Raw genomic sequence first — 144179 nt, forward strand, 5'->3', positions numbered from 1 at the left:
ATGGACCCCAAACATTGTTGTACAATTTGTCCTGAGTATGCCAATACCCCACATGTGGGGGTAAACCACTGTTTGGGCGCATGGCAGAGCTCGGAAGCGAAGGAGTGCCATTTGACTTTTCAATGCAAAATTGACTGGAATTGAGATGGGACGCCATGTTTCGTTTGGAGAGCCCCTGATGTGGCTAAACATTGAAACCCCCCACAAGTGACACCATTTTGGAAAGTAGACCCCCTAAGGAACTTATCTAGAGGTGTGGTGAGCACTTTGACCCAACAAGTGCTTCACAGAAGTTTATAATGTAGAACCGTAAAAATAAAAAATCATATTTTTTCACAAAAATTATCTTTTCGCCCCCAATTTTTTATTTTCCCAAGGGTAAGAGAAGAAATTGGACCCCAAAAGTTGTTGTACAATTTGTCCTGAGTACGCTGATAGCCCATATGTGGGGGTAAACCACTGTTTGGGCGGATGGGAGAGCTCGGAAGGGAAGGAGCGCCGTTTGACTTTTCAATGCAAAATTGACAGGAATTGAGATGGGACGTCATGTTGCGTTTGAAGAGCCACTGATGTGCCTAAACATTGAAACCCCCCACAAGTGACACCATTTTGGAAAGTAGACCCCCTAAGGAACTTATCTAGAGGTGTGGTGAGCACTTTGACCCACCAAGTGCTTCACAGAAGTTTATAATGTAGAACCGTAAAAATAAAAAATCATATTTTTTCACAAAAATTATCTTTTTGCCCCCAATTTTTTATTTTCCCAAGGGTAAGAGAAGAAATTGGACCCCAAAAGTTGTTGTCCAATTTGTCCTGAGTACGCGGATACCCCATATGTGGGGGTAAACCACTGTTTGGGTGGATGGGAGAGCTCGGAAGGGAAGGAGCGCCGTTTGACTTTTCAAAGCAAAATTGACAGGAATTGAGATGGGACGCCATGTTGCGTTTGAAGAGCCACTGATGTGCCTAAACATTGAAACCCCCCACAAATGACACCATTTTGGAAAGTAGACCCCCTAAGGAACTTATCTAGAGGTGTGGTGAGCACTTTGACCCACCAAGTGCTTCACAGAAGTTTATAATGCAGAGCCGTAAAAATAAAACAAAATTTTTTTCCCACAAAAATTATTTTTTTAGCCCCCAGTTTTGTATTTTCCTGAGGGTAACAGGAGAAATTGGACCCCAAAATTTGTTGCCCAATTTGTCCTGAGTGCGATGATACACCATATGTGGGGGGAACCACTGTTTGGGCACATGGGAGGGCTCAGAAGGGAAGGAGTGCCATTTGAATGCAGACTTAGATGGAATGGTCTGCAGGTGTCACATTGCGTTTGCAGAGCCCCTAATGTACCTAAACAGTAGAAACCCCCCACAAGTGACACCATTTTGGAAAGTAGACCCCCTTAGGAACTTATCTAGATGTGTGCTGAGCGCTTTGACCCACCAAGGGCTTCACAGAAGTTTATAATGGAGAGCCGTAAAAATAAAACAAAAATTTTTTCCCACAAAAATTATTTTTTAGCCCCCAGTTTTGTATTTTCCCGAGGGTAAAAGGAGAAATTCGACCCCACAATTTGTTGTCCAATTTGTCCTGAGTGCGCTGATACCCCATATGTGGGGGGGAACCACTGTTTGGGCGCATGGGAGGGCTCGGAAGGGAAGGAGCTCCATTTGGAATGAGGACTTAGATGGAATGGTCTGCAGGTGTCACATTGCGTTTGCAGAGCCCCTAATGTACCTAAACAGTAGAAACCTCCCACAAGTGACACCATTTTGGAAACTAGACCCCCTAAGGAACTCATCTAGATGTGTTGTGATAGCTTTGAACCCCCAAGTGTTTCACTACAGTTTGTAACGCAGAGCCGTGAAAATTAAAAAAAAAAATCTTTCCCCCCAAAATTATTTTTTAGCCCCCAGTTTTGTATTTTCCCGAGGGTAAGAGGAGAAATTCGACCCCAAAAGTTGTTGTCCAATTTGTCCTGAGTACGCTGATACCCCGTATGTTGGGGGAAACCAACGTTTGAGCGCATGGCAGAGCTCGGAAGGGAAGGAGCGCCATTTGGAATGCAGACTTAGATGGAATGGTCTGCAGACGTCACATTGCGTTTGCAGAACCCCTAATGTACCTAAACAGTAGAAACCCCCCACAAGTGACCCCATATTGGAAACTAGACCCCCCAGGGAACTAATCTAGATGTGTTGTGAGAACTTTGAACCCCCAAGTGTTTCACTACAGTTTATAACGCAGAGCCGTGAAAATAAAAAATCTTTTTTTTTCCCACAAAAAATATGTTTTAGCCCCGAGTTTTGTATTTTCCCAAGGGTAGCAGGAGAAATTGGACCCCAAAAGTTGTTGTCCTATTTGTCCTGAGTACGCTGATACCCCATATGTTGGGGTAAACCCCTGTTTGGGCACACGGGAGAGCTCGGAAGGGAAGAAGCACTGTTTTACTTTTTCAACGCAGAATTGGCTGGAATTGAGATCGGACGCCATGTCGCTTTTGGAGAGCCCCTGATGTGCCTAAACAGTGGAAACCCCCCAATTATAACTGAAACCCTAATCCAAACACATCCCTAACCCTAATCCCAACAGTAACCCTAACCACACCTCTAACCCTGACACACCCCTAACCCTAATCCCAACCCTATTCCCAACCGTAAATGTAATCTAAACCCTAACTGTAACTTTAGCCCGAACCCAAACTGTAGCCCTAGCCCTAACCCTAGCCCTAACCCTAATCCTAACCCTAGCCCTAACCCTAGCCCTAACCCTAGCCCTAACCCTAGCCCTAACCCTAACCCTAGCCCTAACCCTAGCCCTAACCCTAACCCTAGCCCTAACCCTAGCCCTAACCCTAGCCCTAACCCTAGCCCTAACCCTAGCCCTAACCCTAGCCCTAACCCTAGCCCTAACCCTAGCCCTAACTCTAACCCTAGCCCTAATGGGAAAATGGAAATAAATACATTTTTTTAATTTTTCCCTAACTAAGGGGGTGATGAAGGGGGGTTTGATTTACTTTTATAGCGGGTTTTTTAGCGGATTTTTATGATTGGCAGCCGTCACACACTGAAAGACGCTTTTTATTGCAAAAAATATTTTTTGCGTTACCACATTTTGAGAGCTATAATTTTTCTATATTCTGGTCCACAGAGTCATGTGAGGTCTTGGTTTTTGCGGGACGAGTTGATGTTTTTATTGGTAACATTTTCGGGCACGTGACATTTTTTGATCGCTTTTTATTCCGATTTTTGTGAGGCAGAATGACCAAAAACCAGCTATTCATGAATTTCTTTTGGGGGAGGCGTTTATACCGTTCCGCGTTTGGTAAAATTGATGAAGCAGTTTTATTCTTCGGGTCAGTACGATTACAGCGACACCTCATTTATATCATTTTTTTATGTTTTGGCGCTTTTATACGATAAAAACTATTTTATAGAAAAAATAATTATTTTTGCATCGCTTTATTCTCAGGACTATAACTTTTTTATTTTTTTGCTCATGATGCTGTATGGCGGCTCGTTTTTTGCGGGACAAGATGACGTTTTCAGCGGTACCATGGTTAGTTATATCTGTCTTTTTGATCGCGTGTTATTCCACTTTTTGTTCGGCGGTATGATAATAAAGCGTTGTTTTTTGCCTCGTTTTTTTTTTTTTTCTTACGGTGTTTACTGAAGGGGTTAACTAGTGGGCCAGTTTTATAGGTCGGGCCGTTACGGACGCGGCGATACTAAATATGTGTACTTTTATTGTTTTTTTTTTATTATTTAGATAAAGAAATGTATTTATGGGAATAATATTTTTTTTTTTTTTCATTATTTTGGAATATTTTTTTTTATTTTTTTTTACACATTTGAAATTTTTTTTTTTTACTTTTTTACTTTGTCCCAGGGGGGGACATCACAGATCAGTGATCTGACAGTTTGCACAGCACTCTGTCAGATCACTGATCTGATAGGAGTGCAGGCTGCTTCACAGTGCCTGCTCTGAGCAGGCTCTGTGAAGCCACCTCCCTCCCTGCAGGACCCGGATCCGCGGCCATCTTGGATCCGGGGCTGGAGGGAGCAGGGAGGGAGGTGAGACCCTCGCAGCAACGCGATCACATCGCGTTGCTGCGGGGGGCTCAGGGAAGCCCGCAGGGAGCCCCCTCCCTGCGCGGTGCTTCCCTGTACCGCCGGCACATCGCGATCATCTTTGATCGCGGTGTGCCGGGGGTTAATGTGCTGGGGGCGGTCCGTGACCGCTCCTGGCACATAGTGCCGGATGTCAGCTGCGATAAACAGCTGACACCCGGCCGCGATCGGTGGCGCTCCCCCCGTGAGCGCTGCCGATCGCATATGACGTACTATTGCGTCCTTGGGAAGTAAAGCCCACCCCACATGGACGCAATAGTACGTCTAATGGCAGAAAGGGGTTAAGTAATATAGTATCCAGATACCCATATGTAAACCAATAGGTGGCAGCAGATAAACAGCAGCAATTAAAGCAAATGCCTTTGCGAGATAATTAACTATTGCATGTTAATTATTACCATGCTTTAACCAGTGAAATATTATGTGTATTTTATCTGCACTTTGTCATAGCAGAAAAATGATTCTTTTATTCCAACATCATTTTGTGTATGTATTCTGCGCTGTGATATCACTACGTGCGTTACGGCTGCACTGTGACATCACTTTGTGCATTATTCTTGTACTGTCCCATTACTTATGCTATGTGTCACTAACATCATCCAGAGCATTACTCGTCCTCTTTGCATTTTATTCATTCTATGACAAATCTATTCCACATTTTTGTCAGATCAACTAATGGTGAGGCAGTGTTCAGGCCGCGTATATCAAGTATCTGGGCCGGCCTTCATTATTGAGGAGAACTGGTTGGCAATATTTAGTAGAATGACTTCACTCCACCATAAATTGCTTGTTTAGAAATGTTTTTCTTGATGACAGAAGACCTGGCCTGAATGGCACCCTCTGTCCCCTCACGGATTGTATCTTGACTTTCAGGCTGTAAACATTATCTGATAACACTTATCTTATGGCAATTGATGGTTTGGGTTAAAGGTACCGTCACACTAAGCGACGCTGCAGCGATACCGACAACGATCCGGATCGCTGCAGCGTCGCTGTTTGGTCGCTGGAGAGCTGTCACACAGACAGCTCTCCAGCGACCAACGATGCCGGTAACCAGGGTAAACATCGGGTTACTAAGCGCAGGGCCGCGCTTAGTAACCCGATGTTTACCCTGGTTACCATCATTAAAGTAAAAAAACAAACACTACATACTTACATTCCGGTGTCTGTCCTCGGCGCTCTGCTTCTCTGGTCTGGCTGTGAGCACAGCGGCCGGAAAGCAGAGCGGTGACGTCACCGCTCTGCTTTCCGGCTGCCCGGCCTGTACCTTTAAGGTACCAGACTGAAGACAGATCTTAGCAACACAAACTGCGGCAGGGCTAAAAATGGTTTAGTGCTGTATAGAATTTACAGAATGACGCACTTTCCTTGACATTAGTGTAGACAACATAATGAATTTCTCAGAAAACACTTCAATGTTCTTGCACGCGGCAGGCAATAAGAAAGGCAGCCCATTTCATTATTTTACGTTCATGGAATTGCTCATATACAATAATGACATGTATAAAAAAAAAAATTATTTCCTTAACTCTTCATCTTTATAAGGGGTGTTGTCATGGATACATTGCCTAAACCCAATTTCCTTTTAAAGGTGAGTTCAAGTACATTTTCTCGGGACTTAGATATTAATTTGTGCACCGCTTACTTTCCGCAGTATTTACAAATGTGTCTATTTTTACAGAAATGCTTAGATTTACGAAGGAAAATGGAAACTGTATGCCAAGCCATAGAGGATCATCATTGTCGCTCTCATAAAGTACCTGTCACTTTAAAACAAGCAATTGAATCAAAACAAACTTGTCCTCTTACTTTAGTGTGATCGGCTCGTTAATGCCTCTTAATAAATGTTCAAATTGGGGAGTGACATTACATTGTGACTACTATTGTTACCTCTGTCTGGAGTACGTTGGATATTATATTTATTGCTCTATCGATGGGGAGGTGTGTAATGCTTTAACCATGTTTCCAGCAAGTGCTGATGACTTCTGAGCTCTTCTTTGTGTTTGGGTGGTTGTTTATTTTCAACACCATTCTTCGGTTCTCATCTCAACACATCTACTTTCATTGAGAACATATCTGGATTGTTCTACAGCGACACTGTAAAAAGCAATTCCACAAGTATTTCCAAACTTTTATCTCTTTTGAGTGGCTTATGTCACTATCTGCCCTCAGGAGAAGGGTCCAGAGGTAAAATCAGTTTTTCTGGAGTTAGAACGTGTCTTCTGTTTGGGTTATTCACCATCTCGATAACTTTGTTGAGGTCTACATTTTTACTGTAGGTGTTGGAACTGTCCTAAATACGATCAAAGGGGGAAACTTCATTCCTTTTGTTCAATGCCCTTTATGATAATCACAAAATGTGCTCTATTTACACAATGACTGCCCCCTCCCCCCAAAAAATGTGGGGGCATTACAATCTCGATGCTAAAAATGTAATGTCTAAAAAGAGATGAGCCACATGATGGCCCTATATAAGCAAGTATAATAAAGAAATCTGACATCCTTTCTCAATCTTTGACCATATTTTTACTGCAGCATCAGTTTTGCTCAAAGATTATCTTCTGAGCCAAGTCTTTGATATTCAACAAATTATGGGACAGATACTTCTTAAGGACCATTCTTCCAAGTTAACAAACCATTCTGTATCTCAAAAAACAATCATCTAGGCATGTACTTGTGACCCTCCTTATTTTAGGATGTAAAAAACTTTGTAGGAGCATGTCCTTAATTTTTCCCAAAAGAAGAGTGACATGCTAGATTAACTCTTCACCCTACCTACTTCAGGCTCCTCATGGACCTTGGAACACCTGCACCGTCACATAGTGCTACTGAGGCAGTTTTCCAAAATACCTGTATCCACAGTCTAGAAGTACAATTAACTACATGATGACAAGTGTTTTATGCCCCCTGGTTGTGTTTTCCGAAACGCACGTTGGGGTGGTGGCGCGTCCCAAGGAGTGATTATCTGCATTGCGGTGGGTAATTTATGCAGCGGCTTATGTTAGACTATGGCCTGATAGGTGATTCTGTCTTTACCACTAGTCCTATATACTATTGTCACTGTGACGTTGTTGATTGTTGTGCTGAATGAAGCTTCTACTGTGACTGTGGTTTATAGATATTTTCCCCGGACTCCGCTCGCAGAGAAAATTCCTTACCACCAATTATTTCTTGTATATTCTGCAGATACATCTTATGGGCAATAATTAAGAAATAGTCATGATTATTGGTAGTTTATAATGATTTTTTTGTAGACTTATATCTCTTGAGTACATGCCTCCTGTTATCTTTACAATGCCCTCATTGATGTCGCCTGTTATATATCACCTTTCTTACACTTGTTGTCTTTGTTTTTATTAATGATTAATAAAGTGATTACTTTTTGATACGGTATTCCTTGACCTAGTATCATCTTTTTCAGTGTCACTATGCGAATTTGATGATGGGTCTTTATGTCCTTTAGACCGACGGGTACAGATTGCTGATTTATTATTTGTTACCATGTTATTTGGCCATATAAGTTGCTATCTGATGCTGCATAGGCAGCATCAATAGTAAAAAGTTGGTCACACAGGGTTAATAGCAGCGTTAACGGACTGCGTTACACTGCGTTATGCCGCGGTGTAACGCAGTCCGTTTAACGGACTGCTAAAATGCTATGTGGCTGCTGACTGGAGGGGAGTATGGAGAGGGCACTGACTGGAGGGGAGTAGCGAGGGGCCAATTCGCGGCCGGACTGTGCCTGTCGCAATCACCGACCCGGGATATCCGTGACAGACAGACGGAAGTTACAAACAGACGGAAGTGACCCTTAGACAATTACCGTATATATATATATATAGATTACACAGGCATTCTGACTTTTCAGTGTAAGACATTATCAGGTTGAAAATATCTCCTTAATAATATATGCAATTTCCCATGTGAAATCTAGTGATGAATCCATTTTAAACTCCAGCAACAATTTTGTCAAGACAAAGATGCCAGGGAGTCAGGGAGCTTATTGTCAGGATCCAGAGTATTATCCATGGCAAGACCTATCCACCATGTGGCTATGATTCCTGCCGGCTACCTTCCTACTATGACGTGGTGCCATAGTGACTTGGAGTGAATATCATGCAGCAAGCAACATTAAAAGTTTTATACCTATGTTACGCCATCTACTATATAATTGTCTAAGGGGTACTTCCGTCTGTCCTTCTGTCTGTCACAGATATTCATTGGTGGTGGCCTCTGTCTATCATGGAAATCCAAGTCACTGATTGGTCGCCGCAAAACAGCCACGACAAATCAGCGATGGGCACAGTCTGGAAGAAAATGGCGCCTGCTCCTTACTCCCCGCAGTCAGTGTCCCAAGCGCTCCGCTCCATGCTCCCCGCAGTCACTCTCCCCGGCGCCAGCTCCATACTCCCCTCCGGTCACCGCTAACACAGGGTTAATGCCGGCGGTAACGGACCGCATTATGTCGCGGGTAACGCACTCCGTTACCGCCGCTATTAACCCTGTGTGTCCCCAACCTTTTACTGTTGATGCTGCCTATGTGGCATCAATAGTAAAAAAAAGTAATGTTAAAAAAACAAAAAACCTGCTATACTCACCCTCACGAGACCGCTAAGTCATCTGGGTAATTTCGCAAAGCATCCTGGGAACGGAAGATGGCGGCAGCCGTGCGCCCATCGACACAGCGCCGTTGAATCCCAGGAGGCCGAGAGACAGGACGCTGAGGAGCAGCGACCAGAATGGTGAGTATGTTCAACTACAAGGGGCCCTCGGATCGTTAGGTCAGTATGTTTATTTTTTATTTTTTAGCCTGTGACATACGTGGCTGGGCAATATACTACGTCACTGTGCAATATACTACGTAGCTGGGCAATATACTACGTCACTGGGCAATATACTACGTGGCTCTGTGCTGTACACTACGTCACTGGGCAATATACTACGTGGCTCTGTGCTGTACACTACGTCACTGGGCAATATACTACGTGGCTCTGTGCTGTATACTACGTCACTGGGCAATATTCTATGTGGCTGGGCAATATACAACGTGACTGGGCAATATACTACGTGGCTGGGCAATATACTACGTGGCTGGGCAATATACTACGTGGCTGGGTAATATACTACGTGGCTGGGCAACATACTATGTGGCTGGACAATATACTACGTGGCTGGGCAATATACTACGTGGCTGGGCAATATACTACATGGCTGGGTAATATACTACGTGGCTGGGCAATATACTACGTGGCTAGGAAATATACTATGTAACTGGGCAATATACTACGTGACTGGGCAATATACTACATGGCCATGCATATTCTAGAATACCCGATGCGTTAGAATCGGGCCACCATCTAGTGTTTATATATACGGGGTTTAGATTTATTAGGCATTTAGTGCAGTTACGAAAGTCAGCTAGATGTGACCGCCAGTGTAGGAGGCCACACAACTCTCATCTGGTATACTACTATAAGTCATTGAGAGTATCATTAAACCACATATGGTGCAGATACCTAAAATAGGAATACATGAGACGAAAATCAGTGTTGGTAACCCAAGTTAGAAACTGTATGAGCTTCAATATTAATTAAGGTTTCCACCACACACCCTTTAATGAATAATCTTGAGGAGAATGCTATAATCAAATAAAAAATAATTTGCATATAAATTTAAAAAACAGAATTTTTATCTCACCGTAATAGTCATTGTTCCATGTGAGTATCTAAGGGGTAAACTTGGTCCTTGGGGGGAGCACCAGGTCGGTATAGGCCATGCAATGCTCCCCTGGGATATAACAAATATACAGTGGGGGGAATAAGTATTTGATCCCTTGCTGATTTTGTAAGTTTGCCCACTGACAAAGACATGAACAGTCTATAATTTTATGGTTAATTTTAACATTGAGAGGTAGAATATCAAAAATAAAATCCAGAAAATCACATTGCATAAATTTGTTTGCATTTTGCAGTGAGAAATAAGTATTTGATCCCTCTGGCAAGCAAGACTTAATACCTGGTGGCAAAACCCTTATTGGCAAGCACAGCAGTCAGATGTTTTTTTTGTATTTGATGATGAGGTTTGCGCGCATGTCAGGAGGAATTTTGGTCCACTCCTCTTTGCAGATCATCTCTAAATCATTAAGATTTTGAGGCTGTTGCTTGGCAACTCGGAGCTTCAACTCCCTCCATAAGTGTTCTATGGGATGAAGGTTTGGAGACTGGCTAGGCCACTCCATGACATTAATGTGCTTCTTTTTGAGCCACTCCTTTGTTGCCTTGGCTGTATGTTTTGGGTCATTGTTTTGCTGGAAGACCCACCAACGACCCATTTTTAATGTCCTGGCGGAGGGAAAGAGGTTAGCACTCAGGATCTCAGGATTTTATTTTACATGGCTCCATCCATTCTCCCATTGATGCGGTAAAGTAGTTGTCTTCCCTTAACAGAGAAATACCCCCAAAACATAATGTTTCCACCTCCATATTTGACAGTGGGGACAGTGTTCTTTGGGTCATAGGCTGCATTTCTCTTCCTCCAAACACAGCGAGTTGATTTAATGCCAAAGACCTCAATTTTTGTCTCATCTGACCACAGCACCTTCTCCCAATCACTCACAGAATCATCCAGGTGTTCACTGGCAAACTTCAGATGGGCCTGCACATGTGCCTTCTTGAGTAGGGGGACCTTGCAGACACTGCAGGATTTTAAACCTTTACTGTATAATGTGTTACCAATGGTTTTCTTGGTGACTGCGGTCCCAGCTGCCTTGAGATCATTAACAAGTTCCCCCTGTGTAGTTTTAGGCTGATTTCTCACCTTCCATGATCAAGGATACCCCACGAGGTGAGATTTTGCCTGATGCCCCAGATCAATGTTGATTGACAGTCATTTTGTATTTCTTCCATTTTCTTATTGCACCAACAGTTGTCTGCTTCTCACCCAGCATCTTACTTATGGTTTTGTAGCCCATTCCAGCTTTGTGCAGGTCTATGATCTTGTCCATGATATCCATAGAAAGCTCTTTGGTCTTGCCCATGTTGTAGAGGTTAGAATCTGACTGATTGAGTCTGTGGACAGGAGACTTTTATAAAGGTGACTATGTAAGACAGCTGTCTTTAATGCAGGTAACCAGTTGATTAGGAGCATCTAACTCAGTGGTCCCCAACCTTTCTGACCTTGAGAGCCACATTCAGCTTAGAGAGAGGGTCGCGAGCCACATTCAGCACTGAGAGAGGGTCGCGAGCCACATCCAGCTCCCACCCCCTTCAAAGTAGTGTCAACCAAAGCCCCCATTACAGGTATAATGATAACCAAAGCTTTTACACAGAAATCACTCCAGAGCAGTACACTGAGATCCAGGGGTTCCCACAATACCCCCATTCAGTATCCTCCCAACACACTGTCACATCCAGCTTTGAGCACCTCCTCTAACAGGTAGTACAAACCTCCAGCGTACCATACCTAAAACATCCCTAAACCCCCAAGACCAGTAAATGTGCATCCAGATCTGCAATTCTGTGCAGGGCTACTCACAGAATTCACCATTTTGAGATGTGGTCTTCATACCTGTTTGATAGACCTGGACCTAATGCATCAAGCTGGCAGACAGTCGCGAGCCACAATTCATGGGGCCGCGAGCCACATGTGGCTCCCGAGCTACAGGTTGGGGAGCCCTGATCTAACTGGTCTGTAGGAGCCAGAACTCTTAATGGTTGGTAGGGGATCAAATACTTATTTCTCACTGCAAAATGCAAATACATTTATATAATTTAGACAATGTGATTTTCTGGATTTTATTTTTGATATTCTGTCTCTCAATATTAAAATGAACCTACCCTTAAAATTATAGACTGTTCATATCTTTGTCAGTGGATAACCTTACAAAATCAGCAAGGGATCAAATACTTATTTCCCCCACTGTATGTACAGTAACTATCTAATTACACCTCCATACAAAACCAGTCGGATATAATTTATCTAACATATCTACTTCCAATATGTAAAGTTCTTAATATTCATAAGGCAGGGATGGCCCTTCCTGACAGAAGACAAATCATGGACTTGGTCAGGAGGAGGAGGGGCGCTGCTCAGCCATAGAGGTTTCAAATACAGCAAGCAGTAGCTTATCCATGAAAGAATACCTTTTCTTCATAAGGACATCCAAATTAAAATGATTATCGCTTAGGTCTTGAAAGAGAATATCAACGAAAGAACCTTCAACGAAAAAATACATCAATTCAGTAACAGTTTCACCTCATGAAAAACATTTCAGCTTCTATAATGGAAAAGCTCGACCACACTGAACGTTATGAAGTAAGCAAGAACAATGGGACTAAAATAGCCGGCTGGTCCAAGAGAGATGAGCATTTGGCTTATGCAGAAATATCTCTGCTCGGAATCATTTTCATTGCAGCAACAATTGGAAATTTCATCTTGATTTTGGTTTTGTGGAACAGAAAAAAGAAGCTGTCTCGGGTGTATGTGTTTATGCTTCACTTAAGCTTGGCTGACTTGGTTGTGGCATTTTTTCAAGTTCTCCCTCAGCTGATTTGGGACATTACTGATGTTTTCATTGGACCTGATCCACTTTGCCGAATTATTAAGTATTTACAACTAGTTGGAATGTTTGCCTCTACATATACAGTGGGGCAAAAAAGTATTTAGTCAGTCAGCAATAGTGCAAGTTCCACCACTTAAAAAGATGAGAGGCGTCTGTAATTTACATCATAGGTAGACCTCAACTATGGGAGACAAACTGAGAAAAAAAAATCCAGAAAATCACATTGTCTGTTTTTTTAACATTTTATTTGCATATTATGGTGGAAAATAAGTATTTGGTCAAAAACAAAATTTAATCTCAATACTTTGTAATATATCCTTTGTTGGCAATGACAGAGGTCAAACGTTTTCTGTAAGTCTTCACAAGGTTGCCACACACTGTTGTTGGTATGTTGGCCCATTCCTCCATGCAGATCTCCTCTAGAGCAGTGATGTTTTTGGCTTTTTGCTTGGCAACACGGACTTTCAACTCCCTCCAAAGGTTTTCTATAGGGTTGAGAACTGGAGACTGGCTAGGCCACTCCAGAACCTTGAAATGCTTCTTCCAAAGCCACTCCTTCGTTGCCCTGGCGGTGTGCTTTGGATCATTGAAAGACCCAGCCACGTTTCATCTTCAATGCCCTTGCTGATGGAAGGAGGTTTGCCCTCAAAATCTCACGATACATGGCCCCATTCATTCTTTCATGTACCCGGATCAGTCGTCCTGGCCCCTTTGCAGAGAAACAGCCCCAAAGCATGATGTTTCCACCACCATGCTTTACAGTAGGTATGTTGTTTGATGGATGCAACTCAGTATGCTTTTTCCTCCAAACACGACAAGTTGTGTTTCTACCAAACAGTTCCAGTTTGGTTTCATCAGACCATAGGACATTCTCCCAAAACTCCTCTGGATCATCCAAATGCTCTCTAGCAAACTTCAGACGGGCCCGGACATGTACTGGCTTAAGCAGTGGGACACGTCTGGCACTGCAGGATCTGAGTCCATGGTGGCGTAGTGTGTTACTTATGGTAGGCCTTGTTACATTGGTCCCAGCTCTCTGCAGTTCATTCACTAGGTCCCCCCGCGTGGTTCTGGGATTTTTGCTCACCGTTCTTGTGATCATTCTGACCCCACGGGGTGGGATTTTGCGTGGAGCCCCAGATCGAGGGAGATTATCAGTGGTCTTGTATGTCTTCCATTTTCTAATTATTGCTCCCACTGTTGATTTCTTCACTCCAAGCTGGTTGGCTATTGCAGATTCAGTCTTCCCAGCCTGGTGCAGGGCTACAATTTTGTTTCTGGTGTCCTTTGACAGCTCTTTGGTCTTCACCATAGTGGAGTTTGGAGTCAGACTGTTTGAAGGTGTGCACAGGTGTCTTTTTATACTGATAACAAGTTTAAACAGGTGCCATTACTACAGGTAATGAGTGGAGGAAAGAGGAGACTCTTAAAGAAGAAGTTACAGGTCTGTGAGAGCCAGAAATCTTGATTGTTTGTTTCTGACCAAATACTTATTTTCCACCATAATATGCAAATAAAATGATAAAAAAACAGACAATGTGATTTTCTGGATTTTTTTTTCTCAGTTTGTCTCCCATAGTTGAGGTCTACCTATGATGTAAATTACAGACGCCTCTCATCTTTTTAAGTGGTGGAACTTGCACTATTGCTGACTGACTAAATACTTTTTTGCCCCACTGTATGATCGTTGTAATGACCATGGACAGGTGTCAAGCAGTATGTTACCCAATGGTGACATTTCGGAAGAAGCGAGCTCTGTGGAACTCTGCAATCTGCACAAGCTGGTCAATCTCTCTCATTCTCAGTGTCCCCCAGGCTTTCATTTTCTCTAAGACCAAGATTGCTCCAGGCATCTTTGAATGCTGGGCTCACTTCATTGAGCCCTGGGGCTTAGTGGCATATGTGACTTGGATTTCTATAGCCATATTTCGTATTCCAGTTGTAATACTTAGTATATGTCAGATAAAAATCTGCTGGGAGATCAAAATGAATGTCTTTGTGAAAAAACACAGGAAGTTCCTAGCTCATGAATCACAGACTGGAGTAATGTCGAGAGTAAGTAGTGTTCACTGCGTATCAAAAGCCATGATTAAGAATGTGAGGATGACTGTAGTCACTGTTGTCTCTTACGTCACATGTTGGACACCGTTCTTCATTGTTCAGATGTGGGCTGCTTGGTCGGCTGATGCTCTTGACGGTAAGATATTATTCACTAAAGACCGAGATAACAACATAAATGAGGAGTATACTATCTCTAAAAATGTTCTTCTGTGTACACAAGTAGCAAGAAAGTTCTGTACAACAGTACATGTTTCCTTTTTAAAGGGAACCTGTCACCAGGTTTGGCCGATATAAGCCTTTCAGGGCTTATCTACAGCATTCTATAATGCTGTAGATAAGCCCCCGATCTGACCTGAAAGATAAGAAAAATAAGTTTTATTATACTCACCCGGGGAGAGTGGGGGGGTCCGATGGGTGTCGCAGGTCCAGCACCTCCCATCTTCTTGTGATGCCGTTGTAAGGGTTCCGGATGTTCCTTGGAGTCTGTTTTGCCCTTGTCCAAGATGGAGTCTGGTGCTTCACTCCTGCCCTTGAACTTCCTGTCTGTCCTGCTATTTTAGGCCGGGTCAGGAGATCCTCCTTGCCTGAGTATTTTGTTGCTGTTGGCTCCTGAGCTTCTGCCTGTTTTCTTCTGGACTCCCTGCTGCTCGTTACTCGGTGCTCTACCTTTCCACGTTCAGCTGCCTTCAGTCATCAGTGCAGCGCCTTGATCCTGATCAGGGTTCCTTATTGTCCAGACTTCTAGTCAGGAGCTACTCACCTCTGGAACTGCTATGGTCAGTATGAAATTCTGTCATCATTCTCTATTCTTGGACTGTGTCTGTCAGGCTGCGGTGCTGGACTTGAGCTGGACTTTTCAGCCCAAAAGGTACATTTAGAGACCTTCTGTTAGCGCTCCACCTGTGTATTTCTGGACTTCCACATTTAAGTGCCGTGCACATTTGTGATCATATTATTGCTGGACTTCCACGTTTAAGTGCCGTGTGCAGTCCTGGATCCTATTACTGCTGGACTGGTTCATATTTGTGGTTGCGTCCCGCTATTCAGTTTGCTGAACATGTCTATGTTGTGCTGTGCACTCCTTTACAATTGCAGGAAGATCTGTTAGTTTGTGCTCCATTTTTTACTTTGTTAAATACACTTGTTTGTCTCAGCTTTGGTCTCAGATTCCTTTTATCCCACGCTATCAGATTCCATAGTACCCATATAATTGTTACAGCCGCCCTCCTGTTGCTTCATCGCTCCCAGCATCGCGCTCCGGGGCAGACGCACTTATCTGTCCTGTTGAGGGCAGAGCAAAGTACGGAAGTGCACAGGTGCCGGGAAAGGTCAGAGAGGCCCAGCACCTGCGCACTGCGGTACTTTACTCTGCCCTTAACAGGGCAGATAAGTGCGTCTGCACCGGAGCGCGATGCTGGGAGCGATGAAGCAACAGGAGTGCCGCATCGCAAGAAGACGGGAGGCGCCGGGCCCGGACCTGCGACATCCATCGGACCGGACCGCCCCCCCGGGTGAGTATAATAAAAGTTATTTTTGTTATCTTTGAGGTCGGATTGGGGCTTACCGTATCTACAGCATTATAGAATGCTGTATATCAGCCCTGAAAAGCAGTGGCTGCATCTTATAGCGGCCAAACCTGGTGACCAGTTTGCTTTAAGTATATTGTTTTTTAGGAGAATCTGTCACCAGGTTTTTGCTACGTAATCTGACAGACCCATAATTTTGGGACAGAAACCCTGATTCCAGTGATGTATCATTTAGTGGTCTGCTTCTTGCCATTTTGATAAATTCACTGGTTTTTTTTTTACTATAGCAGATTTACCTGATTTTATAAGAATGACAACAAGCAGCCCAGTAAGCGACACATGGCTGGAATCCGTTTTCTGTCCTACATCATGCTCCTCTCAGATGGAATCACGAACCTGATGTCAGAATCCCATTAGTATTTGTAATGACTGAGTATAAAGTGCTATATATATATATATATATATATATATATATATATATATATTTCTCTCAAGAAACAAAAATCGAAGGAAGGGATTTAATAGGAGGAGATATTATAGATATTGTAAATATTAGTGATGGATACTATAAAGCTAAATAAAAAAATACTAATATGCTGTTTGTTTTTTTAGGTCCTGTATTCACAATTCTAATGCTTCTGGGAAATCTAAACAGCTGTGTAAACCCCTGGATATATCTGTATTTCTGTGGTGACATTGCACACGGCATTAAACAGATCTCAAAACATATCACGAATCTTCAGTAATTCCAAGACTCGGGAAGCATCAGTTGCAGACACAGACTTTGTGAAAAGTTGGCTACCTTTGTAGAAGTGCTTCACGCATAAGGGATGTATTGTTCAGCTAGGTGTCTTCATGTCTCTTGTAATGCCTGTGACTGAGGAGTATGGCAGGATTACTTACATTAATGACCTCATTTTGTTACGTGCCTATTCTAAGGAATAGTATGCTAATGCTAACTATAAATGCTTACTTGTATATTTTCACACCTACATGTTCAGTTATATTTCACTCTGTCATAAACAGAGGTATCTATTTCAATAAATCTACTTAAAGGGAATGTCGATTGCTAATACACCTTTTAAAAATGAGCACGTCAGTGCTAAAACAAAATAAAAATACAACTCGCTTACCAGACCCCCACCGTATTGCCACTTGTGTCCCTCCCTGGTTTATGGGACACAAGGAGGGCCTCAGGTGTTCACTGACTGGTTGCGGTGGTCACATGATTCCTCCTCTGGAAGATTAAAGGGGTTGTTCACTACTCGGACAAGCACTCCTCAATCACTTTATTTCCCCTATATAAAATAATAACAGCTATACTCGCCTCTTGTGGGGGTGTCATTCCAGCGATGTCGCCGCCTGGTCTCACAGGCCATGCTTGGCATCGTTATGTCACGCTAGCACTGTAACTAATCAGCAGAACTTCACTCACTTCTTTTGGCTGAAACTGACACGTGGAAGAAGTGAGCGCTGCTGCTCTCTGACTTTCTCTGAATGTCAGTTACATTTGAAGTGAGAGTGGAGATGGCCATTATGTCACGGAAGCCCTGAAATCAATGTCACATGAACCCCAGGATACCAATTGCTGACAACACTGGAATGGCGTATAGCTGGTTTTGTTTTACATGGGGGAAATATTGTGACTGAGAAGGGGTTGTCCGTGTCCTTGAGAACCTCTTTAAGACCTGTTTCACACGTCTGTTTTTTTACAGTACCGGAGATGTCAGTGTCCATGTGTGTAATACTTGTGGCAACCGGTGCCTGAGAAGCAGCGGTACAGTAAGTGCTGTTTCCCGACACAAGGTGCTGAAGACCACTCTCATCATTCTCCCCTGATCTGCCGGTGATCAGGGGAGAATGATTTGAGTTATATTCAACTGATAACTGTGACAGGAGGTGGCAGCTCATGGGACTATTACTCTCATCAGCCTTCACCTGCTGCCGCTAATAACACTGAGTGCAGGCAGCAGCTTATGGGAGTATTCATTACCCACCGCCTGCGCTATAAATAAATATATAAAAAATCCGGCGTGTGTTTCCCTGTTTTTTTTTTAAGAGAACCCGTCAGACAAAGCTTACAGCTGGGTGTGCAACCCTCAGCTGTCAGCGTTAGCAAGGCTGTTTATCAAGAATAGGGGTGTCCCGAAGCTGTTTTTTAAATATTCTGGTACCCTTAACTTTTTTTCATATACAGTATTGTACAATATCTTCAGAAATAAATGGAAATATACTAAAGTTATATCCTCAGGATTTTTTAATTAATGGTCCAAAGTAATACAAGAATAAAACATTGTTTTTCCACTTACATGTTACAATTTCAAAGAGACAGAATAAACCGCATGTGCAGAAATAAAGGCACCCTTAATACTTGGTTGCACACCCTTTGGCATTGATTACAGTCTCCAAACGTTTCTTGTAGCCATCTATAAGCTTGCACTTTTCAGCTGGTATTTTCTCCCACTCTTCCTTTGCAGTTTTACAAGCTCTGGAATGTTTGCAGGGTTCTTTTTTCAATAGCAGATTTCAGCTCACCTCAAAGATTTTCAATGGGAATGAAGTCAGGATTCATTGCTGCCATTTTAAAACAGTCCATTTTTTCTTTTTCAACCATTCCCGTGTACTGTTGGATGTATGCTTTGGGTCATTGTCTTGCTGGAGGACCCATAATCCTCGACTCAGACCAAGTCTTCTTACACTGGGTAGGACATTTTGCTCTGAACTATCTTGATAATTATGACTTCACAATTTCTGGATATGGTTAAGGCCCCCAGTACCAGACACAGCAAAGCAACCCCACAGCAATATGGATCCTCCACCATGCTTAACTGTTGGTAGGGTGTTATTTTCTTTAGAAGCTTCAGTGCGCTGTCTATAAACATACTGTTGCTTTGCATTGCCAAAAAGCTCTATTTGTTTTATCTGTCCACAGAACATTTTGCCATACTGATTGTGCCTTGTCAAGATACTCTTTGGCATTCCTTTTTATTTCAGCAATGTTTCTTCCTTGGCCTTCGCCAATAAATCTCTGCTTGGTTTAGTGTGCATAGTATGGTACTTGTTGAAACCATGAACCCAGACTGTTCCAGGTTGGCCATGAGGTCTTTCGATGTTTGACATGGTGTGTTTTCCACCATTCGAACCAACCTTTGAAGACATCTTGTCAATTTTCCTTTTTCCCCCACGTCAGGGAGGTTCTAGACAGTACCATGGTTGGCGAACTTCTTAATAACATTGCGTACTGTTGAAACTGGGATACCAAGGTCTTTGGCGATGGCTTTATACCCTTTAGAAGTAATCTTGGATTTGCAAATAATAGTAGTTCTGATGTCCTCAGACAGCTCCTTTGTCTTCACCATTGTGACAAAGGAACAGGGCCTACTATGCAGGTTTTTAAAACATTGTTGTCATCATTCATTGGCTAATTTATGTCACATGGACACCGACAATCACATTTGATTCTTATGTGTGATTTACCAAAATGTGTTTCCATAATAATTTAATGTAAGGGATGCCAATACCAGTGTCACAGCAAGCTTTAGATTTTTCTATTTTCCCTCCCATTGTTTTTCATTTTAAATTATTGTTTGATTTGCTTTTTTTATGCAATATGAGTGCTCTATACAAAAAAAACTTTCACTTATTTTTTTCAGGAGATATTCCACATTATGTACGTAAACTTCATGGGTGCCAGTAACAATGAGTAGGATTGTATGTACAAAGGGGTATTCCCATCTACAAGCTCCTATCCCAATATGTAGTAGGTGTAATAATATGAGCAAATACCTCCAATTAGAAATGCAGTCTAGTTTTTCTGATTTTCTATGTCTCTTTCCTCATGTTCAGACATTGCAGGACCTTAGGCATCCATGGTTACAACCACTACCAACTAGCTAGCTGTCAATATATCAGTGGTCGTAACCATCAGGGCCGGCGTCAGCACCCGGCGTACCCGGGCAAGTGCCGGGGCCCTGGCGAGACAGGGGGGCCCATTCAGGGCTGGCGTTAGGGGCAGGCTGCCCGCATGCTGCCCCTGAGGCAGGCATCTGCGGTCCGAGGTGCACGCTAGAACAGAGGAGGCAGCACGGAGCTCTCGGACTTTCGCAGCTGCTGGAGAGCCGCCCACAATGCGTCGCCATGGATACGCAGTGTGACTTCCGACCGTCCAGTGCCCGGAGAATGAGCCGCGCGTCACCAAACAGGAAGTGTGCAGCAGCTGCCACCTGGAGCAAAGGATTGCGGGGGATGCAGAGCCTGGCTGGGAGGACAAGGTATGGGCTCTTATATACTGCTTGGGCTGTTTTATATACTACGTGGGCTGCTATATGCTACATGGACTGCTATATGCTACATGGGCTGCTATATACTACATGGGCTGTGTTATATACTACATGGCTGTGTTTATATGCGATCATGAATCATGGTATGTGTTAAAGGGGGGGCCCACTGAGACTCTTTCACCCGGGGCCCTCAAAAACCTGGAGCCGGTCCTGGTAACCACGGACACATAAGGTACTTCAATGTATGCACCTAAGAGAGTGAATCACTATACCACATTTCTAATTTGCGTTATTTGCCAATATTATTCTTATAAAAAAAAGAGGCAAAAAAACAACGCTTTATTATCATACCGCCGAACAAAAAGTGGAATAACACGCGATCAAAAAGATGGATATAAATAACCATGGTACCGCTGAAAATGTCATCTTGTCCCGCAAAAAACAAGCCGCCATACGCACCAAAGCATAAAAAAATGATATAAATGAGGTATCGCTGTAATAGGTAATAGTACTGACCCGAAGAATAAAATTGCGTTATCAATTTTACCAAACATGGAACGGTATAAACCCCCCCACCCCCAAAAGAAAAGAAATTCATTAACAGCTGTTTTTTGGTCATTCTGCCTCACAAAAAACGTAATAAAAAGAGATAAAAAAATGTCACTTGCCCAAAAATGGTACCAATAAAATCGTCAACTCGTCCCGCAAAAAACAAGAATTCACATGACTCTGTGGACCAAAATATGAAAAAATTATGCTGTGTTTAGGCACATCAATGTTTAGGCACATCAGTGGCTCTCCAAACGCAACATGGCGTCCCATCTCAATTCCAGTCAATTTTGCATTGAAAAGTCAAATGGCGCTCCTTCACTTCTGGGCTCTGCCATGCGCCAAAAAGTGGTTTACCCCCATATATTGAGTATCGGCGAACTCAAGCCAAACTGAACAACATCTTTTGAGGTCAAATTTCTTCTGGTACTGTACTGTTGGGGGAAAAAAAAATTGAGGGCGAAAAGTTCATTTTTGTGAAAAAATATGATTTTTTATTTTTACGGCTCTACATTATAAACTTCTGTGAAGCACTTGGTGGGTCAAAGTGCTCACCACACATGTAGATAAGTTCCTTAGGGGGTCTACTTTCCAAAATGTTGTCACTTGTGGGGGGTTTCAATGTTTAGGCACATCGGGGCTCTCCAAACGCGACATGGCATCCGATCTCAATTCAGTAAATTTTGCATTGAAAAGTCAAACAGCGCTCCTTCCCTTCTGAGCTCTGCCATGCGCCCAAACAGTGGTTTACCCCCACATATGGGGTATCGGCGTACTCAAGACAAATTGTACAACCACTATTGGGGTCCAATTTCTCCTGTTACCCTTGGTAAAATAAAACAAATTTGAGCTGAAGTAAATTTTTTGTGAAAAAAAGTTAAATGTTCATTTTTTTTTTAAACATTCCAAAAATTCCTGTGAAACACCGGAAGGGTTAATAAACTTCTTGAATGTGGTTTTGAGCACCTTGAGGGGTGCAGTTTTTAGAATGGTGTCACACTTGGTTATTTTCTATCATATAGACCCCTCAAAGTGACTTCAAATGTGATGTGGTCCCTAGAAAAAAAATGGTGTTGTAAAAATGAGAAATTGCTGGTCAACTTTTAACCCTTGTAACTCCCTAACAAAAAAAAAATGTTGGTTACAAAATTGTGTTGATGTAAACATGTGGGAAATGTTACTTATTTAGTATTTTGTGTGACATATCTGTGATTTAAGGGCATAAAAATTCCAAGTTGGAAAATTGCGAAATTTTCAACATTTTCACCAAACTTCCATTTTTTTTCACAAATAAACGCAGGTGATATCAAATAAATTTTACCACAATCATGAAGTACAATATGTCATGAGAAAATGTCAGAATCATCAGGATCCGTTGAAGCGTTCCTGAGTTATAACCTCATAAAGGGACAGTGGTCATAATTGTAAAAATTGGCCCGGTCATTAACGTGCAAACCACCCTTGGGGGTTAAGGGGTTAAAGGCAATCTGTCAGCACAAAATGTCTATTCAAACCAAGCCTGTCACCTTGAAGGGGACACAGCCCTAATGAGCATGGTACCTTCAGTGTCCAAATCCATTGCTGCCCTGACCATAAGTTGTATTACAATACAAATGAGGCTTCCTGTGCATCGTCCGCATGGCTGAGCTGTTCTTTGCACCTTCCCACCTACTTATTCATCCCTCCTCAGTCTTCTGTAAAGCCAGAACTTTCAATCAAGGAAAATGACGGCAGTCATCTTGGCATACTGGTATCTTTGTAGAACCCTTTTGTGAGATCTTGCTTGTTTCATAGAATTTACAGGAAATGTCATAACAGGTGTAAATTATGGTAATATAAAAGATGTACGCTTCTGTTTTATAATGGATGAAAACGACATAAAGATGCTTGAACCTAATAGAAATGTGTAAAGTACATAATAGAAAATACATTTAAAAATTAATAGAAGACGTCTGAACATCTGCCAATGTTGTGTAAGCAATTTAAGTATGATTGGAGCTCCATCTGCTGTGGATATAATAAAAATACAGCTGCATTACTGATGTCACGTGTAATATTAACCAGCCTATTATACCAGATGCATTTTTTTCTCAATATAGCTTCATAATATTTTTACTATAATAGAACACATTGTTTACTTGAATGCCAAAAGCTTAATTTGAGATTAAAAATAGTCATTAAGCTAAGTAAAGCATTGCGGCGCACTATGTCCCGGAACACAGCAAAATACTTCCGGGACATAGTGCGCCGGCGCATGCGCACTAATGGTTTTCGGCTTTGCCCGCAGTTGGGCAAAGCATACTGCGCAAGGCAAGATTGCTTTACGCACGCGTTAACTAGGGAGGAAAGTGAATCAACGGCAAGTCAAATTTCGCGACCAGCGTGCGGCCAGCAGGAAAAAAAGGGGTTAATAAAAGACCCGAAAACACCGCCCATATGACCCAAAAAAGGACCCGCCAAATTCAGGTGACAGGTTCCCTTTAATGGCATATGAAGGATACCAGATGAGATCAGAGGGGAGGACCCGAATGGAGGCGGGCAAGACAATTCGAGAAATAGGGTAAGTTAACAGACAGGAGTGAATACAAAACTTTGATAATTACACAGCCGGGAAGCAGCAGCCATAAGAAAAATAGGCAGACAGATGTGAATTGTGATCAATGAATGTGAGGCATATTCAATTCAGGAAGCAACATATCGGTGAATGAAACAGATGGATGGTCAGATCAAAGACGGTGGTGAATTTGAAGTTACATTTCATTGAAGAGATCAAGAATCCACAGATGTACTGCTCTACAGTATATTGAAAGAGAAGACGCTACCATCACTCCGTGTTCTTGTCAGACATGCACTTTTCCAACATGACATTGATCCAGAACACATATCTTAGACCATTGTTGCATTTCTGAAGAAAGTAGGGTGAAAGTAATTAAAGTATGTCTACTGATCTGAACCCTATCAAAAACCTATGGAGAATTCGCTCTCCATCCAGGCATTAATAGAGGTCATTGCTAAAGAATAGAAAAAGATAGATGTTGCAATATGTCATCAACTTGTTCATTCCATGCATAGAAGCCTTGATGCTGTCCTTAAAAATCATGGAGGTAATATAGAAAATACTAGATGTAGTAGTTTTTATGTGGGTTTTACTTAAAACTAAAGATTTTGTAATGAAAGTTATATTATTAACCTTACTTTCATGTTAAGGATTAAAAATGTTCTATGAACTTCATTCTTTTCAAAATCGTGGAAAATATTGTGTTCAGGTAGATATTGATTAAAATCTTTCTTTTCAAAGCGGGTGTACTCATTTATGCTGAGCACGGTATATGCAGTGGATATAAAAAGTCAACACCTCTGTTATAATTCCAGGTTGTCATGTAAAAGAAATCATAAAAACAAGAATCATTTCAGGACTTTTTCACCTTTGACGACACCCATAATTTGTAAATTGCTTCTCCAGAGAGGAAGAGGAATAAAACTCTATAGCGCCATCTGTTGCAAGCACTGATCCTACAAGTCACTATCGACCCTTTAAACCCTTAAGCCCCGAGGGTGGTTTGCACGTTAATGACGGGGCCAATTTTTACAATTCTGACCACTGTCCCTTTATGAGGTTATAACTCTGGAACGCTTTAACGGATCTTGGCGATTCTGACATTGTTTTCTCGTGAAATATTGTACTTCATGGTAGTGATAAAATTTATTCGATATAACTTGCGTTTATTTGTGAAAAAACGGAAATTTGGCGAAAATGTTGAAAATTTCGCAATTTTCCAACTTTAAATTTTTATGCCCTTAAATCACAGAGATATGTCACGCAAAATACTTAATAAGTAACATTTCCCACATGTCTCCTTTACATCAGCACAATTTTGGAACCAAAATTTTTTTTTGTTAGGGAGTTATAAGGGTTAAAATTTGACCAGCAATTTCTCATTTTTACAACACCATTTTTTTTTTTAGGGACCACATCTCATTTGAAGTCATTTTGAGGGGTCTATATGATAGAAAATACCCAACTGTGACACCATTCTAAAAACTGCACCTCTCAAGGTGCTCAAAACCACATTCAAGAAGTTTATTAACCCTTCAAGAGTTTCACAGGAATTTTTGGAATGTTTAATTAAAATTGAATATTTAACTTTTTTTCACACAAAATTTATTTCAGCTCCAATTTGTTTTATTTTACCAAGGGTAACAGGATAAAACGGATGCCAAATGTTGTTGTACAATCTGTCCTGAGTATGCTGATACCCCATATGTGGGGGTAAACCACTGTTTGGGCGCATGGCAGAGCTCAGAAGGAAAGGAGCGCCATTTGACTTTTCAATACAAAATTGACAGGAATTGAGATGGGACGCCATGTTGCGTTTGGAGAGCCCCTCATGTGCCTAAACATTGAAACCCCCCACAAGTGACACCATTTTGGAAAGTAGACACCCTAAGGAACTTATCTAGATGTGTGGTGACCACTTTGACCCACCAAGTGCTTCACAGAAGTTTATAATGCAGAGCCGTAAAAATAAAAAATCATATTTTTTCACAAAAATGATCTTTTCGCCCCCAATTTTTTATTTTCCCAAGAGTAAGAGAAGAAATTGGACCTCAAAAATTGTTGTCCAATTTGTCCTGAGTACGCTGATACCCCATATATGGGTGTAAACCATTGTTTGGGCGTATGGCAGAGCTCGGAAGGGAAGGAGCGCCATTTCACTTTTCAATGCAAAATTGACTGGAATTGAGATGGGATGCCATGTTGCGTTTGGAGAGCATCTGATGTGCCTAAACATTGAAACCCCCACAAGTGACACCATTTTGGAAAGTAGACCCCTTAAGGAACTTATCTAGATGTGTGGTGAGCACTTTGACCCAACAAGTGCTTCACAGAAGTTTATAATGCAGAGCCGTAAAAATAAAAAATCATATTTTTTCACAAAAATGATCTTTTCGCCCCCAATTTTTTATTTTCCCAAGGGTAAGAGAAGAAATTAGACCACAAAAGTTGTTGTGCAATTTGTCCTGAGTGCGACGATACCCCATATGTGGGGGTATACCACTGTTTGGGCGCATGGCAGAGCTCAGAAGGAAAGGAGCGCCATTTGACTTTTCAATGCAAAATTGACTGGAATTAAGATGGGACGCCATGTTGGTTTGGAGAGCCCCTGATGTGCCTAAACATTAAACCCCCCCACAAGTGACACCATTTTGGAAACTAGACCCCCTAAGGAACTTATCTAGATGTGTTTTGAGAGCTTTGAACCCCCAAGTGTTTCACTACAGTTTATAACGCAGAGCCGTGAAAATATTTTATTTTTTTTCGCAAAAATTGTTTTTTAGCCCCCAGTTTTGTATTTTCACAAGGGTAACAGAATAAATTGGACCCCAAAAGTTGTTGTCCAATTTGTCCTGAGTACGCTGATACCCAATATGTGGGGGGGAACCACTGTTTGAGTGCATGGCAGAGCTCGGAAGGGAAGGAGCACCATTTGGAATGCAGACTTAAAGGGAACTTGTCACCCCGAAAATCGCGGGTGAGGTAATCCCACCGGCATCAGGGGCTTATCTGCAGCATTCTGTAATGCTGTAGATAAGCCCCCGATGTTACCTGAAAAAGGAGAAAAAGACGTTAGATTATACTCACCCAGGGGCGGTCCCGCTGCTGGTCAGGTCGGATGGGCGTCTCCGGTCCGCTCCGGCGCCTCCTAACTTCTTTCCATGACGTCCTCTTCTGATCTTCAGCCACGGCTCCGGCGCAGGCGTACTTTGCTCTGCCCTCTTGAGGGCAGAGGATAGTACTGCAGTGCGCAGGCGCCGGAAAGGTCAGAGGCCCAGCGCCTGCGCACTGCAGTACTTTGTCTGCCCTCAACAGGGCAGAACAAAGTACGCCTGCGCCGGAGCCGTGGCTGAAGATCAGAAGAGGACGTCTTGTAATGAAGATAGGAGGCGCCGGAGCGGACCAGAGACGCCCATCCGACCTGACCAGCAGCGGGACCGCCCCTGGGTGAGTATAATCTAACGTCTTTTTCTCCTTTTTCAGGTAACATCGGGGGCTTATCTACAGCATTACAGAATCCTGCAGATAAGCCCCTGATGCCGGTGGGATTACCTCACCCGCGATTTTCAGGGTGACAGGTTCCCTTTAAATGGATTGGTCTGCAGGCGTCACGTTGCATTTGCAGAGCCCCTGATGTACCCAAACAGTACAAACCCCCCACAAGTGACCCCATATTGGAAACTAGACCTCCCAAGGAACTTATCTAGATGTGTTGTGAGAACTTTAAACCCCCAAGTGTTTCACTACAGTTTATAACGCAGAGCCGTGAAAATAAAAATTCCTTTTTTTTTTTTTTTTTTTCACAAAAATGATTTTTACCCCGTTTTGTATTTTCACAAGGGTAACAGGATAAACTGGACCCCAAAAGTTGTTGTCCAATTTGTCCTGAGTACGCTGATACCCCATATGTGGGGGGGAACCACTGTTTGGGCGCATGGCAGAGCTCGGTGGGAAGGAGCGCCATTTGGAATGCAGACTTAGATGGATTGGTCTGCAGGCGTCACGTTGCATTTGCAGAGCCCCTGATGTACCCAAACAGTACAAACCCCCCACAAGTGACCTCATATTGGAAACTAGACCTCCCAAGGAACTTATCTAGATGTGTTGTGAAAACTTTGAACCCCCAAGTGTTTCACTACAGTTTATAACGCAGAGCCGTGAAAATAAAAAATCCTTTTTTTTCCCCACAAAAATGATTTTTAGCCCCCCAAATTTTTATTTTCCCAAGGATAACAAGAGAACTTGGACCCAAAAAGTTGTTGTCCAATTTGTCTCGAGTACGCTGATACCCCATATGTTGGGGTAAACCCCTGTTTCGGCGCACGGGAGAGCTCGGAAGTGAAGGAGCACTGTTTTACTTTTTCAATGCAGAATTGGCAGGAATTGAGATCGGACGCCATGTCGCGTTTGGAGAGCCCCTGATGTGCCTGAACAGTGGAAACTCCCCAATTCTACCTGAAACCCTAATCCAAACGCACCCCTAACCCTAATCCCAACGGTAACCCTAACCACACACCTAACCCTGACACACCCCTAATTCTAATCCCAACCGTAAATGTAATCCAAACCCTAACCCTAGCCCTAATGGGAAAATGGAAATAAATACATTTTTTTAAATTTTATTATTTTTCCCTAAGGCTAGGTTCACATTGCGTTAGGGCAATCCGTTTAGCGCTAGCGGATTGCGCTAACGCAATGTCTTTTTAGGTGTCGTGTTTAGTGGTCGCGTTAATGTCCCCACTCTGGAAGATCGGGGATCGGACCTCGGGCGCGCCGCGGACGCTGCAAGCAAGCGTCCGAGGCGCGCCACAAAAGAACGGCACCTTGCTAGCGCGAGCCAAAAATGGCACGCTCTAGCGATGCACTACACCCGAAAATCACATTGCTGTAAATTGGTGCGCTAATGGACCCGTTGCACGGCGATAATTGCGACATTTTCGCCGTGCAACGCTGTCCGTTCGCGTTAACCCATTAACGCAATGTGAACCTAGCCTAACTAAGGGGGTGATGAAGGGGGGTTTGATTTACTTTTATAGCGTTTTTTATATCGGATTTTTATGATTGGCAGCCGTCACACACTAAAAGACGCTTTTTATAGTAAAAAAGTATTTGCGTCTCCACATTTTGAGACCTATAATTTTTCCTTATTTTGGTCCACAGAGTCATGTGAGGTCTTGTTTTTTGCGGGACGAGTTGATGTTTTTATTGGTAACATTTTCGGACACGTGACAGTTTTTGATCGCTTTTTATTCCGATTTTTTGTGAGGCAGAATGACCAAAAACCAGCTCTTCATGAATTTCTTTTGGGGGAGGCGTTTATACCGTTCTACGTTTGGTAAAATTGATAAAGCAGTTTTATTCTTCGGGTCAGTACGATTACAGCGATATCTCATTTATATCATTTTTTTATGTTTTGGCGCTTTTATACGATAAAAACTATTTTATAGAAAAAATAATTATTTTGGCATTGCTTTATTCTCAGGACTATAACTTTTATTTTTTTGGTTACGATGCTATATGGCAGCTCGTTTTTTGCGGGACAAGATGACGTTTTCAGCGGTACCATGTTTATTTATATCCATCTTTTTGAGCGCGTGTTATTCCACTTTTTGTTCGGCGGTATGATAATAAAGCGTTGTTTTTTGGCTCGTTTTTTTTGTTTTATGTTACGGTGTTCACTGAAGGGGTTAACTAGTGGGAGTTTTATAGGTTGGGTCGTTACGGACGCGGCGATACTAAATGTGTGTACTTTTATTGTTTTTTTTTAGATAAAGAAATGTATTTATGGGAATATTTTTTTTTTCTTCTTTATTTAGGAATTTTTTTTTTTACTCTTTCACTTTGTCCCAGGGGGGGACATCACAGATCACCGATCTGACAGTGTGCACAGCACTCTGTCAGATCGGTGATCTGACAAACAGCCGGGCAGGATTAGAGCTGCAGCTGCAGCCTGATCCTGACCCGGAAGTACTCCCTGCAGGACCCGGATGCAGCCCCACGGCCATTTTAGATGTGGGGACTGCAGGGAGAAGACGCTCGGTACACGGTGAGTACATCACCGTGTACCGATCGTCTCAGGGAAGCCCGCAGGGAGCCCCCTCCCTGCGCGATGCTTCCCTGCACACCGCGATCATCTTTGATCGCGGTGTGCCGGGGGTGAATGTGCCGGGAGCGGTCCGTGACCGCTCCTGGCACATAGTGCCGGATGTCAGCTGCGGTAGGCAGCTGACACCCGGCCGCGATCGGCCGTGCTCCCCCCGTGAGCGCGGCCAATCGCATATGACGTACTATCCCGTCACTGGGAATTAAGTCCCAGGGCACCTCGACGGGATAGTACGTCATGTGGGATTAAGGGGTTAACAAGTCCTGCAATATGACTTAGGATAAGTCACGATATTTGGGGTATTGCCGCTCGTCAGTGCAAAATATGAAATCTGATTTTGGCTAGGTGAGAGGCTCTGGACTATAGAGTTCTAGTCCTCTTCCTCTCTGAAGAGGCAATTTGCATATTGTATTTGCCAGAGGAGAATTGTACGCCGAAAAGACTCCTTACATTGGCATGCCAGGGCCAGTATGTCACTCTCCACAAGGATGGAGAAATTCTGGAAAATGGAGCTGCACTATCAAAGCATATACATTGGTGCAAGTTTCAAAAGATTTGACTACAAGCTGACAAGCTAATAGGAATTCGGAAAAAGAGGGTAGAGCACTGCAGGAATTTAAAATAATAATAAAAAAAATATTATTTAAACAAGCATATTTTCAGCTACTTTATGGAGCCATTTTAAAGACTTGAGGAGCTGAAACGTTACTTTTTTTTTTTTTACACTGGGTGAATTCTTTGGATGTACCCTTTGTTTGGATAGACATCAGTTTGTGTTTCCTTGGGCTTTTTAAGATTCTACACTGAAACAATAGAACCTGTGCATGGCTAAACCACATTATGCATTCTTTTTATTTATGTCATGACGAGTTTGACAGTTTGTATCGAACTTGATAGGTGAAAAAAAAATCCACTGATAAGCAATTTTTTTTTACCAACTTCAGTGTGATCAGGAAGACTGTCTTCTGCAAAGACGGTATGTGCACGTTGCAGATTTGCCTTTGGAATTATCTACGCAGATTCTGCATCTCATGGCAGAAACCGCAGGTAAAAATCCTCGCCGATTTGATGCTGATTTTCATTTGTTTTTCATGCGGATTTGTAAAATAAATAAAGATCTATTATTATTGTTTACACACACAGAAAGATATATAGATAGATAATACCAAACCCGATGTGTAGTAATAAACATAATAAAATTGTACATAGTTGAATAAAGACACACAAAAAAAATCTGCATTAGGCCGGAGTAACACTTGCGAGAAACTCGCACCTCAATACCCGGCACATACCCGCTACATGCAGCCGCACACTCCAGTCCCGACGGCAGTGGCAGGTATTGATGCGAGAGACTCATGCGAGTTTCTCGCAAGTGTGACTCCAGCCTTAAACGCAATATCCATTTAATTTATAAAAAAAAAAGAAAAAAAAAATGGCGTGGGCTCTCGCGCAATTTTCTGCGCCAGAGAAGGAAAGCCAGCGAATAGGGGCTGATGTTTATAGCCTGGGAAGGGGTTAAGACACACTGATCTTCCCAGGCTATGAATATCAGCCCACAGCTGTATATTTAGCCTTTACTATGTATTAAAATAGCCCCCCCCCCCCCAAAAAAAAAAAAAAAAAGACATGGGGTCCCCCTACAATAGCCAGGAAAGGCTAAGCAGACAGCTGTGGGCTGGAATTCATAGCCTAGGAAGGGGCCATGGATATTGCCCCCCCTTACAAACACCAACTCACAGCTGCCCCAGAAATGGCGAACTTAGCCTCTCTCTTTCTACAGCCCTGTAGCGGTGGCATATGGGGTAATAGGGGGTTAATGTCATCTTTGAATTGTAAATTGACATCAAGATACCTATCCGTTACTAATCCTAGAGTTGTTAGTAAGTTAAATAAACACAGCCAGATAAAAGTATTTTAATGAAAACACTACAGTTTTGCCATCTTTAATGTTCTGCCAATCCATGCGACGCCTTCGATCTTCTGTAAAAAAAAAAAAAATCTAACAAATACTCCCCCTGGTCCGACGCAGTCCATTTAATAACGGCTGACCAACGACGATCTTCCCTATAGAGCAGTCACATCAGGAGATGTGACTGCTCTATAGGCCTCCAGTGACACGCTGACAGGAGACAATGGCTCCTGCATTGTTATCACTGAGGGTTCAATAGGCTTTCACTTTATGGCACTGCTGCGAGAGAATTTTCCCACGCAGCAGTGCCGCAAGTGACAGTGTGAACTATACTGAACTCACGGCAGAGGGATACAGTACGGAAGGATACCTTCAGTCATTGTATCACCGGAGCCCCTGGAGAGCAGTCGCATCTGCCAATGTAACAGCTCTCCAAGGGAGACTGTCGTGGGACAGTCATTAATAGATTACATTGGATCAGGGAGTGTACTGTTGATTTTTTACAGGTGATCGAGGGCTTCGGGGACTAGGTGATTGGTATGTACTGTATGTGTTTTTTTTTTTTTTACACTTGAACACAGTAGCCAAATGATGGGACTACTACTGTCCCATCATCCGGCTAGCTGGCACTGTAGCAGGCATAGCCGGATGGGACCAGTAGTCCCATCGGACAATGCCTACTTACACACAGACCCGCATGCACACAGCCCCCTGCAGACACACACAAACGCACAAATTCCCCGCAGTCTCCGCCCACACTCTTCCCCCTCCCGATCTGCAGCATTTCTCGCAGGCAAATCAGCAGATCTTTTTTAAACCTGCGGTTTTGCTGCAGATTGGCCTGACACAATGAAAGTCAATAGGTGCAGAAACGCTGCATATCCACAAAAAGAATTAGCATGCTGCAGAAAATAAAATGCTGCAAATCCGCACATTTTTTTCCGCAGCATGTGCACAACAATTCTCAATTTCACATTGACTAACATTGCTTCTGCACTACACTGCGGATTTGATGCAATTCCGAGCGTCCAAAAACGCTGCGGATCTGCATCAAAATCCACAACGTGTGCACATAGTCTTAACAAAGGCCATGTGTCAGGTGAGGTTGACTTTCTGGGTCAGGATCTACCATATAGGCCTAACGAAGCAAAGGCTGAGATATAGAGCTTAAAAGAAACAAAGAACGAGTTTTCCTTGTTAAACTTGAACTCCTTGTTGAACTTTGGACAATTCATCACAATGTAGAATGCCTCACACTTGGAAATGGGAACGAGTGAATTGCTAAGCAATAGAGTTGAGCGAATTTGTTCTGGTCCCTGCTTATTCGGCACGCTTACCGAACATGCTGCAGAGGGAACCCGGATACATCGAGCGCTCCTGATGATCAGCCGTTTGGCTCCGCAGCTGAATGTGTCACGGCTGTGTGACAGGCACGACACATGCATGGAGATCCTGTTTGTTGGGCTCTCCATGCACGTGTTGTGAATATCACATAGCCACAGCACATGCAGCATCGATCAGCTGATCATCGGGAGCGCTCCAGGTATCTGGGTTCCCTCTGCAGCTTATTCGATAAGTGCCGTAGAGTGCCGAATAAGCAGGGACCAGAGCAAATTCACTCATCTTTACTAAAGGTGGAGTCACACAGATATCGTGAACGATATCGTTGCAACGTCACGCTTTTGGTGACGTAGCAACGATCTCGCTAACGATCTCGTTATGTGTGACAGCGACCAACGATCAGGCCCCTGCTGGGAGATCGTTGGTCGTGGGGAATGATCAGGACCATTTTTTGGTCGCTGATCACCCGCTGTCATTGCTAGGTCGGCGTGTGTGACGCCGATCCAGCGATGTGTTCACTTGTAACCAGGGTAAATATCGGGTTACTAAGTGCAGGGCCGCGCTTAGTAACCCGATATTTACCCTGGTTATGGTTACCATTGTAAAAGTTAAAAAAAAACCAAAAACAAAACAGTACATACTCACATTCTGATGTATGTCACGTCCCCCAGCATCAACAGGGTTAAAACTGCTTTCGGCAGGGGCGCTGCTAATGCACGCGCTGCTGCCGAGATGCACTGACTGTCAGCGACACAGTCAGTGCATCTCGGCAGCAGCGCATGCATTAGCAGCGCTCTTGTCGAAAGCAGTTTTAACCCTATGGACGCTGGCGGGGGACGTGACAGACATCAGAATGTGAGTATGTAGTGTTTTTTTTTTTTTTTTTACTTTTGCAATGGTAACCAGGGTAAATATCGGGTTACTAAGCGCGGCCCTGCACTTAGTAACCCGATGTTTACCCTGGTTACCCGGGTGCTGCAGGGGGACTTCGGCATCGTTGAAGACAGTTTCAACGATGCCGAAGTCGTTCCCCTGATCGTTGGTCGCTGGAGAGAGCTGTCTGTGTGACATCTCCCCAGCGACCACACAACGACTTACCAACAATCACGGCCAGGTCGTATCACTGGTCGTGATCGTTGGTAAGTCGTTTAATGTAAAGGTACCTTTAGAAAGCTTTCATTTATGATAGGAATCCAGTGTTGACATAGAACTGTAGTTCTCCATTTACAACTGTACACCGTCAAGAATAATGATTTTTAAGGTTGCTTAAAATATCTCACTTGATGAACAAGCGATTTTCTCAGCAGCCCGTTTAGACTGCAAGATTATCATGAAGCAAGTGTTCCTTGGCTGTAACGATAATCTTGCAGTGTAAATGAACCTTAACTCAGGACAGCTAAGGAGGGCCACCCCGCACTGATTATAGTCAGCAAGAAAATCAAAACAAGCTCCACGATTGAAAAAGTCAGGTACAGCGAGCTGCAATGCATCTGAGCAGCATGTGTTTACCCGAGAGAAGGCAGTTTAGTTTTCCAAGCCTCTGCTCCCTGGAGAGGTGGCGGTGTGTCAGAATCTGAGGCAACAATTGCATATGACAGCTCTGAAGATTGCTTCAAGAAAACAAACATTGCATCGGCTCATAAGTAGCTTTCACCTTTCATTGCTCTTCGAAGAGACCAGTATACCACATATATGTGCCAGCAAGTGGTATGTCCATATCTAAACTTTTACTTGCATTTTGTCCTATTTTGGATATAAAATACAGATCAAAGTATGAATAATAATAATAAATAATATTTTCCAAGTTCTGTTCGCTATTAATCGAGACGCACACCTCTTACTAAATTAGGCGCCTCATACAAAGTGCCGTGCGTCTGCACTAGGGACAGGTGTACATTTAAAGAAAAAAGCTGCAAATGATTGCGCACAGCCAGGCAAAAATGGAATGATAAAAGATGGCTTTATTGAAAATACAAGTGATAAGAATTAAGGATCTGTGCACACGTTGCGGATTTGCCTGCAGATTCGCAGCAGTTTTCCATGCGTTGTACAGTACCATGTAAACCTATGGAAAACAAAATCCATAGTGCCCATGCTGCGGAAAATTCAGCGCGGAAATGCGTTTTTTTTCCACAGCATGTCAATTCTTTGTGCGGATTCCGCAGCGTTTTACACCTGCTCCTCAATAGGAATCCGCAGGTGTAAAAACGCAGGTGAAATCTGCACAAAAACCGCTGCAAATCCGCGGGTAATCTGCAGGGCGTTTTACCTGCGGATTTTTCAAAAACTGAGTGGAAAAATCTGCACATAAATCTGCAACGTTGGTACATAGTCTAAAACAAATTTAAAAATAGCAAACAGCAAACAAGGGGTGATATTATAGTACCAGAAGATGTACAGTAAATGTATAATACATACAGATGTATACAAATACACACCCATAGATTATGATATACAATAGTTCAAAAAATTATGCATGAGTCTTACCACAAAACGAGTGAAGATGCAAGGAAGGTGATTTGATAACAATCTAGAAAAGTATTAAGTGCTAAATATAATCTAAAGCATAATATGCCCACTCAGTGTAAAAAGTACATACAGTTGGCACTATACTGTACTCTGAGACCAAGGAAAATAATTTATGTAAATTACAAGGATGGCAACTAAAGGGACAAAGATCATTTTATCAAGTTGCTTAACTGTTCACAATAACAGTAATTTGGACCATGGGTGTCCAAGCTTTGACATGCCACTGTACATATACTTGTAAAGATACAGCCGATGTGGAGCCTTAACTCAGCGCGTAGTGCTAAACATGTAGCTTCGTCAGGGGTGGTCTTTCTAAACCTAGGTTTATTTTCATTAGGATGGCATCATTCAGGACAGAGATAAATTTTTTCCAACTACTTTGGATTTTACCCATGGATACATTGTCCCTTTAGTTACCATCCTTGCCATTTACAGAAATATATTTGCCTCGGTCTGCAGGCTGTAGTATTTATAGTTACAATTGTATATACTTCCTCCACTGAGGGGGTAGATTATTCTGGATGTTATACTGTATACTAGCCACTATCCTTACCATGTACATAAAAATATTTTTCTTTGTCCGCAAGCTATAGTATTGTGCCAATTGTATATACTTTTACACCGAGTGGATATATTCTTGATATTATACTGCATATTATATTTAGCACTTAATATTTTGCTATATTGTTATCTAATCACCTTCCTTGGACCTTCACACTTTATGGGATGGATCATTTATTGAGTGTAGTGGGGTGTATATTTGTATACATCTGTAGTTATTATACGTTTACATTTTCTGGTATTATAATATCACCCTGTGATTTTTGCTTTTTGTCTGTGTATTTTAAATTGATTTTAATCTGCCTTAGCACTTGTATTTTCAATAAAGCCATCTTTTAAACATTCCATTTTTGCTTGGTTGTGCGAAATCATTACGTGCAGCTTTTTTTCTTCAAATTAACAACTCTTCTATTTGCAAGGTCAGATGTGGCACCCCTAGATTCATTCAGCATATATTATTTGTGGTGCCCACTAAACTCTTTAGTCTCTAGTCCACCACGGACAGGACTACACTTCTGGCATAATGAACACCAACCTTGGCTAAGTTGGCTGGTACTAGCATAAAAATGCCAAAAGTAGCAAGGTGAAAACACCTTGATAAATCGGTCGCATAGACTATGCACAAACTTTATTGTATACTCAAAAGATGGTCTGTAAAATACTGGAAAAATAAACTGGCCCTGTGAAGACCCGAGTCCCCCCTGTGAGGCCTATGTGGCTGCCAAGTTCAGCCGTCATACACAGGTGAAACCAGCCTTATATAGCTCAAGATGACTATAAACCAAAGCAATAAACATTCTGTAAACATTTATTTTATGACTGCAAAATCAAAATTAGTCTGACAATTATCAAGCATTTTCAGCTTTTCATCTGATAACAAGTTTTCATCCTTTAACTGTCCAAAAAGTTCCTCTAAAAACCTCAGGCGACCAAGAGTGACATTTTCCTGCACTTCTAGGAGTGCTATTTTCGACTGGAGTTTAGTTATGGTTTTCCAGAGACGGTTCCTGTCATGTCTGCAGTATGAATGCTCCATTTCTAAAATGTCATCAGCTGTGTCTGAGTCATTGGAAGAAACGTGCTCCATATCAAGATTATCCTCATGACTGAACTGATGGTCCTGTAAGATGGGCTGGCTTGTCAAAATACTTTGTTTTGCAACGTCTTCTGGGACAATGATGGTTATGACGGATCCTTCAGATGAGCCCTGTTGCTCAATTGCTTGCTTAATAGCAGGGAACACCAGTGAGCTGTCAGACGTTTGAGGTTCCTTGCTGAAATACAGATGACATCTATGTAGATTTTCTGAGACAGCGTCAGACGGCTCTGCTAATGGCACTTCAGAAGGCATCTCTTCCAGGGATGATGCATGATGCAACTCGTAAGTCATTGTCTGGCAGGTTGGCATTTCACAGTCTGTTTCCTGAAATGGTAATGCCATACATTATACTGTTTACTTTAGAGTAAGCTGTCATGTTCAGGATGGGATAAAGGCATCTACATCTAAAGAGTTATTCCTAGTCTAGTATACTATCCCCTATGCATTGTATAGATGATAACTTATTGGTCATTGTTGGTCCAACTGCTGGGACTCAGCAAATCCCAAAACCTGGGCTTTGCAGACCCCCACGTTGAATACAGTGAAAAGAAAAAGGCACATGCTCCACTCGGCACTCTACACTGCTCTCTCCAGAAGTCCTATAGACAATGCCTGGATTGGAGGTTAAGCATGAGCACATGCAATTCAAGGATCTGCAGAGCCCCTTTCCCAGGATAAGAGTTGAGTGAATTTGATTGGGTTTCCTCATTCTGCACGCTATAGCGCTTACTGAATAAGCTGCAGAGGGAACCTGGATAAATGGAGCGCACCGAATTGCCAGCCGTTAGGCTCCACAGCGGCATGCGTCACGGCTGTGTGACAGTCATACAGTGTGTGTTGGGCTCTCCATGCATGTACTGTGCCTGTCACACAACCACGACACATGCAGCTGCGGAGCCGATCAGCCAGCATGCTCCATGTACCCGGGTTCCCTCTGCAAGTTATTCGGCAAGCGCTATAACTTGCCCAATAAGCAGGGACCCGAACATATTCGCTCAACTTTACTCAGGATCACTGGAGGTAGCAGGATTCTGACCACCCAGCGGTTCTCAAGTTTTCCCCTACTCTATAGATTGGAGAAAAAAGGTTATTAAAAAAATAGTACGTTAAGACTGATATTCCATTATGTGCAGGTATCCAAAAAATAGAATTATTCTTACCGTTAATTCGGTTTCTAGTAACCCACCACGACAGCACACCTGGAGGATGTTACCCCTTTCCTAATAGGGACAGGAAATTGACAAGAGGTTAAATAACCCCTCCCTCATCCTCCCCTCAGTGTTATTATAAAGGACCACAGGAGAATGAATGCTTCAAATTATATTTATTCTTTTCAGAACGTATATTAAGCAAAGGGAGGGATTACTCCTGCTGTCGTGGTGGGTTACTAGAAACCGAATTAACGGTAAGAATAATTCTATTTTCTCTAGTAACCCCCCACGACAGCACACCTGGAGCAGTACCCAAGAGTAATTTTTAGGGAGGGACTACAGCACTAAGGACTTTTTCTCCGAAGGCTAAGTCTTCTTTTGACATCAGGTCAAGCCTGTAATGTTTGGAGAACGTATGGACCGAGGACCACGTAGCCGCTCTGCATATTTGCTCGATGGAAGCACTGGCTTTCTCGGCCCAGGAGACAGCTGTTGCTCTAGTAGAATGGGCTGTAAGCTTTCCTGGTGGAGGAAGGCCCTGAATTTGATAAGCCTCCAGGATTGCTCTTTTGATCCAATTTGCAATTGTGGATCTGGAAGTCTTCTTCCCTTTATTCTGGCCGAGAAGATGAATAAACAGATTTTGATCCTTTCTAATCTTCTCTGATGCATGAAGATAATAGAGTACCATTCTTCGAACATCCAAAGTATGGAAATGTTCCTCTTCCTCATTCTTTGGTTCTTGATAGAATGATGGAAGAATTATCTCCTGCGATTTGTGGAAATCGGAGACGACCTTTGGGAGAAAGGATGGGTCTAATCGTAGGATAAGCCTGTCCTGAAGAATCTTCATGTAGGGCTCATTGATTGACAGGGCTTGTAGTTCACCCACTCTTCTGGCTGTTGTTATAGCTACCAGGAAGGTGGTTTTCCAAGCGAGTTTATCCATGGTTATGGAAGATAAGGGTTCAAATGGTGGCAGTGTAAGTCCTTTCAGGACTATATTCAGGTCCCAGGATGGAACTATATTTATGGGTCTTGGAGATATGCGGGATGCCGCCGTCATGAATCTTCTTACCCATCTATGGTTGGCTAGAGACTGGTCAAAATAAGAGCTCAAGGCTGCCACTTGTACCTTGAGGGTGCTGGGTCTGAGACCCTTCTCCAGCCCATCTTGTAGAAAATCCAGGATCTTGGCTAGGTTTGGTTTATCTGGGTTAGGTTGCTCAGGAGCACACCACGTGATGAACGTCTTCCAGATCTTTTGGTAAATAGAATTAGTTACCGTTTTGCGACTTTTTTGTAATGTTTCAATTACTCTCTTTGATAGTCCTCTAGTTCTCAGAATTGAGAATTCAGAAGCCAGGCATTTAGGTGTAGCCTCTCGGGATCTGGATGCAGTATTGGCCCCTGGTAGAGAAGGTCTTTGACCGGTGGAAGTGCTATTGGCCCATCTATCTTTAGACTGATGAGGGCCCCAAACCAACCTCTTTTGGGCCAAAGTGGAGCCACTAGGATCACCTTGAGTTTTTCTGCCCTTATTTTCTGCAGGACTTTTGGTAGGATCGGCAATGGCGGGAACGCGTATGCTAGCGAGAATGTCCATGGCTGGACCAATGCGTCCACAGCTAACCCCGGATTCATCGGATCTAGCGAGAAGAACTGGTCTACCTTTGTGTTCTGACTGTTCGCGAACAAGTCCACTTCTGGCTGTCCCCATCTTTTGACTAGTATCTGAAAGACTTCTGGGTTTAGGCTCCATTCTCCTGGATGGACCTCTGTTCTGCTCAGGAAGTCGGCTTGTACGTTTATCTCCCCTTTTATGTGTAGGGCGGATATGGAGAGAACATGTTCTTCGGCCCACGAAAATATTCTTGCTGATATTCTTTTTAGATCTTCGTGTTTTGTACTTCCCTGGTGGCGAAGGTGGGCAACTGTTGTCATGTTGTCTGAGTATATTTTTAAGTGGGAATTTTGTACAAGAGTTACCGCCGCTTTGAGAACTTCTTCTACTGCTTTTAGTTCCTTGAAATTCGAGGATTGTTGTGCTATTTCGGCTGACCAGAATCCCTGGAATATGTGCTGGTCTACCGTAGCTCCCCAACCTTTTCCACTGGCATCTACTGTTATGGTCACTGCTGGGACCTGCAACCAGGGAACTCCTTTCATTAAGTTCTCTTTTTGTAGCCACCATGTTAATGAGGACTTTACATGCGGTGGTATCCGGATCTTTTTGTCTAGAGAACCTGGGGATCCGTCCCAGCTTGACAGAATATGAGTCTGAAGTATCCTGGTGTGGGCTTGAGCCCATGCCACCATCTGGATGCAAGATGTCATGGTACCTAGAACCGACATGGCCCATCTTAGAGATACTCTCTTCTTGTCCCGCAATGTTCTTATCCTTGATGTAAGCAGGGACCGTTTTTGTTCGGGCAAGAAAGATGTTTGTCTGTGGGAGTCTAATAAGACCCCTAAAAAGATCTTTGTTGTGGACGGAACCATATCCGATTTTTTGGGGTTTATCACCCAACCCAGAGATGACAGGATCTGGACTGTTGTTTGAAGATGTTCCTGTAGAATTGGAACCGTGGGAGCCACTATCAAGAGGTCGTCGAGGTATGGGATTATGCATATCCGTCGACTTCTGATGTACGCCATCACCTCGGACATGACCTTTGTAAAGATCCTTGGAGCTGATGATAGTCCGAATGGGAGGACATTGAACTGGAAGTGGTCTATGACTTCTCCTCTGGTGACTGCAAACCTTAGAAATTTCCGATAGGTTGGATGGACTGGGACGTGATAATATGCGTCCTGTAAGTCGATGGTTGCCATGACGAAGTCTTGCCCTATTAAGGGTACTGTCGATCTGACGGACTCCATTCTGAATCTTCTGTAGGTTACATATTGATTCAGCGGTTTCAGATTGATTATCATCCGATGGGTTCCGTTTGGTTTCCTTATCAGAAATAGGCTGGAATAATGGCCCTTGTTTCTTTCGTCTTTTGGGACTGTGGAGATCACGTTGTTGATTAAGAGATCTTCTATCCCAGTTCTCAGGGTGGACTGTAGTTTCGGTGTTGATAACGTTGTAGTTTTCATTCTTTTTTGGGGATATGATATAAACTCTATTTTCATCCCCTCTTTGACCAATCTTAAGGTCCACTGATCCACACCGATCTCTTGCCAGACTGGGAGGAAGTTCGAAATCCGACCCCCCACTATGACGGCGTCATTGCTTTCTCTGGTTTTGGGGTTGTGAAAGAAAAAGATTCCTGTCTTTCCCTCCTTTCGGATAGCTCCAGCGACCTGTTTTACCCTTTCCTCTGTATTGAGGAGTATGCTCCTGCTGAGCGCGGAAGGGTCTTTTCCTAGGGTTTCTAGGTTCTGGTAAGGTCTTTTTCTTGTCTGAAGCCTTCTCCAAAAGGTCATCCAAGGCTGGTCCAAACATATACTTTCCTTTAAAAGGAATAGAACACAGCCTCATCTTGGAAGTCATATCCCCAGACCAGGATCTTAGCCAGAGTGCACGCCTTACCGAGTTTGACAGTGCGGAAGATCTCGCCGTCACTCTCACGGATTCTGCAGAAGCATCTGCTAAAAAGCCTGTTGCTTTCTGGAAGATAGGCAAGGAGGCCAGAATATCTTCTCTCGGAGTACCTGAGGACAAGTGCTCCTCTAGCTGCCCCAGCCAGCGATGCATCGATCTAGCCACGCAAGTGGATACGGAATTGATGTTCAGTAAAGACGCTGACGTTTCCCACGACTTCCTTAGTAGTCCGTCCATTTTACGTTCCAGAGGGTCTCTCAGTTGGGAGGCATCCTCGAATGGTAGCGTGGTCTTTTTGGCTACTCTGGCAATCTGGACGTCCACTTTTGGAACTTCAGACCAGCATGACGCTGTCTCAGCATCCACAGGAAATCTGTCTTTGATTTCTGCTGGAGTAGTCAGCTTCTTTTCTGGGGATTCCCACTCGTCCAGAACTAAATCCCGGATGTTTTGGTGAATAGGAAATACCTGACGCTTCCTAGAACGAAGTCCTCCAAACATCTCTTCTTGTACTGACTGGGCCGTCTTCTCTTCCTCAACCTCCATAGTTTTCCTTACAGCCGTAAGGAGTTCTTCTATATCAGATGAAGAGAAGTAGTATCTCTCTTGCTGGACAGTTTCAGAGTCCAGGGATAATTCACCCTCCTCTGGGGGTTCGTCCGACGTCTCTCCTTGAGAGTCCTCCTGCTCTTCCTCCTGTGGATTAAGTTTCCTTTTCTTAGCCTCAGGAGGGGCACTAGGAGATGGTGTAGGCTGGGAAAGAGTGGCCAGAGATGTTTTAATCTCCTGCTGGATTAAGGTTTTAATCTCCTCTATCAGGGATGGCCGTTCCTCGCTGATAATTTTGTCTGTGCATTCTTTGCACAATGATTTCTTGTATGAAGAGGACAGCTTCTTCATACAAACTGCGCATTTGCGGGAAGTTTTTGTTTTACTTCCTGATGTGGGTTCCTTGTCCCCCTAAAAAAGAAGGGGAGAAGGAATCATAAGACTACAACCCACATCAGGGAAAGGACACCCTGGGCCAGATTACTTACTGGGGCCGGGATGGTGCTGGGATCTGCAAGAGCAGAGCGCGAGGCAGACGTCTCCATGATTTCACCACACTGTGGTCTTACCTGAGACGTCTTCTTGTCCGGGGCTCTTAAATAGGCGACCGGACACAGCACCTGTCCTCCTGTGAGAGGACCTCCTCCTCCAATGTCCGGATGTGGGGGGAGAAACCGCCGATATCCACGCTAACTGTCATGCGTTCCAGCGTGGAACGCAAAGGGAGCCTCCTGAGTACCGAAGCCGGCCGGCGTCTGACGTCACTTCCTGCCGCCGGCTTCAGACCGGAAGCCCCCATCGCGCGCACAGCGCTGGAGGAGGAGAGGGGCTGGAGAGCTCAGGGAGGCCTCCAGCCGAAGAATGCCGCCCAGACCTTGCCTTATCGGTGCGGACTGGTGGCGGAAGTCCCGAGTCCGGAGAGACGGGAGCAGCGCTCGGGGAAGAGAGGTAAGTCTGCTCCCCAGCTGCCCGGCATGGAATCTCTACTCCCCCCGGTGACCGCTGCCGGCACAGCACACCTGGGATGACCTCTTCATCCCTAGTAGGGACAGGAAAAAACACTGAGGGGAGGATGAGGGAGGGGTTATTTAACCTCTTGTCAATTTCCTGTCCCTATTAGGAAAGGGGTAACATCCTCCAGGTGTGCTGTCGTGGGGGGTTACTAGAGAAAGTATTGTTTCTCCTTGCGGAGGGGACATGTTAAGCTGTCGAGATGAGACAAAGCCGCAATGCTTCTCTGGGAAATATGCTAATTGTCTCTTCAGAGAGGAAGAGGACGAACTCTAGTGCCACCTATTGGAAGTAGAGTTCTAGTTCTCTTCCTCTCTGAAAAGACAATTTGCATATTTCCCAGAGGAGCATTGCGGCTTTAAGTCTCTTCATCTCAACATGCTTAACATGTCATCTCCGCAAGGAGAAACCATACTTTGTGGATCCCGGTCAGACGCCTCTCATTCAGCCAAACTAGATCTCCAGTTTGCACTGAAGAGGGGCCGTACCCCGAAACACAAGTGTCTGAAAATTGAGATCTGGTTTGGCTCTTATCCTCAGTCAAGTGACAAGGCTCATTAAAGGGTCGACATTGACTGTTAGGATTGCTACTTCCAATACGTGGCACTCGAGTTCTAGTTCTCTTCCTCTCTGAAGAGACAATTTGCATTATATGCAGGTAAAAGACAACTCTACATATTTGATCCTACCATAAAATTCCTATGTACATTAGGGCATGGGCTATATTTCTGTACTCTCAATATAACAGCTGAGAAAGCTTTGTCAGATTGTATTTACCATTTAATTTTTGATCGGATCCCAAGTTTGTTACACAGGACATGAAGCTGCAAACAGGATAGATAAAAAAAAAATAGTTGTAAGACTAATGTTTGTTTTCACTTTATTATTCACCTATGCTGCACTCAAAAATATGTATGAAAAACTACCACAAAAGCACAGTGCTAGGCATTACAGCTTTTCACTACGATATACTTCAGTTTTATTAATGGGGGTCAAATTTCCAACATAAAGGGGCCACAGTACATAACAGTATACCCAAAGTACATATGGAAGGATAACAAGAAATAGGAAAAAACATACACAAAACTTTAAGGGCCTCACTTGCCAAGACTGTCAGTCCTTCTTGCCCATAGCACCTACCGTATATACTCGAGTATAAGCCGAGATTTTCAGCCCAAATTTTTGGGCTGAAAGTGTCCCTCTCGGCTTATACTCGAGTCATGGTCGGTGGGAGGGTCGGCGGGTGAGGGAGAGAGAGACTGTCGCATACTCACCTGCTCCTGGCGCGGTCCCTGCATGTCCCATGGTCTTCGGGTGCCGCAGCTCTTCCTCTGTTCTGCGGTCACGTGGTACCGCTCATTAAAGTAATGAATATGGACTACACTCCCATAGGGGTGGAGCCGCATATTCATTCCTGTAATGAGCAGTACCACGTGACCGCTGACAGTGGAAGAAGCTGCAGTGCCCGGAGACCATCTGTCCAGGAGAAAGAGCCAGGGACTGCGCCGATGCAGGTATTTCATATTTACCTGTCCGCGTTCCACCCGTCGGGCGCCGCTCCATCTTCCCGTCCTCTTGCTGTGACTGTTCAGGTCAGGTCAGAGGGCGCGATGACGTATTAGTGCGCGCGCCGCCCTCTGCCTGAACAGTCACTGCGGAGAGACGGGGCGCTGAGGAGCAGCGGGCAGCGACGAGAGGTATGTCATTTTTTTTTTATTGCAGCAGCAGCATTATATGTGGCACAGCTTTATATGGAGCATCTATGGGGCAATAATGAACAGTATGGAACATTATATGTAGCACAGTTTTATATGGAGCATCTATGGGGCCATAATGAACTGCATGGAGCATTATATGGGGCCATAAAGAACTGCATGGAGCATTATGGGGCCATAAAGAACTGCATGGAGCATTATATGGGGCCATAATGAACTGCATGGAGCATCTAAGGGGCCATAATGAACTGCATGGAGCATTATATGGGGCATCTATGGGGTCATTAAGAACTGCATGGAGCATTATATGGGGCATCTATGGGGTCATTAAGAACTGCATGGAGCATTATATGGAGCATCTTATGGGGCCATAAAGAACTGTATGGAGCATTATAGGGGGCCATAAAGAACTGCATGGAGCATTATAGGGGGCCATAAAGAACTGCATGGAGCATTATATGGGGCCATAATGAACTGCATGGAGCATTATATGGAGCATCTTATGGGGCCATAAAGAACTGTATGGAGCATTATAGGGGGCATACTTTAATATGGAGCACCTTATGGGGCCATAAAGAATTGTATGGAGCATTATATGGGGCTCCTGATTCAATATGGATATTCAAAAACACAACCTACTGATGTCTCAATTAGTTTTACTTTTATTGGTATCTATTTTTATTTTTGGCATTTACCGGTAGCTGCTGCATTTTCCACCCTAAGCTTATACTCGAGTCAGTAAGTTTTCCCAGTTTTTTGTTGCAAAATTAAGGGGTCGGCTTATACTCAAGTATATACGGTAATTAGATCTGTACTGTGTACTGGGTTCTATGGGCAGCAAGGGAAAATGTTCTTCTAACACTTAGCAACATCTGATATGTACAACACAACTACTAAGGGGTATGCACAGATACATATCAATGTGTTCAGATGCCCCTACGTAAACCACAGCAGGTGTCAGCTGTCTAACCATTTAGATGCCATGGTCAATAGCAACCATGGTAAGAGAGAAAAAGGGTTAGCCCAACATATTTGTGTGGTGCTAATTAGTGTTGATCGAGCACTGAAATGATCAAGTGCTAGGTACTCGAATCAACATATTGCGTTCAGCAGGCACGTCAAAATGACGCACGGGGAAGAATTCGCATACAACGTGTGTCCCTGTGTACACTTTGTTAAATATATGTACGCAGGACGGATGCGGATCTGAAGGAAAGAAGTACACAGGCCTACGCTGCAGACAGACGCTAGTGTGAAACCGGCCTAAGCCTTTCCACAGGCTCGGCGTTTGAAGTGTTCAGCCAACAACTGATGGAAAATAGTATGAAACGAATGGGACACATTGGGGCAGATTCACTAAACTATGCAAACTAAAGAAACCATACATAGGTGTATACCTTCACACTAATATGTCCTTCCCAGTAACATGTAGGACCCACAAGTGTGCTAAATTGCAAAAAAGCTTTATGCGTATAAGAACAATAGGTGTATATGTTAATGAATACCAATAAAAAGTCTTTATGTGTGCACTGTAGACTGAATAGCAAGTTCTGGGGAAGGTGACAAACCAGGATGCAAATAGGCGATATATAAAAATAGTATGGAGATCAGCCAAATTTGCCCACCCTGCCATTATAGCATACTAGATGGTAGCCCGATTCTAACGCATCGGGAATTCTAGAATATGTATGTAGTTTATTTATGAAGATTTTAGAATACATTGAATACACAGGATTCGGACTGCGCCTGTCGCTGATTGTTCGCGGCCGGCCACGTAGTATATTGCACAGCCCACGTAGTATATTGCATAGCGGGCATCATATCCCTGTTAAAAAAAAGAATTAAAATAAAAAATAGTTATATACTCACCTTCCGTTGGCCCCCGGATCGAAGCGGTTACCAACGCTCCTCGTGCGCTCTGGTCTGAAGAGTGCATTGTGGTCTCGCAAGATGATGACGTAGCGGTCTCGCGAGATAGCAATGCATGGAGCGGTCACCGGAGAGTCGCGAGGAGCGGGAAAGGCCTGTTCTGGATCCGAGGGGCCAACGGACAGTGAGTACATAACGATTTTTTATTTTTAACATTAGATCTTTTTACTATTGTTGCTGCATAGGCAGCATCAATAGTAAAAAGTTGGTCACACAGGGTTAATAGCAGCGTTAATGGAGTGCGTTACACCACAGTATAACACGGTCCATTAGCGCTGCCATTAACCCTGTGTGAGTGCTGACTGGAGGGGAGTACGGAGCGGGCACCGACTGCGGGGAGTAAGGAGCGGCCATTTTGCCGCCAGACTGTGCCCGTCGCCGATTGGTCGTGGCTGTTTTGCCACGACCAATCCGACTTGGGATTTCCGTTACAGACAGACAGAAAGACGGAAGTGACCCTTAGACAATTATATAGTAGATGTGTCAGTATGTATCCAGTTACACATGAAAAAACTCAAACAGTGAAAAACACTATACCCTAAAGAAGTAGGTAATTACCCTATTCACCACTATGCAGTCCAGCAAAGATCTTCGTTGCATCCACTTGAAAGAGCTGAACTTAGCGGGTGTATGAGGGTCTTTGGCAGAATAAAGCAGAAAGTAGAGCTGCAATATCGTGAACAGGAAGCCCCGGCCAGCGTTGTCTGACGCCAAAAAAACAATGTAATGCGGCTACAGGTAAAGCAACGTGTTATGTCATACAGTCCATGGAACACAGCAGCCAATGAATCCGCAAGTCCTAGGACAGGAGCTGCCTGTTCTCTAGATTGCAGCTGCACTGCCTCTTTATTTCGATAAGTGGATGTGTCGCTAGGGTGTAGTGGTTTTCACTGTTGAGTTTATTCATGTGTAACTGGATACATACTGGCTATGATGGCAGGGTGGGCAAATTTGGCAGATCTCCACACTTCTGTTTTGCTATATCACCTATTTGCAGCCTGGTTTGTCCCCTACCCCAAAGCTTGCTATTCAGTGCACACATCCAGCCTTTTTATGTTGTGTTTTTACTGTTCTTTTACATATACCTATTTTTAGATTGCGGAGTCTAAGGCCCTGATACACTGGAATTCTACAGGAAAACTACTTGAAGTGTCAAAAATTCTGTGATTTGGAGGTTTGTATGCCAATTCTTTCAACTTTTAAAGAATATACTCCAGTCCCTGAAAAGTATATATTTTACAATAGTGAGCAGCAGCTGAAAAGATGTGACAAATTAATAATTTAGTGCTCAGTAGTCCTGCATAGCTTTCCTACAAAACACCAGTCTTGATGATTCGGGGCCTAACTTTTCATGACCTGTTGGTTGCTTACTCTGATGCAATAAGCTAGCCTACACGCACGTCTGAGCCGCCGGGGAATGAGCTGCGCCGCAGACTAGCCGCCGGGGAATGAGCTGCGCCGCAGACTAGCCGCCGGGGAATGAGCTGCGCCGCAGACTAGTCGCCGGGGAATGAGCTGCGCTGTAGACTAGCCGCCGGGGAATGAGCTGCGCCGCAGACTAGCCGCCGGGGAATGAGCTGCGCCGCAGACTAGCCGCCGGGGAATGAGCTGCGCCGCAGACTAGCCGCCGGGGAATGAGCTGCGCCGCAGACTAGTCGCCGGGGAATGAGCTGCGCTGTAGACTAGTCGGAGTCACATCCCCGGAGGATTCTCCAGTCTGCTATCCTGGAGGGCGCAGACCTGTCAATCACTGCCAGTGCGGGGGGGATACAGCCAGGAACCCGCCTGTCCATCAGTCCTCGGCGGCTTTTACATTCCGGTTTTCTCTGCAGCATTTCTGACACATATGGCCGAGCTCATACCGCCAGGGCCTGACATCAGTCATCAGCGGCGAGATCACATACCAGGGAAGGGTAACATTGGGAACAGCGTTCTGTTGGATTTTCGCTTGGCGTATTTGGTGCGTTTTACAATCCCAGCAGAATCTCATGCACATGGGGAGCCCTGTTGTGTTCGCCAGTACGCAGCATGTCCGATCCGTACTCCATAATGCCACCAGGACGGACACGGCGGACCAGCGTCATAATTATCGGTAGAGCCATAACAAGCCCCTCTCCAGGCACAGCGGTCCCCAGCACGCCTCTGCTCCAGCCCTGTCCCCGCCGCCATCACCACCCCACCGTCACTCCAGGCCCCTCCATACACACCTCGCCGCCGCGTGCTATACGCCGGCCACCGACACTAGGGGCAAACTACCCACGGGGCAGCGCGCCTGTTCTTCCGCATCCGGGCACCTGACACCATGAGCACAGCCTGCGCTCACCTGGCACTGGCGGTCTGCAGGAGCGCAGCTGCCATCTTTGATGAGGGCACAACCTCACAGCTCCAGTGAGCCCCGTGGCCGGGTCTGCCCTTCCATGACTACTCAGTAATATCACGCTAGTTTCTATCTACGGGAGCCGGGCGGAGTCTGCTGACTCATCCCACACAGCTGTATAGAGGCCGCTACCTCTCCTCCAGGTAAGGTCACATGTGGTAACTCCGCCCACACTCCGTTCTTCCCGCGCTAGTGACGCGTGGCCTGGCCGTGCGCTCTCGGCGGAAACGCCCCCATTCTCTCTGTAGACAACAGCTTTCCACGTGCGCTTAAAAATCACGTGAGGGTTTCTGGCCAATAGTAAAGCGCGTCGTGTAGCAGCGCGGTAACGGTCGGAGGTGTGGCTCTGGTCGGCGCTGATAAGTCAGTGCTGCTGGCGGCTGGGTTGGTTGTCGGCGGAAGGCTGGTAAGTGGTTCTGTAGCCGGAGTGCCCCCTGTGGAGGGAGGTGGCCGGTCTGGGGTCGGTAGTTATTGGGTAACTGATGTATAATGAGTGCGGTCACATCCGCTGTGTATAACGGGTTAGTGGCCGTAAAGTGTCGCTGTAAGCCACACGTCGCAACCGTCGTGCCGTGTTGTGGCGGACCGCCGGGAGCAAAAAACGTTACATGTAACGTTTTTTGCTCCTGACGGACCGCTTTTTCCGACCGCGCATGCGCGGCCGGAACTCCGCCCCCACCTCCCCGCACCTTACAATGGGGCAGCGGATGCGCCGGAGAAATGCATCTGCTGCACCCGTTGGGCAGTGCGTCAAAAGCTAGCGTCGGAATCTCTCCCCGACGCATTGCGACGGGGAGATTCCGACGCTAGTGTGAAAGTAGCCTTAGGCTACGTTCACATTAGCGTTTCCCGACGCAGCGCCGGGAAACGCAGCGGCGACGCACGCGTCATGCGCCCCTATGTTTAACATGGGGGACGCATGCGTTTTTCGCGTTGCGTTTTCCGACATGTGCGTCGTTTTTGACGCTAGCGTCGGACGCAAGAAAATGCAACAAGTTGCATTTTTCTTGCGTCCGATTTTCGTCAAAAAACGACGCACGCGTCGCAAAACGCAGCGTTTTTGCGTGCGTTTGCACGCGTTTTTGCGTGCGTCGTGCGTTGCGTCGCCGACGCAGCGGCGCGCAACGCTAATGTGAACGTAGCCTAAGCGGAATGTGTACGACACCTCGTACACTTGTAATGTCGTGGAGATGAGTGCTGCCCACGACACCGGCGTCCACAGCTCCGTCCCCGAGAGAGGTCCCCTCAGTCCTCGGCTCCTGTACATGGGACTGACCCGCACATGACTGTAGGGGACAGCGCCCCCTGGCTGAGGCGGCCAGGTACATACGCCCATATAAGGAGTGTGACCGCGGGGCCTATGGGTTGGGGCAGTACTAGCCCGGGTGTTGGGGCTGTGTAGCTGCTCCTTGGTCTTTATTAGAGGCGCTGAGCGAGAACAAGTGGCCTTGTTGCTTTTATAGTGAAACGTGCTGAAGTCTATTAATGCCTGAAGCCTCCTACTGTTGGGATGGGGGCAGCTCCTTGGATTTCACACAGGAGCGTTATAGATTGTGGCCGGCTGGCCCCTTCCTACATGTGGCCAGTAAGGAAGCTGTGTGGGGCTGCGGATCAGATCTGCCTGGGGTGGGCTGCCAACATATACTTGTAAGCCTCTTCATTGTTTAGGGACTGGGGAGGTAGCAATCTGGTAATAATGAAGGTAGCTTATCATGGGTGACTTTTGGCTGTGGTGGTCCTATAGGTACCTTCTGTGGAAAGGATATAAAGAAGCCCTCCTGTCAGTTTGTATCCTCTTAATACATTGCAATCATTACATTATATAGCACTATGTACTTACAGTTGCTATTTTTTTTTTTGCCTTTCTACCTGCTAATTCTTCTCCTTTCCTTTAGCCATATGGTCCCATAAAATACACTCTTTATTAAATATAAAAATCACCAGACAAAAAACAGGTGTACAGAGGGAGGGTAAAAGTACGCACAAATGGTAATGGCAAAAAACAGGCCTGAAAGACGATCCATAAACCACACTGCTGAACTAGCAATATGCTAGAAAGAAATTCCCCATATCACATGATACATAGATAGTAATACATTGTATATAGGGCAAGTGCCCTCATGCAGGGAATTCTGACATCTAAGCACAATGTAGCGGTCTACAGCAGACAATGGTGGTCCAGGGAACGACCAGGTCAGGTCATGACTGTAATTGGGAGGATAAAAATTGGAGTGCTCCAACCATGTGTCACTTAGATTACTGGGTGCCGCCACCCTCAAACAGCTTAGATGTAGAATGAAGCAGAGCTGAGAAACCTAACCCTGCCCCCACCGGGCTCTGTACAATGTCCATAGACAGTGAGGTGTCCATCACAGGGGGAGAAGGCTTTGCCTCTGACAGTGATTGTCCACATTGTTGCCTCTGGCAATCTTGGTGATAAGTTTTCAATTTGTAAAAAGCACACACTGACAAGTGACACATCCCTGAATTCTGTGTGTTCAGCCCCACTCTCCTGCTGTCTTCAGATTACACAGCAAAAACCAGCTGACAGATTCCCTTTAACTTGGCTGAGGTTCAGGAATGTACTAGTCAGTGACCAGAAGTCAGTAACCTTTCTCCTATTAGGTGATGTTGTTCTGCCTGCTCAGTTACTAGTGAGACTTGTAGTGTGAGGTTGTGGCCACACAGCAGCCATCCTGTCACACCAAGCTGAGTCTTCCTTGTGGCTGGTAACTTGGCACAATTGTAATGGTGCCCATCTTCAGACTGGTGACAAAAAGATGTGCCAGGGGCTCTCCATATGGGGAACAGCTGCTGTACTGCCCACAAACACTTGTGGAAAAAAAAGTGAAATCTTTTATATAGGTCTCTAGTTGTGCCCTTGTATAGGTATGCAATTTTTTGTGACAAGCAAACCTATAGAGTTGTCTATTCTGTGTGTCTGGCGCAATATAGGGCGGCACGGAGGCTCAGTGGTTAGCACTGCAGTCCTGGGCTCAAATCCCACCAAGGACAACATGTGCAAGGAGTTTCTGTTCTCCCCGTGTTTGTGTGGGTTTTCTCTGGGTACTCCGGTTTCCTCCCACAATCCAAAGACATACTGATAGGGAACTTAGATTGTGAGCCCCATCAGGGACAGTGCTAATAATGTATGTAAAGCCCTGTAAAATTAATGGGGCTATATAAATGAGTAAAAATAAATGTATACTGGATATACACTTACACTGGATATATACTTAACCCTCTGTCACATACAACTGATCTGACAGGCGCTTCTCTTTTACTTTCATTTCTCCTTCCTCACCAGATTGTGAGGAAACCCCCTCCCTCCAGGTAGTCTCCTGTCTCTTGAAGGTCTGTGAAACCTGATATCACAGTTGGATTTCAGAGCTTCAGGGGAGATGATATAGCTGCACAGATCTCTCAGGCTCATTGTATGTGAATACGTCACATTCAGTAAGGTTGGTATTTTATGTTTTTATTCATCACAATAGTTTATTTAGCTTGTTTTATGAATGTATAGCACAAAATGTGAGGATATTTCATAGAAATAAGGGAGATTTTATAAAAGAAAGTGTGCTGCTCAGGCATATACAGTAGTTCCCTAACATATTCCTTCTCTTGCTTCAGATTATCTGCTGAAATGGAGAGGAAAATGTACAATTTATCCAAACAACTTGATGTTGAGGAAGTAACAAACATGCTGTTAGATGATAGAGACCTCACACTGAATGAGGATTTAGGAGAGGAAAGTGAGATTGATTCTCATGATGAGGTGGAAGAATGTGTCCTGGATTCTGAAACAGAGCAAGATGGTGACAGTGGTGAGGATGAAGAAGTTGGATCATATTATATTGGAAAAGATAAAAATACTAAATGGAACAAGAAGCCATTCCAGAAAAAACGTAGGGAACCTTTAAACATTATTACTCACCTTCCTGCGGTAATAGGAACTGCACGTAATGCAAAAACTGCAGTTGAATGCTGGAACAGTATATTTACAGATGACATTCTGGACTCTATTGTCACATATACCAACCAATATATAGACATTATAAAGGACAAGTACATCTGCAACAGAACCATCAAGCCCACAGATGAAATAGAACTGCGTGCTTTTTTTGGATTACTGTACCTTGCAGGAGCTTATAGGGCAAATAGACAAAGTTTGGAGGAACTTTGGGGTAAAGATGGGGATGGAGTTGAAAAATTTAGCCTTGTTATGTCCATAAACAGATTCAAGATTCTAATTCGTTGCCTTCGGTTTGACGACAGAACTACCCGAACCGAACGCAAAACACATGACCGACTTGCTCCAATTCGTGATATATTTCAAAGATTTGTTGTAAACTGTAAACAAAGTTATTACCCTGGAGAGAATCTCACTATTGATGAAATGCTCCCTGGTTTTCGTGGTAGATGTGCCTTTCGTCAATATATTCCATCAAAGCCAAACAAATATGGAATAAAAATGTATGCCCTTGTTGATGCCAGTAAGACCTACACTTACAACCTGGAAGTTTATGCAGGAAAACAACCAGAAGGTCCTTACTGTGTGAGCAACAAACCCATTGATGTTGTAAAAAGACTGGCTGAACCCTTATTTGGATCGGGTCGCAATATTACAGCTGACAATTGGTTTACAAGTTGTGATCTGATTGATTATCTGAAAATTCAGAAGCTGTCATATGTGGGAACTGTAAGAAAAAACAAAAGGGAATTGCCGCCACAGTTTGTAAGTGTGAAAGAGAGACAACAGTACAGCAGTATGTTTGCATTCCATAATGGAAAGGCTTTAGTTTCCTATGTACCACATGCCAAAAAAATCGTACTTCTTCTATCAACACTTCATGATGATGCTGCCATCGATCCTGGGACTGGGGCAGAAAAAAACCCGGAGATAATTACATTTTACAATGCCACCAAAGGGGGTGTGGATACAGCAGATCAGATGTGCTCCACTTTCAACGTCAGCAGAAACATCAAACGCTGGCCAATGGTCATATTTTTTGCTATGTTGAATTTGGGTGGTATAAATTCACAAGTAATTTATCTTGAAAACAAGCTTGAACCACTCCGTAGACGATTGTATCTGAAAAAATTGGCCCATGAACTAGTACTTGGAGAGCTACGCAGGAGAAGCGTGAAAACAATCGGTATCCCCTCTCGCCTTCAAGTTCAGCTCAAAAGGTTCCGCCCAGAAGATGATGGTGAAAAGTCACCATCTGCACCACCTCACAAAAGAAGGAGATGCACCACCTGCCAAACGGAAAGCGGAACCAGAAGGCTTTCAAATTATGAATGTCTCAAATGTCATAAAGCAATTTGCCTGACACATGCAAAAATGGTGTGTAATTCTTGCTATTTGCTCTGCAAGTGTGACTTTTCTGGGGAAACCTCAGCATCTACTTCTGATTGAATATGTTTTTAATAGTACTTAAGGTACCTTAAAATTAAGTTTGTGTTCAAAAATTTTCTTTGTACATTTTTTTGAGAGAGTCGAACTGGGGACTATTTGGCGGGAGTTTTGAAAAGTTTGTATTTCATAGTTATTAGTTTTATGTTAAGTAAATGTTTTTTTTTGCAACTGATTATGTGTAGTCTCTTTTATTACATCCCTATGAAGGTCACTGATCACTTTTAGAGCACTGAAATTGCAAACATTAGATATTATAGGTATTTTTCCAGCAGGCGCCTGACAGGCACATTGTATGTGAACTCGTTAGTCCGAATATTGTATGTGACGGAGGGTTAAGAATAAGTAATTGTCTAATACTCCATAATCCTGGGAAAAGTATAATGTATTAAGTCATTTGGCTCCGTAGGTAGAATAAATGTACAAACCCAAATGCTGACTCATCCAAAATGACTATCTTTAGAGTTATTATTATTATTATTATTACAGGCAATGTTTGCTTAAAATAAGTCTTAAATTATAACTCTGACTTCAGACTTGCAATGTGTGTATTTTCCGAGGCTGGAAACCGTGGTCATGCTGGCGCAAGTAAGCAATGTACATACTTTCGGCCAGTTTCCGACTAGATGGGCATGGCCTCTCTTCAGTGCAAGTGTAAGGCTGCCGTCACACTAGCAGTATTTGGTCAGTATTTTACATCAGTATTTGTAGCCAAAACCAGGAGTGGAACAAATAGATGAAAAGTATAATATAAACATATGCACCACTTCTGCATTTATCACCCACTCCTGGTTTTGGCTGAGGAATACGTTTTTTTTGTTTTGTTTTCTTTTCGCGATAAAACTGGAAAAAAAAAAACGCATACATTAAGCATCCTATTATTAGAATGCAATCAGCAATTTTTGTGCACATGCATTTTTTTTTTTTCCGCGGCGGAATCGCATTTTTAAAAAATGTTCATTCTTTGTGCGGAATTGCAGTGATTCCGCACACATAGGAATGCATTCATCTGCTTTCCGTGTGTGGCTATGCCCACCATGTGGGCAGTAGCCGATCATGTGCGGATGGTACCCAGGGTGGAAGAGAGGAGACTCTACTCCAGGCCCTGGCAACCATATAATTGTTAAAAAAAATAAAATTAAAAATCTGAATATTCTCACCTTCCGTCAGCAGTCTCGCTCCTCGCAATGCTCCCGTTCCCAGTAATGCATTGCGGCAATGGCCTGTGATGACTTAGCGGTCTTGCGTGATGCTACGTCATCTCGGGTCATTGCCGTGAGGCATTGCTGGGAACAGGAGCATCACGAGGAGCGGGAACGCGAGAATATCGCTATTAAATTCTTTTTAACATTCTATCTTTTTACTATTGATGCTGCATAGGCAGCATCAATAGTAAAAAGTTGGTCACACTTGTCAAACACTGTGTGACCAACCTGTCAATCAGTTTTCCAAGCGATGCTACAGATCACTTGGAAGACGCTAGCATTCTGCAAGCTAAAAACGCTTGCAAAACGCTAGTGTTTAGTGGGAAAACACATGTCCATTCTGCATGCGTTTTACCTGTGGCACAGTTGCGGAACTGCCGCAGAAATTTGCGCGGCAGTTCCGGACGTGTGCACTTAGCCTTAAGGTTGAATTAAAATTGCTAAATTAATCCATGGAGACCATCAAGTAAAGGGGCAGCCAGACGCCAGTTCAGCTCCACTGTAATACAGTCAAAGGGAATCTGTCAGTACGATCCACCCTCCTAAGCTGACTAAATGGGCATTTGGGTCATGGGAAGCTGCTTAAAATATCTGCAAAAAAAATCTTATTCCAGAGAAATCCATTTTATTTTTCTTGTATGTAAATGAGACTATCATTGTGAAAAATTACCTGCAATTATCATGGGTATCTTTACATCATATGGTCTTTAATGTTAAATTAGCAAAAGTTCATACATGAAGGCCCCCTCCTCCAATTCCAGCTGCACTGTATTTTATTGGCTTTCTTTCATCAGTCTTGGCATTTATTGCCTTTACTGCCTGTGTGCTCCTCCTTTTAGTCTTCATTCATGTGTGCTTTATTAGCCTTCAGCTTTGTTTGGCTCCTTTCATGTGTTGGACTTTCAGCGCCCGCATTATACACAAGTAGCGTTAACTATAACAGTAAATAATGCAGCTGTATATGTTCTCAGAATGGCAGGAGCTTTATGATTTCTGCAATCCCCTCTAAGCTTAGTCATACTAGACCTTGTACTGCCTCGGGGCCCACAATAGATCTGATGCAATCTCCTAACAAGACTTGTTTTTGTCTTCCAGGATCTTCAGCCATGGCTTCAGCTCAGTCTGTGCTCACATTTGCAGTTTGTATATTATTAATATCTGAAGTCATACTGGCAAAAAATACTTATTATGACATCTTGGGGGTTCCAAAAAATGCCTCAGAGCGACAGATCAAAAAGGCCTTCCACAAACTTGCCATGAAGTATCATCCTGATAAAAATAAAAGTCCTGATGCTGAAGCAAAGTTTAGAGAAATAGCTGAAGGTAAGCACCTGCAATATCCAGGCAATGTACTTCTTATTTTTTATATATACCCATTTTTAGATATTCTTGACTGTTCTTTGGCAGTGTATAATATTTTTACTGGAAACTCCACCTTTTTATAGTGTTGAAAGTGAGAGGTTGTAGTTGACAACACTGACATTCTTGAAGCATGCCATGTGGGGATTTGAGGGAAATGGTCCCTTATTATATTCTTTGTCCCATTTTTAAAAGTTTCATTTTGTAGAAATGTCAACCTGGCCAGACTAGCTGAATGTAAAATGGAATGCAGAATGTAGTGTTGTCTTTACTTAAGACCCCCCAACCACACTAGGTAAGTGCTGTGTATTAACCCCCTACTGCCATCGGATGGAATAGTACATCCGGTGGCAGCATCCCCTGCTTTGATGTGGGCTCAGGCGGTGAACATACATCAAAGCCCGGGACATGTCAGCTGTTTTGAACAGCTGACTTGTGTCTGCAATAGGCGCGAGTGGAATCGCGATCCACCTGTGCCTATTAACTAGTTAAATTCCACTGTCAAACTCTTGACAGCATCATTTAACAAGCGCTTCAGCCATGAGCGCATCGGTGACCCCCGTCACATGATCGGGGGTCATTGGTGCGTCGGCATGACAACCAGGGGTCTCCTTGAGACCTCTATGGTTGATGCTGGATTGCCATGAGCGCCACCCAGTGGACGGCGCTCATAGCAAATCTGTAATTCTGCTAACATAGGCGATTGCGTTATGGCAGCTTCTAGTCTCCCATGGAGACTATTGAAGCATGCCACAAGTGGCAAAAATTGAAAATATGAAAAAAAAAAAGTTCAATCTAAACCCCCCCCTTGCCCCATTCAAAATAAAACAATGAAAAGTCAAACCTACACATATTTGGTATCGCCACATTCAGAATCACCCGGTCTATTAAAAAAAAATAGATTAACCTGATCGCTAAGCGGCGTAGTGATTTAAAAAAAAAAAAAAAAAAATATAGATTAACCTGATCGCTAAGCGGCGTAGTGATTTAAAAAAAAAAAAAAAAATATAGATTAACCTGATCGCTAAGCGGCGTAGTGATTTAAAAAAAAAATAAAAAAAAAAATATAGATTAACCTGATCGCTAAGCGGCGTAGTGATTTAAAAAAAAAAAAAAAAAAATCAACACCAGAATTACATTGTGTTGAAAACTAATGCTGCATTCTGACAAGGTGGCTCTTTTAGTTCTGGTCCCTGCCAACGCTGCAATAATCGTGTTTTATCATGTGCCCCTCATACCTTGAATTAGGCCTGGGAGCATGTCTTTCTCCCCTATCCACACACACGCACCACAGCCATCACTCGGTGCCTCTGCGTGCCGGGCGCCGCCTCCTCTTCCTTCATTAGCGTCCCCATTCCTGCGCTGTAAGTTCGAAGGGCAGCGCAACTGTGCATGCCCCAAAAAAAGAAAAAACTTACAGCGCAGGCGCCGGGGATGCTAATGAAGGAAGAGGAGGTGTCGCGCAGGGGCCCTGAGTGACGGCTGTGATGCGTCTGTTAAGGGGAAAAGACTTGCCGCATGACAATTTCAAGGCATGAGGGGCACATTATAAAAGCGATTATTGCAGTGTTGGCAGGGACCAGAACTAAAAGCCACCTTGTCAGAATGCAGCATTAGTGCTGCACAAGGTGGCTTTTAGTTACAAACGCCTGGGGGGGGTGACAGGTTCTCTTTAAGTTCACAGTGTATATCCTACATAGTTTATAACTGCAGGTCTGTACTCATAGCAAGGCAGGCAACCTGCTGATTTCATTGGGACCATCCTCGCATCTCACATGGGTATGGAATCTCCCTACTTTTCCATTACTGATTCTGCCTACTTTCTCCATAGAGAACACATGATGCCTGTTCATGTATATGGGGGAGTTTGGTGAGATGGCTGCCAAAGGGGCATAATGGGAAAGTTCTTGTGCTTGCTACTGGATGCTTGGTATAACCACAAATAATATGTGGCATGTTTAGCAAGCTAAATGCTCTAAATCCCTTCCTGATATGACTGGCACCATATTTTAGTGCCTTGTACAGCAAGACTCACAATCACACTAAATAGGTCAAGGGTTTGGTGCCAAAACTAAATGCACCAACATTTGGGAGCAGTTTTCTGGCACATTGCAAGCCAACTAATAAGATGGTGTAAAGTTAAACATGCACCAGGTTTATCAACTGCATGAATCACTATGGTAAACTTGGGACATTTCAAGATTGTCTAGTCTAAACTGGCACATTAGTTGGCTGAGCGAGCACTCTGTGGGCTCCAAGAATGCCGTCTGCTTGTGATTTGCCTCCAGGAGGACCACATGATCAACAGTCCAAAACTGGATATGTGCAATAGACATATCTCCTGACTATTAGTCAGCTGGCACCCCCAAACACAAGCGTCGGCCAACATGAGTCTAATGTGTATGCGGGTCTCAAGTTTGCACTGTTTAACAAAAAGGCTCTATTGACTTATCTGTGTTTTAGTTTACTACAAATAATGGCCCTCTGCTGAGGTGAGGAGCCGCTATAAAACCAAAGAGTAGCTTATTGATATCCTAGAATGCATTGGTATAGTATGCTGACATTTTCACGGAAGTAAGCGTGCATATATTGTACTGCTTGTAAATACTGTTAATATTTTTATTTTTTCTTACAGCGTATGAGATTCTGTCTGATGAAAATAAGCGCAAGGAATATGACCGATTTGGCCATGATTCTTTCACCTCTGGAGGAAGAGGGGGCAATGAAAAGAACTTCCACCAACACTTTAATTTTGATGATCTGTTCAGAGACTTTGAATTTTTCGGGGAGAGCCAAAACAGTAGATCAAAGAGACAATTTGACAATGCCCATTTTAGAAATCAGCAAGATCCTTCACATAGGCACAGGCGCCATTTTGATGACTTTGGTTTTGGGGGCAGTTTATTTAATGACATGTTTGAAGATATGGAAAAGATGTTTGCATTTAATAGTTTTGGTAACTCGCAGCGGCAGAATGTCAGAACAGACGGCAGATTCCAGGGATCGAGCAAGCACTGCAGAACTGTCACTCAGCGACGAGGAAACATGGTGACAACATACACAGATTGTTCAGGGCAGTGACAGCCCAACGTGTGAGAAGCCTATGAACTCTACCCAATAAAGCTTTACCGTAGAATCAAAGTGCTACACTGAGCAGCTAAACAGAGTATACAGCAACTAGCAGGAAAACTGCCGTCGCATGCATTGTGACCTGTGTGATCTAACAAGATAGGGTGCTGCTGACTTCCACTGTCATGCCATTAATTTATTTTAGGTTATTAAACTTCTAACCAGGTATATAACCCAATAGGCTGCCATTAGAAAGGTAACAACACACTATGCATGGCATGCTCGACTAGTTTTCCTGGCTATAATATATACTGAATAATCTGGGCTATGACACTTTAGGTTTGGCTTTCAAGCTTGTTTCTGATGAGAAATCTAAAGTGTTTCCCTTTTCATCCTAATCCTTTCACTTTTCCTCGCTTGCTTCTCTTACAAAGTATTGTAAACGGCATAATTTGCATTACTTCTGACTTGATGCCAATCAGTACAGTAATTTGATAACTTGCTGGGGAAATAAGTCTATTGTTTATATACCTATAAAGGAGTCGCCCAGTTCACTTCAATACCAGGTGGTGAGTGGGGCTTGTGACTTCACATGTACAGCTATTAGCTGGTAATGTGCACCTTACCAATTAGAATGGGACAGGAGCATGTGAGCTTGCAGATATCTGTAGACATGTGATCAGGGCCATATTATGTCTTGACAGGGAACCTGTCACTTGATTTATGCTGCCCAAACTGCAGGCAACATGAATCTGCCTGGCTGCACTATTCTCTAAAACACCAGTGTTACAGAGAAAACTGTTTAAGGGTATGTGCACATGTATTTTTTGGCTCTGCGGCTTTTTCCGCAGCGGATTTGATAAATCCGCAGGTAAAAGACACTGCTTTTTACCTGCGGAATTACTGCAGATTTTATGCGGATTTTGTGGATTCCACCTGCGGATTCCTATTGATCAGGTGTAAACTGCTGTGAAATCCGCACAAAGAATTGACATGCTGCGGAATGTTACCCGCTGCGTTTCCGTGCATTTTTTTTTTTTCCGCAGCATGGGCACTGCAGATTGCATTTTCCATAGGTTTACATTGTACTGTAAACGCATTGGAAACTGCTGCGGACCTGCAACCACGTGTGCACATAGCCTTAACGTCTACACGGGTGAGACTAAGGAGTCTGATGCATTGTCCCCCTGCTTAAGTTTCTCCTCATGTAGACACACTTGGCATCCTTGCTTTAAACTGGTTTCTCTGAAACGCTGACTTCAGGAAAGCATACCTAGCTGCCTTTGCACAACATGAATCCAAGTGATGGATTGTTTTCCTTTAATAATAGAAAATCCATACTTCAATCTGCTATAACTTTTTACTTTTGTTAGCGATGATTTATTTGTGTGCCGATGTGACCATCTGAGGCTGGGATCAGAAGACTGTATTTTACAGTCCATATACAACGCTGAATATACTGACTGACCTTGGGTCTCCTGACCTGAACTTGAAGCCTCGTGGGCATATAGTGTAGTAAGCTTGGGTCTGGAGATACCTGGTCAGTCCGTGCATTGAGCTTCGTATATCGATTGTGAAATACTGCTGTTTGAACCTTGCCTGTAACTGTTGGCTCTGTCTTCCTGAGGCTAGCTCATGTTCTGCTTTTTAGAGCGCCTCTTTCTCCTTCATCTTCTGATCATAGGAGGTAACCTAGCTTCCATGATGATACAAGCAATACATCTTTGGCTTGGCCAGATGTTGAACACTTAAGATGTGCAATATTTTTACACTTTTAATTGTGTGTAGTTTAATTTGCGTGAAAGTTTAGATGTTCTATTTTTTGTGTTTTTATTACTGCACCTTCCTTGGCATACTCCATATGACTATTAATCCTATGGATAATGCCACTTGTCTTTACTCATGTAACATGAGTGAAAATAAATGATCATTACTTAAACTGCATTCTCGTGGTTTGATTTGTTCTTTGGATAAAACATTCAGGTGTAGTTTCTGTGATTGTTTTTACATCAGATTTTGGACTCTCTTAATTTGATTTACTTCTCATAAACAAAGACTTGAATGCATGAGTCTCATCTGATTTTATTTATTTTTTGGAAAATTATGCATGTTCTGTGTTTCTCCTCTCCACATGCAGATTTGGTCAGTAAAGGAGAAAAAAAAATTGTTCATCTGAATTGCCCCATTGAATGAATAACACTGGTCTGAGGGTAGAGAGAGACTATATATACCTTAAGTGGTGTGTTTTTTTTTTTTGTTTTTTTTTTGTTTTTTTTTCTATTGAAGGTTTTGTAAAGTTTTGACAGTCTGAATTTTGGACTTATAAGATAGCATACATCTAACCTGAGAAGAGTTAAAACGTGAGATAAGAGCTGGCAGAGGCACAACTTTGTTAAGAACGGTACAGGCTTTAATTTGATATGTCACAAGTTTACTTTATTGAGCAGTCAACTTAAAAATTTTGATTCACAATTTTGAAAACTTAACTCTTCAAAAAAGACAGATGTTACTTGACTTATTGGTTACATTTGTACAAGGATTCAAGTTGGGGCATATTTTTAAGTGTGTAATTTTTCTAACAGTCTTGCCCTAATCACGTTTAATGCTAAAGTAAAAGATGCAATTTTACCCTTCGCCACGACAGCACCCTACTGGAGAGAGAGATCCGCCCCACAGGAACAGGAAACCTACAGAAAGATAAAAGGGGGCGGTCTGCCTTTCCTCCTCAGTTTAGGTTTCCTGTTCCTGCAGGAACGACAGGACTTTAGAACTATGGAAAGATGCCTGGGCTAAGCACGCCGCCTGTGCAGTGTCCTCGGAACAGCAGGGGCTGCAGCTTGGAAGCAGCATTGGGGGGAGTTCCATTAGACGGCTCCCTCCTCTGAGGAAGCATGCAGACGTCCGGGGAAGGACACCTGGCATAATCTGCATTACATGGCGGCGCTGAAGAAGCTCTGGCTGACAGGAGTCGGGTGAGTGAGGGCAGCGTTCCAATTGCGGTCCGGTGCTAAAATCCCAGACCGCACATGCGCCGACCTCTATACTTCCATTTGCCCCGGAAGTAGACACTGAACTTCTGGGGCGTCCAGGCCGAGATCCGTGGTGGGGGGAGGCGCAGTGCCGCACGAAAAAAAAAAGGGCAGCAAAAAAGGCGCACTATATATATCTGTAAGCCACCGTAATTTGGCGATGCAAGATGTCATCCCCAGGTGCCATGGACCCTACAGCAGGAGACACAGTATCCCCTGCCAAGGATCGCTCCAGCAGTGGATCCTCAGATACTGGTCGTAAAAGCGACATGGTGGACAGATCCAGGACAGGTCCTCGGCCTTCTGATCTGGTACTAATAGCTTCACTGGGTTGAGTTTTTAAAGGGACACTCACCTGAATTTGGAGGGAACAATCTTCAGCCATGGAGGTGGGGTTTTTGGGTTTTTGATTCACCCTTTCCTTACCTGCTGGCTGCATGCTGGCTTGAAGTTCATTCTCTGTTCTTCGTAGTACATGCCTGCACAAGGCAATCTTGCCTTGCGCAGGCGTGTACTATGGAGGACAGAGAATGAACTATCCAATATTGCAGCCAGCGGGTAAGGAAAGGGTGAATCAAAAAACCCCAAACCCCACCTCCATGGCTGAAGATTGTTCCCTCCAAATTCAGGTGACAGTGTCCCTTTAACTCTGCCTATTAAGCTGACGCCATCTCCCTTCTTTCTCACGCTGTGTCTTATTCTGGTCCGATTAAAAAAAACAAGACTAAACATAAGGAATGCGCCTTATGTAGCCAGCCCCTGCCAGATTCATACCCTAAAAAACTTTGCAAGGACTGTATAATGGAAACCACACAGGGAGCGGCAGTGTCCATTACGGACTTACGCGCCATGATTAGAGAGGAGTTAAAAGCTATGTCCCAGGATAAGCCACAGAAAAGTAAATCTAAAATACCAACACCTTTGTCAGATTCCAATAGTGGCCAAGCCGTACTCTCAGAAGCCTCCCTATCGTCATCAAAAATCGAGGGCCGTTCATGTTTTCTTGGTGTGGACAATTTAGTAAAATCAATAAGAGACACTATGGGGTGTGAGGAGACAAAGGGCGCACAAACCACGCAAGACATAATGTTTGCTGGTTTAGCAGAGAGAAAAAGATGTTTTCCAGTCATCCCGGCAGTGTAAGCATTAATAAAAAGAGAGTGGGAGAAGCAGGATCAGAGAAGCTTTCTACCCTCTTCATCAAAACGGAAATACCGGTTTAGTGACTATGAGCTACTTACGTGGACCAAAATCCCTAAGGTTGACGCTGCCGTTGCCTCTACTTTTAAGCAGTCAACATTACCTGTTGAAGATGCGGGATTGCTTTCTGACCCTTTGGATCGCAAAGCTGAGTCGTCCCTTAAAAGGTCCTGGGAGGCAACTACAGGCATATTCAAACCGGTAGTAGCTAGCGGTTGCACCACCAGGTCAATGCTCATCAGGATTGACCAGTTAAACCAACAAATTGAAAATAAAATCTCAAGGGAAAAATTACGGGCTGCTATCCCCTTAATACGAGGCGCAGCAGCATTTATGGCGGACGCATCTGCAGGTCTTGTAAACAACGCAAGATGGGCGTTATGGATGAAAAGTTGGAAAGGGGACGTGCAGTCATAATCTAAAATATGCGCAATCCCATGTGAGGGCGAGTTCCTCTTTGGTAAAACCTTAGATGAAATGCTCAAAAAGGCAAAAGACAGGAAAAAAGCTTTTCCTGACTCCTGCATTCCCTTTTATAGGAGAGCCTATAAGAGAAGGCCGTTCGGCAAGAGAAGTCAGACGGGCAGGTTGACAACATGGGCCACTAAAGACAGAGAGGTACCATGTTCAGAAGACGACCCCCCCCCCCCCCAAAGAAAACAAGTATTGATGATATAACCATTCCAGTAGGGGCAGATTAAAATTTTTCAATTTCAATTTCGATACCGAGTTCCGATATTTACCGCATATCGGATACCGGAATCGGAAGTTCCCAGAATTCAAACTGCACGAATTCAGCCAATGAGGAATGATTGCAAGTGTGGGCACATCCTGTTCAGCATGGTGGGCATGTAACTACTGGCAAGGCTGTGATTGGCTGCTGAAATGATGTCATGATGCACTATAAAAAACGCTGCCGCCATTTTGCGCTCACTCTGCCGTGAATTCAGTTAGGGACATGACGCTGTGTTTTAACTGAGGGCCAGTTGAGATAGCGAATTGCTTCATTGCGCTTTTCCCAGGCTAATTTAGCAACCGCTGTGTGTTCACCTTGCTTTTGCCTTGCAGCGCTGTTTTAACAGCGTTCTGCAAGGTCTGTGTGTGTGTGTGCAGCTCACTCTGTAGTCTGTGCAGCCATAGCTGGTTGTATTCAGCTCAGGGGGGTTCACACTGCCTCATACTGTTCTATCCATTGTCCTTTTTTGCTAATAGTGCAGCCTGCTGCACATTTTTTCAAAAATTTCCTATTAGTGGCTTTCCACCCGTATCCAGCTAAATTGTGGAAAAACACTACATAGGATAACATAGAGGAGGTTTTTTGGGCCTTGCAGCGCCGTTTATGGCTGTCTGCACTGTCTCCGTGTGAGTGCAGCTCGCCCTGTAGTCTGTGTGCAGCCACAGCCAGTTGTATTCAGCTCAGGGTGCGTCACTGCCTCATACCGTAAAATACATTGTCCTTTTTTGCTAATAGTGCAGCCTGCATGTCTCCATGGTCTCCGTGTGAGTGAACCTCGCTCTGTAGTCAGATCTGCCCCCCCCCCCAAAAAAAAAGTAAAGTTCACCAAACACACCACTTTACAGTTGTGTAGGCCACATTAGCTCATAATAAAGTCTAGTCCACACTTTAGAAAATTAGTGTTTCTTATACCTGTTAGGAGGAGCTGTTCAGGAATAAGCACACTAAGCCTTTAGTACTTTTCTGTTTATCTTTATCTGTCAACCAAGATGAAGAGGGCAGGGAGTAAGGCACGTGGGCGTGGAGCAGGGAGAGGACGTTGTGATTCTGTGCCTGCTGCGGGCACCTGTGACTCATCATCACCCCAGTTTCAGCAGGGAACAGTCCTTCATGCGCAGCTTTGTAGGAGAGCGCTGTACACCGCTGCTGCGTGAAGATCAAATTGAAGCCGTTGTCGGATGGATGGCAGCTAACGCATCGACTTCAATTAGTGCCACATCCTCTCAGGCACAGAGCATTGGAGAGCAGCCATCTGTCTCTTAACCACCTGCCAAATTGGCCAGGCAGTCAGAGAGCCCAGGACAGGAGCCGTCTCTACTTCTGTTCTCTGAATCTATTGGCTTGGAAACGGGGCCAGCCAAGCAGCATTGGAGAAATGGAAGAAGAGGCAGTGTGCAGTGATGCCCAACAGCTTTGTCTCTCTGACTCTGAAGAGGCGGGTGGGCCAGTGCCTCTGGTCACCACAGCGCAGTACGCATCTGATGATGAGACTCAGGTGCCGCTTTCTGGTGCGTACTGTGCTGCCGAGACTACCCAGGAGGAGCAGTTGGTGGCAGAGGGTAGTGTAGATGATGAGGTCCTTGACCCATCGTGGCGTGAGGTACAGGAAGGTGGTGGGAGCAGCTCTGAGGAAGAGATTCCCCGAACGGGCCGGAGAGGGAGGGGGAAGACTGCGGAGCCTGTAGCCTCCACTTTGGCACCCGTTAGGAGCTTGTCTCTTCCAAAAGCCAAAAAGGGCGCTCCCAAGACTTGCAGTGCCTTGTCCTTTTTTGACACAGTTGCAGATGACATTTGCTTTGTCAAATGCAAGCTGTGTAATCAGAAAGTCAAAAGAGGGAAAAGTGTCAGCAACCTCAATACCACAAATATGTGGAAACGTGCGGAACAGGCACACGGTGGAGTTACAAAAACACACTGAAGACCTAGCCCAACCAACAGCGGCAGCTACCACCTCTTCAGCTCGTGTTGCCTCTTCATCCAGCTCACACACAGCTGGTTCGGCTTCCTCCCAGGATCGCCATGGAAGAACCTCTGGCACTGTTGTCCAGAGACCCACTGTAATTCCACTCACAGCACCACGTTCCCAGTCATCCTCACACTCCCAGCCCAGTCTACAGCCATCGGTAGTACAGGCATTGGAGAAAAGACGGCCATTCTCGGCAAACCACCCCCGAGCACAGGCTCTGAATGCAGACATTGCCAAACTTCTGTCACATCTCTCATTCAGGCTGGTGGAGACTGACAGCTTCCGTGACTTAATGGCATTGGCAGTCCCACAGTACAATGTGCCCAGCCGCTTTTATTTCAGCAGGCAAGCTGTCCCTGCCCTGCACAAGCATGTGGAGGGACACATAAAACACGCGCTACTGAACACCGTCAGTAGCAAGGTCCACCTCCCCACCGATGCGTGGACCAGTCAACATGGACAGGGGCGATACCTTTCCCTCACTGCCCATTAGGTTAACGTTGAGCCGGGTACAGATCGTGCGAGTGGCGCAGGACGTGTCCTGCCCACTCCAAGGATTGCAGGAATCCAGTCTGTACGCATTGACTCCTCCTCATCCACAAGTTCCTCAGAATCATCGCTGTAGGAGCCGTCACAGTCCACCTCCTCATGGACCCGTGAACGTTTACCTGTTACGACCGACATGAGCACAGCCGTGGCCAAACGTCAACAGGCCGTCTTGAAATTAGTTTCTTTGGGCAATCGAAGCCACACAGCGCAGGAGCTCTGGAATGCCATCAAGCAGGAGAGCGATGTGTGGTTTGTGCCAGCGAATCTCCAACCAGGCATGGTAGTGTGTGACAATGGCCGAAATCTGGTGGCAGCTTTGGCCCTTGGCAACCTCACTCACATCCCATGTCTGGCACATGTTCTCAATTTGGTTGTGCAGAGTTTTCTGAGGGACTATCCGGATCTTGATGCACTGCTGCACAAGGTCCGCCTAGAGTTTGCTCACTAGCGGCGTTCCAGCACGGCAAGATTGCGCATTGCAGCTCTGCAGCGCCGATTCCGCCTTCCGGAACATCGCATCATATGTGACTTACCTACCAGGTGGAATTCCACGTTACATATGTTGGAGCGGTTGTGTGAGCAGCAGCAAGCAGTAATGGAGTACAAGCTGCATCAGGCGCAAAGAAGTCGCACTCCGCGCTGTTCAGACTTCACAACCACAGAGTGGGCCACTATGAAGGACGTCTGCCAGGTTTTGCGTCCCTTCGATTATTCCACGCGGATGGCGAGTGCAGATGATGCACTAGTCAGCATGACTGCCCCCCTTATCTGCCTGCTTCAACAAACACTGCAAGCGCTAAGGGATGATGTTGGGGGAAGAGGTGGAGGATGTGAATTCACCATTTCCATCAGCTTCTGGACAGTCAGCGCCACGTGGTTCCTCACAAAGGCGTAGGCAGGGGATACTTTGTGAGGAGGAGTCAATGGAGGAGGAAGACATCCGTCCAGACGAGGGAGTTACACAATTGTCCAGTAGTCAGTGTGTACAGCGTGGGTGGGGTGATGAAGAGCGGGCAGAGATCATGTCTCAAGCAGGGGACGTTTCTTGGCCAGTTGGCAGTCTGCAGCACATGGTTGATTTCATGCTGCAGTGCCTGAGAAACGACCGCCGCATCGACCACATTCTCAATATGCCTGATTATTGGGTGTACACCTTCTTCGATCCTCGCTACCGGGACAACGTACAAAACCTCATCACACCGTTGACCCGGGAGCGTAAAATGCGGGAGTACCAAGACACACTGGTGAATTCCATCATCTTCTCCAGTCCAACTGAGAGGAGTGCTGCTAGTGCTTTACAAAGCAGCTCAGTGCGTCGAGGCAGTGGAGGAGTCTCTGCACAAAGAGGGAGCAGAAGCAGTGCCTCTGCCCAAGGCAAGACCAGTATGGCCCAACTGTGGCACAGTTTTGTGTGCCCGCCCCAAATGTCTACACCATCACCGGCGGCTCCAGTCAGCAGGAGGCAACGGTTCCGTCAGATGGTGACAGACTACATGTCTTGCCCTCTTACTGTACTCCCAGACGGCTCTTCCCCTTTCAAGTTTTGGGTCTCTAAGCTGGATACATGGCTAGAGCTAAGCCAGTATGCTTTGGAGGTGCTGGCTTGCCCTGCGGCTAGTGTCTTATCGGAACGCATCTTTAGTGCCGCAGGTGGTGTACTAACAGACCGTCGCATGCGACTATCCTCCAATAACGTTGACCGGCTTACTTTTCTGAAAATGAACCAGGCCTGGATCTCGCAGGAATTTGCCACTCCTCTGCCTGATTAAATAATTGGGTGTCATCCAGGTCTCCTGATGTGTTCATCTTTCTGCCACCTGAACTGTAATTCCTGGGCTCCAACACCGCCAGTTGAGGCTCAGAAGTGCAGGCTGCACAGTCAAAACATACAACCCAGTGTTATTGGGTTTCAGTAACGTCAGCTGATCCCCAGCTGTGTAGCCGGCAATGTGTCCTGTGACCGCCACGCTGACACAACAACTGAAATGTAAGGGAACCTGTCCCCCCCCCCCAGGCATTTGTTACTGAAAGAGCCACCTTGTGCAGCAGTAATGCTGCACAAGGAAAAGGTAGCTCTTTTAGTTTAGCTCCTTGCACACGCAGAACTTAACACTTATAAAGTGTGTCCACTGATACCGTTAAACCGTCCCGGAGGTGGGACTTTCCTTCGTAATGTGACGCAGCACAGCCATCATTCATACCCCCTTGGTGCCGTGCGCCGCCTCCTCAGCGTTTTAAGCTGTCACGGAGCCTGCGCTGTTCTGTTATCCCTTGGCCATGCACACTTAGCGCTGCCTGTCTTCTGACATAATTTGGTGTCAGGCTGGCTGCGCCTGTGCGGCCGCGCTGCCCGAGATCCCGCCTCGCAGTGTCTTCTGATTTAATCACACTGCGGGCCTGGGATCCATGGGCATGCGCAGTGCATATCTTCATCTCAGGCTCTCGCTCATCTCCCTCCGCCTTCTTCAGACTGTGCCCATCAGCTGATCCCTAATAGCATGCCACGGCCGTGACGCCGCACAGTCTGAAGAAGCCGGAAGGAGGGGAGTGAGAGGCGAGGATATGCACTGTGCATGCCCATGGATCCCAGGCACGCAGTGGGATTACATTAGACGACACTGCGATGTGGGATCTCGGGCAGCGTGGACGCACAGGCACTGCCAGCCTGACACCTAAATGATGTCGGAAGACGGGCAGCGCTAAGTGTGCATGGCCAAGGGATAACATTACAGCGCAGGCTCCGTGACAGCTTCAAACTACGCTGAGGAGGCGGCGCACGGCACCAAGGGGGTAGGAATGACGGCTGTGCTGCGTCCCATTACGAAGGAAATTCCCAGCTCCGGGACGGTTTCACGGTATCAGGGGACACATTTTATAAGTGTTTAGTTCTGTGTTTGCAAGGAGCATAATTAAAAGAGCAACCTTTTCCTTTTGCATCCTTAGTGCTGCACAAGATGGCTCTTTCAGCTACAAACGCCTTGGGGGGTTAAAGGTTCCCTTTCAACTTGCTCCAATCAGGCTTCGGCCTACACTCTGTTCCTCTGCTACTCGTGCTGTCCCTGGGCTCTAACACCGCTAGTTGGTGCCTGGAAGTTCTGTCCGCACAGTCAACAGTCGCTCCTCTGTTATTGGGGTTCAGTAACGTCAGCTGTTCCTCAGCTGTGTGTGCGGCAATACCTCCAATCTGCTCCTCCTGCTGTCCCTGGGCTCTAACACCGCCAGTTGGTGCCTGGAAGTGCTAGCTGCACAGTTAACACTTGCTGCCGTGTTATTGGGTTTCAGTAACGTCAGCTGATTCCCAGCTGTGTATCTGGCAAAACATCCAATCTGCTCCTCCTGCTGTCCCTGGGCTCTAACACCGCCAGTTGTTGCCTGGAAGTGCTAGCTGCACAGTTAACACTTGCTGCCGTGTTATTGGGTTTCAGTAATGTCAGCTGATTCCCAGCTGTCTATCCGGCAACATGTCATGCGACCGCCATGCTGGCACACTAACAGACATTTACATGCCTACAGTGCAGGCTTCGGCCTACACTCTGCTCCTCCTGCTGTCCCTGGGCTCCAACACTGCTGGTTGCTGCCCGGAAGTGCTGTTTGCACAGAGCCAAACACCTCGCCAAATGTGTTAGTGGGGTTCAGTCACGCCTGCTGCTCCCCTGCTGTGTATCCGGCAATGTGTCATGCGACCGCCACGCTAGCACAACTGAAATTTAAGTGAACCTTAAACAGTTTGTGCTGCCGGTCTTCTGACATCATTTGGTGTTGGGCTGGCTGCGCCTGTGCGTCCACGCTGCCCGAGATCCCACCTCGCAGTGTCGTCTAATATAATCCCACTGCGGGCCTGGGATCCATGGGCATGCGCAGTGCATATCCTCGCTTCTCACTCCCCTCCTTCCGGCCTCTTCAGACTGTGCGGTGTCAGATGATCCCTAATAGCATGCCATGGCCGTGACGCCGCACAGTCTGGAGAAGCCGGAAGGAGGGGAGTGAGAGGCGAGGATATGCACTGCGCATGCCCATGGATCCCAGGCCCGCAGTGGGATTACATTAGACGACACTGCGATGTGGTATCTCGGGCAGCGTGGACGAACAGGCGCAGCCGGCCCAACACCAAATGATGTCAGAAGACGGGCAGCGCTAAGTGTGCATGGCCAAGGGATAACATTACAGCGCAGGCTCTGGGACACATTCAAACAACGCTGAGGAGGCGTCGCACGGCACCAAGGGGGTAGGAATGACAGCTGTGCTGCGTCACATTACAATGGAAAGTCCCACCTCCGGGACGGTTTTACGGTGTGAGGGGACACATTACATGAGTGTCTAGTTCAGCGTTTGCAAGGAGCATACTTAAAAGAGCCACCTTTTCCTTTTGCAGCATTATTGCTGTACAAGATGGCTCAGCAACAAACGCCTGGGGGGGGGGGTGAGGTTAAAGGTTCCCTTTCAACTTGCACTAGTGCAGGCTTCGGCCTACTCTCTGCTCCTCCTGCAGACCCTGGGCTCTAACACCGCCAGTTGGTGCCCGGAAGTGCTAGCTGCACAGAGCAAAACACCCGCCAATGTGTCAGTGGGGTTCAGCAACGCCAGCTGTTCCCCTGCTCTGTAGCCGGCAACGAGTCCTGCAAACGCCACACAGACACAACAGACCTAAAACTGCCACCAGTGCAGGCTTCGGCCTACACTCTGCTCCTCCTGCTGACCCTGGGCTCTAACACCACCAGTTCGTGCCCGGAAGTGCTAGCTGCACAGAGAAAAACACCCGCCAATGTGTCAGTGGGGTTCAGCAACGCCAGCTGTTCCCCTGCTCTGTAGCCGGCATCGTGTCCTGCAAACGCCACGCAGACACAACAGACCTAAAACTGCCTCCAGTACAGGCTTCGGCCTACACTCTTCTCTGCTCCTCCTGCTGATCCTGGGCTCTAACACCGCCAGTTTGTGCCCGGAAGTGCTAGCTGCACAGAGAAAAACACCATTCAATGTGTCAGCGGGGTTCAGCAACGCCAGCTGTTCCCCTGCTGTGTAGCGGGCATCGTGTCCTGCAAACGCCACGCAGACACCTGAACTGAAATTAAAGGGACCCTGCCCCCCCCCAGGCGTTTGTATGTATAACAGCCACCCTGTCCAGCAGTAATGCTGCATTTGTACAAGGTGGCTCACTTTTTCTCCTTGCACACGTCGAACTCAACACGTAAAAAATGTGTCCCCTGAGACCATGAAACCGTCCCTGAGGTGTGACTTTCCTTTTTAATGACACGCAGCAACCCCCTTGGTAGCGCTGCCCGTCTTCTGACATCATTGGTTGGCTGGCTGCGCCTCTGCATCCGCCCTGCCCGACACAACGCCCCTCGGTGTCTTATTTATTTTGACTGCAAGGGTGTGATTGATGGGCATGAGCAGTGCATGTCTTCGCCTGTCTTCACTCATCTCCTTCCGCCTTCTTCAGACTGCGACCTCATGGCCGTGGCATGCAATAAGGGATCAGCGAGGCCGCTCAGTCTGAAGCAGGTGTAAGGACATGAGTGAGAGGCGAACATATTTACTGCGCAAGGCCATGAATCCCAGCCCCGCAGTGTGAATTTATGAAAAGACACTGTGGGTCTGGGATTCATGGGCATCGCTAACCGCAGCGGCTGACATGAAATGAGGTCAGAAGACAGGCAGCGCTGACAGCGCATGGCCAAGGGATAACACAACAGCGCAGACTCCTGTACAGCAAATAACGACGCTCAGGAGGCTGCGCCCAGCACCAAGGTGGGATTTTTGGACAGCTATGCCGCGTCTCATTAAGAAGGCAAGTCACGCCTCCAAGACAAATTGACTGTATAAGGGTCTAAATTGTATACGTGTTTCATTCAGCGTGTGCAAGGAGCAAAATGTAAAGAGCAACCTTTTACTTGTGCAGTAATTCTGCTGCACAAGGTGTGGCTCTTCTAGTTTGTAACACCTGAGTGTGGGTTAAAGGTTACCTTTGAAATTGGTTCAATTAGACTTCGGCCTACACTCTGCTCCTCCTGCAGACCCTGGGCTCTAACACCGCCAGTTGGTGCCCGGAAGTGCTGGCTGCACAGGGAGAAACACCCGCCAATGTGTCAGTGGGGTTCAGCAACGCCAGCTGTTCCCCTGCTGTGTAGTCGGCAACATGTCCAGCACAAGCCACGCTGGCACAACAGACCTAAAGCTGCCACCAGTGCAGGCTTCGGCCTACACTCTGCTCCTCTCCTCCTGCTGACCCTGGGCTCTAACACCGCCAGTTGGTGCCCGGAAGTGCTAGCTGCACAGAGAAAAACACCCGCCAATGTGTCAGTGGGGTTCAGCAATGCCAGCTGTTTCCCTGCTGTGTAGCTGGCAACGTGTCCTGCAAACGCCACGCAGACACAAACCTGCCGCCAGTGCAGGCTTCGGCCTACACTCTGCTCCTCTCCTCCTCCTGCTGACCCTGGGCTCTTACACCGCCAGTTCGTGCCCGGAAGTGCTAGCTGCACAGAGATAAACACCAGCCAATGTGTCAGTGGAGTTCAGCAATGCCAGCTGTTCCCCTGCTGTGTAGCCGGCAACGTGTCCTACAAACGCCACGCAGACACAACAGACCTAAAACTGCCACTAGTGCAGGCTTCGGCCTACACTCTGCTCCTCTCCTCCTGCTGACCCTGGGCTGTTACACCGCCAGTTTGTGCCCGGAAGTGCTGTCTGCACAGAGCAAAACACCCGCCAATGTGTCACTGGGGTTCAGCAACGCCAGCTGTTCCCCTGCTGTGTAGCCGGCAACGTGTCCTACAAACGCCACGCAGATACCTGAACTGAAATTTAAGGGACCTTGCCCCCCCCCAGGCGTTTGTATGTATAACAGCCACCTTGTCCAGCAGTAATGCTGCATTTGTACAAGGTGGCTCACTTTTTCTCCTTGCACACGTCGAACTCAACACGTAAAAAATGTGTCCCCTGAGACCATGAAACCGTCCCTGAGGTGTGACTTTCCTTTTTAATGACACGCAGCAACCCCCTTGGTAGCGCTGCCCGTCTTCTGACATCATTGGTTGGCTGGCTGCGCCTCTGCATCCGCCCTGCCCGACACAACGCCCCTCGGTGTCTTATTTATTTTGACTGCGAGGGTGTGATTGATGGGCATGAGCAGTGCATGTCTTCGCCTGTCTTCACTCATCTCCTTCCGCCTTCTTCAGACTGCGACCTCATGGCCGTGGCATGCAATAAGGGATCAGCGAGGCCGCTCAGTCTGAAGCAGGTGTAAGGACATGAGTGAGAGGCGAACATATTTACTGCGCAAGGCCATGAATCCCAACCCCGCAGTGTGAATTTATGAAAAGACACTGTGGGTCTGGGATTCATGGGCATCGCTAACCGCAGCGGCTGACATGAAATGAGGTCAGAAGACAGGCAGCGCTGACAGCGCATGGCCAAGGGATAACACAACAGCGCAGACTCCTGTACAGCAAATAACGACGCTCAGGAGGCTGCGCCCAGCACCAAGTTGGGATTTTTGGACAGCTGTGCCGCGTCTCATTAAGAAGGCAAGTCACGCCTCCAAGACAAATTGACTGTATAAGGGTCTAAATTGTATACGTGTTTCATTCAGCGTGTGCAAGGAGCAAAATGTAAAGAGCAACCTTTTACTTGTGCAGCAATTCTGCTGCACAAGGTGTGGCTCTTCTAGTTTGTAACACCTGAGTGTGGGTTAACCCCTTCATGACCCAGCCTATTTTGACCTTAAAGACCTTGCCGTTTTTTGCAATTCTGACCAGTGTCCCTTCATGAGGTAATAACTCAGGAACGCTTCAATGGATCCTAGCGGTTCTGAGACTGTTTTTTCGTGACATATTGGGCTTCATGTTAGTGGTAAATTTAGGTCAATAAATTCTGTGTTTATTTGTGATAAAAACGGAAATTTGGCGAAAATTTTGAAAATTTCGCAATTTTCACATTTTGAATTTTTATTCTGTTAAACCAGAGAGTTATGTGACACAAAATAGTTAATAAATAACATTTCCCACACGTCTACTTTACATCAGCACAATTTTGGAAACAAAATTTTTTTTTGCTAGGAAGTTATAAGGGTTAAAATTTGACCAGCGATTTCTCATTTTTACAACGAAATTTACAAAACCATTTTTTTTAGGGACCACCTCACATTTGAAGTCAGTTTGAGGGGTCTATATGGCTGAAAATACCCAAAAGTGACACCATTCTAAAAACTGCACCCCTCAAGTTGCACAAAACCACATTCAAGAAGTTTATTAACCCTTCAGGTGCTTCACAGCAGCAGAAGCAACATGGAAGGAAAAAATGAACATTTAACTTTTTAGTCACAAAAATGATTTTTCAGCAACAATTTTTTTATTTTCCCAATGGTAAAAGGAGAAATTGAACCACGTACGTTGTTGTCCAATTTGTCCTGAGTACGCTGATACCTCATATGTGGGGGTAAACCACTGTTTGGGCGCACGGCAGGGCTTGGAAGGGAAGGAGCGCCATTTGACTTTTTGAATGAAAAATTGGCTGCACTCTTTAGCGGACACCATGTCACATTTGGAGAGCCCCCGTGTGCCTAAAAATTGGAGCTCCCCCACAAGTGACCCCATTTTGGAAACTAGACGCCCCAAGGAACTTATCTAGATGCATAGTGAGCCCTTTAAACCCCCAGGTGCTTCACAAATTAATCCGTAAAAATGAAAAAGTACTTTTTTTTCACAAAAAAATTCTTTTAGCCTCAATTTTTTCATTTTCACATGGACAACAGGATAAAATGGATCCTAAAATTTGTTTGGCAATTTCTCCTGAGTACACCGATACTTCACATGTGGGGGTAAACCACTGTTTGGGCACATGGTAAGGCTCGGAAGGGAAGGAGCGCCATTTGACTTTTTGAATGAAAAATTATCTCCATCGTTAGCGGACACCATGTCGCGTTTGGAGAGACCCTGTGTGCTTAAACATTGGAGCTCCCCCACAAGTGACCCCATTTTGGAAACTGGACCCCCCAAGGAACTTATCTAGATGCCTAGTGAGCACTTTAAACCCTCAGGTGCTTCACAAATTGATCCGTAAAAATGAAAAAGTACTTTTTTTTTCACAAAAAATTTATTTTCGCCTCAATTTTTTCATTTTCACATGGGCAATAGGATAAAATGGATCCTAAAATTTGTTGAGCAATTTCTCCCGAGTACGCCGATACCTCATATGTGGGGGTAAACCACTGTTTGGGCACACGGCAGGGCTCGGAAGGGAAGGCGCGCCTTTTAACTTTTTGAATGGAAAATTAGCTCCAATTGTTAGCGGACACCATGTCGCATTTGGAGAGCCCCTGTGTGCCTATGCAATGGAACTCCCCCACAAGTGACCCCATTTTGGAAACTAGACCCCCCAAGGAACTTATCTAGATGCATACTGAGCACTTTAAACCCCCAGGTGCTTCACAGAAGTTTATAATGCAGAGCCATGAAAATAAAAAATAATTTTTCTTTTCTCAAAAATGATTTTTTAGCCTGGAATTTCCTATTTTGCCAATGGTAATAGGAGAAATTGGACCACAAATGTTGTTGTCCAGTTTGTCCTGAGTATGCAGATACCCCATATGTGGGGGTAAACCACTGTTTGGGCGCACGGCAGGGCTCAGAAGGGAAGGCACGCCATTTGGCTTTTTAAATGGAAAATTATCTCCAATCATTAGCGGACACCATGTCGCGTTTGGAGAGCCCCTGTGTGCCTAAACATTGGAGATCCCCCACAAATTACCCCATTTTGGAAACTAGACCCCCAAAGGAACTAATCTAGATGTGTAGTGAGCACTTTGAACCCTCAAGTGCTTCACAGAAGTTTATAACGCAGAGCCATGAAAATAAAAAAAAAAAATTATTTTCTCAAAAATGAATTTTAGCCCGCAATTTTTTATTTTCCCAAGGGTAACAGGAGAAATTTGACCCCAAAAGTTGTTGTCCAGTTTCTCCTGAGTACGCTGATACCCCATATGTGGGGGTAAACCACTGTTTAGGCACATGCTGGGGCTCGGAAGTGAAGTAGTGACGTTTTGAAATGCAGACTTTGATGGAATGCTCTGTGGGCGTCACGTTGCGTTTGCAGAGCCCCTGATGTGGCTAAACAGTAGAAACCCCCCACAAGTGACCCCATTTTGGAAACTAGACCCCCAAAGGAACTTATCTAGATGTGAGGTGAGCACTTTGAACCCCCAAGTGCTTCACAGAAGTTCATAACACAGAGCAGTGAAAATAATAAATACGTTTTCTTTCCTCAAAAATAATTTTTTAGCCCAGAATTTTTTATTTTCCCAAGGGTTACAGGAGAAATTGGACCACAAAATTTGTTGTCCAGTTTCTCCTGAGTACGCTGATACCCCATGTGTGGGGGTAAACCACTGTTTGGGCACACGTGGGGGCTCAGAAGGGAAGTAGTGACTTTTGAAATGCAGACTTTGATGGAATGGTCTGCGGGCGTCACATTGCGTTTGCAGAGCCCCTGGTGTGCCTAAACAGTAGAAACCCCCCACAAGTGACCCCATTTTGGAAACTAGACCCCCAAAGGAACTTATCTAGATGTATGGTGAGCACTTTCAACCCCCAAGTGCTTTACAGAAGTTTATAACGCAGAGCCGTGAAAATAATAAATACGTTTTCTTTCCTCAAAAATAATTTTTTAGCCCAGAATTTTTTATTTTCCCAAGGGTTACAGGAGAAATTGGACCACAAAAGTTGTTGTCCAGTTTCTACTGAGTACGCTGATGCCCCATGTGTGGGGGTAAACCACTGTTTGGGCACACGTGGGGGCTCAGAAGGGAAGTAGTGACTTTTGAAATGCAGACTTTGATGGAATGGTCTGCGGGCGTCACGTTGCGTTTGCAGAGCCCCTGGTGTGCCTAAACAGTAGAAACCCCCCACAAGTGACCCCATTTTGGAAACTAGACCCCCCAAGGAACTTATCTAGATATGTGGTGAGCACTTTGAACCCCCAAGTGCTTCACAGACGTTTACAACGCAGAGCCGTGAAAATAAAAAATCATTTTTCTTTCCTCAAAAATGATGTTTTAGCAAGCAATTTTTTATTTTCTCAAGGGTAACAGGAGAAATTGGACCCCAGTAATTGTTGCGCAGTTTGTCCTGAGTATGCTGGTACCCCATATGTGGGGGTAAACCACTGTTTGGGCACACGTCGGGGTTCGGAAGTGAGGGAGCACCATTTGAATTTTTGAATACAAGATTGGCTGGAATCAATGGTGGCGCCATATTGCGTTTGGAGACCCCCTGAAGTGCCTAAACAGTGGAAACCCCTCAATTCTACCTCCAACACACCCCTAACCCTTATCCCAACTGTAGCCGTAACCCTAATCACAACCCTAACCCCAACACACCCCTAACCACAACCCTAACCCCAACACACCCCTAACCCTAACCACAACCCTAATTCCAACCCAACTCTAAGGCTATGTGCCAACGTTGCGGATTCGTATGAGATTTTTCAGCATCATTTTTGAAAAATCCGCGGGTAAAAGGCACTGCGTTTTACCTGTGGATTTACCGTGGATTTCCAGTGTTTTTTTGTGCGGATTTCACCTGTGGATTCCTATTGAGGAACAGGTGTAAAACGCTGCGGAATCCGCACAAAGAATTGGCATGCTGCGGAAAATACAACGCAGCGTTCCCGCGCGGTATTTTCTGCACCATGGGCACAGCGGATTTGGTTTTCCATATGTTTACATGGTACTGTAAACCTGATGGAACACTGCTGCGGATCCGCAGCGGCCAATCCGCACCGTGTGCACATAGCCTAATTCTAAAGGTATGTGCACACGCTGCGGAAAACGCTGCGGATCCGCAGCAGTTTCCCATGAGTTTACAGTTCAATGTGAACCTATGGGAACCAAAAATCGCTGTACACATGCTGCGGAAAAACTGCACGGAAACGCAGCGGTTTACATTCCGCAGCATGTCACTTTCTGCGGATTCCGCAGCGGTTTTACAACTGCTCCAATAGAAAATCGCAGTTGTAAAACCGCAGTGAAATGCGCAGAAAAACCGCGGTAAATCCACGATAAATCGGCAGCGGTTTAGCACTGTGGATTTTTCAAATCCGCTGCGGAAAAATCCGCATAGGACCAGAATACGTGTGCACATACCGAAACCCTAACCCTAGCCCTAACCCTAGCCCTAACCCTACCCCTAACCCTACCCCTACCCCTAACCCTACCCCTAACCCTAACCCTAGCCCTAACCCTACCCCTAACCCTAACCCTAACCCTACCCCTAACCCTACCCCTAACCCTACCCCTAACCCTAACCCTACCCCTAACCCTACCCCTAACCCTAACCCTAGTTCTTACCCCAACCTTAGTGAAAAAAAAAAAAATTCTTTATTTTTTTTATTGTCCCTATCTATGGGGGTGACAAAGGGGGGGGGTCATTTACTATTTTTTTTATTTTGATCACTGAGATAGGTTATATCTCAGTGATCAAAATTCACTCTGGAACGAATCTGCTGGCCGGCAGATTCGGCGGGCGCACTGCACATGCGCCCGCCATTTTGGAAGATGGCGGCGCCCAGGAAAGAAGACGGACGGACCTCGGGCGGCCAGGTAAGTATAAGGGGGGGGAGATCAGGGCACGGGGGGGCGTCGGAGCACGGGGGGGTGGATCGGATCATGGGGGCGGTGGATCGGAACACGGGAGGGAGGATTGGAGCACGGGGAAGGATTGGAGCACGGGGTGAGGGATCGCTGTGCGGGGGTGGTGGATCGGAGCACGGGGGGGTCGCTGTGTGCGGGGGGGGGATCGGAGTGCGGGGGGGTTTGATTGGAGCGCGGGGGGTGTGATTGGTGCACGGGCAAGCGGACACGAGGACGGGGGAGCGGAGCACAGGACGGAGGGGAGCGGACCACAGATCGGGGGGCTGGGGGGGCGATCGGAGGAGTGGGGTGGGTGCACATAAGTGTTTCCAGCCATGGCCGATGATATTGCAGCATCGGCCATGGCTGGATTGTAATATTTCACCAGTTTTTTAGGTGAAATATTACAAATCGCTCTGATTGGCAGTTTCACTTTCAACAGCCAATCAGAGCGATCGTAGCCACGAGGGGGTGAAGCCACCCCCCCTGGGCTAAACTACCACTCCCCCTGTCCCTGCAGATCGGGTGAAATGGGAGTTAACCCTTTCACCCGGCCTGCAGGGACGCGATCTTTCCATGACGCATATGCTGCGTCATGGGTCGGAATGGCACCGACTTTCATGACGCAGCGTATGCGTCAAAGGTCGGGAAGGGGTTAAAGGTTACCTTTGAAATTGGTTCAATTAGACTTCGGCCTACACTCTGCTCCTCCTGCAGACCCTGGGCTCTAACACCGCCAGTTGGTGCCCGGAAGTGCTGGCTGCACAGGGAGAAACACCCGCCAATGTGTCAGTGGGGTTCAGCAACGCCAGCTGTTCCCCTGCTGTGTAGTCGGCAACATGTCCAGCACAAGCCACGCTGGCACAACAGACCTAAAGCTGCCACCAGTGCAGGCTTCGGCCTACACTCTGCTCCTCTCCTCCTGCTGACCCTGGGCTCTAACACCGCCAGTTGGTGCCCGGAAGTGCTAGCTGCACAGAGAAAAACACCCGCCAATGTGTCAGTGGGGTTCAGCAATGCCAGCTGTTTCCCTGCTGTGTAGCTGGCAACGTGTCCTGCAAACGCCACGCAGACACAAACCTGCCGCCAGTGCAGGCTTCGGCCTACACTCTGCTCCTCTCCTCCTCCTGCTGACCCTGGGCTCTTACACCGCCAGTTCGTGCCCGGAAATGCTAGCTGCACAGAGATAAACACCAGCCAATGTGTCAGTGGAGTTCAGCAACGCCAGCTGTTCCCCTGCTGTGTAGCCGGCAACGTGTCCTACAAACGCCACGCAGACACAACAGACCTAAAACTGCCACTAGTGCAGGCTTCGGCCTACACTCTGCTCCTCTCCTCCTGCTGACCCTGGGCTGTTACACCGCCAGTTTGTGCCCGGAAGTGCTGTCTGCACAGAGCAAAACACCCGCCAATGTGTCAGTGGGGTTCAGCAACGCCAGCTGTTCCCCTGCTGTGTAGCCGGCAACGTGTCCTACAAACGCCACGCAGACACCTGAACTGAAATTTAAGGGACCTTGCCCCCCCCCAGGCGTTTGTATGTATAACAGCCACCTTGTCCAGCAGTAATGCTGCATCTGTACAAGGTGGCTCACTTTTTCTCCTTGCACACGTCGAACTCAACACGTAAAAAATGTGTCCCCTGAGACCATGAAACCGTCCCTGAGGTGTGACTTTCCTTTTTAATGACACGCAGCAACCCCCTTGGTACCGCTGCCCATCTTCTGACATCATTGGTTGGCTGGCTGCGCCTCTGCATCCGCCCTGCCCGACACAATGCCCCTCGGTGTCTTATTTATTTTGACTGCGAGGGTGTGATTGATGGGCATGAGCAGTGCATATCTTCGCCTGTCTTCATTCATCTCCTTCCGCCTTCTTCAGACTATGCGGCCTCATGGCCGTGGCATGCGATAAGGGATCAGCGGAGGCCGCATAGTCTGAAGCAGGTGTAAGGACATGAGTGAGAGGCGGACATATTTACTGCGCAAGGCCATGAATCCCAACCCCGCAGTGTGAATTTATGAAAAGACACTGCGGGGCTGGAATTCATGGGCATCGCTAACCGCACCGGCCGACATGAAATTAGGTCACAAGACGGGCAGCGCTAACAGCGCATGGCCAAGGGATAACACAACAGCGCAGACTCCTGTACAGCAAATAACGACGCTCAGGAGGCTGTGCCCAGCACCAAGGTGGGATTTTTGACAGCTGTGCTGCGTCTCATTAAGAAGGCAAGTCACGCCTCCAAGACAGTTTGACAGTATAAGGGGCTAAATTGTATACGTGTTTCATTCAGCGTGTGCAAGGAGCAAAATGTAAAGAGCAACCTTTTACTTGTGCAGCAATTCTGCTGCACAAGGTGTGGCTCTTCTAGTTTGTAACACCTGAGGGGGGGTTAAAGGTTACCTTTGAAATTGGTTCAATTAGGCTTTGGCCTACACTCTGCTCCTCCTGCTGTCCCTGGGCTCTAACACCGCCAGTTGGTGCCTGGAAGTGCTAGCTGCACAGTTAACACTTGCTGCCGTGTTATTGGGTTTCAGTAACGTCAGCTGATTCCCAGCTGTGTATCTGGCAAAACATCCAATCTGCTCCTCCTGCTGTCCCTGGGCTCTAACACCGCCAGTTGGTGCCCGGAAGGGCTGACTGCACAGAGAAAAACACCCGCCAATGTGTCAGTGGGGTTCAGCAACGCCAGCTGTTCCCCTGCTGTGTAGCCGGCAACGTGTCCTGCAAACGCAACGCAGACACAAAGCTGCCTCCAGTGCAGGCTTCGGCCTACACTCTGCTCCCCCTGCTGACCCTGTGCTCCAACACCGCTAGTTGTGGCTCTAGGAAGACAATCTTGAATACGTCCCCATCCTGTTTCCAGCACCGTCAGCTGGTTCCGGGTAGTGTCAAGGTCACTTACACGCCTATACATTGTCCCGTCGTGTTGCGGTCGGGTTAGCCAACTCCATGGTGCCTCCAGTTTAAGAGCTTCCTATGTGGGCTGCGGGAAGTGGCAATCAAGGCTGGTTCTGTAGTGCCAGTAGGCCAAGCTCCCCCTGTAGGACTGTTGGTGTTCGGTAACTGCAGCAGCCTCGCGGCCTAGCTGTTCTCTCTTCTCCTGTGGACCTTCTGCTCCACATCTTGGTTCCAGCACCGTCAGCTGGTTCCGGGCAGAGCCTTTGGCTTAGGTGCCTCCTTCTGGGTATCCGAGTTCCGCCAACATCAGGTGGTCCTTGGTAGTGCTTTTTAGCATGGGTACCTCCTGCTTAGTAACCGGGTTCCAGCACCGTCAGCTGGTCCTCAGTCGTGCCATTGGCTCTTGCACACCTGGCCAACGCATCCGGGTTCCAGTACCGTCAGCTGGTTCTCGGCAGTGTCTTTATCACGGGTACTCCCTCCTGCCCAGCCTGGTTCCAGCACCGTCAGCTGATTCCGGGTAGTGTCAAGGTCACTTACACGCCTATGCGTTGTCCCGTCGTGTTGCGGTCGGGTTAGCCAACTCCATGGTGCTTCCAGTTTAGGAGCTTCCTATGTGGGCTGCGAGAAGTGGCAATCAAGGCTGGTTCTGTAGTGCCAGTAGGCCAAGCTCCCCCTGTAGGACTGTTGGTGTTCGGTAACTGCGGCAGCCTCGCAGCCTAGCTGTTCTCTCTTCTCTTGTGGACCTTCTGGTCCACATCCTGGTTCCAGCACCGTCAGCTGGTTCCAGGCAGAGCCTTTGGCTTAGGTGCCTCCTTCTGGGTATCCGAGTTCCGCCAATGTCAGGCGGTCCTTGGTAGTGCTTTTTAGCATGGGTACCTCCTGCTTAGTAACCGGGTTCCAGCACCGTCAGCTGGTCCTCGGTCGTGCCATTGGCTCTTGCAAACGTGGCCAATGCATCCGGGTTCCAGCACCGTCAGCTGGTTCTCGGCAGTGTCTTTTGCTCTTGTACCTTCTGCTCCCCATCCTGGTTCCAGTACCGTCAGCTGGTTCCGGGCAGAGCCTTTGGCTTAGGTGCCTCCTTCTGGGTATCCGAGTTCCACCAACGTTAGGTGGTCCTTGGTAGTGCTTTCTGGCACGGGTACCTCCTGCTTAGTAATCGGGTTCCAGTAACGTCAGCTGGTCCTCGGTAGTTCAATTGGCTCTTGGACCTTCGGGTAGTTCCATCAGCTGGTTCTCGGCATATTCTCAGCCTTCTTGTACCTTCTGCGCACATTTCCAAGTTCAAGACCCTAAAGACGACGACCCGGAAGACCACCCCTAAGATGACGATGACACCAGAGACGACAACCACTGAGATGACGACGACCCTGGAGACGATGACCCTGAAGACCACCCCGATGACGACGATGACTCCGGAGACGACGACCCTGGAGACGACGACATGGAAGACCGAGAAGCAGAAGAACAAGAGGCTGCAGAACAAAGAGCAGAAGAACATTAAGCATAACACTTAATATCAGAGCAAAAGATATTATCTAAATTATAAACAGAAGACTAAGCAGTGTATGGGGGTGAGTCCGTTCCTCCTCGTGGTTGTAACATATGTGTTTGTTACTGGGAAGCCGCAGCGGCGCGCCACACATTAGAACGCCCATCCTGCGCGTCCAGCAGCGACCCTGGGACTCCGCTTGACCACCGCCACCACCCCCAGTAAGCAATGCATTATAAGAAGCATCACCATTTTATAAAAAAAAAATCTTATTTTTCCATCATACATGATGGCACCACGAGAGTGGGGATCCGCCCTTCAAGGACAGGAAACCTTCAAGACGAAAGGGGCAGCTCCTCTCTCCCCATCAGTTGTTTTACAGAGTACGAGAGGAACTCTGCCGGTTAGTGTACACACAAATAATACATCTTATATGGTTCTATTCACCGACACCTGAGGGAGTGTATAATACAAATAATGCACCCAACTAATGACGTGATCAAAAGGGTGAGAATATAAAGGTGCCGTCAAGTCTCATGAAAAACACATTACCAGATATGTAATACCTGTGTTTTTCCATCATGCATGACGGCACCACGTGGGAGTTACAATGAGAGAGTTACAGAGATTTGTATTCTCTTTTAGGGAGGGATCACTGCTTGTAACACTCTTCTCCCAAATGTGAGATCCGAGGTAGCAGATAGGTCTAGCCTATGTTTAAAAAATGTAGACGGAGAGGACCAAGTGGCTGCCTTACAGATTTGGTCAATGGTAGCATCTGCTCTCTCCGCCCACAACGTCACCATGGCCCTCGTTGAGTGGGCTTTCAGACCCTGTGGAACAACCCTGCCTGCACTACTATATGATAGAATAATGACCTCTCTCACCCATCTATCGATAGTTTGTTTTGAGGCTTTAAGGCCCTTCCTTGACCCCTGGAATGAAACAAAGCCCTCTGTTTCCTCCAGGATCTTGTCCTCTCTAAATACTGTAGGATACATCTCCTGACATCTAGGCAATGGAGTCTCTCCTCTTTCTTGTTGCTAGGATTGGGACAGAAAGAGGGTAAGGTTATATCCTGAGCCCTATGGAATCTCGATACCACTTTGGGGAGATATGCCGGATCTAGTTTTAATACAACTCTATCGTCCATAATTTGTGTGTAGGGAGGATCTGCCAATAATGCGTGTAAATACCCAACCCTACGGGCCGATGTAAGTGCCAATAACAAAGCTGTCTTTAATGTTAGTACTTTATCTGATGTTGTATTTAACGGCTCAAAGGGGCCGATGTAAGTGCCAATAACAAAGCTGTCTTTAATGTTAGTACTTTATCTGATGTTGTATTTAACGGCTCAAAGGGGCTTTCTGTCAAAGGTGTCCTTGATGGGGAACCCTCAAGATAAAGACTTCTGAAGACAGAAGAGGATGCCTGGGCCTGGGGGTCAGGTGGATTTGGGCAGACATTGGTTTGCTGCACCCGTCAATAGGTACCGGTAGTTGCCTCGGGGGCCATGTATTCCATGCCCCCCTGAGCAAAGCATGGCCACAACCCATGAGGCAACGCCCAGGTAAAGATCATCCTCAGGGGCCGCAGGTAGCATTTCCCCCCTGTTGATATAAAATCCTGCTGTCCGCGGGGGTCACTTTTATGGTGCCCCCCCTGTTGACCAAAGGTGGCCATGCAGCCCGTTAGGCACATCGGTGCCGGGCTGGGTAAGTCTGCTCGGAGGCTTTGGGGCCCTCCCTGTTGAGCATTGAAAGCAGGTCTACCCCCTCCCTGGTCAGTACCTGAGGCTGCACAAAGGAAGGGTATGGAGCGGTGTCCGGAGCACTGGAGAGCATCAGGACGTTGGGAGTGAGTGCTGTGCTACCTCCTGGAGTCCGTGGTGTTGACATTCCAGGCGCTGCAAGCTCCTTACCAGCCGGCGCCGGGTACCCGGATATGGTGGGTGCGCGCATGCGCACAATACCTGGCGGTAGCACTCGGAACGTTTATACAGGGCTAAGGGGCAGGGGGACTGAAAAAGGTGGCACGCACCGGAAGTGATGACCGGATGCGCTCCTGGAGCACAGTACAGCAGCGCGCATTGGAAGTAAGGACCGGGTGCGCGCAGGACCCGACGGCAGTGTTCGGGCAGAGGCAGGATCAACAAGGTGAATGGTGGATTAAGAAGCGCGCACCGGAAGTGGTTGCCGGATGCGCGCTTATGCATGAGTGTATAGCACAGGCGTCGTGCTGGCAGCTGACAGACACAGGATCAACCAGGTGATTGCATCACATGCATCGGAAGTGTTGCAGGCACGATCAGCCAGGTAATCAGTAAGATTAGCAGGCCAGGTGCGCATATACACCTGGTTGTAGCACAAACACCAGGGTGTTGAACGACCAGTAAAAGGCAGGATCAACCAGGTGATCCATTAAAAAAAAGAGAAGGAAGTCAGTCTATTTAAAGGAACCAGAAGTGCTGCCCTGTGTCACTAAACCAGGCCAGGTTGATTGTGACTGCTCTTGTTACGTGGTAGTGTGTAAGATGGAGAGCTTTTCGCTGGAACATTTATTGCCACAGCAAGAGGTGCAGGAGAGGCGGTCTCGCTCAAGTGAGAAGAGCCAGATCTGCCATGGCAGCAGCTGAAGCTGCTCGGACAGCGTACGGACGGATCGCCATACCAAGGAGGGGGAGAAAACCTGTCAACCTCCGGATCCGGTACCCGTACTTTTAAAGCATCCGAGTGGTGAGTGAATTTCGAGAAAGTTCAGCACGCTAATGTTTGTTCTTTTCTCTTCTCTTATCTCCGTCTCTCCCCTCTTTTCTCACATACATTTGGGGGGTGGAGTATAGGAGGTCCCCAAAAAATATAAGGCAAAAGCTAAAAACAAGGAATGTCCTCTGTGTAAAAAGTCTTTAAAAACATCTAGGAGTAAAAGACTGTGTCAGGAGTGTATCAACAAGACAGTGGCGGAGGAAACACCTTCCGTAACGGAGAGCCTAAGATCTCTGATCCAGTCAGGTCTCTAGGTCTGTAAAAGCATTACAGACAGCCGACACAGATACCAGATCTAGGGACAGATCCAGCCCCTCAGTAGCATCCCAAAGGGATTCCTCAGAGTCAGATGAGGACTCGGATACAGCTCGCTGCTCAGATAGTAGCTCAGAGGAGGAAGATACATTTCCAGCGGAGGCTACGGGTAAGCTTATAAAAGCTGTTCGCTCTACCATGAGGCTGGTAGACGAGAAGGCAAAAAAGACAGACCAAGAACTAATGTTCAGTGGTCTGCAAAAGAAAAAACGGAGGTCATTCCCTATTAATGAACAGCTACAAGAACTGATTAAGAGGGAACGGCAAAAACCGGAGAAAAAGTCCCAAATAGTAAACTCCCTAAAGAGAAGATATCCTTTTGAGGAGGAGGCATCCTCATCTTGGGATAGAGCCCCAAAAATTGATGTGGCAATTTCAAAAGTTGCAAGAAAATCCTCCCTGCCATTCGAGGATCTAGGTTCTCTAAAAGAACCTCTGGATAGAAAGGTGGACAGTTCCCTGAAAACAGCATGGGAAGCCTCGGCAGGAGCAATAAGGCCAGCTATGGCGGCCACTTGTGTAGCCAGATCCCATAAAATATGGATAGACAACCTGGAGGAACAGGTAGAACAAAAAGTTCCCAGAGAGACTATCCTAGAGGCAATACCAACCATGAGAGCAGCTAGACTCAGCTAGACTGGCAGCAAAGTCAGCAGATTTAGCCAACACAGGACGCCGTGCGGTATGGCTTAACCCCTTACTGACATCGGACGGTATAGTACGTCCGATGTCAGCTCCCCTGCTTTGATGCAGGGCTCCGGCGGTGAGCCCGCATCAAAGCCGGGACATGTCAGCTGTTTTGAACAGCTGACATGTGCCCGCAACAGCGGCGGGTGAAATCGCGATTCACCCGCCGCTATTAACTAGTTAAATGCCGCTGTCCATCGCAGACAGCGGCATTTAACTACCGCATCCGGCCGGGCGGCCGGAAATGACGTCATCGCCGACCCCCGTCACATGATCGGGGGTCGGCGATGCGTCAGGATGGTAACCATAGAGGTCCTAGAGACCTATGACCTATGCAGCAGAGGCGATCGCGTTGTGCCTGCTTCTAGCCTCCCATGGAGGCTATTGAAGCATGGCAAAAGTAAAAAAAAAAGTTAAAAAAATATGAAAAAAATAAAAACATATAAAAGTTTAAATCACCCCCCTTTCGCCCCAATCAAAATAAATCAATAAAAAAAAAATCAAATCTACACATATTTGGTATCGCCAAGTTCAGAATCTTCTATCAATAAAAAAAAAGCATTTACCTGATCGCTAAACGGCGTAATGAGAAAAAAAATCGAAACGCCAGAATTACGTTTTTTTGGTCGCCGCGACATTGCATTAAAATGCAATAACGGGCGATCCAAAGCACGTATCTGCACCGAATTGGAATCATTAATCATTAAAAACGCCAGCTCGGCACGCAAAAAATAAGTCTTCAACCGACCCCAGATCATGAAAAATGGAGACGCTACGAGTATCGGAAAATGGCGCATTTTTTTTTTTAGCAAAGTTTGGAATTTTTTTTCACCACTTAGGTAAAAAATAACCTAGTCATGTTAGGTGTCTATGAACTCGTACTGACCTGGAGAATCATAATGGCAGGTCAGTTTTAGCATTTAGTGAACCTAGCAAAAAAGCCAAGCAAAAAACAAGTGTGGGATTGCACTTTTTTTGCAATTTCACCGCACTTGGAATTTTTTTCCCGTTTTCTAGTACACGACATGGTAAAACCAATGATGTCTTTCAAAAGTACAACTCGTCCCGCAAAAAATAAGCCCTCACATGGCCAAATTGACGGAAAAATAAAAAAGTTATGGCTCTGGGAAGGTGGGGAGTGAAAAACGAACATGGAAAAACGAAAAATCCCACGGTCATGAAGGGGTTAAATGCAGGCAAGGAGATACACAGGAAAAGATGAAACTTTGCTCTTTGCCATGTGAAGGGAACTTCCTGTTTGGACCGGCATTAGATGAGGTGTTGGAAAAAGCCAGTGACAAAAAGAAAAATTTTCCAAAACAGCCATTTCAGCACTTTCGGCGCTCCTTACAGAGAGGCCGAAAATTCCGAAGGCAGCAGTATAGAGACCGAGACAGGAGCAACTTTGACAAGCGATCCAGGGGAGGAAAAGGTTTCTATTTTGGCAAGTCCCCCAGGGACACCAAGAAACCCTCCCAGTGACGGTCCTTCTCAGGTGGGAGGGAGGCTCTCTCACTTCCTTCCAGCCTGGGAGAGGATCTCATCCAGCGCATGGATCAGGCAAATTATAGGATTATGCCTAAAACTAAAATTCCACCACTTGCCTCCAAGAAGACACATGCAGACTCCGGTACAGTCCTCCCAGGAGAAACAAGACAGTCTGGAAGGGGAAGTAACATCACTCCAAGACAAACACGTCTTGGAAGAAGTTCCAATAGAGGAATGGATGGAAGGATTTTATTCCCCCCTTTTTCTCATAAAAAAAACTGACAATTCTTGGAGGACAATAATAAATTTAAAAGGCCTCAACAAATATCTAATAATTCCATCTTTCAAAATGGAAACAATAAAATCAGCGATGAAACTTCTATATCCTCAGTGTTACATGTCAGTCCTAGACCTAAAGGACGCTTACTATCACGTCCCAATCAGACAACAAGATCGTCAGTTTCTCAGAGTGGCAGTTCAGATGGGGTCCCAGTTGCATCACTTTCAGTACAGGGCTCTGCCCTTTGGGATAGCAACAGCCCCACGGGTATTTACAAAACTGATTGCAGAGGTCACAGCACATCTCAGAGAGAAAGATACTCTGATAATACCCTACTTAGATGACTTCCTGATAGTGGGAAAAACTTTTCTCACTGTCAGGAGCAGGTCAGAATAGTGATGGACAATCTACAGACACTAGGATGGCAACTGAACCTCAAGAAATCCAAACTGGAGCCGGCGATGGTCCAGAATTTCCTAGGGATAACGGTAGACTCGGTGGGGCAGGAGTGTCGCCTTCCAGAGGAAAAAATCAAACAAATGAGGAGTTCCCTGGACATACACAGCCTCCAAAGTAATCACAACGGATGCCAGTCCATGGGTGTGGGGAGCTCACTCAGACACACTATGGGTCCAAGACCCCTGGGCTCAAAAGGAAAGAAATCTATCCTCAAACGAGTGGGAACTCCTAGCAATCGAGAAAGCGCTGAGGAAGTTACTTCCACACTTAACAGGGCATCATGTGAGAGTCCTATCGGACAACTGAACAGCGGTCACATATGTAAACCACGAGGGGGGCACCCGTTCTCGGTCATTGATGCACATAACCAAAATAAAAATAATAATAATCTTTATATAGCGCTAACATAGTCCGCAGCGCTTTACAGGTTGCATACATTATCATCGCTGTCCCCGTTGGGGCTCACAATCTAAATTCCCTATCAGTATGTCTTTGGAAGGAAACCCACGCAAACATGGAGAGAACATACAAACTCTTTGCAGATGTTGTCCTTGGTGGGGTTTGAACCCAGGACTCCAGCGCTGCAAGGCTGCTGTACTAACCACTGCACCACCATGCTGCCCATAGACTCATGACTCTGGCTAAAAGGCATTTCCTCTCATTATCGGCCATGCATATTCGAGGTGTGGACAATATAAAGGCAGACTTTTTAAGCAGGAACCACTTAAGGCAAGGGGAATGGTCCCTAAAAAAGTCAATTTTTCAATGGATAGTGCACATGGGGGGAAAAGACCCAGTGTAGACCTCTTTGCCTCAAAAGCCAACAAGAAAGTACAAAAGTTCTGCTCCCTGAACCCAGCAGACAGGCCGTTGGCAGTAGACGCCTTCAACATAGAATGGACGTCAGAACTCTTCTATGCCTTCCCACCGATATGTCTAATCCCAGCAGTTCTGAAGAAGATCAGTGAGGACAAGGCCAGGGTAATTGTAATAGCTCCCTTCTGGTTGAAAAGATCATGGTTTTACTGGCTGAGAGTGATGTCAGTGACGGACCCGTGGGTACTCCCGGAAGACCAGGACCTTCTAACACAGGGTCCCTTCAAACACCCGCAGAATTCCGGGCTACATTTGACAGCCTGGCATTTGAACGGTCGTTGTTAGAGAATGAAGGTTTCTCAGCTGGTTTGGTATCCACCTTACTTAGCAGCAGAAAACCAGTAACGACCAAGATCTATGGGAGAATATGGAAGAAATTCTTGTCCAGCTCAGGGCCAATACGGGAAGGTGAGGTCCCGATAGTGGCAATACTGGAGTTCTTGCAAAAGGGCTTAGATCTGGGATTAGCTGTTAGTACCCTCAAAGTACACATTTCAGCTTTAGCAGCCCTATTTAACTGTGACCTGGCAAGCAATAGGTGGGTGTTGAGGTTTATCCGAGCCTGTAGTAGAGCTGACTCTGTTCCATCCCCTACTCCTCCACCATGGGATCTAAATTTAGTATTGACAGCTTTGATAGAAAGCCCCTTTGAGCCGTTAAATACAACATCAGATAAAGTACTAACATTAAAGACAGCTTTGTTAGTGGCACTTACATCGGCCCGTAGGGTTGGGGATTTACACGCATTATCGGCAGATCCTCCCTACACACAAATTATGGACGATAGAGTTGTATTAAAATTAGATCCGGCATATCTCCCCAAAGTGGTATCGAGATTCCATAGGGCTCAGGATATAACCTTACCCTCTTTCTGTCACAATCCTAGCAACAAGAAAGAGGAGAGACTCCATTGCCTAGATGTCAGGAGATGTATCCTACAGTATTTAGAGAGGACAAGATCCTGGAGGAAACAGAGGGCTTTATTTGTTTCATTCCAGGGGTCAAGGAAGGGCCTTAAAGCCTCAAAACAAACTATCGATAGATGGGTGAGAGAGGTCATTATTCTATCATATAGTAGTGCAGGCAGGGTTGTTCCACAGGGTCTGAAAGCCCACTCCACGAGGGCCATGGCGACGTCGTGGGCGGAGAGAGCAGATGCTACCATTGACCAAATCTGTAAGGCGGCCACTTGGTCTTCTCCGTCTACATTTTTTAAACAAAGGTTAGACCTATCTGCTACCTATGCTCTCAGATTTGGGAGAAGAGTGTTACAAGCAGTAATCCCTCCCTAAGAGAGAATACAAATCTCTAACTCTCTCGTGGTGCCGTTATGTATGATGGAAAAAAACGGGTATTACATACCTGGTAATGTGTTTTTTGATGAGACTTGATGGCACCTTTATATTCTCACCCTTTTGATCACGTCATTAGTTGGGTGCATTATTAGCATTATTTGTATTATACACTCCCTCGGGTGTCGGTGAATAGAACCATATAGGATGTATTATTTATGTGTACACTAACCAGCGGACTTGCTCTCATACTCTGTAAAACAACTGTGGAGAGAGGAGCCGCCCCTTTTATCTTGAAGGTTTCCTGTCCTTGAAGGGTGGATCCCCTCTCTCGTGCCGTCATGTCTCATGGAAAAACACATTACCAGATATGTAATACCCGTGTTTCTCCAGGCACCTTCTACGACAGCAGTATCGGAGGATGTCTCCCCGCCCTAATAGGGGACAGGAAACAAAAAGGCTAAATACCCCCCCCCCCTTCCTGCAACCACCAGTGTTTTTCCTGTCCCCTATGGGGCATGAAGAGGTTCTCTGATAGTGCTGTGCTGCCATGGCCGGCAATCGGGAGTGCTGTTACCTTCATATGCTGGCCAGTCGAGGTAGGGGGCTCCGCTCTCCTCCTGTGACTGCTCCCATCTCCACGTCCACCGCGTGACTTGGGATCCCTATCCCGCCCTTTCTGTGCTTCCTCGTGGGGCAAAGCAGGGTGGTGAAGTGCACCGGGGTCCTCCTGTAGCTCTCTGGCTCTCTCCTCCCTCCTCGCTGCTGCCGGAGGCCTCGCAAGCGCACCGGAAGTGGCACACCCGGACTTCCGGTTTCGTCTCCATGCGCTGGAGCTCGCGCTGTAGCTCGCGCGCTCGCCGGCCCGCGTCCTAATCCTGCGGCAGCCATGACGGGCGTTGCTGACATCACCCCTTACGACCCTAAGGAGGAGGAAGAGCACTAAATTTGCTGACGATCTTGATACATATGTATTCCTGGTCGGGGGAAAAGCCTCCAGGTAAGGCCTCTGTCTATGTCCCTCTGTGACTGGTGACTGACTGACCCTATGGACGGCGAAAAACCCCTGCACTCTGCTTCTACAGAGCCCAGCGTTTACCCTCCTACTGTAAGTAGTGGATGAGGTCCCTTGCTGTCCAGTTATTTATGAAGTGACTTAGTCCACCTTTCTCATTTTAGGGAGACAAGGTCCCTGCCCCTAGACAGGATAAGATGCCCAGCCACAAATGTGGTGCATGTGCGTCCAAGCTTCCCTCCACTTATAAGAAGAAGCTCTGCCAACCATGCACGGATGAAGTGCTGCGTAGTGAACAGCCCTCTCTTCTGGACAGCATCAGAATCCTCATCAGACAGGAGGTTCAGTCCTCTATGGAGGCCCTGTCTCAGGCCCCAACACCACAGCCCCCTCATCCTAAGAAAAGGAAGATGGCTCCTATTGATTCTTACTCGGTTGAAATCCATACCTCGGGTTCAGAGGACATTTGGGAGAATAAGGGTTCTACGTCCACCCCTAAATCTGATAATAAAAAATGTCTCTTCCGAAGATATGGAAGAGCTAATTTCCATGGTGAGGGGCACCATGGGGGTGGAGGAGGAGGTAGTGAGCCACTCCGATCAGGATTATATGTTCGGAGAGTTAAAGCCTAGGAACCCGAAAGGGATCCCTATACATGAAAATATTGAAAATCTTGTCCTTCATGAGTGGGGCCTACCTATGAAAGGTTTGAATGCAGTGTCGGACTGGGGCACCGGGACACTGGAGAATCCTCCGGTGGGCCCCGCCCCCAGGCCCTGCCTGCCTCCTTCATTTGTCCCTGCAGTGCCCAGGCTGCATCATTCATGCTGCATAGTGTGCTCAGTCACATCACATCACTGTGCTGACTCGTGCTGACTGTGCACCAAGCGGTGCAGGCAGCACACAACAAGTTAAATGTTAAACACTATTGAATAGCCGGGGCCCGGCGCACAGGCTGCTGAACGGAAGAAAATGATGTGCTCATCATGTCAAGTGAAGAAGTGCAGCCGCGCGGCAGCTCCTCCACATGACATCACCACATGATTCATCACCACGCGCTCAGTGCTGGCTGCAGACAGTGCAGTGGCTACTATCTGCTGCTGACTGTGCGCTACTGGCTGCCTGCTATCATGCTATTGAGAGCAGCCCGTGCGCAGCGTGCGGTGCGATTCGCCGCTCAGCAGACCCACCACCACCAGTCACGAGTCACGACTCGGACTCACATACCATAATTTGCATCATTCATGATCTAGACTCCGCCTCCTCTTCTAGACAGTTCTGTGGTCTGGTTGGACTACGGTTTTCTAATGCTGATTGGCTGACATGCAGCCAATCAGCATTAGTTTTGTTTGTGTGACCTCACAGGTCACAGCACAGACAATGAGCTGTGCTGTGATTGGTCGGCTGTCCTCCTGCCCAAGCAGCACAGGCACACTACTGCACTTATCATTCATATAGTCGGAGTCGGAGAGGCTGCTGTAGCTGATGGTTCGGACATTTCCTGTCTTCGTTACTGAGTCAGTATTGTAAATATAATAAATGTACTAATGTATGTAAGTAAAATATGCCTGCAGCAGCCTGCAGCAGTAGACAGCCACTAAGACAGTTATGGGAGGCCCCCCGGCCCCTGCAATGTAAAGGTGACACAAGGTGGGGGTCCGGGGGGCCCCCATAGAAAATTTCTAATTTCCTGTGGTCCCCCTTCTCCACTGTCTCCTAATTTACTATGGGGGCCGCCCGATCACCTCTCCCACCATTTCACCTCTGGGGAAGGGCCCCAAAGGGGCACACAGGGGGCCCTGAAGAAATTAGGTGACACAGTGGGGAAGGGGTCCTCAGGAAATCAGGTTAAGTGACACAGTGAGGAAGGCAATATACAACATGGCTGGGCAATATACTACGTGGCTCTGTGCTGTATACTACATCGCTGGGCAATATACTACGTGGCTCTGTGCTGTATATACTACGTGACTGGGCAATATACTACGTCACTGGGAAATATACTACGTCACTGGGCAATATACTACATGACTGGGCAATATACTACGTGGCTCTGTGCTGTATATACTACGTGACTGGGCAATATACTACGTCACTGGGCAATATACTACGTGACTGGACAATATACTACGTCGCTGGGCAATATACTACTTCACTGGGCAATATACTACGTGGTTGGGCAATATACTACGTGGCTCTGTGCTGTATATACTACGTCACTGGGCAATATACTACGTGACTGGGCAATATACTACGTGACTGGACAATATACTACGTCACTGGGCAATATACTACGTCACTGGGCAATATACTACGTCGCTGTGCAAATACTACGTGGCTCTGTGCTGTATATACTATGTCACTGGGCAATATACTATGTCACTGGGCAATATACTACGTCCCTGTGTAATACAGGTCCTTCTCAAAAAATTAGCATATAGTGTTAAATTTCATTATTTACCATAATGTAATGATTACAATTAAACTTTCATATATTATAGATTCATTATCCACCAACTGAAATTTGTCAGGTCTTTTATTGTTTTAATACTGATGATTTTGGCATACAACTCCTGATAACCCAAAAAACCTGTCTCAATAAATTAGCATATTTCACCCATCCAATCAAATAAAAGTGTTTTTTAATAACAAACAAAAAAACCATCAAATAATAATGTTCAGTTATGCACTCAATACTTGGTCGGGAATCCTTTGGCAGAAATGACTGCTTCAATGCGGCGTGGCATGGAGGCAATCAGCCTGTGACACTGCTGAGATGTTATGGAGGCCCAGGATGCTTCAATAGCGGCCTTAAGCTCATCCAGAGTGTTGGGTCTTGCGTCTCTCAACTTTCTCTTCACAATATCCCACAGATTCTCTATGGGGTTCAGGTCAGGAGAGTTGGCAGGCCAATTGAGCACAGTAATACCATGGTCAGTAAACCATTTACCAGTGGTTTTGGCACTGTGAGCAGGTGCCAGGTCGTGCTGAAAAATGAAATCTTCATCTCCATAAAGCATTTCAGCCGATGGAAGCATGAAGTGCTCCAAAATCTCCTGATAGCTAGCTGCATTGACCCTGCCCTTGATGAAACACAGTGGACCAACACCAGCAGCTGACATGGCACCCCACACCATCACTGACTGTGGGTACTTGACACTGGACTTCAGGCATTTTGGCATTTCCTTCTCCCCAGTCTTCCTCCAGACTCTGGCACCTTGATTTCCGAATGACATGCAAAATTTGCTTTCATCAGAAAAAAGTACTTGGGACCACTTAGCAACAGTCCAGTGCTGCTTCTCTGTAGCTCAAAAGTGGCTTTACCTGGGGAATGCGGCACCTGTAGCCCATTTCCTGCACACGCCTGTGCACGGTGGCTCTGGATGTTTCCACACCAGACTCAGTCCACTGCTTCCTCAGGTTCCCCAAGGTCTGGAATCGGTCCTTCTCCACAATCTTCCTCAGGGTCCGGTCTCCTCTTCTCGTTGTACAGCGTTTTCTGCCACATTGTTTCCTTCCAACAGACTTACCATTGAGGTGCCTTGATACAGCACTCTGGGAACAGCCTATTTGTTGAGAAATTTCTTTCTGGGTCTTACCCTCTTGCTTGACGGTGTCAATGATGGCCTTCTTGACATCTGTCAGGTCGCTAGTCTTACCCATGATGGGGGTTTTGAGTAATGAACCAGGCAGGGAGTTTATAATAGCCTCAGGTATCTTTTGCATGCGTTTAGAGTTAATTAGTTGATTCAGAAGATTAGGGTAATAGGTCGTTTAGAGAACCTTTTCTTGATATGCTAATTTATTGAGACAGGTTTTTTGGGATATCAGGAGTTGTATGCCAAAATCATCAGTATTAAAACAATAAAAGACCTGACAAATTTCAGTTGGTGGATAATGAATCTATAATATATGAAAGTTTAATTGTAATCATTACATTATGGTAAATAATGAAATTTAACACTATATGCTAATTTTTTGAGAAGGACCTGTATACTACGTCGCTGTGCAATATACTACGTGGCTCTGAGCAATATACTACGTGGCTGTGCAATATACTACATCGCTGGGCAATATACTACGTGGCTCTGTGCTGTATATACTATGTGGCTGTGCAATATACTACATCACTGGGCAATATACTACGTGGCTGCGCAATATACTGCGTGGCTGCGCAATATACTACGTAGCTGGGCAATATACTACGTGGCTGGGCAATGTACTACGTGGCTCTGTGCTGTATACTACATCGCTGGGCAATATACTACGTGGCTCCGTGCTGTATATACTACGTGACTGGGCAATATACTACATCGCTGTGCAATATACTACGTGGCTCTGTGCTGTATATACTACGTGGCTGTGCAATATACTACGTCACTGGGCAATATACTACGTGGCTGGGCAATATACTATGTGGCTGCGCAATATACTACGTAGCTGCGCAATGTACTACGTCACTGGGCAATATACTACGTGGTTGGGCAATATACTACGTTACTGGGCAATATACTACGTGGCTGGCCAATATACTACGTCACTGGGCAATATACTACGTCACTGGGCAATATACTACGTAGCTGGGCAATATATTACGTCACTGGGCAATATACTACGTGGCTGCGCAATATACTACGTAGCTGAGGCAGATTGCTGGACACACTGGGGGTAATATGCTGGACACACTGGGGCAGATTGCTGGACATCTTGGGGGTAATATGCTGGACACACTAGGGGTAATATGCTGGACACACTGGGGCAAATTGCTGGACACACTGGGGCAGATTGCTGGACACACTGTCTAGGGGCAATGCTGGACACACTGGGGCAATGCTGGACACACTGGGGCAGATTGCTGGACACACTGTGGACAATGCTGGACAATTGGACATACTGGGGAAGATTGCTGGACACACTGGGGCAGATTGCTGGACAACCTGGGGGTAATATGCTGGACACACTGGGGCAGATTGCTGGACACACTGTGGGTAATATGCTGGACACACTGGGGCAGATTGCTGGACACACTGGGGGTAATATGCTGGACACACTGGAGGTAATATGCTGGACACACTGGGGGTAATATGCTGGACACACTGGGGCAGATTGCTGGACACACTGTCTGGGGCAATGCTGGACATACTGGGGCAGATTGTTGAACACACTGCCTGGGGGCAAATCTGGACACACTGGGGCAATATGCTGGACATACTGGGGCAGATTGCTGGACATACTGGGGCAGATTGTTGAACACACTGTCTGGGGGAAATGCTGGATACACTGGGGCAATATGCTTGACATACTGGGGAAGATTGTTGAACACACTGGGGGCAATGCTGGACATACTGGGGCAGATTGCTGGACACACTGGGGGTATAATGCTGGACACACTGGGGCAGATTGCTGGACACACTGTCTGGGGGCAATGCTGGACACTCTGGGGCAATATGTTGGACATACTGGGGCAGATTGTTGAACACACTGGGGCAAATCTGGACACACTGGGGCAGATTGCTGGACACTGGGGCAATATGCTGGACGTACTGGGGCAGGTTGCTGGACACACTGGGGGTAATATGCTAGACACACTGGGGGTAATATGCTGGACACACTGGGGCAGATTGCTGGACACACTGGGGCAGATTGCCGGACACACTGGGGCAGATTGCTGGACACACTGTCTGGGGGTAATACTGGACACACTGGGGCAATGTGCTTGACATACTGGGGCAGATTGCTGGACACACTGTCTGGGGGCAATGCTGGACACACTGGGGCAGATTGCTGGACACTGGGGCAATATGCTGGACATACTGGGGCAGGTTGCTGGACACACTGGGGGTAATATGCTGGACACACTAGGGGTAATATGCTGGACACACTGGGGCAGATTGCTGGACACACTGGAGGCATGGGCAGAATGTAGATACGGGGCATGATTGGAGACATGGGGCAGAATGAAAGACATGGGGCAGGATTGGATCATGGGGCAGGATGGATATGATGGAGACAGATGGGGCAGGATGGGGAGATCATATGGGGTAGAATGGATACTCATGAGGGCAGGATGCGAGAACATATGGCTGACGCCAGGAATGAGATAAACGGGGCCAGGGTGGGGAATATTATTACCATAGGGGCTAATTAAGGGATATTATTACTGCAGTGATGTATTTATTTTATTTTTTGAGTATACTGTTTTAAATGGGGGGGCGGTCCTGTTACTGTGCAGAGTGATACTATGTCGCCTTTTTTTCTTCATGTGGTGTAATGTAGAAGTTGTGAAAAATTAAGTAATGTGTTCTGCAAGCGAAGCTTGAGATAACTGTGTTATTTCCTGCAGAAACGAGTCCTGGCTGGAAGAAATGATGGCGGTCTGTGCTGGATGAAAGATGAAGGACTTCACGTAGAGACGTCACTGGTGAGTCAGTGTTACCTATACACTGACACTATACACTGTATACTATATACAGAGGTCCTGTGTACAATGTCACCAGTGATCACTGCATTATCTATACATTATATACAGAGCTCCTGTGTATAATACCACCAGTGATCTCTGTATTACCTCTACACAGACACTGCATACTAAGTACAGATCTCCTGTGAATACTGGCACTTATGGTGATAGTATTGTGTGTTGTTTTTTTTTTTTTTTCTTATTACTGATCAGTATTGTAGTATTCAGTCACTATGTGTTGGTAATATGTGGTCTGGAAATGGTGTTGTGGTATTTGTCCCTTGTATGTGCTATTTGTTCACCAAGTGGTAGTAATGTGTGATCTGGTCATGGTGTGGCGGTATTTGTCCCTTGTATGTAGTATTATTCGGTCACTATGTGGTTTGGTCATGGTGTGGTGGTATTTCTTCCTGTATGTGATATTATTGGTCTTGGTATAGTGGATTGTGTTGTGTATGGTGGTCATTTGTTCTCTCTGATATTAATTAGGAGAAGATTCTTTATTTCCATTAGAGTTTTAATGCTTTGTACCCAGCGGCGGAGATGCACTTACAGGGAGTTTCCTGTGGAAAAAAGTAATCACCTCTCCACGGGATAAGTGATAACGTATTGATTGGTGGGGGTCTGACTGCTTGGACCCTTTCAGCAAAATGTGGAACTTTTTATCCCCATTAGACTGGAGTGGCATGTCCGAATAGATCACTGATCCATTCATTCCCTCAGTGGCTGCACTTGTTTTTTTCTGGAAGCCCCAAAGAGAATAAATGGAGCTGCGGTCAGAAATCCCACCTGCCGCTGCATTTTAAAATAGTGATAAAAGTGTCCTGTCAGGGATAAAACTTCCCCATTCTTCCGATCGGTGCAGTTTCTAATGGTCGGATCTAAGCGATCACCTATCCTGTGGAGCCCATGGATCAGTGATAATATGTTTTAACCAAGAACCCCATTAATGTAAACTACCATAATTATACATCCCAGTTATTGGGGCACATGGTAGATGTGCAGCAGCCGCTGGTGTTTTACAGCCGATGCTCCACTATAATGACAGATATTTGCATATAGCTGTAGGGTGGGCCCCTAGAGTCCATTCCTCTGGTGGACCCCAGACACCCCAGTCCGACGCTGTTTGAATGTCCCATCAGAACTAAAGAATCGTTTCCCTCTTGATGGAGATTGTTCTATATGGGAATTGCCTAAAGTAGATGTACAGATGTCCAGGATAACCAAATAAACGGCTCTACCCTTTGAGAATTCCTCTCAGCTGGACGTCAAATAATAAATATAGAAAATCAGGGAAAATTATAAACTGTGTCACATGTAGTCCCTTAAAACAATAGCTTTATTATAAAAATACCAAATCCCGGTGAAACACAAAAAACATAGATATGAAAAAAGATCTAATTGTGCACCTGTCCTGACAAATAGCCCTACACGTAGCTGCTATCCCTTCCTAACAGTGGAGGTTGGCACCCTAACAGAACGATTTGGCGCCCCCACTCGGCGGCGGCTGACCCCGGCTCACCCTGTTAAATATCTAACAAGCTATAGGTGGGAAAACAATGAGCTAATAAAAGGAATGAAGGAAGGTGTAAGGTAATAGGCTAAGGTGCACAACAAATATCAAAATTAAACCACCATGTACAGAAACTTGCAACAAAGCTTAGTATATGTACTGCATACAAATACCAGTCCCAACATACAATTGCTCAACTTGTAGCGTGCCGGCTAGAGGCCACTAGATATACAGATGCAGCCGGCACTGCAGGAGGTTGCAAACTAAAGCAAAGTAACATTGGTAGTGAGGGCGTTATAATGTAAGGTCTACTGTAAAGTTCATAGTATAGAATTAGTGCTCGCTATACATGTGACATAATAGTATTAGATTAAAGGTTAATTACCCATTAGATGATAAGATCCTGCTTGGACTGCCACCACGTACCCCGATCCGTGTTTCGTATGGATGTTGCTTCCTCAGGGGTGTGGCCTCAGTGTGATAACAGTCCGGTATAAATATTAGGCCGTTCTGGTCACATGTCCAGACTGCAGCCAATAAAATGTTCTATTTGTGCTCATGCACCTTAGCCCGTCCCTAGTTACGAGTGCCCACACTCCCCCCTGCTTACATCAAAGTCACAAGATGCGGCCGGCGCCTATCCACACACCACGTAGACTCCAAACAGGCAGTGTCAGGAATGCACGAGAACTCAGGACATAGTGCATGCATGAGTTGCAGTGATGTTAACCTTTGAATAGTGCTAAAAGGAGTCACTGTTGTATGATTGGTGACAGTGTGCTATATGTGATGTATGTGTCAAGTCTAAAGTGCAGGAAGTGCCAGGAAGAAATATTACCAGAGATTGCAAACTTAAAATAAATACCATTTACCGTATATACTCGAGTATAAGCCTACCCGAGTATAAGCCGAGAACCCTAATTTTGCCACAAAAAACTGGGAAAACTTAATGACTAGAGTATAAGCCTAGGGTGGAAAAAGCAGCAGCTACCGGTTTATGTCAAGAATAAAAATAGACACCAATAAAAGTAAAATTAATTGAGACATCAGTAGGTTAAGTGTTTTTGAATATCCATATTGGATCAGGAGCCCCATATAATGCTCCATACAGTTCATGATGGCCCCATAAGATGCTCCATACAAAATATGCCCCTTATAATGCTGCACAAATGTTGATTATGACCCCATAGGATGCTCCATACAGACATTTGCCCCATATAATGCTGCACAAATGCTGATTATGGCCCCATAAGATGCTCCATAGAGATATTTGCCCCATATAATGCTGTACAAATGCTGATTATGGCCCCATAAGATGCTCCATACAGACATTTGCCCCATATAATGCTGCACAAATGCTGATTATGGCCCCATAAGATGCTCCATACAGACATTTGCCCCATACAATGCTGCACAAATGCTGATTATGGCCCCATAAGATGCTCCATAGAGATATTTGCCCCATATGCTATTGTTGCGATAAAAAAAAAAAAATCACATACTCACCTCTCGTCACTCAGGCCCCCGACACTTGCTATAGTCCACCGCTGGGCGCCACTCCATCTTCCTCTGCACTGGCGTTCAGGCAGAGGGCGGTGCGCACACTAATCGCATCATCACGCACTCTGACCTGAGCATCACTGCAGAGGAAGACGGAGCGGCGCCCAGCGGTGGAACGCGGACAGGTGAATATCGCGCTATGCCCCATACTCACCTGCTCCTGGTGCGGTCCCTGCACGTCACTGGTTCTCCGGCGCCGGCAGCTTCCTGTGTTGAGCGGTCACATGGTACCGCTCATTACAGTAATGAATATGCAGCTCCACCCCTATGGGAGTGGAGTGGGGTCCATATTGATTACTGTAATGAGTGGTACCATGTGACCGCTCAACGCTGGAAGAAGCTGTCAGCGCCGGGAGAACCAGGGACGTGCAGGGACCACGCCAGGAGCAGGTGAGTATTATTACACAGCTGCTGCTCCCCCTCCTCTGCTGACCTGTTATGAACAGGTAATTCAGAACCACAATGGACCTTGAAGTTCAGAGCACACAAAGTGACCTGACAATTACCAAAAACATAGGACGAGCTCTGAGATGTGGGAACTCTGCTGACCGCAATCCCTAATCCTATCCAACCACACTAGAGGTAGCCGTGGAGCGCTCCTGACCAGACCTATGCGCCTCGAGCACAGCCTGAGAAACTAGCTAGCCCTAAGAAAGAAAAATAAGCCTAGCTTGCCTCAGAGAAATACCCCAAAGGGAAAGGCAGCCCCCCACATATAATGACTGTGAGTTGAGATGAAAATACAAACGCAGAGATGAAATAGATTTAGCAAAGTGAGGCCCAACTTACTGAACAGACCGAAGATAGGAAAGATTGCTTTGCGGTCAACACAAAACCCTACAAACAACCACGCAGAGGGGGCAAAAAGACCCTCCGCACCGACTAACGGTACGGAGGTGCTCCCTCTGCGTCCCAGAGCTTCCAGCAAGCAAGAAAAACCAATAAAGCAAGCTGGACAGAAAAAATAGCAAACAAAAATAACACAAGCAAAACTTAGCTTATGCAGGAGAGACAGGCCACAGGAACGATCCAGGAGAAAGCAAGACCAATACTAGAACATTGACTGGAGGCCAGGATCAAAGCACTAGGTGGAGTTAACTAGAGCAGCACCTAACGACTTAACCTCATCACCTGAGGAAGGAAACTCAGAAGCCGCAGTACCACTCTCATCCACCAAAGGAAGCTCATAGACAGAACCAGCCGAAGTACCACTCACGACCACAGGAGGGAGCTTGGCCACAGAATTCACAACAGTACCCCCCCTTGAGGAGGGGTCACCGAACCCTCACCAGAGCCCCCAGGCCGACCAGGATGAGCCACATGAAAGGCACGAACCAGATCGGCAGCATGGACATCAGAGGCAAAGACCCAGGAATTATCTTCCTGACCATAACCTTTCCACTTAACCAGATACTGGAGTTTCTGTCTCGAAACACGAGAATCCAAAATCTTCTCCACTATATACTCCAACTCCCCTTCAACCAAAACTGGAGCAGGAGGATCAATAGATGGAACCACAGGTGCCACGTATCTCCGCAACAATGACCTATGGAACACGTTATGGATGGAAAAAGAAGCTGGAAGAGTCAAACGAAAAGACACAGGATTAAGAACCTCAGAAATCCTATATGGACCAATGAAACGAGGCTTAAACTTAGGAGAAGAAACTTTCATAGGAATATAATGAGATGACAACCAAACCAAATCCCCAACACGAAGTCGGGGACCCACACAGCGCCTGCGGTTAGCGAAACGTTGAGCCTTCTCCTGGGACAAAGTCAAATTGTCCACTACATGAGTCCAAATCTGCTGCAACCTATCCACCACAGTATCCACACCAGGACAGTCCGAAGACTCAACCTGCCCTGAAGAGAAACGAGGGTGGAACCCAGAATTGCTGAAAAACGGCGAAACCAAAGTAGCCGAGCTGGCCCGATTATTAAGGGCGAACTCAGCCAAAGGCAAAAAGGACACCCAATCATCCTGATCAGCAGAAACAAAACATCTCAGATATGTTTCCAAGGTCTGATTGGTTCGTTCAGTCTGGCCATTTGTCTGAGGATGGAAAGCCGAGGAAAAAGACAAATCAATGCCCATCCTAGCACAAAAGGCTCGCCAAAACCTCGAAACAAACTGGGAACCTCTGTCAGAAACGATGTTCTCTGGAATGCCATGTAAACGAACCACATGCTGGAAAAACAATGGCACCAAATCAGAGGAGGAAGGCAATTTAGACAAGGGCACCAAATGGACCATCTTAGAGAAGCGATCACAAACCACCCAAATGACCGACATTCTTTGAGAGACGGGGAGATCCGAAATAAAATCCATAGAGATATGTGTCCAAGGCCTCTTCGGGACCGGCAAGGGCAAAAGCAACCCACTGGCACGAGAACAGCAGGGCTTAGCCCGAGCACAAATCCCATAGGACTGCACGAAAGAACGCACATCCCGCGACAGAGACGGCTACCAAAAGGATCTAGCCACCAAATCTCTGGTACCAAAGATTCCAGGATGACCAGCCAACACCGAACAATGAACCTCAGAGATAACTTTATTCGTCCCCCTATCAGGGACAAACAGTTTCTCCGCTGGGCAACAGTCAGGTCTATTAGCCTGAAATTTTTGCAGCACCCGCCGCAAATCAGGGGAGATGGCAGACAAAATTACCCCCTCTTTGAGAACACCCGCCGGCTTAGGCAAACCCGGAGAATCGGGCACAAAACTCCTAGACAGGGCATCCGCCTTCACATTTTTAGAGCCCGGAAGGTACGGAACTACAAAGTCAAAACGGGAGAAAAACAGTGACCAACGAGCCTGTCTAGGATTCAACCGTTTGGCAGACTCGAGATAAGTCAAGTTCTTGTGATCAGTCAAGACCACCACGCGATGCTTAGCTCCTTCAAGCCAATGATGCCACTCCTCGAATGCCCACTTCATGGCTAGCAACTCTCGATTGCCAACATCATAATTTCGCTCAGCAGGCGAAAATTTCCTGGAAAAGAAGGCGCATGGTTTCATCACCGAGCAATCAGAACTTCTCTGCGACAAAACAGCCCCTGCTCCAATTTCAGAAGCACTAACCTCGACCTGGAATGGAAGCGAAACATCTGGTTGGCACAACACAGGGGCAGAAGAAAAACGACGCTTCAACTCCTGAAAAGCTTCCACAGCAGCAGAAGACCAATTGACCACATCAGCACCCTTCTTGGTTAAATCAGTCAACGGTTTAGCAACACTAGAAAAATTATTGATGAAGCAACGATAAAAATTAGCAAAGCCCAGGAACTTCTGCAGACTCTTCAGAGATGTTGGCTGAGTCCAATCATAAATGGCCTGAACTTTAACAGGGTCCATCTCGATAGTAGAAGGAGAAAAAATGAACCCCAAAAATTAAACCTTCTGAACACCAAAGAGACACTTTGGCCCCTTCACAAACAAAGAATTAGCACGCAGGACCTGGAACACCATTCTGACCTGCTTCACATGAGACTCCCAATCATCCGAGAAGACCAAAATATCATCCAAGTATACAATCAGGAATTTATCCAGGTACTCTCGGAAGATGTCATGCATAAAGGACTGAAACACTGATGGAGCATTAGAAAGCCCGAATGGCATAACCAGGTACTCAAAATGGCCTTCGGGCGTATTAAATGCTGTTTTCCATTCATCGCCCCGTTTAATACGCACAAGATTATATGCACCATGAAGATCTATCTTGGTGAACCAACTAGTCCCCTTAATCCGAGCAAACAAATCAGACAGCAGCGGCAAGGGGTACTGAAATTTGACCGTAATTTTATTTAGAAGGCGGTAATCAATACAAGGTCTCAGCGAACCATCCTTCTTGGCCACAAAAAAGAACCCCGCTCCCAATGGCGACGATGACGGGCGAATATGACCCTTCTCCAAAGACTCCTTCACGTAACTCCGCATAGCGGCGTGCTCAGGTACAGATAAATTAAACAGTCGACCCTTAGGAAACTTACTACCAGGAATCAAATCGATAGCACAATCACAATCCCTATGCGGAGGTAGGGCATTGGACTTGGGCTCATTGAATACATCCCGGTAATCAGACAAGAACTCTGGGACCTCAGAAGGGGTGGATGATGAGATAGACAGAAATGGAACATCACCATGTACCCCCTGACAACCCCAGCTGGACACAGACATTGATTTCCAATCTAATACTGGGTTATGGACTTGTAGCCATGGCAACCCCAACACAACCACATCATGCAGATTATGCAACACCAGAAAGCGAATATCCTGCTGGTGCGCAGGAGCCATGCACATGGTCAGCTGGGTCCAATACTGAGGCTTATTCTTGGCCAAAGGCGTAGCATCAATTCCTCTCAATGGAATAGGACACTGCAAGGGCTCCAAGACAAACCCACAGCGCCTAGCAAACTACAAGTCCATCAAATTCAGGGCAGCGCCTGAATCCAGAAATGCCATGACAGAATAGGAAGACAAAGAGCAGATCAAAGTAACGGACAAAAGAAATTTCGACTGTACCGTACCAATGGTGGCAGACCTAGCGAACCGCTTAGTGCGCTTAGGACAATCGGAGATAGCATGAGTGGAATCACCACAGTAGAAACACAGCCCATTCTGACGTCTGTGTTCTTGCCTTTCAGCTCTGGTCAAAGTCCTATCGCACTGCATAGGCTCAGGTTTATGCTCAGATAATACCGCCAAATGGTGCACAGATTTACGCTCACGCAAGCGTCGACCGATCTGAATGGCCAAAGACATAGACTCATTCAGACCAGCAGGCATAGGAAATCCCACCATGACATCCTTAAGGGCTTCAGAGAGACCCTTTCTGAAAATAGCTGCCAGCGCACATTCATTCCATTGAGTGAGCACGGACCACTTTCTAAACTTCTGACAATAAATCTCTATCTCATCCTGACCCTGACACAGAGCCAGCAAATTTTTCTCTGCCTGATCCACTGAATTAGGTTCATCGTACAGCAATCCGAGCGCCAGAAAAAACGCATCAATATTACATAATGCAGGATCTCCTGGCGCAAGGAAAAATGCCCAGTCTTGAGGGTCGCCACGTAATAAAGAAATAATGATCTTAACTTGTTGAACTGGGTCACCAGAGGAGCGGGGTTTCAAAGCCAGAAATAGTTTACAATTATTTTTAAAATTCAAAAACTTAGCTCTATCTCCAGAAAATAACTCAGGAATAGGAATTTTAGGTTCTAACATAGGATTCTGAACCACTAAATCTTGAATATTCTGTACATTTATAGCGAGATTATCCATCAAAGAGAACAGACCCTGAATGTCCATGTCCACACCTGTGTTCTGAACCACCCTGATGTAAAGGGGAAAAGAAAGACAGAACACAGTGCAAAGAAAAAAAAAATGGTCTCAGAACTTCTCTTTTCCCTCTATTGAGAAGCATTAGTACTTTGGGCCTCCAGTACTGTTATGAACAGGTAATTCAGAACCACAATGGACCTTGAAGTTCAGAGCACACAAAGTGACCTGACAATTACCAAAAACATAGGACGAGCTCTGAGACGTGGGAACTCTGCTGACCGCAATCCCTAATCCTATCCAACCACACTAGAGGTAGCCGTGGAGCGCTCCTGACCAGACCTATGCGCCTCGAGCACAGCCTGAGAAACTAGCTAGCCCTAAGAAAGAAAAATAAGCCTAGCTTGCCTCAGAGAAATACCCCAAAGGAAAAGGCAGCCCCCCCACATATAATGACTGTGAGTTGAGATGAAAATACAAACGCAGAGATGAAATAGATTTAGCAAAGTGAGGCCCAACTTACTGAACAGACCGAAGATAGGAAAGATTGCTTTGCGGTCAACACAAAACCCTACAAACAACCACGCAGAGGGGGCAAAAAGACCCTCCGCACCGACTAACGGTACGGAGGTGCTCCCTCTGCGTCCCAGAGCTTCCAGCAAGCAAGAAAAACCAATAAAGCAAGCTGGACAGAAAAAATAGCAAACAAAAATAACATAAGCAAAACTTAGCTTATGCAGGAGAGACAGGCCACAGGAACGATCCAGGAGAAAGCAAGACCAATACTAGAACATTGACTGGAGGCCAGGATCAAAGCACTAGGTGGAGTTAACTAGAGCAGCACCTAACGACTTAACCTCATCACCTGAGGAAGGAAACTCAGAAGCCGCAGTACCACTCTCATCCACCAAAGGAAGCTCATAGACAGAACCAGCCGAAGTACCACTCACGACCACAGGAGGGAGCTTGGCCACAGAATTCACAACCCTGACCCCTGGGAATGACTCGAGTATAAGCCAAGAGGGGCAATTTCAGCCTAAAAAAATGGGCTGAAATTCTCGGTCTATACTCGAGTATATACGGTAAATATATATGTCATATCCCCAATAAAATAATACATTCTATATAAAGTGACAAAATGCATCTGTTAATACTGTGAATATAGGCAGTTTCTATCGAACACATGATTTACACAATTACAGAAAAGAGGGGATAAAGGGAAATATTACATTACATAGCGGATGTCTTGACCAGGATCAATGAGATTCAATCGGAAGAGCATATGATCCTGCTTACAGCGGACATTGAAACGTTATATACTTGCATTCGTCATGAAGATGGCTTTGAGGAGGTCCACTTCTTCCAGGGGGTAACAACTGGGATAGCCATATTTGTGATCTCATTATGGAGTTACTGACATACATTCTGACTCATAACTTCCTTGTACTTAAGGATTTCTTTTCGTTGCGGAAGTCCACCTTGGTCAACTTTTTGCTGAATGCCGCTTAAGGCCATCCTTATAGTACTATTAGGGCCATCCCAGTTGGTCAGTACCTCTGGATGAGGCGGATCTGTTCCTCTGAGTCCAAATTTCTATCCCAAGCATTGGATCTTGATGACAGATTCAGGGCAAGTGGTTACAGGAACAGGTGCATAAAGGCAGGATATTTTCAAGCAAAAAATCTACCCATGAGGACTTGCTATATCCCCAAACAAAAAAGACCAAAAATGAAACAATTCATTTAATTTCCACTTACAGTGGGGAGTGGAATACCATGAGATCTTGTCTCCAAAAACTTTGGGGAATTCTTAAAATCGATCCCACATTTAGCAAGCATATAACTGACTATCCTCTCATGACATGAAGGAGAAGAAAAAATTGGGGGGACATTTTGATGAATAGCCACTATATCCCTGCCTCAAACAAAATCTGTTTTGGGTCAAGGGGTCCCATTGTCCCATCTGCGGTAGTTTAACTTTCGAATCAGCTGATGGAAAGAAAAAATTCTCCATCAGACAACATATCACGTGCAATTCCGCACTGTCTGTCTGCCATTTCAGCCTTCTTTTCTGCTCGCTTTCTACAACTGAACATGGACAAAACAGAATTCATCATCTTTCCCCCATCTCACTCTACCCCTCCACCACATCTATCCATCAATGTCAATGGCTGCTCACTATCCCCGGTCCCACACGCCCGGTGCCTCGGGGTGATCCTCGACTCTGCCCTCTCTTTCAAGCCACATGTCCAAGCCCTTGCCTCCTCCTGTCGTCTCAAACTCAAAAATATTTCCCGGATCCGTGCTTTCCTTGACCGCAACATTGCAAAAACGCTAGTGCATGCCCTTATCATCTCCCGCCTCGACTACTGCAACCTCCTACTCTCTGGACTCCCCTCTAGCACTCTGGCACCACTCCAATCCATCCTACACTCTGCTGCCCGACTAATCCACCTGTCCCCCCGCTATTCCCCAGCCTCTCCCCTGTGTCAAGCCCTTCACTGGCTTCCTATCGCCCAGAGACTCCAGTTCAAAACCCTCACACTGACATACAAAGCCATCCACAACCTGTCTCCTCCATACATCTGTGACATGGTCTCCCGGTACCTACCTACACGCAACCTCCGATCCTCCCAAGACCTCCTTCTCTACTCCCCGCTCATCTCTTCTTCCCATAACCGCATCCAAGACTTCTCCCGTGCTTCCCCCATACTCTGGAACTCTCTACCCCAACACATCAGACTTGCGCCTACCATAGAAACCTTCAAAAAGAACCTGAAGACTCATCTCTTCCGACAAGCCTACAGCCTGCAGTGATCCTCAACCTACTGAACAGCCGCACAGCCAGCTCTTCCCTCTCCTAGTGTATCCTCACCCACCCCCTGCAGACTGTGAGCCCTCGCGGGCAGGGTCCTCCCTCCTTATGTACTCGTGTGCCTTGTTATCTGCTCATGTTTAATGTAATTGTCTATATTTGCCCCGTATTCACATGTAAAGCGCCATGGAATAAATGGCGCTATAAAAATGTATAATAATAATAATTCAACTCAGGTCATCTATTACACCACAAAATATACATGGGCCTGACATTTAGGCGCTTAGAAATTCGTGAGCATGTACGTGATATGGCTGCAGAGACTGAGACAGATATCAAGCAGTTGAAAACAATACCACGGCATTTTAAATCCTTCCATAAATACAATTCTAATTCTCCCTCGGTAAAAGGAATCGAACAAGTCCAATGTGGCATAAGGGATGGTGATTAGAGTTGAGGGAATTTGTTCGGATTGGGTTCCAAATTAGATCGCCAGCGAATATTGTTTTTGCAATATTAGTCGAACGCAGCTGAAGGTCATTAGAATCAATGAGTAGAAATTACCGAATATGATCAGAGCCTAACAGGTGCAAACTACTGATAAAAACTGACACCCTCACATCTACCAGATTATGGAAGGGTTGGCTGCCTAGTAGAAAAAATGCACATATATGAGGCTTGTGTAGGACACCAGTCACACAGGTATGTGCAATGCAAAGTGCCCGGCTTACAGCCTATTGATGACGCCCATAATATTATAAGGCGGGCTGCCCAGCACTATATATATATATGCAGCCCCACAGGGACAGCCGCCCTAGTACACCAAGCCAACTATAAGAGGCCACTATGGGCGTCATCAAAAGGCTGTAAGCCGGGCACAGCATGGTGACAATGATGTCATAAAGGTTGCCTCGACCAATCGACGGGCACAGTCTGCCGCGAATTCGCCTCGACCAATCAGCGACGAGCACAGTATCGACGTAGATGTCAATGGTCGCCATGGCGACTATGATGTCATAAAGGTTGCCTCGACCAATCAGCGACGAGCACAGTCTGCCGCGAATTCTGGAATCATCATTGTCCATATACTACGGGGACATGCATATTCTAGAATACCCGATGCGTTAGAATCGGGCCACAATCTAGTTTGTAATAAAAACAGTAATCCGTAATGGGTATATAACCACAGCACAGGCAAAACGGTGGGACATCCAGGCAGAAACTCCAATAATAGTGGTTAAAGTAATCATTCCATAATATAATACACCATGTGCCATGTGACCATGTACAAACATGCAAATAAGGATAGACCGGTAAATAATATGAATTATACTTCTCAAAAATATTTTTCATAAAAAATTTTTTTTTTTAATTTTTTTATGAAAAATATTTTTGAGAAGTATAATTCATATTGAATGTTTGTCTGTGTTTTCACATGGCCTAGATTCATGTACATGTGCTGCTGTGTTCTTCTTTATCTATATGATGCAGCTTGCAGCTTGCACGTGTTCACATTAGGAGTGCTGGTTGTTTTATTTTCTCTATTTGATGTATGGATGCGGCGGCATCCCCACTGATCATGCACTCCTCCCAATGACCTTGCAGGTGGTGGTAATCTACTCTACCTGCCCATAAATTGTAGGTTTAGCCCGAAGTGACATGGTTTGTCCAGAGTTGTAGGCTGGTGGCCCAAAAGTGGCATGTACGGTAGTGTAGGACCCATCAGAGGGAAATCACCTTGCCGTGGTTGATGGGCACACATGAATTGGCCAATTTATGCGCTAAGAATCTACATTTTATCTATAACTGTAAGTTTTATGAAAAAAAAATTTTTTGAAATTTTTTTATGAAAAATATTTTGGAGAAGTATAATTCATATTGAATATTTGTCTGTGTTTTCACATGGCCTAGATTCATGTATATGTGCTGCTGTGTTCTTCTATATATATATATATATATATATATATATATATATATATATATATATATATATATATATGTATATATATATATATATATATATATATATATATACAGTTAGGTCCATATATATTTGGACAGAGACAACATTTTTCTAATTTTGGGTATAGACATTACCACAATGAATTTTAAACAAAACAATTCAGATGCAGTTGAAGTTCAGACTTTCAGCTTTCATTTGAGGGTATCCACATTAAAATTGGATGAAGGGTTTAGGAGTTTCAGCCCCTTAACATGTGCCACCCTGTTTTTAAAGGGACCAAAAGTAATTGGACAATTGACTGCAAGGCTATTTCATGGACAGGTGTGGGCAATCCCTTCGTTATGTCATTCTCAATTAACCCCTTCCCGACCTTTGACGCATACGCTGCGTCATGAAAGTCGGTGCCATTCCGACCCATGACGCAGCATATGCGTCATGGAAAGATCGCGTCCCTGCAGGCCGGGTGAAAGGGTTAACTCCCATTTCACCCGATCTGCAGGGACAGGGGGAGTGGTAGTTTAGCCCAGGGGGGGTGGCTTCACCCCCTCGTGGCTACGATCGCTCTGATTGGCTGTTGAAAGTGAAACTGCCAATCAGAGCGATTTGTAATATTTCACCTAAAAAACTGGTGAAATATTACAATCCAGCCATGGCCGATGCTGCAATATCATCGGCCATGGCTGGAAACACTTATGCGCACCCACCCCACCCCTCCGATCGCCCCCCCAGCCCCCCGATCTGTGGTCCGCTCCCCTCCGTCCTGTGCTCCGCTCCCCCGTCCTCCTGTCCGTTTCCCCGTGCACCAATCACACCCCCTGTGCTGCAATCAAACCCCCCCGCACTCCGATTCCCCCCCCGCACACAGCGACCCCCCCCCGTGCTCCGATCCACCCCCCCGCACAGCGATCCCTCACCCCGTGCTCCAATCCTTCCCCGTGCTCCAATCCTCCCTCCCGTGTTCCGATCCACCACCCCCCATGATCCGATCCACCCCCCCGTGCTCCGACGCCCCCCCCGTGCCCTGATCTCCCCCCCCTTATACTTACCTGGCCGCCCGAGGTCCGTCCGTCTTCCTTCCTGGGCGCCGCCATCTTCCAAAATGGCGGGCGCATGTGCAGTGCGCCCGCCGAATCTGCCGGCCGGCAGATTCGTTCCAGAGTGAATTTTGATCACTGAGATATATCCTATCTCAGTGATCAAAATAAAAAAAATAGTAAATGACCCCCCCTTTGTCACCCCCATAGATAGGGACAATAAAAAAAATAAAGAATTTTTTTTTTTTTCACTAAGGTTGGGGTAAGAACTAGGGGTAGGGTTAGGGGCAGGGTTAGGGTTAGGGGTAGGGTTAGGGGTAGGGGTAGGGTTAGGGCTAGGGTTAGGGGTAGGGGTAGGGTTAGGGCTAGGGTTAGGGTTAGGGTTAGGGTTTCGGTATGTGCACACGTATTCTGGTCCTATGCGGATTTTTCCGCAGCGGATTTGAAAAATCCACAGTGCTAAACCGCTGCCGATTTATCGTGGATTTACCGCGGTTTTTCTGCTCATTTCACTGCGGTTTTACAACTGCGATTTTCTATTGGAGCAGTTCTAAAACCGCTGCGGAATCCGCAGAAAGAAGTGACATGCTGCGGAATGTAAACCGCTGCGTTTCCGTGCAGTTTTTCCGCAGCATGTGTACAGCGATTTTTGGTTCCCATAGGTTCACATTGAACTGTACACTCATGGGAAACTGCTGCGGATCCGCAGCGTTTTCCGCAGCGTGTGCACATACCTTTAGAATTAGGCTATGTGCACACGGTGCGGATTGGCCGCTGCGGATCCGCAGCAGTGTTCCATCGGGTTTACAGTACCATGTAAACATATGGAAAACCAAATCCGCTGTGCCCATGGTGCAGAAAATACCGCGCGGGAACGCTGCGTTGTATTTTCCGCAGCATGCCAATTCTTTGTGCGGATTCCGCAGCGTTTTACACCTGTTCCTCAATAGGAATCCACAGGTGAAATCCGCACAAAAAACACTGGAAATCCACGGTAAATCCACAGGTAAAACGCAGTGCCTTTTACCCGCGGATTTTTCAAAAATGATGCTGAAAAATCTCATACGAATCCGCAACGTGGGCACATAGCCTTAGGGTTAGGGTTGGAATTAGGGTTGTGGTTATGGTTAGGGGTGTGTTGGGGTTAGGGTTGTGGTTAGGGGTGTGTTGGGGTTAGGGTTGTGATTAGGGTTACGGCTACAGTTGGGATAAGGGTTAGGGGTGTGTTGGAGGTAGAATTGAGGGGTTTCCACTGTTTAGGCACTTCAGGGGGTCTCCAAACGCAACATGGCGCCACCATTGATTCCAGCCAATCTTGTATTCAAAAATTCAAATGGTGCTCCCTCACTTCCGAACCCCGACGTGTGCCCAAACAGTGGTTTACCCCCACATATGGGGTACCAGCATACTCAGGACAAACTGCGCAACAATTACTGGGGTCCAATTTCTCCTGTTACCCTTGAGAAAATAAAAAATTGCTTGCTAAAACATCATTTTTGAGGAAAGAAAAATGATTTTTTATTTTCACGGCTCTGCGTTGTAAACGTCTGTGAAGCACTTGGGGGTTCAAAGTGCTCACCACATATCTAGATAAGTTCCTTGGGGGGTCTAGTTTCCAAAATGGGGTCACTTGTGGGGGGTTTCTACTGTTTAGGCACACCAGGGGCTCTGCAAACGCAACGTGACGCCCGCAGACCATTCCATCAAAGTCTGCATTTCAAAAGTCACTACTTCCCTTCTGAGCCCCCACGTGTGCCCAAACAGTGGTTTACCCCCACACATGGGGCATCAGCGTACTCAGGAGAAACTGGACAACAACTTTTGTGGTCCAATTTCTCCTGTAACCCTTGGGAAAATAAAAAATTCTGGGCTAAAAATTATTTTTGAGGAAAGAAAACGTATTTATTATTTTCACGGCTCTGCGTTATAAACTTCTGTAAAGCACTTGGGGGTTGAAAGTGCTCACCACACATCTAGATAAGTTCCTTTGGGGGTCTAGTTTCCAAAATGGGGTCACTTGTGGGGGGTTTCTACTGTTTAGGCACACCAGGGGCTCTGCAAACGCAATGTGACGCCCGCAGACCATTCCATCAAAGTCTGCATTTCAAAAGTCACTACTTCCCTTCTGAGCCCCCACGTGTGCCCAAACAGTGGTTTACCCCCACACATGGGGTATCAGCGTACTCAGGAGAAACTGGACAACAACTTTTGTGGTCCAATTTCTCCTGTAACCCTTGGGAAAATAAAAAATTCTGGGCTAAAAAATTATTTTTGAGGAAAGAAAACGTATTTATTATTTTCACGGCTCTGCGTTATAAACTTCTGTAAAGCACTTGGGGGTTGAAAGTGCTCACCACACATCTAGATAAGTTCCTTTGGGGGTCTAGTTTCCAAAATGGGGTCACTTGTGGGGGGTTTCTACTGTTTAGGCACACCAGGGGCTCTGCAAACGCAATGTGACGCCCGCAGACCATTCCATCAAAGTCTGCATTTCAAAAGTCACTACTTCCCTTCTGAGCCCCCACGTGTGCCCAAACAGTGGTTTACCCCCACACATGGGGTATCAGCGTACTCAGGAGAAACTGGACAACAACTTTTGTGGTCCAATTTCTCCTGTAACCCTTGGGAAAATAAAAAATTCTGGGCTAAAAAATTATTTTTGAGGAAAGAAAACGTATTTATTATTTTCACTGCTCTGTGTTATGAACTTCTGTGAAGCACTTGGGGGTTCAAAGTGCTCACCTCACATCTAGATAAGTTCCTTTCGGGGTCTAGTTTCCAAAATGGGGTCACTTGTGGGGGGTTTCTACTGTTTAGCCACATCAGGGGCTCTGCAAACGCAACGTGACGCCCGCAGAGCATTCCATCAAAGTCTGCATTTCAAAACGTCACTACTTCACTTCCAAGCCCCAGCATGTGCCTAAACAGTGGTTTACCCCCACATATGGGGTATCAGCGTACTCAGGAGAAACTGGACAACAACTTTTGGGGTCAAATTTCTCCTGTTACCCTTGGGAAAATAAAAAATTGCGGGCTAAAATTCATTTTTGAGAAAATAATTTTTTTTTTTTATTTTCATGGCTCTGCGTTATAAACTTCTGTGAAGCACTTGAGGGTTCAAAGTGCTCACTACACATCTAGATTAGTTCCTTTGGGGGTCTAGTTTCCAAAATGTGGTAATTTGTGGGGGATCTCCAATGTTTAGGCACACAGGGGCTCTCCAAACGCGACATGGTGTCCGCTAATGATTGGAGATAATTTTCCATTTAAAAAGCCAAATGGCGTGCCTTCCCTTCTGAGCCCTGCCGTGCGCCCAAACAGTGGTTTACCCCCACATATGGGGTATCTGCATACTCAGGACAAACTGGACAACAACATTTGTGGTCCAATTTCTCCTATTACCATTGGCAAAATAGGAAATTCCAGGCTAAAAAATCATTTTTGAGAAAAGAAAAATTATTTTTTATTTTCATGGCTCTGCATTATAAACTTCTGTGAAGCACCTGGGGGTTTAAAGTGCTCAGTATGCATCTAGATAAGTTCCTTGGGGGGTCTAGTTTCCAAAATGGGGTCACTTGTGGGGGAGCTCCATTGCATAGGCACACAGGGGCTCTCCAAATGCGACATGGTGTCCGCTAACAATTGGAGCTAATTTTCCATTCAAAAAGTTAAAAGGCGCGCCTTCCCTTCCGAGCCCTGCCGTGTGCCCAAACAGTGGTTTACCCCCATATATGAGGTATCGGCGTACTCGGGAGAAATTGCTCAACAAATTTTAGGATCCATTTTATCCTATTGCCCATGTGAAAATGAAAAAATTGAGGCGAAAATAAATTTTTTGTGAAAAAAAAGTACTTTTTCATTTTTACGGATCAATTTGTGAAGCACCTGAGGGTTTAAAGTGCTCACTAGGCATCTAGATAAGTTCCTTGGGGGGTCCAGTTTCCAAAATGGGGTCACTTGTGGGGGAGCTCCAATGTTTAAGCACACAGGGTCTCTCCAAACGCGACATGGTGTCCGCTATCGATGGAGATAATTTTTCATTCAAAAAGTCAAATGGCGCTCCTTCCCTTCCGAGCCTTACCATGTGCCCAAACAGTGGTTTACCCCCACATGTGAAGTATCGGTGTACTCAGGAGAAATTGCCAAACAAATTTTAGGATCCATTTTATCCTGTTGTCCATGTGAAAATGAAAAAATTGAGGCTGAAAGAATTTTTTTGTGAAAAAAAAGTACTTTTTCATTTTTACGGATCAATTTGTGAAGCACCTGGGGGTTTAAAGGGCTCACTATGCATCTAGATAAGTTCCTTGGGGCGTCTAGTTTCCAAAATGGGGTCACTTGTGGGGGAGCTCCAATTTTTAGGCACACGGGGGCTCTCCAAATGTGACATGGTGTCCGCTAAAGAGTGCAGCCAATTTTTCATTCAAAAAGTCAAATGGCGCTCCTTCCCTTCCAAGCCCTGCCGTGCGCCCAAACAGTGGTTTACCCCCACATATGAGGTATCAGCGTACTCAGGACAAATTGGACAACAAAGTACGTGGTTCAGTTTCTCCTTTTACCATTGGGAAAATAAAAAAATTGTTGCTGAAAAATCATTTTTGTGACTAAAAAGTTAAATGTTCATTTTTTCCTTCCATGTTGCTTCTGCTGCTGTGCAGCACCTGAAGGGTTAATAAACTTCTTGAATGTGGTTTTGTGCACCTTGAGGGGTGCAGTTTTTAGAATGGTGTCACTTTTGGGTATTTTCAGCCATATAGACCCCTCAAACTGACTTCAAATGTGAGGTGGTCCCTAAAAAAAATGGTTTTGTAAATTTCGTTGTAAAAATGAGAAATCGCTGGTCAAATTTTAACCCTTATAACTTCCTAGCAAAAAAAAATTTTGTTTCCAAAATTGTGCTGATGTAAAGTAGACGTGTGGGAAATGTTATTTATTAACTATTTTGTGTCACATAACTCTCTGGTTTAACAGAATAAAAATTCAAAATGTGAAAATTGCGAAATTTTCAAAATTTTCGCCAAATTTCCGTTTTTATCACAAATAAACACAGAATTTATTGACCTAAATTTACCACTAACATGAAGCCCAATATGTCACGAAAAAACAATCTCAGAACCGCTAGGATCCATTGAAGCGTTCCTGAGTTATTACCTCATGAAGGGACACTGGTCAGAATTGCAAAAAACGGCAAGGTCTTTAAGGTCAAAATAGGCTGGGTCATGAAGGGGTTAAGCAGATAAAAGGCCTGGAGTTGATTTGAGGTGTGGTGCTTGCATTTGGAAGGTTTTGCTGTGAAGTAAACATGCGGTCAAAGGAGCTCTCCATGCATGTGAAACAAGCCATCCTTAAGCTGCGAAAACAGAAAAAAACCCATCCGAGAAATTGCTACAATATTAGGAGTGGCAAAATCTACAGTTTGGTACATCCTGAGAATAAAGAAAGCACTGGTGAACTCATCAATGCAAAAAGACCTGGGCTCCCACGGAAGACAACAGTGGTGGATGATCGCAGAATAATCTCCATGGTGAAGAGAAACACCTTCACAACAGCAAACCAAGTGAACAACACTCTCCAGGAGGTAGGCGTATCAATATCCAAATCTACCATAAAGAGAAGACTGCATGAAAGTAAATACAGAGGGTTCACTGCACGGTGCAAACCACTCATAAGCATCAAGAATAAAAAGGCTAGACTGGACTTTGCTAAAAAGCATCTAAAAAAGCCAGCACAGTTCTGGAAGAACATTCTTTGGACAGATGAAACCAAGATCAACCTCTACCAGAATGATGGAAATAGAAAAGTATGGTGAAGGCGTGGTACAGCTCATGATCCAAAGCATACCACATCATCTGTAAAACACGGCGGAGGCAGTGTGATGGCTTGGGCATGCATGTCTGCCAGTGGCACTGGGTCACTAGTGTTTATTGATGATGTGACACAGGACAGAAGCAGCCGAATGAATTCTGAGGTATTAAGAGACATAGTGTGTGCTCATGTCCAGCCAAATGCAGCCAAACTGATTGGTCATCGTTTCATACTACAGATGGACAATGACCCAAAACATAAGGCCAAAGCAACCCAGGAGTTTATTAAAGCAAAGAAGTGGAATATTCTGGAATGGCCAAGTCAGTCATCTCATCTCAACCCAATTGAGCATGCATTTCACTTGTTAAAGACTAAACTTCAGACAGAAAGGCCCACAAACAAACAGCAACTGACAACCACCACAGTGAAGACCTGGCAGAGCATCAAAAAGGAGGAAACACAGCGTCTGGTGATGTCCATGAGTTCAAGTCTTCAGGCAGTTATTGCCAACAAAGGGTTTTCAACCAAGCACTAAAAATGAACATTTTCTTTAAAATTATTGAATCTGTCCAATTACTTTTGGTCCCTTAAAAAACAGGGTGGCACATGTTAAGGAGCTGAAACTCCTAAACCCTTTATCCAATATTTATGTGGATACCCTCAAATGAAAGCTGAAAGTCTGAACTTCAACTACATCGGAATTGTTTTGTTTAAAATTCATTGTGGTAATATCTATAACCAAAATTAGAAAAATGTTGTCTCTGTCCAAATATATATGGACCTAACTGTATATATATATATATATATATACAGTGGGGCAAAAAAGTATTTAGTCAGTCAGCAATAGTGCAAGTTCCACCACTTAAAAAGATGAGAGGCGTCTGTAATTTACATCATAGGTAGACCTCAACTATGGGAGACAAACTGAGAAAAAAAAATCCAGAAAATCACATTGTCTGTTTTTTTAACAATTTATTTGCATATTATGGTGGAAAATAAGTATTTGGTCAGAAACAAACAATCAAGATTTCTGGCTCTCACAGACCTGTAACTTTTTCTTTAAGAGTCTCCTCTTTCCTCCACTCATTACCTGTAGTAATGGCACCTGTTTAAACTTGTTATCAGTATAAAAAGACACCTGTGCACACCCTCAAACAGTCTGACTCCAAACTCCACTATGGTGAAGACCAAAGAGCTGTCAAAGGACACCAGAAACAAAATTGTAGCCCTGCACCAAGCTGGGAAGACTGAATCTGCAATAGCCAACCAGCTTGGAGTGAAGAAATCAACAGTGGGAGCAATAATTAGAAAATGGAAGACATACAAGACCACTGATAATCTCCCTCGATCTGGGGCTCCACGCAAAATCCCACCCCATGGGGTCAGAATGATCACAAGAACGGTGAGCAAAAATCCCAGAACCACGCGGGGGGACCTAGTGAATGAACTGCAGAGAGCTGGGACCAATGTAACAAGGCCTACCATAAGTAACACACTACGCCACCATGGACTCAGATCCTGCAGTGCCAGACGTGTCCCACTGCTTAAGCCAGTACATGTCCGGGCCCGTCTGAAGTTTGCTAGAGAGCATTTGGATGATCCAGAGGAGTTTTGGGAGAATGTCCTATGGTCTGATGAAACCAAACTGGAACTGTTTGGTAGAAACACAACTTGTCGTGTTTGGAGGAAAAAGAATACTGAGTTGCATCCATCAAACACCATACCTACTGTAAAGCATGGTGGTGGAAACATCATGCTTTGGGGCTGTTTCTCTGCAAAGGGGCCAGGACGACTGATCCGGGTACATGAAAGAATGAATGGGGCCATGTATCATGAGATTTTGAGTGCAAACCTCCTTCCATCAGCAAGGGCATTGAAGATGAAACGTGGCTGGGTCTTTCAACATGACAATGATCCAAAGCACACCGCCAGGGCAACGAAGGAGTGGCTTCGTAAGAAGCATTTCAAGGTCCTGGAGTGGCCTAGCCAGTCTCCAGATCTCAACCCTATAGAAAACCTTTGGAGGGAGTTGAAAGTCCGTGTTGCCAAGCGAAAAGCCAAAAACATCACTGCTCTAGAGGAGATCTGCATGGAGGAATGGGCCAACATACCAACAACAGTGTGTGGCAACCTTGTGAAGACTTACAGAAAACGTTTGACCTCTGTCATTGCCAACAAAGGATATATTACAAAGTATTGTGATGAAATTTTGTTTCTAACCAAATACTTATTTTCCACCATAATATGCAAATAAATTGTTAAAAAAACAGACAATGTGATTTTCTGGATTTTTTTTTCTCAGTTTGTCTCCCATAGTTGAGGTCTACCTGTGATGTAAATTACAGACGCCTCTCATCTTTTTAAGTGGTGGAACTTGCACTATTGCTGACTGACTAAATACTTTTTTGCCCCACTGTATATATATATATATATATATACCTAGTCTATGTGTAGACATTTATTTTATCTAAGTATCAAATATAAATAGTAAAGCCGCACCCTATAATGGCAATGTCTCTATGGACAGCAGAGTGCACGTCCTCACCAGGGGATCCATCCCAGTAGGTAAATCCAGAAGCACATGAAGAAAAGGACAGCACCACAGCAATTGTGAAAAGACAGCTCCAAAGTTTATTCTGCCATCTGCAACGTTTCGGTCCGTGGACCTTTTTCAAGCATAGTGAAAAGACAATACAACCACCATTATATACCCTTAGGCCAAACCCATTAATTAACAAGCAACCAATGGTGTGGCTCCATATACCTGGAAAAAATACATCATAGTGCAACGTACATATATACATATATAAACAGTCCCACATTGCCAAGTCCTCCTTAGGATATCCTCTCGCCAGAAATTTTTGGCACATCTCATTAAGCCTCAAATCTATAAGAGAGTCACTCGAGACAATCCTCCTGACTCTTAGGAGTTGGCTCCATGGGAGGGACTCCACCATTCTCCGTGGATGTTCACTGGAAAAATGTAAAACATTATTCCTGTCTGTCTTTTTGACAAACAGGTCAGTATATAAAAAACCTTCACTCTTATAGACACATGTATCCAGAAATTGCATCCTGGTCTGAGAGCACTCCATTGTGAAACCCAACCCAGGGTAGATATTATTCAAAAAAAGGTGGAATTGTACGAGCTCATCATAATCACCATCCCAAACCAGGAAGATGTCGTCGATGTAGCGCCGCCAGCCCCTGGACTGCTCTTGTTCTGAACACGCCCACAATGCCATGACGATCGTGGATGCAGTACCCGGATTGGTGCGAGTGATATTTGTTTACATTGTGGACTTTGGGGACTTATTGGGGATTTACGAGTGTCACACAATAGTGGCGAGCGATCAGAGGTAGTTGGACTATGTTAGCGGCTAGTATATATAGGGGGCTGGCAATGTGGGACTGTTTTTATATGTATATATGTACGTTGCACTATGATGTATTTTTTCCAGGTATATGGAGCCACACCATTGGTTGCTTGTTAATTAATGGGTTTGGCCTAAGGGTATATAATGGTGGTTGTATTGTCTTTTCACTATGCTTGAAAAAGGTCCACGGACCGAAACGTTGCAGATGGCAGAATAAACTTTGGAGCTGTCTTTTCACAATTGCTGTGGTGCTGTCCTTTTCTTCATGTGCTTCTGGATTTATTTTATCTATTCTAACCTGTCAGTGTGATTTTACTGTACGCCGCACTGAATTGCCGGCTTTTCTATAGAACACCGGTGCGTTTTTCTCGCAAGTCACACCGTTGGTCCGTGTGTAATCCGTATTTTTCTCGCCCCCATTGACTTTCATTGGCGTATTTTTTGCGCAATACGCTGACAAACGCAGCATGCTGCGATTTTGTACAGCCATAAAATACGGAGGCGTAATATACGCCAGATAGAAGCTGCCCCATAGAGAATCATTGGTCCGTGTGCAATGCGTAGTTTTTGCGCATCTCATACGTCCGTAAAACTCTCTAGTGTGACGCCAGCCTCATAGTACCTGTGTTCTGTCTGAGGAGGGGACACAAAGGCTGTCACATTATTCTGACACATTGATCGTCTGCATTCTCAAAATTCAGGCAGAACATATTTACTCCTCTTAAAGCATCAGTATTGCTGAAGGAATCTGCAGATGGCAATTTATTTCCTGCCTTGTGGAATAATAATATGCCCATATTGACTTGTGCTCTACATGTTTAGATTACTACTACATAAGATATTAGTATGTGCAAAAAGTGTGGAGCCAAAAGCAATGCATTAATTATATATTTTGATTATTTGACTAGGCCAATATTGTGGTGGCCAGCATACACCGATCAGCCAGAACATTAAATCCAACCCTGACAAGTAAGGAGAATACTATGAATTATCTCTTGGCAATGGTATTTGTCAACGTATGGGATATATTGAACTGCAAGAGAACAGTGAGTACTTGATGTTGATGTGTTAAAAGCAGAAAAATAGGCAAGAGTAAGGACTTGAGTAACTGTGACAGGGGCCAAATTATATTGCCTAAACAACTCCAGCTCTATTCTCCACCCAGAGCCACCTCTTCTTGATTTACTGATGGCTCTTTTGTCTGGAGTCACACACCATAGAGCCTGTCAGTCAAGCAGGAGCAGGTAGTGCTGGGAAGAGAATAGAGCTGGAGCGATAGAGGCTTAAGATCTACACCAGCTCTTCAGCCCTTTTTGCATATTAATTCAGACACTGATTTCTTAGTAATGGCGGAACGGACTGTTCATGTGAAGGTATTGCTGGACTTGTCATTCAACAATAGTTTAGAAGGTAGGATTGTGGGGGTGAAGTCCGGCTCACAGTATCCCTTTAAGCTTTATCTTAAATAACTGTACTTACCTGTCAATACTGTTTAATCATTGGCCACAATGCACTCAGGAGATTTATCTGAGTTGGCTGTTCGCCTCACGATGATAATGTTTAGATCTGCATGTAAATCTGTGCTGGCGGAACAATTAGAAGTATTAGGCAAAGGAGAGTTTATGATGTGTTACGCTGCTGAACAACCAATATATTGCCCTAAAATATGGAGAACGCATAATTTATGTCCATAAAGTAAACCAGCTAAGCATCTGGATCCCACCGCTAATTCATAGTTATTATGGCATTTTATCACGGTCCATTTTGTGCCAGCTATGCTGCAGGTGTATTTTATGTCTGTCGCTTTATTTGTGCCTAAAATTGTTTATTGTAGTGAGTGGCTGACTGCCAGTGTCTAGTAGTAAACCATTATGAAATAGCATCTGCCAAGAAGAAAATTATTAATCTTCAGTAGCTAGAATGCAAATTAGTTTATTGATTTAAATATTCACATACACGTGCCGCTGTTTCTTAGGCTTTTATACCCACGAGACTCCGAAAAGATAAAACTAGAGAAGCTGTGATGGGCAATGCATTCAAGAATGGGTATTGGCTCTATCAAAGAATGATGTATTTAGATAAAGCAGTTGACCTGACAATGTGTGATAAGCTTTAATAGATGCATTCATCCAATATATTGCTAATGAAATCAGGTATTAATGTTCAAACAATAATATACTGGAAGTTATCTTACCGTTTTCTGCGGAAAATAAACTCTTCGTAATATCTAAACTACAAAGTAGCATATTAAAAAATGCTCAAACCACACAGCTGAAGTAAGTCCCTCTAGACCCATTCAATAGAGCTGAACAGAAGTGTTATTTTCTCTATTTGTTTAGGTTGGACTGAGTCATGCTGCATTATAACCTTTCCCAAAATAATGATAACTTGATGTCAAACCACAAGGAAAAGGTTAGCTTTGTTCTGTTCACCGGATTTAAAAGAGATTTTATCGTTAAGCGGACAATAAATAACTAAAAAGTCTAATGGTGCAATGGTGCTCGTAGAATGAGTCAACTACAGAAAATCATTCTGAAATGAAGTTAGCTCTGGAAAATATGCAGCGGACTTGGCTGGAGCAGAAAATAAATATATAAGTTTTACTTCTACCACTGAGAGATTGCATGTTGTCTATTCTTAGCTGAAAGGTGTTCTCCTTTGTATGATGGGTAATAAATACAATCCAATTATGAATATATTACAGATTGATTTGTAGAAGTTGGAGGCTTGGGCAGAGCAGTAGCAAAAGGGGTTTAGCCCTTAAGCACACTTATGCTCTAATATTGGGAACCACTGGGTAAATGGAATTGAGAAAGAACTTGTTGTTATTGATCAAAAAAACTAAACAATAGCAACTCGTACAAGACAGCTGCCTCCAAGACAAATTACGGTGCATCATGGGATGGTCCCAAGGAGACATACTTGCACATATACAAATTTGGGTAGTGGCAAAAGTAGAAAGTATAGGCCCTAGGGCAAAATTTTGATCTATGCTGCCTTGCCCCCATTAGGATATTACTCAGATAAATGGATCTAATGGCATTTCTAAAGCATATAAAGTCATTTATGTTTGCCCTCTGTAACACAAGAAAATGCAGATAAAATATAAATTACATAGAAAACAAAGCAACAAGGTAATTTTATAATTAATACTTTGAAGCAATAGCTATGAAGTTACAAAATAAAAAAATATTATCATCCCTATTCTGTTACTGACCACATAGTGTCTAAATATAATTACTAGTGATGAGCGAATATACTTGTTACTCGAGATTTCCCGAGCACGCTCGGGTGACCTCCGAGTATTTTTAAGTGTTCGGAGATTTAGTTTTCACTGCCGCAGCTGGATGATTTACATCTGTTGGCCAGCCTGATTACATGTGGGGATTCCCTAGCAACCAGGCAACCCCCACATTTACTCAGCCAGGCTAACAGATGTAAATAATCTAGCTGCGGCAGTGAAAACTAAATCTCCGAGCACTAAGAAATACTCGGAGGTCACCCGAGCGTGCTCGAGAAATCTCGAGTAACGAGTATATTCACTCATCACTAATAATTACCATCTAGTAACTAAACAAAATGCACTATACCAAGACCAGTTTAGTACTTGTGCCACATACCACCATGATCACATATTTCCCTTATATACAGTGATAACCATATAAAACCACCATATTGATCGTTAAGAAAAACTACAGTACTAAAAGTACTAATGTTACCACAATTCACATTTATACACAGGATCTCCATAGATAGTATAGCATAAAAAGTGCAGGTAAATCCAATGACTCACCAGTGATGTCTCCAGTTTAAGTAATTAATTTTACTCTTCATCCAGCACAGACCGCTATTGCTTCTTCCAGCCAGGACTCATTTCTGCAAAAAGTAACACACAGACATCTATAGCGTATCACATTTTTAAATGACACTCCCCATCTTGTCCTCCACTTCTACACTGTGCCAGATGAAGAAGAAAAGCTATATAGAGCAACCTTCATGCCCTGCACTGTAACTGCACCCTTCTCCTTTTTCCCCTCACACTAACAATTTTCCCAAAAATTCAATATATTATAGTATTGATATGGTCCTCTGAGATCCTCTCACAGTAGAAATGTTCTCCTGTTTGACTCCCATTTTGCATTAATGCTAATGCCACCTTTTGTGCCCCCAAACTATTGTAATATTCCCATTTGCTGTCCCCAAATACTAGTAATGTTTACCATTATGCCCAAACACAATAATAGTGCACCTTCCTAAGTGGTGCCTATTCAGTAGTAACATACATAATTTTTGATACACTAAGGCACAGTAGCGCCATCCACTTTCTTTTCCCCACTACAGTTGTAATGCCCCTATTTCAGCCAATTAACGTATGGGGCCAAAATGAGGAACATTATTAAAGTAAAGGGCAGCTACGCACTACTCAAAGACTTACTGTGAGGTAGGATAGTTAAGAGGTCTGAGGTCAGTACCGATATGGCTCGTAATATACAAAGGGAATACACAAAAACATAGTCAATTAACAGTCTGAGGTCAGACTATCAGGAAGATGAAGACAAAGGGGTAAGTCAAGCGAAAGGCTAAAAAATGTAAATCCTAAGTCAGTAACAGAGACCAGAATAACACTTAGAGTGTTGGGAAAGTGCTCACAGACCTCTTGAGCAAAGCTACAATTGGCAAATGTTTGGTAATTGGCAGAGTGCTAAAATAGCCGTTAATGGAAGAATCGTGAAAGTAACCCCTCTTCAAGGGGGACTACCGAACCCCCAGGCTTCCCATGAAACCTTCAATGGAAGGCCCTGACCAGACGATTGTCCTTCATGGCTCATGCTGATACCCAGGATCTCTCCTCTGGCCTGCATCAGTTTCAATGGATGAGATACTGGAGGGAATTACAGAGTTTCTGAGAATGCACAATGTTGTGTACCTCTAAACTGTCATTGACAGAAATTACAGGAGGTGGGGATGAGGGACACAAAATGGAAGGGACAAACTCCTTTAACAGTGATCTATGGAACACATTCAGAATGCAAAAATATATAGGAATTTTTAATCTAAAGGCCACCGAATTAACTATCTTCAAAATTTCATACAAGTCAATAAACTTAGGACCCAACTTTGCTGATGGCATTTTCAGCTTAATATTTTTTGAAGACAGCCAAACCTTATCAACTACTTTGAATATGGGACCCGCTGAATATCTTCTGTTTCTGACGAAGCTGAGCCACTTCAATATTTTTCTATACTTCCCTCCAGACATCCCCAAATTTCTATATGGTGACCTCTACTCCAGGGCGATCGGAGCTCATCTGAGAAAATTAACCAAAGCAGGGATGAAAACCATAATTATAAAAATGGTGAGGTTCGAGTAGACTGATTGACCCGACTCTTAAAGGCAAACTCAGCAAAAGGTAAAAATGAGAACCAGTCCTCCTACTGAGATGCAATGAAGCATATTAAAATTTATTTCAACAACTGATTCGTCTTTTCTGTCAAACCATTGGTTTCAGGGTGGCAAGCAGAGGAAAATGTCAAATCAATTTCCAATTTTTTACACTGCACCCTCCAGAACTTGGAGACAAATTGCACCCACTATCAGATACAATGTTCAGAAGAATTCCATATAATCTCATCACAATTGATAAATAACCTGGAAAGTGTTTCCGCATTAGGTAACCCCGATAAAAGAACAAAATGTGCTTGTTTACTGAATTACTCCTACCCAAATAACAGTCTTTCCTCCAGACAAAGGCACATCTGTAATGAAATGCATGGACACGTCTTTAATTCGCAATGGAACCAATTGCTTATGAAAGACTTTGTGCAAACATCACAAGCGGATACAAAATCTTTAATATTAATAAGCATCCATGGCCACAAAAAGAGATAAGCAAGGGCTCTCTGTGTATCTGTGACCCCAGCATGACCAGTTAAGACAGAATCATGAAACTCCTGCAACAAGCTTAATCTTAGATACACAGGCACAAAAAATTTGGACCCCGGAGTAGCGGAAGGAGCCAATTACTGGACTTCATGGATCTCTGCTTCCAGCTCCATGGATACCATAGAAACCACAAAACCCTGTGGAAGAATGGAGGATGGAGGCTCTGGAGGAGAAACTGAATCAAGGCTGTATGAGAAGGTGTCAGCCCTCACATTCTTTGACCCTGTCCTGAAGGTAATTGAAAAATTTAATCTAGGAAAAAATAATAACCATTTGGCCTGTCTTGGAGTTAAACATTTAGCAGATTCAATATAAGCTACATTTTTATGATCCATTACAACAGTGACCTGATGGATAGCTTCTTCTAAAAATGTCTCCGTTATTCAATAGCTATTTTGACATAGAGAAGATCGTGATTCCCAACATCATCATTTTTCTCGGCAGACAAAAAATTTCTAAAGAAAAATTAACATGGCCGCAAGTTGATCAGAGTTTTAGAAACTTGAGGCAAAAGCCCTTACCCGACCTGTGAGGCATCCACCTCATCAATGAATAGTTTCTGGAGATCAGGTTGGATTAAAACTGGAGCGGACATGAAACACTTTTTCAATTTATTAAAAGCCTTAATAGCCTCCGACGACCAAACCTTAGGATCTGCCCCCTTACATATGAGATCAGTAAGAAGTTTAACGATCTGCGAAAAAACCCAAATAAATTTTCAATAGTAATTGGCAAATCCTAGAAAGTGTTGCAATGTTTTAAGGTCACAAGGTTAAACCCAGTCAATTACAGCTTGCATCTTTCTAGGATCCATCTTAAACTCTTCAGCAGATATAACAAACCCCTGGAACAATATTTCTTGAATAGAAAAAGTATATTTCCTCCACTTAGCAAGCAAAGAATTTTCCTTGAGCTTATGTAATGCAAAACAGACATGTTCATAATGTGAGTTTGGATCAAATGAAAAAATTAAAATGTCATCAAGGTAAACCACAATACACCTTCCAAATAATATCAGAACATATGTAATTCATAAAGTTTTGAAAGACTGCCTGCTCATTCGTTAACCCAAATGGCATGACAAGATTTTGAAATAGACCCTCAGACCGTGATGCAAGATAGTTAAGAGGCCTGGGGTCATATTAGACAAAAGAGGGCTCATATTAGACAAAAGGAATACACAAAAGTGTAGTCAAGTAACAGTCCAAGATCAAAGTATTAGGAAGTTAGTGGACCAAGACAAAGCGGTAAGTCAAACAGAAGGTCAAAAAGACAACTCCTAGGTCTGCAACAGAGATCAGAATACAACTTAGAGTACAAGGCAAGCACACACACACACACACACCTTTTGAGCAATGCTACAATTGGCAAAAGTCTGGAAATTCTAAACAGCCCTGTAATCAGTCAGAACAAATGACACCTGCACGATATGCCACGTACTCAGCCAAATAGGACGGCAGAGCTGTCAATAAATTCCCCAACACCTCTGCTTTAGATTGGGCAGCAGAGTCATCACTCACAATCCTGACTGCTCAGCCAGCTCTTGGTTCCACAGGATGGCAGAGCCGTCATTCACAGCGTCCATAGGACACCGTGAATGGAAGAATTGTGACAGCCACAATGTGGAAAGTTATTAATGTAAGGTACACCAAATGGGAAGTTGTTTATATGTAGGACAATAATATATATATATATATATATATATATATATATATATTAGGGCTAGCGGAACGCACCAAATAATTAAATAGATATAATAAGGTGCGTTCGCAGCCCGGGGTCCACCGTGCAGAGATGGAACCTGCTGCTAAGTAATGACGGACTATATGGCGGTACAATGAGGATATACACACATGGGTTAACTTCACCCTGTATGAAGAAAGCGATCCTTGTTAAGTCACATGGTCGCGGTACCGCACAGAGAGCGCACGCAAGTAACCACAGAACTCTATCCCAGGACACAGGATTAGAGTTAGTGTAGACCTCTTGCGATCGACACCACAATTGGGGTATCAGAAGAAACTAATATGCACAGAAGTTCATGCTGTGCCACACAAGCGGACGCCACTAACCACCCAGACTTGGGTAAGGTAAGCGCTCTAATAGCGCATGGCGCTGCACTGGCGGTCACAGCAGTTAGACGCTGTTTCGTGTGTTAAAGCTGTGAGTTCAGCCGGGCGCTAGATTGCAGCCATGCACCTTACGCGAACAGTCATACACAAGGGATGGGTTTTTTAAGGAACGACTTGCACTCATCAACACACACACAATAACAATTGTATACTAGCGCAAACCTTTTATAGCTGCAGCAAGTACAAGACCTTCCAAGAAGGACCAATGGGAGTCTGCCACAGAAGAAGAACACCTCTAGGACCTTCCTAGAGGACCAGTGGGATTAGCTGCAGTATCTAAGCATGTGACCCCCGACCTCCAATGGGAGGTCATCCCGTGGGCATGCTCAGAAAGGGAAAATCTGGACTTAGTCCCAGAAAGACCTGCTCGCTGCTGAACATTGCTGGCTACAAGAACAGAGCCTGGAAGGGCAGTAATAACCAGTCGTCCAGTATTATCCTGAGCTAGACGCTGGGACCGGCATCTGCACTGAGCAGACTTCACTGCGGCTGGAGAAGAATGGGAAACCGCAGCGGAGATGGTTCGAGATTCCCCCCTGTGCAGAGGCGGGAACTCGACACCAAACATATATATATATATACAACTCTGGCAAAAATTAAGAGACCACTGCAAAATTTTCAGTTTGTCAAATTTTTCTCTTTATAGGTATATTTTTGAGTAAAATGTAAATTGTTCTTTTATTCTATAAACTACTGACATGTCTCCAAAGTTCCAAGCAGTAAATTTTGTATGTATTTTCTGAAAATGAGAAATGGCCAAAATAACAAAAAAAAGTTCATAATCATTTAGAAACAACAATACTAATGTTTTAACTCAGGAAGAGTTCAGAAATCAATATTTTGTGGAATAACCATGGTTTTCTTATTCACAGCTTTCATGGGGATTGGCCCCTGCTTGTGTCCGTCTCATGGACAGGTGACGTCACTGTTAAGCCACGCCCCTCACTCACTACGCTACTGTTCGGCAGCGCCATCGGCCGAGGTTGTCTGCCTATTCCCTCAGCGGCGAGCGTATTGGGGAATTTTGCACCAAGGGAGGACGCTCCCTTCTAGATTTGTGCACTACCGACACTATGATCTTTCCAGCAAAACGGAGGACGTCTTTGCAGCAGCCGACCTCCCAGTTCAGGGGACACGCCAACTTTTGTCTGTAAGGTAGGGGACTGGAGTTCACCCTCTCCATAGTCACAGTTTCTTTCTCTAGCGCGGCACCCTTATTTAATTATTATTGGTTTTGTCATTGTACGGCAGAGGTTTTGCACACAACCTGCCTGGGTGCCTGCAGCTTCACTACAGGGGTGTAGCTTAGCGCCAGTGTGTCTCTTGTATTGTTTGTATTGCCAACACCTGTTAGGTGCCATGTGTAAGTTACAGGTGCTATTAATTACACAAATTAGAGAAGCATCACATGATTTTTCGAACAGTGCCAATACTTTTGTCCACCCCATTTTTATGTTTGGTGTGGAATTATATCCAATTTGGATTTAGGACAATACTTTTTGTGTTTTTTCATTTAAGACAAATTAAATGAAGATAATAATACCAAATAATTTGTGTTTGCAATCATTTTCAGGAAGAAAATGAGTATTATCTGACAGAATTGCAGGGGTGTCAATACTTTTGGCCATGACTGTATATAGACATATATAGTTTAAACTACCCCTCCTTATATCATCCTGTTACTAATCTATATCCGCACCCATTACTCCCATTACTAATCTGTAGATACACAATATCCCTTGTAATGATCCATATCTACTCATATCCACCTAATGAAATTATGCCCTAATTAACCAAGCTCAACAAAATAATTATATAATAACCGCCATATGGATATATACACACACATATATACACTTAAAAATCCATCATCAGAATAGAAATGATTCAGTATTCTTCACTAGAATCGCCCGAATGATATTCATAGAGCAACATGTTCTCCTGTTAGGCACTAAGGAGATACACCACCATTGGGTCAAAATGGTTAGCCTATAAACAAAAGACAATATAAATTAGCATGTGTCCACACTAGAATGTGATACAATTGCAATGCTAAATCCCAATCCTATTAATAAAAAATGAATATATGCAAAAACCCACCCATAAAAATATCTCCAAGGGAATAGACAAAAGCAATCTAAATATTGGAGACCGATAGAGGTACCGTAAATGAAGCTAAATATCAGACTTCCAATACGCCCTAAAGGAAGGAAGCAAATCCCCAGCTCTCATTTAATCCATTTGGAGTCATAGTGCTCAGTCTATAGATCCTCCTACTTTCCAGCTGGGCCAGCATCCTTCCCATGTCTCCATCACAAATACCCAGTATTACTTGGTCGATGCCCTTGATCACTAACCTCTTAGCATTACTATCTTGATATTTTTTGAAATGTCTGGGTAGGATCTTAACTGATGCCATGTATTCTATAGTTTTGGCCTTGGTGATGTCACGGACATGTTCTTGTGTTCTGACTTTCAGTTCTCTTGTTGTCGGTCCAATGTACACCTTCCCACATGGACATTGAGTGTGGCATATGACACCTTGTGAGGAGCATGTAAGATTTCTTCTAATATCATATATTTTGGAGCCATCAAAGTTGGAAAAGTTGGTGGATCTCATCAAATTCAAACAGCCTTTGCAAAGGCCACAAGGGAAGAAACCCTTGCGGTCACTCTATAATGAGATGAGTGATCTAAAGTGTGGAGATTCATAATGGCTGTGTACCAATATGTCTTTTAAATTCGCGGGGCGCTTGGTCACATATGATGGAGATACAGGCAAGGCCTTTTTCAAAATCGGATCCACACTGTTATGGTCTGGTGATTATGGAGCGACATGAGACTAGCTCTGAGCAGGTGGTATCTATACTGACCGCAGACCCTAAGCTCAACACACAACTAGAAGCAGCCGTGGATTGCTCCTAAAGCTCCCTATGCAACTAGTCACAGCCTAAGAGCTAGCTACCCCTAAAGATAGAAGTAGGAAAACTATCTTGCCTCAGAGAAAATCCCCAAAGGAAAGACAGCCCCCCACATGTAATGACTGTGAGAGGAGAAGGAAATGACATACGTAGTATGAAACAAGATTGAGCACAGGAGGCCACTTCTAGCTAAAAAGGAAAGTACAGGAAAGAGCTCTGTGCGGTCAGTAGAAAACAACTAGAAAAAGTCCACCGCAGAGAAATGCAAAAATCTCCACACCTAACTAAAGGTGTGGAGGGCAAACTCTGCTGCCCAGAGCTTCCAGTTTAGCTAAATAGATCCATACTGATAAACTGGACAAATGAGCAAAACAAGACAGTACAAAACAACAAGTCCACAATAAGTGAACTGCAAAGGACATGAAAGGACTTAGCTTAGCAGAACTTGGTCAGAGTGTCAGGACAATCCAAAGAGCAATGACTCCAGGCAGAGACAATTGACAACTGGCATTGAATGAGGGCTAAGGCCAGACTAATATAGCCGAGCCCAAAAGACAATCAAAGGAAACAGCTGAGAAGCTAAATCCAAAAAGCAGCAATACCACTAAAGACCACAGGAGGAGCCCAAGAGCAGAACTAACAAAAACACTACTTACAACCAAGAACGGAATTCACAACACCACCATAAGAACTCCCCAATGCTTGCATATGATGTTTGTTAACGCAGACCATTGACTATTATAAGAGGATATAAATCTTACCTGATTGTCACAGTCCCGTTTACGAGTTGATCTTTGATTATATAGTAAATGGTCACAGCCCCACGGGTAGTTTTTTTTGCTCTCATATATCCTCTTTTAATTCAGTGGGCACTGTATCCTCTTGCCATAAATCTTTGAGTCAAGTCCAATGCTTCTTGTTCAAATGGATTTTCATCTGAGCAGATTCTTTTGGCATGCAAGAATTGCCCGATAGGGATGCTTCTGATGGTGGACAGGAGGAGGATGAATCAGCCATTAGCAGAGAGTTTGTTGCTGTCGGTTTTACAAAGATATATGTATGCAGACGTCCATCTGGGGCTGCCTCAATATGTAAATTGAGAAAATCCAAAGACCTACTGGAATGAAAGGTAAGTTTTACATTGATCTTATTGTTGTTGAGGGTATTGATGAAATTATCCAATCCCTCCAATGGGCCCAGAGGAAAAAAATATCGTCGATGTAGCTCATCCAGTTGTGAACCTGGTTCACACCCTGGATGAGGTCACCTTGAAAAATCTCCCTCTCCCATGCCCTTAATAAAAGATTTGCGTATGCCGGGGGACAGGAGGCCCCCATCGCTGTACCCTGTAACTGCAAGAAGATTTGATTATTAAACGTAAAAACGTTATGATGAAGAATAAAATCTAATAGCGTCAGAATTTGGTCAGCAATGGGGGGATCGACATCACTGGACTGTAGATACCATTTTACAGCTGCCATGCCATCATAATGTCGAATGGATGAGTATAGGGCCTCTATTTTGGCAGTCACCATGACCATGATGTCTTTTGTATATATCATTTCATGTGAATTGTAATGTATAGACTGTGATAAGTAGGATGAGCGAGTATACTCCTTGCTCGGGTTTTCCCGAGCATGCTCGGGTGATCTCCGAGTATTTGTTAGTGTTCACAGCTGATTTGTCAGTGATTTACAGCTATTAGCCAACTTGAACACATGTGGGGATTCCGTAGCAACCAGGCAACCCCCACATGTACTCAGGCTGGGTAGTAGCTGTAAATTATTCAGCTGCGGTGAAAACTAAATCTCCGAACACTAACAAGTACTCGGAGATCACACGAGCGTGCTCGGGAAAACTCGAGCAACGAGTACACTCGCTCATTACTAGTGATAAGTATTGCTAGTATAATGTAAGATAAGTAATGTAATGCATAGTGTAACGGATATTGTTATAAGATAGGTGGTTGGGACTGGTCTACAATGCGAGGGGTTAGTGTTAGGGAGAGTAACTGCTTCCTGATAGTTAGAAAGTTAGTGTGTGGAATGCAAAGTGAGCAGAGCTGCATGAAAGGGTGGGTTGTTGCGCAGTAGGCAGAAACTGTGCCTTGAAAGCCCTTGAGTATACTACAGAAGGAAGGATACTGTGGAGAAAAAATGCTTCATGCTGAAAAAGAAATGTCCATAAGAATTTGTACCTCCTATCCCTTGTAAATGACCCTTACCAAGTTACCTTTCAGTAAAGAGTTTATTTTTGAAAGGTGGTTTCAATCATTGATCTGTGAAATATCTGGTCCTGTGGAATTAAGGAGGAGAAGGTGTCTTTGTATGCCGATGATATTTTGTTACCGTATTTTTGGGGGACTGAGGGGAAAATCTGGATAACAAGGTGGCATTAATTGAGGAATTCGGGGAATTTTCAGGACTCAAAATAAATTTGGACAAATCGTGCATTATGCCCATTGATGAGGTAGAAAGGGGTACTGGGGAGGTGGAAATGTCAGCAAAATTGAAGGTAGTTTAAAAATTTAAATATTTGGGGATACAAATCGCCCTTCCTCTGATGAGGTTTGAAGAACTTAATCTAAGCCCTCTGTTACTAAGAACACGTACCAAAATTTCGGCGTGGAACAAACTACATCTCTCTGCAATTGGAAAAGTGAACCTTTTGAAGATGATTGTGATGCCACAGCTGTTATATGTACTGCATAATTCTCCAATTTAGATTCCGCAGCGTAGGTTTCGTAAAATTAAATCGCTGTTTGGTGAACTAATATAGGGGGGAAGCCCAAGGTTTTAACAAGAAAATTGGCAGAGGCCAAAGGAGGAAGGAGTCTTAGCGCTCCCTAACCCTTGGGTATATTTTTTATCAGCACAATGCCAACATATTGGAGGATGGGGGGAGGAGATGGGAAAGGGGCAATTGCCAAGTAGTTTGAGATATTTGATTGGAAAATGGCCTCTGGGTGAGAGTTTGGAAGGGGGACAATTTTTAAAACTGGGCTCTCGGTTTCCTACTGTTCTCCTAATTCATAAGGTATGGGAAAAAGTTAAGCAGATTAGGGGTGTCACAGGCCTTACCAAATACTCTCCTATATGGGATAATATAAATTTACAAGAATTTAAGCAAATGGAAGGATTTGGGCCCTGGAGAGAGGCAGGAATTAGAAGGATGGGTCAGCTAATGGGTCAAGGGAGACTTAAGGCATTTGTGGAGTTACAAACAGAATTCCAGTTATCACATTTAAATTTATATAATTATAAAAGAATTCAGCATGCGTATCAGTCGCAATGTTGGAGAAAACTTATCCAGATAGATATCACGCTGGCTTCCATTTTGAGAACAGCGGGACAAGGGGGGCAATTTCAGAAGTGTATAGAGATTTATTATTCACCTTTCTGGTTAAACATCCCATCAAGTCTAGAATTAAATGGGAAGCTGAATTGGGAGAGATAAATGATGATAGATGGGAATCTATTTTAGAATATGTTCCTAAGATCTCTATGAGCGAACCTGGGAGAATGTCTCAACTATATGTAATTCATAGAGCTTACAGAACTCCCGATAGACTGTTCAAAATGGGTTTGAGGTCTGATTCTGAGTGTCCACGATGTTCACAGGAACGGGCAGACATGTTACACATGCTGTGTGTCATGTCGTGCGCTGTTCACACTAGGGCGTCCGACAGACAGCAGTAATTCCACATTTGGGTCACGCCCGTGGCCTTTAAATAGTCATTCTGGACTTTGGGCGTCACCGATTATAGCTTGTGTCTTGTGCCTGGTGATCTCGGTCTGGAGTGGTGGTCTAGGAGTTGAAGAATCGTATCTGGTGGTGTATTATCCTTTGTCATATTTCTTCTTCCTATATTTGTGTTTATTTTTGCCCTGTGCACATTATAGTGTTTTCCTGTGTGTCTGCGGCATGGTGCGTTTTTAGTTTTCCCTGTCTGTACTTTCTGTGTAGGTTGGTGTGTGGTCTTATCACTGGGTGGCGGGTGGAGGTTTCAGCATAGGGCTGAAACAGGAGTCAGGGTCAGGCCTGGCGGCCCAGATAAGCACACCATCAGTGTAAATTCTGAGAGAGGGACAGACAGGGTTTTCCCTAGTCGGAGGGATATCGCAGGGGCCCTGGTAATCAGCTTTAGTCTACCCAATACCGGTGTGACACTGTGGCATTGCCCCAGATTGTCTGCCTTCTGGACAGTTGTATTGAATCGGATTGAATTGATATATAGGTGTGTAATTCCCAGAGACCCTTTGGTCCTGTATATTAGGTTATGTGGAAGAAATAGCAGCGGTATCTATTGTTAAACTGGCGATTGCTAGATTGTTATTCATAGCAAGGAAATTGGTAGCTCGGTTCTGGATTGGAGAGGAGCCTCCGACTAGACAAGACTTTCTTACGCAGGCGGATCATATAATATTATTGGAAAAAGTATATATACTAAGAGAAATAAACTTGATGTATTTTAAAAGATATGGCAGCCATGGATAGAATGGAATTAGATTTGTGGGGAGGATGCATAATGTTATAGACGATGTTCATACTATACAATTGTATTTGGCTTGGGGAAGGTATATAATGGATGGGTAATGAGGAAGGCACTAAGGGGGTCTCGAAAAGAGGGGGGATAGAGGGGAAAAAAGGGGGGGGGAGTTTTGTTCATAAAATATATGATTATATGTGAATGATAGCTTGATGTCATATGTTATAATTGTTTTCCTTAATAAAAATGTATCTGATTAAAAAAAAAAATATCTGGTCCTGGCAAGCCCACAACACTGGAGACATGTGGCCTGCACAGGCGTAATGCACCCACAGCACAAGTCCACACACCTAGCCAGGACCCATACTTTCATGTAATGTTTCGGGGCACCAAAGATGAGTGCTACGCCCGCGGCTACTGCCCCCCACCATGTTATACCTACTATATGCGTGGTAGCATCTTAAATTATCATTATTTTATCACACGAGATGGAACACAGGGCTCGTCTAAGACCACCAGCAGCTACTATGGTTTTATTATATAAAAGGTGCTGGGGTGTAATTTTTGCTTTCATTTATAGATCTGTCTTTCATCCATTATTGAAACAGAAACACTTTGGAAAGCACTCCATTATTGAAACAGAAACACTGAAAACTTATGTAAGTTTTGTCTTTTTATTTTCATTTTCAATTTGTTTACATTTGCAAAAAATATGTATAGAAATAAATATTTGTTTTGATTCATATTTTTCTGAATTATTATATTTAGCAAAATCATATTTAAATTAATTTTAATTTTACAATGTAACAAATTTACATGTGAGGATAAGGTTAAATGCACACCTCTATGTCATCTGGTTTATAACTTATTTGGTCCGGAATGAATAAAAAAAGTTAGCAACAAAAAAACCCAAAGGAACAAGCTACCTTTTATAGTTCGGTATCAAGATAAAGATAGTAGAAATATGTCTCAATATATGCATATATCTATGTGTATTATCATATCGCCACTCAGTAGCACAGCAGCTGATAAATCTCTACGCCATAATATAGCTAGAGAAGAAATATACTAAGACCTTGGCTTGCAGATAAGGTGCTGGCTTTTTTTATAAAATTCTTCTCAAACATTCACAAATCATAAAGAACACTAAAGCTAAGTCTATCTATCACAATGATCTCACTCGTAGCTTTATTCAGTTATTTTTCTAGATGATAGCAGGCAAGCAGCATCTAGCCACATGTCCAGATGGCACCTCTCACATGTATATATTTTCCACAGCTTGACATCTGAGATGGAAAGCTGTTTAAAGCTGCATATATTTTCTAATTTTATGAGAGATAGCCAGGGAACTGAATTCCTGGCCAACTAGAACGAAATATATTGATTGTCTAAAGAGAAGGAACTAGACAATGTTCCTTTGTTTTCCAAAAAGTGAAATGATGTTAAATATAATATGGAATACATTATTGCATTCTTACCATAGAAAGGGATTCTGTAAACAGGTTGTTCTACCCTACTTTAGAGCAACATGATGTATGGGTGGGTACTACGAGAATGAAAATGCAACAAGGTATCTTCCTTCCACAAAAATATTTTTATTTACACCAGTGTGCACACAGGAAAGTTAGCAATGTTTTGGCCATGCAGGGCCTTTGTCAAGCCAAGGCAAAAAAAGGGAAGGACATTTCTATCTACATAAGGTCATCATTGACAAGGCTTTGTGTAAGTACTGGCCTATAGTGAGTGGATCTCATCCAGAGCTGCAGGAGTTTCATCAACCCCTCATTAAGGCTAGGTTCACATTGCATAAATGGGTTAACGCTAGTGGACTCCGTTGCATGGCAAAATTGTTGCAATTAACGCCATGCAACGGATCCGTTAGCGCACCCATTGACGGCAATGTGCTAACGGATCTCCAGCGCATCGCTAGCGCATGCCATTTTTGGCATGCGCTAGCGATGTCCCGTTCGTTTTCGGAGGACCGCGGACGCTTCTTGCAGCGTCCGAGGTCCGTTCCTCGCTAGCGCAGATTGGGTATCTGCGCTAGCGGGATTGGCAAACGCGATCCCTTTTGGGACATTGCGTTAGCGCAGTCCGTAGTGCTATGAGCTAAACGGACTGCCCTATCGCAATGTGAACCTAGCCTTATCGTAGTGTCATCTCACTTGGAAACTAATTAGAAAGGGCAGATGTTGGTTCAGCAAGTCTTCAACAACAGTTATTATCACGGTCTATGAAGGGTACTTTTCTCTGTTTGACTTGTTATAATTGTAATAGTGTCACTAAAGATGGTTTTTTATTAGACAATCACAAACAGGAAGGAAGTTTTCAGGGATTTTTGTTGACCCACGCACCACCAATATTTTAAGATGACGTAAACAATGTATATTTTAAAGTTTGATAGTGAAAGGCTAAGTTTTTAGTGTGGCTTTTGGGGGCTGAAGACCTGTTTAAATAATTTCCTCTTCTAGGTTATCCTTTCTCTTCTATATACTCTACTCCCATACTTTATGTACCAACAGTGTGCTAGAACACGTTTGACTGAGATACACTTATGCTGTAACTGTGAAGATTAGAGAAACCCCTTAATCATCCTTACAACCAATACCCTGAGTCTGAAGTTTTTCCATAGCCTCAGTGGTCAGGTCAATGGTGGTCGTGACATCGTCTTTTACCGTCATGTCAAGACTGCTGGAGCTGGGATTGGATATGAATATGGCGATAAAAACAATTTTTTTTTTTACAAATCTCCAATTTTTTTTTTCACCACTTAAATAGAAAAGATAATACATGTTTTGTATCTGTGTACTTGTACTGACCTGAAGAATCATATTGCCAGGTTAGTTTTACCATATAGTGAACATGGTAAATAAAAACTCAAAAAACAATTAGGAAATATAACTTTATTTTTTCAATTTCACACTTAGATTATTTTCCCGTTTTCAAGTACAATAAGTATAAATATAAATATGCATAATAAACAAGACCTATGGTTTATTGATGAAGAGGAAAAAAAAAAGATATATCTCTAAGTAGAAGGGGAGAAAAAACAAAAACGGAAAATCGCCATATGGTGAAGGGGTTAATATATTTCTGAACAGCAAAAAACACCAAATATTCCAAATAAAGTGAATTACAAATCTTGAAATCCTTCCATTCTGGACACAATATAAAAAATTAAATTTAGTTACTTATTTAACAGACAGCCTAGAGTCCATTGATGTATAGATATATATAATTCACCAGTACAAAATGTAAAACTCTTAAAACTGTAATAAAATGTATATTTTACAGATTTTTTTTATTTATTAATTTTTATTACATTTAATTCCAAAGAGTAAACGTAAGTCCATATAACCTAAGCTATAAATCAGTATATATTATTTTGCTTTCATCTGTAGCATTTGGTTTTTCAGCATTTTTACCAGAATTGGCTGGGTTCTTGAGGGATTAATTCCCAAATTGGCTTTTCTTTGGTGCGTTAAAGTACAGCTGGAATGTAGGTATAGCTTGGCTGATTTTCTCTATTACCTAGACTGCTTTTAGCTACTATGAACATAAAAGAAATCTGAAATACAGTTTTAGAGTGGATACTTTGACGACCTTGTATAATTTGTGACACTATAAGTGCTTATGTCTAAATGCACTTAAAAAATACAGAAACTAATGTAAGATGTACAACAATACACCTTTGTGGGTATTAATGGCTGCTTTTCCCTTTGAGCCATTCATCTATTTTACATAAAGCTAAGTACTTGCTCTAAAGAACATTAGTTATTATGGCTGAGAACTGAGATTACTTCTGGATCTACGGGATGAGTTGTAAGATTGAAAGCAAATGCATCCTTGGGATAAAATTCTTTTTCTTTTTTATTGGCAGGAAACCTGCGGAATTTGTTGCCAAGTGCTTAATTACTAGTACACAAAGAAATCTTTGGAACTGGTGTAAATGCGAATCGGAACTCAATGAAAATATACAAATTTAAGAAATGAAATGAGAACATAAGGTATGAAATAAAATACAGCAACAAGTTGCGTGACGGGAAGATTGATACACATTAGCTCAGCCACATTCTTGTATACAAGGAGAAATATTTCACATTATTTACAATTAGTGTTTGTGTTTTGATTAATTTATCTTTGGCAATTGTACATTATACTGAATGGAATATAAATTAGAAAAAAATGCTCATTTGTGTGATTTTCCAAAACGGTTAATAATTCAATAATGTACAGGAAGTGGAGAAATGGGTTATATTCAACAGAAATTGCTCATTTGAATTTTAAATTAGAGTTTAATTCTCACTCCAGAGAACAAAAAGCAATGAAATAGAACTCGTGTTCATTATTTTATCAAAATGTATTTTACGAGACTTAATGACTTTATTATTATATTGATGGATGATTAATAAGAGAAAAAAGGAAAAAAGTCAAATTGAAACTTGTTCAGGATGAACCAGCTAATTTTGATGTTGCTGAACAAAACAGATCTGCAATACTTTGCGGCGGCTCCTTGCTTAACCCCTTCGCGCCAGCCGCCGTACTAGTACTGCGCTGCCGGCACTGCATAAGTGCCAGCAGCAGTACTAGTACGGCGCACCGATCACCGCGGTCTCGCGCTGAGCGCCGCGGTGATCGGGTGCGGGTGTCAGCTGTATATGACAGCTGACACCCC

General features: G+C 44.9%; 2 protein-coding genes across 3 annotated transcripts; both read left to right on the plus strand.

The window, feature by feature from the left end:
- The first annotated feature begins 12411 nt into the window (after positions 1–12411).
- Positions 12412–18172, plus strand: LOC138674499 (isotocin receptor-like). Its single transcript, XM_069762332.1, has 3 exons — positions 12412–12770; positions 14371–14888; positions 16891–18172. The coding sequence occupies exons 1-3, from the start codon at positions 12412–12414 to the stop codon at positions 17022–17024; spliced, it is 1011 nt and encodes a 336-aa protein (XP_069618433.1). The 3' UTR covers positions 17025–18172.
- Positions 18173–49665: 31493 nt separating this feature from the next.
- On the plus strand, positions 49666–62481 carry DNAJB9 (DnaJ heat shock protein family (Hsp40) member B9). 2 transcript variants are annotated; one of them, XM_069764788.1, is made up of 4 exons: positions 49811–49894; positions 52796–52949; positions 57205–57432; positions 60104–62481. In XM_069764788.1, exons 3-4 carry the CDS (start codon positions 57216–57218, stop codon positions 60547–60549), a joined length of 663 nt encoding a protein of 220 aa, XP_069620889.1. In that variant the 5' UTR covers positions 49811–49894; positions 52796–52949; positions 57205–57215; the 3' UTR covers positions 60550–62481. The 2 variants fall into 2 exon arrangements, with proteins under 2 accessions (XP_069620888.1, XP_069620889.1); XM_069764787.1 differs by lacking the exon at positions 52796–52949 and having other exon boundaries at positions 49666–49894.
- The last annotated feature ends 81698 nt before the right edge of the window (positions 62482–144179 follow it).

The sequence above is a fragment of the Ranitomeya imitator genome, chromosome 4 (genome assembly GCF_032444005.1).
Source record: "Ranitomeya imitator isolate aRanImi1 chromosome 4, aRanImi1.pri, whole genome shotgun sequence".
NCBI classification, from domain to species: Eukaryota; Metazoa; Chordata; class Amphibia; order Anura; family Dendrobatidae; genus Ranitomeya; species Ranitomeya imitator.

Coding starts and splice junctions, on each gene's coding strand:
- LOC138674499 (XM_069762332.1), top strand. CDS start 12,412: ATGGAAAAGCTCGACCACACTGAACGTTATGAAGTAAGCAAGAACAAT. Junction 12,771..14,370: donor GGAATGTTTGCCTCTACATA/TACAGTGGGGCA, acceptor TTTGCCCCACTG/TATGATCGTTGTAATGACCA. Junction 14,889..16,890: donor GTCGGCTGATGCTCTTGACG/GTAAGATATTAT, acceptor TTGTTTTTTTAG/GTCCTGTATTCACAATTCTA.
- DNAJB9 (XM_069764787.1), top strand. CDS start 57,216: ATGGCTTCAGCTCAGTCTGTGCTCACATTTGCAGTTTGTATATTATTA. Junction 57,433..60,103: donor GTTTAGAGAAATAGCTGAAG/GTAAGCACCTGC, acceptor TTTTTCTTACAG/CGTATGAGATTCTGTCTGAT.